Source organism: Podarcis pityusensis (genome assembly GCF_964106645.2).
Source record: "Podarcis pityusensis genome assembly, chromosome: 11".
NCBI lineage: Eukaryota > Metazoa > Chordata > Lepidosauria > Squamata > Lacertidae > Podarcis > Podarcis pityusensis.
In genome coordinates, this window is record NC_138036.1 from 83,519 (window position 1) to 221,436 (window position 137,918).

General features: G+C 54.4%; 5 protein-coding genes across 14 annotated transcripts; 2 read left to right on the forward strand and 3 right to left on the reverse strand.

Moving 5' to 3' along the window:
* Positions 1–2,415: 2,415 nt before the first annotated feature.
* Positions 2,416–26,273, reverse strand: TPM2 (tropomyosin 2). Of its 8 annotated transcripts, none has more exons than XM_080973668.1 (9): positions 26,027–26,273; positions 25,515–25,640; positions 10,024–10,157; positions 8,912–9,029; positions 8,748–8,818; positions 8,003–8,078; positions 5,822–5,884; positions 4,857–4,926; positions 2,416–2,679 (listed from the first exon to the last, which is right to left on the reverse strand). In XM_080973668.1, the coding sequence occupies exons 1-9, from the start codon at positions 26,138–26,140 to the stop codon at positions 2,597–2,599; spliced, it is 855 nt and encodes a 284-aa protein (XP_080829794.1). In that variant the 5' UTR covers positions 26,141–26,273; the 3' UTR covers positions 2,416–2,596. The 8 variants fall into 8 exon arrangements, with proteins under 8 accessions (XP_080829794.1, XP_080829792.1, XP_080829798.1 ...); XM_080973666.1 differs by lacking the exon at positions 8,003–8,078 and adding an exon at positions 6,022–6,097 and having other exon boundaries at positions 26,027–26,271; XM_080973667.1 differs by lacking the exon at positions 2,416–2,679 and adding an exon at positions 4,066–4,567 and having other exon boundaries at positions 26,027–26,272.
* On the forward strand, positions 25,038–38,010 carry LOC308457897 (uncharacterized protein; the record flags this gene model as incomplete). The annotated part of the gene is made up of 5 exons (XM_080972118.1): positions 25,038–25,245; positions 25,448–25,733; positions 27,974–28,276; positions 28,785–28,901; positions 36,494–38,010. The coding sequence occupies 5 exons, from the start codon at positions 25,038–25,040 to the stop codon at positions 36,651–36,653; spliced, it is 1,074 nt and encodes a 357-aa protein (XP_080828244.1). The 3' UTR covers positions 36,654–38,010.
* Positions 38,011–38,166: 156 nt separating this feature from the next.
* TLN1 (talin 1) lies at positions 38,167–92,526 on the reverse strand. 3 transcript variants are annotated; one of them, XM_080973364.1, is made up of 57 exons: positions 92,454–92,526; positions 72,954–73,117; positions 72,570–72,667; positions 72,272–72,401; positions 71,688–71,840; positions 71,437–71,579; positions 70,684–70,811; positions 70,323–70,383; positions 69,919–70,023; positions 69,513–69,668; positions 67,421–67,522; positions 67,101–67,177; positions 66,825–67,005; positions 65,608–65,721; positions 65,177–65,494; positions 63,928–64,026; positions 63,737–63,787; positions 62,773–62,940; positions 62,187–62,481; positions 61,869–62,035; positions 61,104–61,232; positions 60,872–60,985; positions 60,090–60,203; positions 59,824–59,958; positions 59,447–59,575; positions 59,240–59,342; positions 58,800–59,008; positions 58,595–58,714; positions 57,510–57,707; positions 56,877–57,016; positions 56,626–56,719; positions 56,403–56,492; positions 56,146–56,268; positions 55,882–56,025; positions 55,319–55,480; positions 54,296–54,436; positions 53,929–54,110; positions 53,652–53,784; positions 52,420–52,521; positions 51,346–51,516; positions 50,791–50,940; positions 47,942–48,043; positions 47,656–47,775; positions 47,210–47,356; positions 46,673–46,839; positions 46,396–46,579; positions 46,098–46,223; positions 45,674–45,790; positions 45,385–45,570; positions 43,798–43,905; positions 42,038–42,143; positions 41,741–41,865; positions 41,386–41,511; positions 40,535–40,597; positions 40,183–40,365; positions 39,396–39,524; positions 38,167–39,190 (listed from the first exon to the last, which is right to left on the reverse strand). In XM_080973364.1, the coding sequence occupies exons 2-57, from the start codon at positions 73,081–73,083 to the stop codon at positions 39,059–39,061; spliced, it is 7,680 nt and encodes a 2,559-aa protein (XP_080829490.1). In that variant the 5' UTR covers positions 73,084–73,117; positions 92,454–92,526; the 3' UTR covers positions 38,167–39,058. The 3 variants fall into 3 exon arrangements, with proteins under 3 accessions (XP_080829490.1, XP_080829489.1, XP_080829491.1); XM_080973363.1 differs by having other exon boundaries at positions 92,444–92,494; XM_080973365.1 differs by lacking the exon at positions 63,737–63,787 and having other exon boundaries at positions 92,444–92,494.
* Positions 92,527–97,126: 4,600 nt separating this feature from the next.
* CREB3 (cAMP responsive element binding protein 3) lies at positions 97,127–110,586 on the forward strand. The gene is made up of 11 exons (XM_080973555.1): positions 97,127–97,246; positions 97,735–97,871; positions 99,456–99,590; positions 99,681–99,993; positions 102,547–102,665; positions 102,815–102,907; positions 103,283–103,389; positions 104,720–104,788; positions 105,262–105,346; positions 105,711–105,798; positions 109,043–110,586. The coding sequence occupies exons 3-11, from the start codon at positions 99,456–99,458 to the stop codon at positions 109,435–109,437; spliced, it is 1,404 nt and encodes a 467-aa protein (XP_080829681.1). The 5' UTR covers positions 97,127–97,246; positions 97,735–97,871; the 3' UTR covers positions 109,438–110,586.
* A 544-nt stretch (positions 110,587–111,130) lies between these two features.
* LOC308458954 (avidin-like) lies at positions 111,131–114,542 on the reverse strand. The gene is made up of 4 exons (XM_080973838.1): positions 114,382–114,542; positions 113,279–113,510; positions 112,211–112,331; positions 111,131–111,735 (listed from the first exon to the last, which is right to left on the reverse strand). The coding sequence occupies exons 1-4, from the start codon at positions 114,511–114,513 to the stop codon at positions 111,702–111,704; spliced, it is 519 nt and encodes a 172-aa protein (XP_080829964.1). The 5' UTR covers positions 114,514–114,542; the 3' UTR covers positions 111,131–111,701.
* Positions 114,543–137,918: the final 23,376 nt, after the last annotated feature.

Sequence of the window (137,918 nt, forward strand, 5' to 3'; positions counted from 1 at the left end):
CGACCCCTCCCGCCCCTTGGCAAACTGGGGGCACCATCTAGGAACACGGGGGGGGGGAGCGGATCTTGACTTGCTGGGGGGGTGGATGGAGGGGAGCTCAAAGTCCCCCATGATATTCTTGGAAGGAAGCTGGTAAAATGTGGGTTGAAGGAGGTAACCGTTAGGTGGATTTGTAGCTGGCTGGAGCCCAAAGAGGACTCCTTAATGGATCTTCGTCATCCTGGGAAAAAGGGACAAGGGGGGTGTCACAGGGTTCTGTCCTGGGCCCGTTGTCCTTCAACATGTATAAATGACTTGGATGAAGGAATTGAGGGGGTGCTCATCCAATTTGCAGATGGCACCAAACTGGGAGGGGTGGTCAATGCCACAGAAGACAGAAGCAAGATTCAAAATGAGCACAACAGCTTGGAGAATTTGGCACAAGCTAACAAAATGAATTTCAATAGGGACAAATGTAAGGTTCTGCACTTAAGCAGGAAGAACCAGATGCACACATATAAGATGAGGAACATCTGGCTTACCAGTAGGACATGTGAAAAAGATCCAGGGGTCTTAGGACCACAAGCTTAGCATGAGTCAACAGTGTGATGCAGCAGCAGAAAAAGCAAATGCTATTCTAGGCTGCATCAACAGAAGTCTAGTGTCCAGATCAAGGGAAGTCATAGTCCCACTCTCTTCTGCCTTGGTCAGGCCACACCTGGAATAGTGTGTCCAATTCTGGTCACCACAATTTAAGGAGGATGTTGACAAGCTGGAACGTCTAGAAACCAAGCCTTATGAGGAACAGTTGAAGGAGCTGGGTATGTTTAGCTTGGAAAAGAGGAGACTGAGAGGAGATATGAGAGACATCTTCAAATTTCTAAAGGTTGTCAAAAGGAAGATGAAGCAAGCTTGTTTTCCTGCTCCGCAGGGCAGGACTCAACCGGCTATAGACTGACAGTACACCAGGAGGAACCTTCAGAGAGCAAGAGCTGTTAACACAATGAAATGGACTCTCTGATGAATTCTTTAGCTGTTTTATTCTGCATTGCAAGAGGTTGGGCTAGATGACACTTGGGGTCTCTTCCAACTCTACAATGCTGTGAAATTTAAGGTGTATTTATTTTGCAGCAGTGTGCATCACTGTACACTTATTTTCACTGAGCTGCAATTGCCCTTTTACTGCTTATTCAGCCGCCTGAGGAATCCTCACAATGCCTTTTGGGGTGACACCTCATTGGGCGTCAACATAAAACCTTTCCCCCGCTCTTCTCGCCTCCAACTTCCTGGATCCCTTTTTGATTGACAACTTTCACATCCTCAGGTTGGGAAGCTGGATGATCTCAAGCTTACATTAGTTCTCCCCTCCTATCCAAAGCACCCGGCGGGCTCAGAGCGCAACTCCCCCGGGCAGAAATGAATCCCTGCCACCCCCCCACCTGGGGCCACGAGACAGAGCATGGGGGTCAGAACGCTGCAGAAGGGCAAGGCAGCCTCATCCGGCACATGAGGAACCCCACCCCAAGGGGCGCAGGGTGGTTGCCCCAGGGTCTCCAGCACCCAGCAGGCATTGCAGCCAGACCTGGAGGCCTCCATCCTTCCTACAATTAGGGGGGCTAAGAAGTGTCTGGGTCCCCCCCACACGCTGAGGGCCAGGTCTGCATCTACCTCCTCTTCAAAACATGGAAGGTAGGTACTGGTTCCATTTCCCCCACAGTGGCCCCCCAACAGGGATCTCCTCCGGCTGGTGGCTTGCCCAGCCAGCTCCTCCTCCTCCTCCCTGCCTGGCCAGCCAGCCTGCCTCCCCTCAGGCCCCATTGCTGGGCTGCAGCTGTTTGTGGAGCACCTGGCTTGGTGTGCAGAAGAGTCCAGGGTCCATCCCACCTAGAGAGCAGCTGCCAGCCAGTGCAGACAACACTGAGCTACATGGCTACATTCTTCCAAGGACCGGCTCCTCCAAACGCCCTCTCAGACACCCCTTGCCTTCAACCACCAGGGCTGGCCCACCCATGAGGCAAGGTGAGGCAACCGCCTTGGGCAGCAGAGCCACAGGGCAGCAGATCCAAGAAAAGCATTGCCTCCCGGGGCCCCACAAATCGAAGGCGCTGCTGCTCTCCTCCCCTAGGGAGCAAATGGCAGGTGCTGCCCTCTGAGGTCTCCTGGGCGCTGCACTCACCCCTTAATCCCAGGGGGGTTGTGGTTCACCTCGGGTGTCAGCCCAGACCACCCCAAAAATAAGAGGGGCCACAGCTCTTCCCTAGCACTCCCCCACCCCTCAAGGGAGTATCCACAAGTACCTTAGCCTCCCCCCAGAGGACAACAATGAGGCCTATGTCCAGAGACCCCCACCCCCTGCAGTGGGCCAGTCACCTCCCACCCTCTGCCCCTCCCTCCCCGCTGCCCCACCCAAAAGAGACCTCGGGAGACACAGCCCTCCTCTGTTCAACTTGCTTTAATAACTGGACAGGCAGGTGAGGGGCAGTGCAGAGGCAGAGCCCCACAGGGGCCAGCACAGGCCTGGGGGGCAAGGGGGCTTCCCTTCAGCAGGAGGTGCTGGCCGGGCAAGAGTGTGGGGCGGGGGGGAGGGGGCCGCTGCTGCTGCTCCTCCAGACCCTCCTCAGAGGTTGTTCAATTCCAGCAGTGTCTGGTCCAGGACTTGGTGGATGCCGACGTTCTCCTCCTTGGCGCTGGCCAAGCTCTCTGCAAACACAAGGCAGGCAGGCACCCAGGCACACCCCACCACCACCAGAAGGAAGCCCCCCCCCCCAGCCCAGGAGAGAAAGAGGCAGGAGATAAAGAGACACACACACACACACACACACACACACAGTGAGGGCCCAGTCAGTTCAGCGGCTCCATCCAATAGCAAGATCCGCCCCCTCCGCCCCAATCCCTGGAGGGCAGCTGAGGTGGCCCCTCCGTCCTGGTTGCCCAGAGGCCTGCCCTCTTCACCACCACCTGCTCCTAAGGAGAACAGTCAGCTCCGGTCCCCAAACACCTTGGAAGAGGGTGTCGATCCGTGAAGAGGAGCAAGGCAGCAGCAGCAAGACGAGCAGCAAGAAGAGCAGTTCAGGAGAGATGGAGAAGCAGAGAGGAGAGACGCCGCTTGCCAGGATCCTGTCCCATTCACCCCACCCCTTGTCAAAAGGGGCTCCCACCCTGCCCAGCGTCTGCTGAGCTCTTCTCCAGTTCAGACTGGGAACCACGCCTCTCTTCTGGGAGGCCCATCCTCCAGGAAGGCGTGCAAGAGAGGAGACCCCCTTCCCCAATCCTCTTGCTCCACAAAAGGCTTCTCACGGGGGAGAAGGGAGGGGCAGGGGAGGGGCTGCCCCCCCATGAAGCAGGCAAGGGCGGGGGCAGCTGGGGGGCTCAGTTGTGGAGGCCGTGGAGGACCAGACGCAGCTCAGTAGCCAGGAGGCTGTTTTTCTCCTCCTCCTGCCGGGAGCGCTCTGGAGGGGAAAGATCCATGTCCAGCAGCAAGAAAGGAGAAAGAGAGACAGAATGAGAGAGAGAGAAGAGGAAGGGCAGGAGGCCCATCAGCACCAGAGGAAAAGGGAAGCCCTGGACATCAGGGCTGCTGCTCCAGGGAGGCCTCCATGCCACGTCCCCATAGCCTCTTGGAGGGAGCATCTGGTTGAGACCCCCCAAGCCAGAAACGTTTCCCTGGGACAGCTGCCAGGCAACCCAACCAAGGACACCCCAGTTATCTCCTGCCACCTGCCATCTTCCCCAATCTGGAGCCAGGGGAGGAGGCCAGCTGCAGGATGGAGGGCAGCAGACAGGCAGGGGGCAAGAGGCTCCCTTGGGGGTCCCAAGGGGTCACACCCCTCAGTGCCCCCAGAAGGCTGGCCAAGGGCAAAGAGGCAGGACCCTCCAAGCCCCCGGCCTCCATGGGGCTTTGACGCCCCCCCCTTGCAGGGGCAGCCCTTGCCCACTCAGATGCCAGGGTTCAAGGAGGGAGGGAGAGGTTGAGACAGCAGATGAACAGCAGATGAACTAACCAGGCATGTTGGGCAACAGATGAGTCCAGAGCCCCACAGAGCAGGAGACAGAAATGGAGGCGAGAGAATGAGAGAAAAAGAGGCGTTTGCTGAAACTGTTTATTGAACCCGAGACTGGAGAGGAGAACAGAGTCATGAAATGCAGCATGGAGGACAGACAGTGGGACGGACAGACAGGCAGAGCCAAGAGGGGCCCAGCAGGGCCTCAGAGGGACCTGCCAGGGGGGTGCAAGGCTGCTTTCCACAGTGGGGTCTCGCTCCCACCCACCAGATCCCCTTACCCCCCAGCCTTAGCCCAAGCTGCGTGGCTGGCAGAGCCCCCAAACGCCGCCTCCTCTGCCAGGAAAGGCACTTCTGGCGCTGGCACAGAGCTCCCCACCCCCTATCCCCACCTGAGGTAACTTGGCCTCCCCTCCTAACCCGCCCCCCAGCACACACAGGGGAGCACTTGGGGGGGTATCCTGGGCAAGCAAGGGGGAGGGCGGGAGCAGACAGAGACGGAGCTCAGAGGGAGGTGATGTCGTTCAGGGCATTGTCCAGCTCCTCACTGATGGCTTTGAACTTCATCTTCTGGGCATAGACCTCGTCTGCAGGTGTGCATGGAAGGTGGAGAAGGTGGAGGCAGTGAGGCAGAGCAGAGCAGTGCAGGGGGGTGGAAAGAAAAGAGTGAACGTGAGAGGGAGGGAAGAGAGAGGAAGAGGAAGGCGGGTGGCTGGGACAGAGACAAGGAGGTGGAGGTGGAGGAGGAAAAGAGGAGGACACCCTCACCCCCTTCACAAGGACCCAACCCTCTCAGAGCCCATCCCCTGCTCTGGGTCCCAGCCCCACCACTTCCCAGCCCAACGGAGGGGGCAGGCGGGGGGAGCACCTTCTTACCTTCCAAGTCGTCAATGGTTTTCTCCAACTTTGCAACAGACCTCTCAGCAAACTCTGCTCGGGTCTCAGCCTGGGGGGGGGGGCAGAGAGGGAGGAAAGAGATGAAGAGCCCATTGGGTGGGAGACTCAAGGGGGGGCATCCTCCCAGGTTGCTGTTGGGTCCAGAGCTGCAACCTCCACCCCCTAGAAGGCAGGAGCGGCTCCGCAGCTGCTCCCCATTCTCCAAGCCTTGCAAGACCCTCCAGTGCAGAACACAAAGGCTCCCTCTTCTGCCCCCACCCCCCACATCATGAGGAGATGGTGAGAATATTCCTCAGTCCTTCAGTTTGGGGAACATATTTTATTCTCACCCCGATCTTGTTGTCTTACATCCCCTTTACTGATGACTGATCTATTGTTCATTTATGGTCATTTTATTCTGTCTTCTTCAATTTTTTTACAGTATGTTAAGAAGCAGTTCCCTCCTTTGGGGGTTCTTTGTACAAAGCCTTGCACAAATAAAGAAACTTCATGGTCCCCTCAGTTAAGTGGCAGCTCTGGCTTCCAAAGATGTGTGCACAGAATTGTAGAGCTGCCTGGGCAGCTGGGGGGGGGGGTGCAGGAGAGATTTCTGCTCAGCCTGCTGCAGGCTGAAAGGGTTCCTCACTCCCCCTGCCCGCCGGGGGGGTCTGGCCCTGACCACCCCCGGACTCTGCGCTTGTTTTGCTTCGAAATGCCTCTCCAAACGCAGCAGAGCCTGGTCCATCTGGCTTGCATGGAGAAAGTGGAACGAGAGAAGTTTCCTCCTCTCTCTCCTAACTCAAGAGCTCATGGACATCCCATGACGCTGAACGTTGAAGATTCAGGGTTTCTGACTCAGGATCTTTTCCCCAGCCCAATCTGCTACTGGGACTGAACTTTCTGCCCCTCAGCTTCAGCTTTGGAGGGAGAGGGGAGAGGGGAGAGCCGTCCCAGGCGCTGCTCACCTCCTTGAGTTTGTCCGTCAGCAGCTTGATCTCTTCCTCGTATTTGTCCTCCTTGGTGGAATACTGGAGATGGGGAGAGCAAGTGTGAGGGAGGAGGGGGAGGGCAGCCCCTGTCCCACTCCAAGCAGGTCCCTCCCTGAAGGAAGCCCACCCACCCACATCCCACCAGGAAGCTCCATACCCCGCCCCACCCCTCCTACCTTGTCTGCCTGGGCCTCCAGGGACTTGAGGTTGTTGGTGACAATTTTCAGCTCTTCCTCAAGATCCCCACATTTACTGTGTCATGTCCAGAAAGACAGGGGCAGGCACAGGACAGGAGGAAGAAAAGGGAGAGAAGGAGAGAGGGAGAACCAGTTGAGACAGCAGAGAAGAATCTGAAGAGGAAGAAGCAGCAGCAGCAGAAGAGAGAAAGCAGCAGGAGGAGGTTCCTCTGGTGCCACAAGAGGCATCACCAAGGCCCTGAGAATCCCCCTTCTCCGTGTGGGGAGAGACACAAGCCGTGGGACTCCAGCAGCAAAGCAAGGCCCATGTGTCCGGCAGGCATCCTGAGGCCTCCATCTTGGCACAGCACACTTCCCTGGGCTGAGCTGCCTTGGGGGCAGGCGCAGGCCACAACCCGCATTGCAGCATTGACGGGTAGATGTGTGTCAGGCGAGGGCCAGCTCTGTCTCTGCATGGCCAGGAACCTCCCTCGAACCCCTTGCGACTCAGGCTCTTTGCCCTGGTTAAGACGCCCCTTTGGGGAAGGTGGCTGGGAGATCCCCGGCTCCTTCTGGGCTGCCTGCAAACCACGTCACCATTCCAGGCTGGCAGCCTTATTTCTGCCCCATCACTGCCCATTCCCCACTTGTGGGGTGCTCTCCCCAGGGAGTCTTGCCTGGTGCCATCGTTCTATCTCTTTAGATGCCGGGTGGACATTTTCCTGTATAACCAGGCCTTTGGCTTCTAACTATCTGTGTCCTTTCAGAACTTGGGGGCTTGTTTTTCTGTACAGTCATACCTCGGGTTGAATGCGCCTTGGGTTGAGCGCCTTCGAGTTGCACTCCACGGCAACCCGGAAGTAACAGAGCGCGTTACTTCCGGGTTTCGCCACTTGCGCATGCGCAGACGCTCAAAATGACGTCATGCACATGCGCAGAAGTGGCAAAAAGCAACGCGCCCGTGCGCAGACATGCCATCGCTAGTTATGTTTGCTTCTAGATGCGAACGGGGCTCCAGAACGGATCCCATTCATATCTAGAGGTACCACTGTATTTATTCCCTCCATCCTGGTTTTAATTGTTTATTGTTGTTATTTATTGAATTTATACGCCACCCTATACTCAGAGGTCTCAGGGTGGTTCACAGAAAAGATCAACATAAAAACCACAAAACAGTCATGCCTCGGGTTACAGACGCTTCAGGTTGTGTTTTTTCAGGTTACGGAGCGCCGAAACCCGGAAGTACCAAAATGGGTTACTTCCGGGTTTCAGCGGTTGTGCATGCGCAGAAGCACCAAATCGCAACCCGCGCATGTGCAGACGCACCGCTGCAGGTTGCGAACGCTGTGGGTGGCGAACGTGCATCACACACGGATCACATTCGCAACCCACAGTGTCCACTGTATATATAATCAAAATAAAAACATCAACCCAATAACACCCCCCACCCAAAAAGAGCCACATTTTAAAAGGGCATAGGATGTGTGTATGTATGTGGGGTTTTGTTTGCTTGGTTCTAAGTCACTTTAGGTTGCCTTGAGCAAGATAATCCGACAAAAAATAAATAAATAAATATAACACATATAAATGAAATCTCTTGCTTGGTGGCTTTTGCTGCACTCGAGAGGCCGTGGGCTCCAAGGCAGACCCCTTCCCCAGCGTGCCTCTGGAAGGCGCCAGCTGCCCTCCATTCCTAGCCAGACAGCTGTGCCAGCCTTGCCCAGGGTGAGCCTCTGCAAGATGGCTGGACGCAGAGTGGGGCCAAAGCCACCTCTCTGTCCAGCACGCAGCCGCTTCTCACGCCTTCCCTTGAGGGTCCTGCACGGGGGTGGCATCTGAGCACAGAGCGGAGAGACTGGATGGGAGAGGAGAGGAAGAAGTGCTCAGAAGGACAATGACCAGAGGAAGCAGGAGCAGGAAGTGCGCACAGCTCAGAGAACGAGAGAGAGAGAGACGGAGGAGGGGGTCCCCTGCTCAGTACCTCTTCCTCTGCAGCCATCAGGGATTTGAGGGCCTGATCCATGGTACGGAGCTCCTCTTCGAGCTGCCTCATGCGGCTGGGGGGGCAAGGGGGCAAGCAAGGTTTAGCAGCGGGGAGGATGCAGCCCCCAGAGAGCAGGACAGGTGCCCTGCAAGGAGGACCCCACTCAATGCAGTCAAACGTCTGTTAACCTTGGAAGGCAAAAGGGTGCTGACTCTGCCTGGGGTTCAATCCTGCCTGCACTGTTTTCCTTACGTCACCATGAGAGGCTCTTGCGGTGGGGAGGGAGTAAAAAATGATGGGAAGGAGCCAAGGGGGTCAGCTCCACAAGAAAGAGAGGGGTGGATGAAATACCCCCCCTTTACAAAGAAACACCAACCCCACACGGGGGGCTGTGCAGCATCAGCAGACCCCTCCTCACAAGAGCCAAGGGAGGGGAGGGACGGCTGCCCTTTCTAGCCCTATTTGGGCCTTGGAAGCCCCTCTGCCTCAGGTGCTCTGGCTCAAGGACGGGGGTGCAGAGGATGAAGCCCCCCCCCCACAAAGGCCAGGGACCCCCTCTCCAGCACTGGGCCTGCAAAAAAGCCAAGGTAGGTTCCCTTCCTCCCCCCATGGGGGTGGGGGGAGAGAAGGACCATGCTGGGAGCTCCAGTGCCAACGCAGCTCAGCCTCCGGCCCTGGTGCCCCCTCCCTCAAGGGAGGCCAGCGAGGGAGCCCCTCCCCCTCTGCCTGCGGCCACACTCACCTCTCGGCCACCTCGGCCCTCTCCTCTGAGCGCTCCAGGTCCCCCTCCAGGATCACCAGCTTACGGGCCACCTAGGAGCCAAGCAGAAGGACGTCAGGAGGGCAGTCCAGGGGAGGGGGCAGCTGCTTCCCTCCCCAGGCCCCCCCTCCCTGGGCCCCCCTCACCTCCTCGTATTTGCGGTCGGCATCCTCTGCAATGTGCTTGGCCTCCTTCAGCTGCATCTCCTGGAGCTCCATCTTCTCCTCGTCCTTCATGGCTCTGTTCTCAATGACCTTCATGCCTCTGGTGGGGAGAAGCCACAAGCCTTGTCAGCCACAGGTCCCAGGACTGCCCCACCCACACCAGCCCCCCTCCAGAGTCCCAGAGAGCCTGCCCTACCCAGGAGCCCCAAGGAGAAGCCCTAGAGTCGGAAGGGACCCCAAGGGTCATCTAGAGCAGCCCCAGGAAGGCCACATCCTGGCTCCTCTTGGCCCTGCTGGCTTCGCTTGCACACCCAAGGCAGAAACTACCCCAGAAGCTCATCCAAGACAGGCTCTCGCCTCCCCCTCCCTGCCCAACACCCCCCACACAGAGGTAAGCAAAGGGGCAGCCTGCATGGGAATGGTCCTCTGAGTGACCCCACTGAAGGCTCTGAGGGGGCAGCCCTCCCTGCCCAGAGCAGTGGCCAACCTCGCAGGGAGGGCCAGGCCACACAAAGGCACCTCAAGGATCTTCATCATGGCACAAGGCATCTCCCTTGGAAATGGAGCCGGGATTGGGTTTCTCTCCCAGCTGCCCTCCCTGCCTTGGAAAACCCAAAGCCAGGGCCAAGAGGCCAAAAAGACTGCAGCCCCTCAGCAGCCTGGCTCCCCTCCCCCTCTGGCCAGAGCTGACAGAACCTCTCTCCTGTGGACTCTGACACAGAGACCCCCCTGCCAATGGGGGAGGGTCTCCCAGTGGATCTCCTCCTGACTGGACTCTGGGCAGATCCAGAATGGCAGCAGGAGAGTTGAGAGGAGGAGCATGAAGCACTTGAGGCCTTCCTGCCTTTGAAACCTCTCCTCATCATATCCAGACAAGGGATGAGTCGAGAACAGCACTTCCTGCATCAGAAGGAGGTAGGTCTGGATGACCTCTGAGGTGCCTCCCGACTCGACACTTCGGCTGTTCTCTGTCTCATTTCACATTCCCATATTCAGATCTTCATCAGAGGACCTTCTTTGCCCCGGGGCCTTTCAAGCCCACCCAAAGTGGCCCCAAGGCAGCTGTGGAGAGCTCAAGCAGGCCCCTCACCCACCTCTCGCTCTCGTCAGCCATCTTCTCCGTCTCCTCCAGCTTTTGCAGGGCGGTGGCCAAGCGCTCTTGGGCTCGGTCCAACTCCTCCTCCACCAGCTGGATGCGGCGGTTGAGAGAGGCCACATCGGACTCAGCCTGGGAAGGAAGGAAGGAAGGAAAGAAGAGGGCGCAGAGGTCAAGCACAGGCACAGCCCTGCTCCACAGCCCAGCCGCCCCCCTTCCAGGCAAGCGCTGCCCTCGCCATGCCACCCAACCACAGCCCCACAGGGCTGCCCACTCCCACCTCACAGCCCTTCCCACCCCACAGATGACAAAACGCGACCCCAGGAAAGCCAAGGCCATTCCAGGCACATCAGACGCTGTGCCCACTTGGTGGATCCAGCCAGTCACTGGTGGGCAGCCATGACTCGAAGGGTGCCAGGCAGAGGTCTGTCCCTGAGGGTGACACTCTGTCCCTGAGCTCCAGCCCCCTCCCTCTCCCTGCTTGACCCCAGTCAAGGCCCAGCCAACTCAGAAGCCAAAAGGGGCCTTGAGCTGCCACCAGCCCCCCACCTGACTCCACAGATCACACACAAAGCCTTAGACCCCTTTCCCATCCCAGTCTTGGGCATGCCAGAGCCTCACCCTCTTCCCCATTGCTGGCCCTTTGGGGAGCCCCAGCATCTTTCCCCAAATCTCAGCTCCTCTGCTTCCCCCCCCCCGCCGGCTCACCAAGCCCAATGCCCCTCAACTCAGCCCCCATGACCTTGCCTCACTTCTCCTCGCCCTGCTCTTGCACATGTGTGTGTCCCCCCCCCCCCCCCGAGGCATGGGGCGCAGTTTCCCTTTTGAGACTCCCACTGGTCTCCTCTTGGCCTCACTTCCAGGAATCAGGAAACGTTTCCACTTTCTTAAACTTAGTTGATTGCAGCTTCTGGGAGCTTGCGAGCGGGGCGTTTGCAAGGATTGCAGGAGGTGGCGGAAGAGAGTGATCTTGTGTCTTTGGCATGAAGGCTGCTTGCTTGTCTGAGCTGCTTGCCGGCTTGAGGGTGCGGCAGAGTGCTCTGCTGAGCACATGATACTGAGTGGGAGGCGCTACTGCTGAGAGGAAGCCAGGCTGAAGGAGGAAGTGAGTTGGGGAGGAGATAGCAGCCAGCAGCAGTCACAGTTTCGCTGGTTGCCACTTCTGGGAGTTTGTGCACAGAGTCCCTGGCCAGGACCCTGTGTTGGGGAGGCCCCAAGTCCTGTCTCATGGTGTGCGTAGGATAAAGGGGCATGGAAGGTGAGGGAGCTGCTGCCATGACCTGCAATGCCTGCGCCATGTCAGTCTTCCTATCGGAGAACGTGCAAAAGTGCAAACTGGTTGCCTTGCTAGATGAGAAGGTCCAGCAACTTGAGGCCTGCCTAGGCACACTTCGAGTGACAGGAACACATGCAGGTTTCTCGTCAGAGCTGAGCGGATGTGATAGAACAACAAGACAGGTGGGATGCCCCTAAAGAGGAGGCAGATCGCCCATTGCAAGAGATGAACCCCTGGAGGAATGTGGTACACAGAAGTGGGACTGTCAGGAGCCGTGCTGGGTCATTGGGGTGCAAAATCGCTTCCATGTTTTCACCCCAGACACCAATTCTGGGCCAGAAGAGCTGGGACAGCAACTGCTGACCTCAGAATACACCAAGATGACTGTGAAAGGTACAGAACAAAGAATGATTCCCGCTACCCTCCAAAGGAGGAAGAGATAGGAGATGAGTTTGGAGGAAACGTTTTCCATTCTTGACCTGGGACTCAGCTAGATTGGTAAAGAAATGTGTTTTATATGTGATATAGCAATGTGACACCAGATGGCGCTGTGGAGTCAAGTCTTTCCCAACCGGATTTCCCTGGATGAGTTTACAACACATTTAACTGAAACGCTTCTTTGATGTGTCTGGATCCAGCCCTAACCCCTCCAGATCCAAGGCTGCTGATTGTGGATGAATATGCTGATAACCCACTTGCTACCTTCCAAGGAAACGATCGCAGACAAAGGGAACTGCTGTCCGGAGAAGGCAAGTTGAGAGGAAGGAGTAGGAAGTAATCAAACCATAAGGTTCCTGCCTTTGTAATCTATCCCAATAATATCCAGATAAGCTCCAATAGACAAGAGGGTGAGACTCAAGAGCAGCAGTGGGAGACCTTAGAACACTCCAAGGAGGCTTTGGAAGGCAGAGTGCATAGAACAATTGCTGCCCCTCCCAAGAAAAGAGAGAGAGATGAGTGGTGGTAATAGAGGACTCCCCACTGAGGGGGACAGAGGCAGAATTATGCAGTGGAAACAGGACGGCCCAGGAGGTGTGCTGTCTTTCAGATGAAAAGATTCATGATGTGACAGAGAAGTTGCCAAGTCTTATAAAGCCCACTGACCACTACCCCTTCCTTCTGATTCATGTGGGTACAAATAATACTGCCACACACAGCCTGCAACATATAGCAAGGGACTATGAGACTCTGGGCAGGAAGCTGAAGAACCTTGGAGCACAGGTGGTCTTTTCATCACTCCTTCCTGTTGAAGGCCACAGCTTAGGAAGAGAGGAAAATACTGGTGGTAAATCACTGGCTACACAGGTAGTGTCGTCAGGAAGGGTTTGGCTTATTGGATCATGATCGTCACTTCCTTGAGGAATGACTTCTGGCAAGAGATGGGCTGCACCTCACAGAGGTTGGCAAGAATGCCTTTGCTATGAGTCTCGTGAACCTGATCAGGAGAGCTTTAAACTAGATCTTGAGCAGGAGGGAGACAACATGACAGACAACAGAAGAACACATGGTACTGGGGATAATAGCTTCAGTGATGCACAGAAAACTGAGGTGGTACTCCAGAAACCTGCTAAAGGGCAAGAAATCACAAGAAGGAAGCAGCTGGAGGAACGACTGGTGGTTTCAGTTGTCTCTACACAAATGCACAGAGTACGGGAAACAAGCAAGACAAATTGGAGCTTTTGTACAGGACAGCCAATATGACCTGGTAGGCATTACTGAAACTGGATGGGATAAGACTCATGACTAGAATGTAGGAATTGAAGGGTATAACCTGTTCAAAAGGAATAGACTAAACAGGAAGGGAGGAGGAGGACCATTGTATGTAAAGAATGTGTACACTTCTGAAGAAAACCATGACCTGGAGCATGGAAAGCAGATTGAGAGTATATGGATAAAAATTGTAGGAGAGAAACACAACAGGGACCTTACTGTGGGGGTCTGCTATAGACCACCAAGCCAGACTGAAAACTTGGGTAATGCCTTACTAGAGCAGATTACCAAACATTCAAAAATGAAAGACATAAACATGGGGGACTTCAACTTCCCCATATCTGTTAGAACTCAGACTCTGCCAAAAATGTAAGGTCCAACAAATTCCTCCATTGCCTCAATTATAATTTCATTTCTCAGAAGGTGGAAGAAGCAAAAAGGGGATCATCTATCTTGGACCTGTTCCTCACCACTAGGGAGGAACTGATCAATGAAGTGGAAGTACTTGGAAACTTGGGAGGAAGTGATCATGTCCCCCTGGGTTTCATGATACACAGGCAAGGGAAAGCTGCCTGTTGTCAGACATACACTCTGGACTTTAAGAAGGCCAATTTCAAAAAGCTTGAAGAGCTACTGGGTGAGATCCCAAAGAGTCCAAGATGGATGGGAGTTTCTTAAAAGTGAAACACTGAAGACAAAAATGCAGACAATTCCAGCAAGAAAGAAAACTGGGAGGCATTTAAGGAAACCGGTGTGGCTGCATAAGGAGCTCACAGATGAGCTGAGATTTAAGGACATGTATAAGAAATGGAAGAAAGGGGAAATCACAAAGGAAGAGTATACATGAGTAGCCAACAGTTGAAGGGTGAAGGTCAGGCAGGCTAAAGCTCAGAATGAGCTCATGCTTACAAGAGAGGTTAAAAATAATAAAAAGATTTATTCAGCTATGTTTGAAGCAAGAGGAAGAACAAGCAAGTGGTATGTCCTCTGTGTGGAGAAGATGGAGAAACGCTATTGGGTGACAGAGAAAAGGCGGAGCTACTCAACACCTATTTTGCCCCTGTCTTCACCCAAAAAGAAACTGATGCCCAACCTAGCGGTAACAGAATAAATGATGTAAGGAGGGAGCTGCAGCCCAAGATAGGAAATGAGGTAGTAAGGGAACACCTAGCTACTTTAAATGAATTCAAATCTCCAGGGCCTGATAAGCTGAATCCAAGGGTACTAAAGGAGCTTGCGGGCGTAATCTCAGAGACTATGTCTATGATCATTGAGAATTCTTAGAGAACAGGAGAGGTCCCTGCAGACTTGATCTGGGCAAATGCTGTCCCCACCATTCAAAAATGGTGAAAGATAAGAACCAGGTAACTACTGACTGGTAAATTTGACATCAAGACCAGGAAAATTCCGAGAACAGATAATTCAACAGTCGGTCTGTGAGCACTTAGTAATTACAGCATCCTTTTCCAAGACCCAGCATGGGTTTCTCAAAAGTAAGTAATGCCTGATGAATCCCATTTCTTTTCTTTTTTTTTTTTAATGGAGTTACAAGCTTGGTGGATCAGGGGAAGGCTGTAGACTTAGTGTATCTTGATTTCAGTAAGGCTTTCAACAAAGTCCCCCATGATATTCTTGGAAGGAAGCTGGTAAAATGTGGGTTGAAGGAGGTAACTGTTAGGTGGATTTGTAGCTGGCTGGAGCCCAAAGAGGACACCTTAATGGATCTTCGTCATCCTGGGAAAAAGTGACAAGGGGGGTGTCACAGGGTTCTGTCCTGGGCCCGTTGTTGTTCAACATCTATATATGACTTAGATGAAGGGATTGAGGGGATGCTCTGCCTGCAGAAGGTCTCCTGTCACTTCCCAGGAAGGTTCCTTCCCAGCTCTGGCCTGCAGCAGCTCCCCCAGGCTCCCCGCTGCCCAGGCGCCTTCCCTTCTGCTTCCTCTCCCTAGCGCTGGCCCAACCTGTGCAACATCGCCCCCCTCCCTTCCCCAACTCCCCCCTCCTTCCATCTCCTGCACTTAAGACTGAACATCTGCAGGCCGAGACTTGTAGGCTTATAACTTCATCATGCATTAGGCACTTTGAAGCACGACTGGGGGTGGGCAGGGCGGGGGGGGGGCGCTCTCCCTCTCAGCAGCACAGAAAAGAGAAAAGAACGACCTCCTACTGCAAACTGTGGAACTCCCCACCCCAACTTGGATGGTTTGAAGAGAGAATTAGACCACTCCATGGAGGAGGAGGAAGCCGCTCTCAGTGTCTCCTAGCCAGGATGGCTCTGCTCTGCCTGGGAGAGGGCTCTTGCCCCCAAATCCTGCTGGAGAGCTTCCCATACTGGGCAGCTATTTGGCCTCTGTGAGAAGAGGGTGCTGCATGGGGCCTTGGCCTGATTCAGCGGGCTCTTCCTAGGTGACGCTCCTGAGACACACACCCCGCCCAGGTCCCCAGCCTACACAAGAGGAGTGCCAGGCCACCTGCAAGGTGATGTCACAGCCCAACTTTTGTGTGGTGAAAGCCTTTGGCCCAGGGGCTGGTGCCACCTCTGTGCAGCCCAGCACAGGGCAAAGAGCAGCACAGGCAGCTCCTGGGAAGCTGCCCCACCCAGACAGGATGGCTGTTCGGCCGCAGCTGGGGGTCCAGGGCAGGAGCAGCAGGAGCAGCATGTGGGGTGGGAAAGGGAGGCAGCCCAGCAGGGAGGGGGGAGGAGCAGGATGGGTGCTTTGCCTGCCTGCGCTGGAGTGACTAAAGCGGCAGGAATGCCTCCAGAGCAGATTCGCTCCCAAAAAGGAGATGGACGGGAGCTGCTCAGGGGGTGGGGGGTGGATTTCCTGTTTATTGCAGCTGCAAAGCATGGGGGTGGGATTCCCCCTTACTCCCCATCCATGCTCTGGCTGAAGGGAAGGGAGGAGCCAGCAGAGGCAGGGCTCCTCCCCCACCTCCCACCTCCCCCCCACTCCCTCAGCCCCTCCCTCCCCCCACATTCCAGCCAAGGGAGGTGCTTTCTGCTGCTGGTTCAGGCCCAGGGCTGTGCAGCCACGGAAGAGCGGCAGAGGGCCAGGAAGCAGCCTTCCCCCAAGACCCTTGGGGAGCTGGGCCCAGGGAAGGAAGAGGCAAAGAGGCAGCCGGCAGCAGAAGAGGCCGGAAGGGCTTTGGGGGGCACAGGACCAAGGAGGAGGGGGAAGCCCAGCTTCTGGGATGCTCACCTGGAGGAGGACTCCTGAGATCAGAAAAGGAAGTCTCCACGCCCCCCCCTCCCCATGGCAATCTAAAAATGCCTGGCTAATGCAGCTCTGCATCAGGTGGTTGGACTAGATGACCCTTGTGGTCCCTTTCAACTCTCCAGTTCTGTGATTCCATTCTTGTACTGGTAGGGCAAGGTATACTGCCTCTGGATAGGGAGGCTCTAGTCTGAGCTAGCAGGGTCAGCCATCCTGAATCTGCAATGACTGTCTTTATGGGCCAGACTAAAGGTTCCAGCAGAGACAGGCTTGCCCCTCCACCTGCCACCCAGAGTCCACAGAGCAGTGCACAGTTAGCTGCAGAACTCACTGCCACAAGACACACCAGCAGCCACAAAGGAATTAGGCAACGAATGGAGCCAGGAACGGCCAGATTGAAAGGAGCATAGGAAGCTGCCTTCTATGGCCACTGGCCCATCTGCCTCTGTATTGTCTACACTGACTGGCAGCAGCTCTCCAGGGTTTCAGGCAGGGGACATTTTTAGCCCTACCTGGAGATGCTGCTGGGAATTCAAGCCAGGACCTTCTGCACTAACCAGGACCAGCTCAAAACATTGTGGTGTAGGGAAGGAGCTGGCATGAAGATCTACATTAGAAACAAGGGGAGGGGGAGAACGATCTGCTGCCTGAGATGGTCACCTCACCTTGCCTCAAGGGAGGGCCGGCCCTGGCACTAACCACAGGGCTCTTAAGACAGGAGGCTGCACACAAGAAGCAGCAGGAGGCTTCTGAGTACCAGAACAGCCGTAAGGCAAGACCTGCACTTTCCTGAACAACTTGTTGGCTGCTTCGACCTGCAGAACTGGCCCTTTTACAGGTGCCCCATAAAGTGCCCCAGCACTCTGGAACTCCCTGCCTATTGACATCCGGCACGCACCTTCCCCGTATTATTTTTGATGCCTTCTTAAAATATTTTTGCTAGCCTAGTCCTATTCGTTCACTGCTGATTCTAACCATTTTCCAATGTTTAATTGCTGGTTTTTATTGATAGTCTTAATATGTCTTATGGTTGGACAGTGTTCTCAAAGCTACCAACATGAGTTTGACCAAACTGCAGGAGGCAGTGGAAGACAGGAGGGCCTGGCGTGCTCTGGTCTAGGGGGTCACAAAGAAGCGGACACGACAAACGACAACAATATGTCTTACAAACCAGTTAGATGTTTTGTTACAATCAAGTCGTATATAAATTTCATAAACTAAACAGAATTTAAATTAGAGCAAATTGTTTGGCTGTTGGTAGAGCTAAGGGCGCCGTCTCTGATAGCTGGCCAGGATTCCAGCCTGAAACTCTAGCCAGCTGCTGTTGCTCAGTGCAGACACCCCCAAACCAGGCGAGACAGGTGAGCTTCCTATGGGGACCCAAAGCTGTTTGTGGGGTCAAGGCTGTTGGGCCTTTGCAGCCCAACTAAGCCAGGCAGCCTTCCCACTCCACGCCTCGCCCAATGGAGACACGGGGGGGGGGGGAGCCTGGCCCTGGGGCTAAGTCCCCCACCCCAACTACCAGCCCACTTCTCTTTCCACCACACAACCAGCTTTGCCTTGGGGACAGCCCACGGGTGGGATTACTCAAGATCCTTGGGGGAGGGGTGCACAAGGAAGGCCCTCTCACCCACCCAGAGGGCCAGAAACTGGAGGGAAGGAAGCCCTCCAGAAGAACCTCTCTGGCTTGGGAGTCCCAGCCACAGGGAAGGAGGCGCCTGCTCATTCCCTGCACTGCAGAAACGCTCTCACAGCTCTGCAACAAACCAGACGGTCCCCTCCTCATATTTGTGCCCTTCCCCCAGGTGTACGGTGCAGTAGATAATCTGATTCCACCTGGGCTCAGGGAACAGCCAAGGGACTGGAGGGGGGCACCAGCTGGGGCTGGCCAGGAAGCCACCCGCAGGACTCCTGCCAGCCTCCTGTCAATTATTTACCGGGCTGCTTCAGTTCCAGGAGCCTGCAAAGAGGAGGGGTCAGGAATAGAGGGACAGACACACACCGCCTCAGTACTGCTCCCTCATTATTGTCTTCCTCTTGGAGGCAAGACCACTTTCAAGCCCCCCCTCCCCGCCAGGCCAGGCATGTCCCACACCCCAACCGTCCGGGCCCCCCACAGAATGATGTCACAGGCAGTAGCAGGCCCTGGCCAAAGGGGGGTGTCAAGCTGACCCAAATCCTGTCCCCCAACCCATCCTGGCTGCCTAGCAGCTCCCCACCCCCAGCTCTTGCACAGCCAGACCTCTCCCTGCAATGCGCAGCGCACCCTCTTCTCTCAGGTAGATCCGCACCTGGCGCAGCAGGAACCTCCTTCTCACGCACAGCTGAAATGGCACCAGGATCCCACCTTGCCCTCTTTGCACTACTAGAGAGATGCTCCTGGGAAGGGGCGCGAGTACCAGAGTGAGGATTCAGAGGCAGGAACCCCAGGAGGAGGAGGCGCTGCAAAGAGGTCCCTGGGCAGCGTGCCAGCCTCGCACCCTCCGCTCCCCCATCTGGGAAACGGGCACAAGGGCGTCCCCTGCCAGGAGTGGCTGGAAGGGGAGCGAGAAGAGCTTCGCGCGCCTCGCACATGCTGCTTCGCTAGAGAGCAGAGCCCTTGGCGGAGACCCCGTCCTCTGGGACCCCCAGCACCCTCCAGAAGGACCCCTCTCCCGAGGGTGCCCATGTGGCCCGCGGGCGACGAGGCCACGCCCCTGCCGCCTTCGGCCGGGAAAGGAGCGCGGAGGAAGCGGCGCCTCCCCGGATCCAGGTGGGCCGGGCGGCTCTGCGCTGGGCGGAGCGCGAGAGAACGAGGCAGGCAGGATGCGGGCGGATGCCTGGCGAGTCCCCCGACGGGAAGCCCCGCCTGGGTGGAACCGGCCCTCTGCACATGCTCGGGAACCCCGCCCTTCCGAGGCGCCGCTTCCTTGGGTCGCCCCGGGGAGAGCCCAGCGCCGGGTGCCCCGCCAGCCCCCCACAAGCCTTCAGAGAAAAGGTCGCCCCGGGGCTGGCGAGGCCGTCGGCGCTCCGGCCGAGCCCTTCCGGGGGGCGAAGCAGACCCTCCCGGCGCCGCCGGCGCCGCTCTCTCACCCGCTCGCGGGCCTGGCGCTCGGCGTCCACTTCCCGCTGGAGGTGCTCGGCGCGCTCCTCGGCCTCGTCGGCCACTTGCTGCAGCGTCTGGATCTTCTTCTTGACCGCCTCGATGGAGCTGCTCCCGGCCATCTTCCCGGGCGGAGGCTGGAGCCCGTCGGGGGGCTGGATCGGGGGCGCGCGGCGGGCTGGCGGGGCTCCTGGCCCGGGCTCTGGCTGGCGCTCGGTCGCTCCGTCTGCTCGCCTACCCGCCCAGCAGGAAGAAGCGCTCAGGATGCGGGGCGAGGCGGCCTTCCGCGCCCCGCCTCCTGCTGCTGCTGCTGCTGCTGCCGGCTCTGCCCATCGCGCGCCTCCTCCGACGCGCGGGCCCGGCCTCGCTCTTAAAGAGCCCGCCGCTGGCGCTGTCCGTCGGGGGTCGCGGCGCCGTCCAAAGCGAGGCAGCGCGCGCTAGGCGGGCCGGACTCCGGCGCAAAAGGCGGCCATTGCAGCCTCCTGGCAAGCGGGGGCCCCGGGCTCCCCGACGCTTCCTCCGGGGCAACGGGCCAAGTTTCGCTTCCCCGGGAAGAGCCTCGCTCGCCCGCCCGCCCGGCGGCTTCATGCGGTGGCCTCGGGGAAGACTCCGCTGCGCCCCCTTCTGGGCTCGCTTTGCCCCACAGGGCTGATCCTCTGGCTACTTGGCTGGAGGACTGAGAAGAGCACCCAGCCAAGCGGGGATCTCCCTGCTGCTGTGACCCCGCCGAAGGACAACTCGATCCACTGCCACTTGGTGACCTTCGGATAAACTGAACGGAGTCTCCTCATCAGACTTGGTCAGCTGCTGGTTGCTGCAAAGGCACAAGAACGAAGGCCACATCTGCTGCTCCAAGGCTGCTCTCCTGTAAAGCAGAGCCATCAGTAGGGATCTGTGTTAAAAGAGATTCTTGGAAGGACACTCTGCATGTGCTTTGGGGCATTTTGTCCTTGGAGCTGCAGAATATTCGGTTCTGGTCTTACTTTCTTGCAACATGGCACTCAAAGCAGCAGCAGCAGCCCCCACGTGGCTGCTCCAGGGACTCGCCAATCCAGGCGCTGGCCAGGCCTTCTTGGCTTCAGTAAGGTGGTTGCCTCCTGCGCATACCTGGCACCCTGTGTATGCTCAGAAGCCCGTGGACCAGACCTGTGAATCACAAATGGGCAGAGGGCTGATGGAAGTAGAGTGTCCCCAGTCAGGGCCACTGGGATTTCTCTGCTCCTTTTAAGCTGCCTTTATCCCATTAATCACAGAGTGTTTAGATGACAGCACTGCGCAGCAAGGGGGAATAAAATTCTGCTTAAGAACCTGAGAAGGGCCTACTGGATCAGGCCAGTGGCCTGTCTAGTCCAGCATCCTCTTCTCACAGTAGCCAACCAGATGCCCTAATGGGAAACCCAATAGCACTTTCCCCTCTTCTGGTTTCCAGCAATTCACATTCAGAAACATTGCTGCCTCGCACTGTAGAAGCAGAGCAGAGCCATCTTGGCCTGGAGCCCTTTATAGCCTTACCCTCCATGAATTCATCCAATCCCCATCTAAAGCCATCCAAGTTGGTGACCATCACTACTACTTGCAGCGGCCGACTTTGGGGTCTCAAATTTCAGCAGCATCCTGTGCAACACCAAAATTTGGTGTCCTTGCCTCTTTCCATCCCGAGGCTCCACGCCCAACTGGTTGCACTTCCCTAAATCCGCCTCTGACTTCTTGTGGGAGTGAGTTCCATAGGTTAACTGTGCACGGTGTGAAAAAGTCCTTTCTTTGATCTGTCCTGAATCTGCCAACATTAAGTATCATTGGATGTCCAGGTGGTCTAGTGTTGAGAGGAAGAAAAGTTTTTCTCTTGCCACTTTCTCCATGACTTCTATCACGTCACCTCTTCCTTGCCTTTTTTGTAAACTAAAAAGGCCCAAACGCTGCCACTTTCCTCCATCCCCACGATCATTTCAGTTGTCCTTTTCAGAACAGATCTGAAGTCCTTTGCCCAGTTCTGGGCTCCTCCGCTTTGCCATAGATAAACTGGAATGGTTTCAGAGGAAGGTGAGAAAGATGCTCAAGGAGTGTGGAAAACTAGTCCTGCGAGGCCAGGTTGGAGGAACTGAGCCTGCTTTCCCTGGAGAAGAGGAGACCTGAGAGCCTTCTTCCTCTTCCTCATTGTCTTTGCTGAAGGGCTGTCATTAGACAGAAAAAGGCAGGGAGTTCTTTTCTGCTGCTGTCCCAGGTGGCAGGATGAGATCCACCTGGCTTACATTACAGGAAGGCCTCTTTATTGATGGTAGGAGCAGTTTGAGGGTGGTGGGAGCACTTCCTGCTCGCTGGAGGGTGAGCCTCTCCGTCCCACGTAGTCGTCTTCAAGCAGGGCCCAGACATCCATCTGTTTTCTTTTTGAGGTAGGGGCTGTAGCTCTGGGTTTCCTCCACTGAGCAGGGGGCTGGACTAGATGGCCACCGAGACCCCTTCCAGCCCCTTCTTGGGTGAAACAGCTGGCCATTGTGGCTGGTAGCTAAGCACCTGCCACCTTTTGGCATGATAGGGCCCCTCCAAAGCAAGTCCCAGCGCGTGAGTGCGTGCGTGCTGGGGAGGGGGTGTCACAACACTCTATGGCAAGCTGGATGTGCTCATACATTTCCCATGTGTTTCTACTTCCTGGTCTCTTGAAATACTAGGTTGCTGCTTGCTGCACTGGAGCACAATTCCTTCTCTCTGCCTTCTGCTGAGTCAGACCACTGGGGCCATCTAGGTCAGTAGTGTCTGCACAGGCAGGCAGCGGCTGATCCAGATTTCAGAAACAGAATGTCTCCCAGCCCTGCCTGGAGTTGCTGCCATTGGAGTTGAACATGGGACCTCTGCATGCAAGGCAGGTGCTCCACCACTCAGCTGTGTCCTGTCTGTCTCTGCTTTATATCTTCAAAGCTGCTTGAATAGTGTTGGGTTTTCAGGTTTTACCTTCTTTTACTAATTCCTTGCACAGTTCCCAGAGTCTGATAGTTCTTGAATGTCTAATGTTTTAATTGAATTGAATTAATTATGTTGAGATTCCTTCATTGCAGGGCTCTAGGGTGCCAGTAGCCATCTGTGGCCACTGGCTTACTTTCTTTTCCGGAGGACCAAGGAGGCTTGCACCTGAAAGACTCCCTAGTCCAGGGCTGGTGCTTGGCAGAGTTTCAGGAGCACTTGCCCCCCCCCCCAGGCCAGCCTCTAGGGAGCCCCTCTCCTGCCTTCAGCTGTGAGGGTGCCAGAAGCAACTCCCTTCAGGCTGTGCCTGTGCTATAGCCATTGTGTGACATGGCAGCCTCCTGGTGCACAAAGGGAAACACCAGTCCCCTAAGGCAGAAATGCATGTTGGGAAGAGTCTTGGGGTCCAAGGGTGGGCTGAGCCAATCCTGCTCTCAGGAGAGCAAACCTGAAGCCCAGCCTTTGCTGACACTTAGAAACACCCTCAGGTCCACATCCTCTCCCAGGGACACCGCGTGGCTCTTCTTTGGCTAGGCACCACCACCCGCTCTGAGGCCGGAACTCAGAGGTCAGGGTTTCTTCCTGTCCCTCTAGGTCTAGGATGTCCCTCCCCACGCAACCACGCTTGCCAAGTTTCCTCCTGGGGAGGCTGTGAGGCCAAAAGTATCTGTCTCACAGGGCCAGGGAAAGATGCAACTGGCCTGTGACATTTATGATCATAGTCCCTTCTGAATGGGGCAAGTTGAGGCCCCTGGACCAGTGAATTTGGGGCCACCTCCCCTTTTGCCTCCTCTGATCACGTCTGCACTGTGCTGTCACCCTGGTACATTCTCAGGCTTCAGTTCCTCTCTTTCCATTCAGGAGGAAAGAACACCCCATGGTTTGTCCCCATTCCCATCATTTCCTACACATGCGCACCTACATGCTTCCATTCGAGGACCTCCACCTCTCAGGCACTTGCCTTGTCTCCTCCAGCCCACTCAGGCCCCTGAGCAGCCACCTGTGGTGCCCCCCCCCCGCTGCTTTCTCCTTCCCCAGGGCCTGGCCTGCCTCCCCTCTTGCTCAGCCTGGCCTCCCCCTGCATCCAGTGGCGGCTTCCCCAGCGGCTGGCCTGGGGGAGGCCAGATGACCACCTGGGCTCTGTCCCCCCCCATGACCAGCCCTTTGAAGTGGCATCAGTCAGCATGTGTGTGCTGGACTCCTGGAAATGGGGGGACCTGAAAGGCGAGGCTGAGGAATGGTGCCAGGCCAGCTAGCCTGTTTCCAAGCTAGAATTTCTGCCTTAGTCTTGGTGCCCCCAAAGGGGCCTGGAGCCATTGCAAAGCAGTCCGGTGTTCCCTTCCAAGTACAAGCGCAGGAAATGGGGGGGAGGGGGGACTTCTCAAGGCAAAGTCACCTTTACATAAGGACTCATAAGAAGCCACACACGCTTCCGGGATGGGGGGAGGCATTTATTTCCCACATAGGGTTGCGAAAAATGTCCTCCATTGGCAGAACATACGAAACATGGGGCAGCCCCGGCCTGCCTGCCAGAGCCCAACTGCACTGGGGAGAAAACCTGCACCTGCCTTGTTCTGGACGGGCCGCGAGAGGAAAAGGGGGACCTGCCTCCGAGTGGGGCAGAGCCAGCGCGGCTGCGCTCCTACATCCCGGCAGTTGCTCTGCGCCAGTCAGCCCCCCTCCCCCTGCCCTCTAGCCAGTCTCCTCCTCTGGGCTCGGGGAATGGCCAAATATGAGCAAAGGCGGCGGAGGCTGGGACGGGCGGGATGCTGAGCCAGCTGCGCAAGACCGAGCGCAGAGGCTGGGCAGCCCAGCAGCCATGAGGAATCGTAGATTCAACGGATTGAGAAGTTGGAAGGCACCCAAAGGGCCATCTAGTCCATTCCCCTGCAATGCAGGAATCACGGCCAAGGAGGATCCCTGGTGGAGGCGGAGTGCCCCTTGGAGGAGTCGCCCGCAGCCTCCCGGTCCTGCGCCCAAGGGACTGGCTTCGAGGCTCATCTGCGCCCTGTAGCAAGCTAGGAGAGCGGCCTTCGTGCCAACCTGCGGGAACTAAGGGGCATCATCCAGCCATGGGCTGTGGCCTGGGGGGGGGCGGGTAACAGGTAGACCATGTCCCCCCCCCCAAGGCCTCCCGGGGCTAAGAGTAGCAAGGCTCTGGACCAGGCTGCGTCGCCAGCCTCCCGCCTCTGGGTTAAGCCTCTGGAGGAAGGAGCAGGCGGGAGCCTATTAGCACCCCGATTAGCACCGCCTCGCCTTGCATCTGTCTGGCTCGAGCCCTCCGCGAGGAGGAGTCTGCAGACGGGCTCTGCCTGGAGGGGTCATATCTGCTGGCAGTGCCCACTGGCACTCGAGGAGCAGCCAGGGCGGCCTCTGCTCCTCGACTGGCCCGGCATGATGGGCGCAAAGACAACCGCCAGGCAGGCTGCGCGTGTGGGCACCGCTCAGTCCCGGCCAAGAAGGGGCTTTTCCGGAAACACCGGGCAGGTGCTGGCACAATGCCCGAGCTGTGCGCGGACCAAGCCGAGCAAGCAGCCAGTAGACCGCCGGGAGAAGCCCGGTCCGAGCACTAGAGACCCCGCCCCGCGCTCCCCGCTTCGCTCCAGCCGCGCAGGTTGCGCCGCCTCCTCTCCCGCTGTTGGCGGCGGGTCCGGGCTGGCGGCGCTCCAGGCGGCGGGTCCCTTTTAGGCGCTCCTTAAGACCCCCTGATCGCCTTTCACCCGGGCCTCGAGCCTGGCTCGGGCAAGGAGCATTTATTTATAGGGTGTCAAATGCCCTCGAAGGAGGCCGAGCCAGTGGCGGGTCCCCCGAGCGGGCTCCTCTTTAAAGCCCTCGCAGCTGTCGCTCCCTGGAGCTCGGCCTGGCCGGAGGAGCACGCCGTGTCACCACCTCCCGCGCCAAGAGCCCCTTCCTGGCCCCGGGGAGACCCTCAGCTAACGAGCGCCCAGGAATGCCTTGACAACTTGATGGGCGGCGCGGGTGCCAAGGCCCGCGCCCGGAGCCTCCCCTGCCCGCCCGCCCCGTCTTAATGGCCCAGTGACGGCTCAATTCATCCTCAGGGAGGGAGGGGGGAGGCCCCACTGGCGGGCAGCTGCTCGGGGCTTAACGAGCCCGGAATACCTGGAGGGGCCCAGTTCCCTATGCCCTTGCTCCTCGGCGCCACCCACCCTGGCCCGGGCAGGATTGGCCCTCCGAGGGCATGCCTGCGCCTTCCCTTGCCGCCCCTCCGCCCCGCGAGCCGGACTTACGTCGCCGGCCTTCTTCTCGGCCAGCTCCAGCTTCTCCTGGGCCTCCTTGACGGCCTCCGAGTACTTGTCCACTTCATCCTCCGTCCCCTTCAGCTTCTTCTGCAGCCCCTGCTGCTCCTCCTCCAGCTGCGGGGGGTCGGGGAGAGAGAGAGGGGAGCGTCAGCGGGAGGCCGATGCCCTGCTGCTCGCTCCTACCCGGCGGGAAAGGGGGTGCCCGGGGTAAGGAAGGAGCGGGGGGGGGCAGGAGGGCATTCCTGCACTCAGGATGATCTGGGGTGGGGAGCCTCCAGAGATGGGAGCCCGGCGGTGGGAGTTGGGAGGGCATCTGCCTGACTTAGTCCGGGCAGCTGGAAGCGGATTCACAGCTAGTGGGTGGGGGTCTTGCCTGGCAAAGTGTCCACCCAGACCAACTGTCGGGGATGGAGGGGGCTAGTGAGGTGTGGTTCCTCCTGGGGGTCTGCCCTTCTGGGGAGTGGGCGCCAAGAGGCCTGTGGGGCTGGGCGGGCGGGCACCTGTTTGCAGCGGTCCTCGGCCTGCTTCTTGTCGGCCTCCGCTTGCTCCGCTCGGTCGATGGCGTTCTCCTTGTCGAGCTTGAGCATCTGCATCTTCTTCTTGATGGCTTCCATGGCTGCGGCTGGAGAGGCGTCGGGACCCGACGGGAAGGACGGTCGGAGGCGCTCGAGCGGGCGAGAGCGAGAAGGAAAGGCGAGCGGAGCCGCGAGCGGTGGATACTGGCTGCGCGCCCCGAGCGGCTCGCACTGCCTAAAAGCCGGGGAGGGGCCGGGCCCTCCCCCACAGGCCGAGCAGCACCTTTTAGGGACAAGCTGGCAGGGACGGGACCGGCCGACGAGCCTCGACGGGCGGGAGCGGGGAGCGGAAGGCGGGGACGCGGGCAGCCGGCCAAGCAGGCAGGCAGGCAGGCGCGGAGACGGGACGCCCCCAGCCCATCGCCGCTAGCCAGCCAGCCTGACGGCACGCGCCCCGGCCCCTCTCCCCCTCCCTCGAGCAGGAGCCTCCCCGCTACCCCTTTCAGCTCGCTCCGTCCAGCTATCCATCCCTGTAGCCTTGGATATGTTGCTATAGTAACCGCCCCATCCCGGAGGCTGCCCGCCTAGCCCGCCCGCGCCCCGCCAGGGCCACTGAGGCACCGGGCAGGGCCTTCGACCCTTCTGCAGGGTCGCCCCATGGCCAGGAGGCCCCCCAGGCGAAGGCAGGCCCCGAGTGGCCCCCCTTCCGCTTGGGCAGGCGAGGCGGGGGTCGCCAGGCCAAAGACAGCTGCCGCCCGGCCAGCCGCTTCCCCCACCCCGGAGTCTCCCAGCAGGCCGCGGGACAAGGGGAGCTGGAGGACGCTCCCAATTTGGGAAGCGGCGCCACATATTTCCTCCCTTTCAGGGACTATTTTGGGCTTTCTCTCTCACAGACTTGCTCTGGGAACAGAGGGTGTTCCCTTTGCGCAGCGCTCCCCAGAGTCAGGCAGATGCTGGAGGGCTATAGGGCGGGCGAGGGCCCGAAGCTGTGGGGCTTTTGCTTGGGCTGCGCTGGAGTCCCAAGTCAGCCCCAAGCCTCCCTGTGGCCGGAGCCTTGCAGTCTCCAAGGCAGGAGGCTCCGCAAGCGCCCAGCGGGCCTGGAATGGCCGCTGCCTCTTGAAATCTCCCCATTCCTGCCCCACTCCGTGTCTTCCCTTCTGAGCAGCGGTGACCTCCAGCAGCAGACACTGGCCGGCCCCTAGCAGACAGGAGCAGGTGGGCCTCTTGGCGGGGCTTCAGCCGGGCCTTCCTGGGCTTGCGCTGTGCAGGAGTCGCGATGCAAAGGCGCTCCTCGCACCAGGTGAGGCAAGTCCTCCTGCTCCGGTTGGATCTGCAGCACACTTGCCCCAGCCCCGCCCGGACACGAAGCCTCTTGCTTTGCTCCTCATCCCCCAACTTGGTCACGAGGCACTGGGCAGGGATGTGCATCCCTCGGGATCTTTCTCTAAGCTAGAGATTTCCAGTCTGTGTCACCACCACCTCTCCAAATCATCTTGCTTCTGAGGTTCTGCTGCTCCAAATTAGCCCTCATTTTCATTAGGATGTGTGTGCATCCAAAACATCAGTGTTGCTTCCTCCCAGGTCTCCTAGTCCTATTATCTAAGGGTGAAAACATCTTCCCAAGTGCCAGGTACCGTGAGGGTTGGGAATTTGGGGGGAAAGAACCTGCTAGACCAGGTCAAAGGCCCATTCAGTCCAGCCTCCTGTTCTCACAGCGGCCAGCCAGTTGCCTGTGGGAGTCCACAAGCAGGGCCTGCGTACAAGAGTAGCCCTCTCCCCACCCTGAGTAACTGGCATTCAGAAGCATTACTGCCTCTGACCATGGTGGCAGAACATTGCCATTGTGGCTAGTAGCTCCTGCTAGCCTTCTCCTGTATTTGTGGGTTTTCTACAGATGAATCATGCTTTGCCATTACTTCTGTGTCACAACAGCACAGTCCTAGCTGAGCACCAGAAGCCACGCAATGGGACAGGACTGGCACCAAGCAGTAGAGCCAGAAGCACCATGAGGCTGGAAGGCGGCTCATCCTTAGGATCAGCAGCAATCCTGAGAGACCTCTTGCAGGTGGCCCAATGGGGTGGCCAGGACAGGAGCCGGATGATGCAAGACTGGACCCTGGAAGCAGCAGCAGCAGCAGCAGCAGCTGCCCCCTACACTCAAAACCCTGCCTGTGCCAACACATCCTGTGAGCTGCAAAGGCTGCTGGGCCTTGGTGCTCAGCTCTTCCTCGCCAGGTGCTGAGGTTGTGTGTAATGCCAGCCCCCTGCCACCCAACCCATTCCCTGTAAGAGGAGGGGAGCAAACAGGTGCCAGGACTGACAAATGCCCCACAGAAAGGGGGGGCACAGTGCTGAGGCAAGAGGAGCAGAAGGGCCAGGAAGACAGTGCACAAAGGTCTGCCTGGGCAGCTTACAGAGGGAGGCTGACAATGTGGGAGGCCAGAAAGGGGGTCTTGTCAGGGGCTGAGCCTGGCGTTATGGAAACTCTTCTAAGGGGGTATAAAGCCCAGGCACTGTGGGGTGAATTAGCTGCCAGCCCAAGAGAAAGCGGCTGTGGAGGCAGTACTGGGACCCCCCATCCCAGCAGGCAATGGGGGTTCCTTCTGTGGGAGACAAACGCATATTCTTGACAGTAAGTTGAGGGGCAAAGGATCACAGAGCCGCCTTGCGAGACAGACTCAGGCCACAGGAATGTGGTTGCTGGGGAGGGAGCTCAGTGCAATGCCATCTCCCTTGTTTGCAGCAGCGGGAAGAAACAAGAGAGCCCTTCTGCTTCCGGTCACTCTCACACTTCTCTGCTTCCCCGTGTCTTCGAGGCAGACGGATGTCTGTTGGTGTCCTCCCTGAGCACAGACTCCAGGTTTGTAATCAACAATGTATTTTGTAGCCTAGAAGTGTTTTATGTGCATAGTTTTACTGTGATCCAACGCAAGACTGTTAAGTAAGTAAGCACAATTTTTAAGCTAACTTTCTAAATTGTTGCCTGGTTCTTTGTTAGGAGGGGGAAGCCAGCTAACCTTCATTAGCTGGGATTGCTCAGAAAATATAAGGCATGGCAGCCTAGTTTCAAGCATCTATGTTTTGCTGCCATACATGGGAGACTGGAGGGATAAATTGTAATTAATATATCCCCTCCTAACCATCAATCACCCATCCCACACCTTCCACTGATGGGCCCTCAGTGTGACGGTGCTCAGCCCCAGCTCTGCTGCCTGAATGAGGCCCCGGTGGGCCCTTGGCTCTGGGCAGTGTGGCTGTGGGGCATCTTGGCTGGTGGATCACAAGAGGATCACCTCCATAGAGCAAAGACCCCTCCCCACCTGGCCTTGCTGGTTTGCTGCACAAGAGGCTTGAGGGGTACCTGGAGAAGGAACCCCGTGGGAGGGAGTCCCGATTCTTTTCTGCACCTGATTTTGTGCTGGGTGTCCTTGGCTCCACCAAGCCCTCTGCCTGAAGGGCAAGAGGCTGTGGGGTGGGGGCACAGCCAGAGACAAGGAGCCAGACACCCACTCCCAAGTGTCAAGGCATGCAGAGAGCTAGTTCCTGTACTGAGTTTGGCCTTCTGAGTAATCATCACTACCTGGATGAGACCCCATGTCAGATGGTCAGAGGACAGCTGGAGAGGAGGGGGAGGGCTGGGCTCCTGGGCCTCTGCCAGAGTGGCTGACTGCCCCCTTGGGGGCTGACCCAGCACTGTGGCCAAGGGGAGGGTGAGGGGAGATGAGGAGAGTCCTTGCTTCCCTGATGAAAGGCCCTGCCAGTCTGGCATTTGGCTTGGTGGCAGAGGGGCTGTGGGATTATCACGGCCTGGCCTGAAAGAACATCGCAACACGAACGGATCCAGCTGGATGTCTTCAGCAGCCCTTGTCTCTTGCATAGGTAGCCTAGGAGATCGGGCTGGGGAGGAGTTGGTGGCCTGCTGACACCAAAGACATGAGGTCCTGGAAGCCCAACGTAGGATGCTGAAAGCCAAGACCTCTGAAATGCTACCTGCTCCATGTGCAGGCCAGAAGGACAGGCACAGCTTGGGGGTCTCAATGCATGGATGAGATGATGGTGTCAGGAAGAGGGGTTTGGACTAGGCAGGTTGGGCCTGTACAAAAGGGTTAGGGTTGGACTGGGATGGAACCAGACTGTTGTGAAAAGCTCCAAGGGGACTTCTCCAAACCAGTGGATGCTGAGACAAAGAATCTCTGGGTTCAGTCAACCAGCTACAAATCCACAAAGGATGTAGCCCACATTTTACCAGCTTAACCACAGGAATATCATACGGGACTTTGTTGAAAGTCTTATTGAAATCAAGATAAACTTTGTCCAAAGCATTCCCCTGATCCACCAAGCCTGTAGCTATTAAAAAGAAATAAGGAGGTTGTTTTTCCTTTCTCCTATTGTTTTGGAAAGTGCAAATTTGATTGATCCTCCTTTAAATGTGAACTGAATATAATTTCTCCTCACTCCCTAGTACTGCTTTTTCCTATTTGTCCTGATTTGTCCCTTTGGCTGCCTTGCTGCAGGAGGCAGGAGACAAGTGGCCCCCAGTGCTCGCTCTCTCTCTCTCTCTCTCTCTCTCTCTCTCTCTCTCTCTCTGTGTGTGTGTGTGTGTGATGGTTTTGTGGCCTGAGGAGTTTCTCTGGTAACAGATGGAGGAGCTGCTCCCTGGCTGGCCCTCATCAGCACCATCTTCTGTAGGCAATAGCAGAGCTTTTTAGAAGCAGAGTCATGAACCAAGAAGCCAGTGAATCATCCCGTTTGACAGCCACAACCAGGCTTCTGTGGACGGGAGAAGAAGGGGCCTTATGGCTCCTTGCGGCTCATCCCAAATCCTCCTTAGCCTAGAACACACACACACACACACACACACACACTTACACTTCTTCAAGATCCTCAATCTGGACCCCTCCCACTGACGATCTACTTGTTATGACTGAAAACCCTAAAGAAAGTTTGAAAAGAATGCTGGAACTGATTAAACATTTTGGAGAAGTGGCAGGCTTTAAGCTGAATATAACAAAAACAAAATTGCTTCTTAAAAATGTAACAACAAAGGAAAAGGATGATATAGAAAAAACATCGGGCCTGAAAATTTCTCATAAAGCGAAGTATTTTTGGATCACCGCCAAAAATATAAATTTATTTCAGGATAACTACACAAAAATTTGGTTAGAGATTAGAGAAAACCTTGAAACCTGGAGTAAACTAAAGTTAACATTTCTGGGCAGGATTTCCATTATAAAGATGAACGTGCTTCCAAAATTAATCTTTTTATTTCAAATGATTCCAATACTGGGTGAAGCGGGCTGCCTCAAGATATGGCAAAAAGAGATTTCCAAATTCTTGTGGGAAGGGAAGAAACCCACATTCCATGCCGGAGTGAGAGCCAGGTATCGAGACCAACTGTGAGTGAAGGCTGTTCCGCCCCTACCCCCCCCATCCCTGGGGAGAACTTGCAAGGATAATTACCCTCAATCGTCCTTGTTTTTTCTTTGCTAACAATCTCCCGCTATTGTAGGAGCTGCCTCCATTAAGGCAGACAGGAACCAGAAGCTGAAGGATGCTGTAGTTGTGATTCCTGGATCCCAAGTGGTTGGATTAGATGACCCTCAGGTGTCCCTTCCAACTCTACACTTTTTATATGACACCAGGCAGCAAGGAAAGCAAAAGGCAGCCGATTGACACACACAGTCTGCCACCTCTGTCGAAATCTCTATGAAGCGGAACACACTGGCTCCCTTCCACAATGCATGGAGAGAGGCAGCTCTATGGCCTGCTGGGCCCCCACCCTCTCCATCTGAGCTCAGACAAGGAGGAAGGCCCAGCTGGGCCCAGGAGTGGCAGCATCTCCTTGCTAAGCATGGAAAAGCCACCCCCCCCAATACTCTGAGACATGTTCTCCCTTCACTGTCAGAGGCAGGAGCCTTCAGAGTACCAGTTGCTGGAAGCCACCAGGGGTGGGGTGGGGAGTCCAGATAGTTCTCTTGTGCTTGGGTCTTGCTTGTGGGCTTCCATAACGGGCACCTGGTTGACCCCTGTGAGGACAGGATGCTGTCCTAGGTGGGCTCCCTTTGGCCTAATCCAGCAGACCCTTCTCATGTCCTCAACAGTCCCACTGCTGGTGTGTGCCTGCTGGCAATCTGGACCCCCAGGGAACACCCTGCTGCAGCTCCTGCCCCTCCACCCCTTATGGGGCCTTCTGGCCCACAAGGGCTAAGACAAGCCCAGCCCCTTCCTACATGGTCCTGCATGCAGTGACTTTTGCTGCCTGCCAGGTGGGGCTGCGGGGCCCTTTCCTGCCCAGCTCCCTCTGCTGAGAGCTGCTTGCGAATATTTATTCTGCCCTCTATGAAACCTCCCTTTCTGTAGGCTGTGCAAACTTGTTAATTGCTCTGCCCAGGCCCAGGCCAGGCCAGGGTCAGTGCTAGACCCAGAAAGGACTCCTTCCAAACTCTACTGGAAACCCGTTTCCTACCATGGGAGCATCTCCATTTGCAGCTCCCTGTTTAAATGGCATAAACTCTGTCATCGCCTCCAAACTGTTCCATCTTCTCTGCTAATGAATGTTTAATTACAGCAGGTGCTGCATGTGTGTTCAGCGACCGAGGGCAGAGTGTGTCCCACACTGCTGGCAGCTCCAGGACGACGTGGGCAGCAAAGGTGCTCCTCTGCCTCCTGCTCTCCCTAATTCCCCTCGGAGTGATGAGCCAGGAACAGGTGTGGGGCTGAGGAAGGGGTGCCTTCCTCCTGGGGCACCCGCTTGCTTGTCTGTCCACCGGCCCACCTGTCTGTCAGATCAGCCCCAGGGGGCTATTTCTGGCTCTGGGCTCAGCGCAGGCAGCTGAGGATTAGGACCACCTCCCCATGCCAATAACGTCACCTCTGGCACAGCTCCGGCTGCCTTGGGAGCAGGGCCTGCTCTGGGGGCTTCTCCCCATCTCCTGGGGACAGCTCTCTGGGGACCTGATGGCAGGAGCAGCAAAAGCCCCCCCCCAAGAGATGGGGGTTTCAGAGGAAGGGAGAAGAACAGGGCCTGCCCAGGTGTGGGGGGAGGAGAGCTCCCTTGCGTCCTCTGCCCCAGGATGCTATTGCTGCTGGGATTACAGAGAGGACCACCCAGAAGCGGACTGGGGGGGGGCAAGGGAAACCAGTCCCTTAATGGGTACTGGTCCCATTAAGTTACAGCACTTAGCAGATATCAGCCTGTTAGCCTCGCAGGCCTTGGGGCAGGCATCACACTCAGGGTTGTCTCTGCTGCGCAGGAGCAGCTCCTCAGGCTTTAAGGCAAAGCCTGGAAATGCCGTGGGGGCTTCCTCGTGGGAAGGTGGGGCTCTGCCCCTGAGCCCCTATGGCTCTTTCCCTCCACAGTCTCTGCTGCTGTTTCTGCACACCTGTGGGGAGCTCAAAAGAAGCTGCTGGCAGCTCAGTGGCCGCCTGCAAGTGTACTGGCTGTTTCTGGGGCACAGGCAGGCTGGTCTGTGCTTGATCCTGGAGGGGGGGATTCTAGGATGTTAGGGAGGGGGCGATAGAGCAACAGCCTTGGCAGAGGAGGGAGGGAGGGTTCAACTGCCCAAGCAGCCTGAGGTTCACACCCAGGCCCAAAACCTGGGAGGGCTGGATGACAGCATCTACTGAGGTCAGAGAGAAGCGTGAGAAAGGACACCTTCTCCCTTCTTGCTTGCTCAAAGCCCATATGGCAAAGGGAGAGCCAGGCTGGGGCTCAGTCTGACGGAGACAAGGGGCTTCCTCGCAGGGAGGATTGAGTGCAGCAGCCAAGGAGACCCAGGAAGGGCTCTGCGAAAGACACAAGAACCCCTCAGCCTCAGTGGGCCTCAGGAACTGCAATGAAGACAACTTTAATTTATTTGAGATGACTCACAATATGAAAGTACTGTAAAATGTATAGTGTTATGGCTGGGAGACCAGTCTGTTAGTGAATATTAGAAAGTAATAAACAGTAGTATTTAGATAATATTTGGGATATGAAGGGAAAAGACAAGCTGCAGAACTGCACCAGAATCCATGGGTTCTTCTTGTAGAGCCACTGAGCAACAGTGGGGGACCAGCATGGAGTCATTGGGGGCCTTGGCAATGCAAAAGAACTGTGCCCCCCAGGAGTGGACAGACAGGAGAATTGGCAGGTTGCCAAGGGGATGGGGATGTGATGTCACAGGAAAATCTGTCCTTTTTGAAATCTAAAAGTGTGCTGGGAAGGAGTGGGCAGGACTCTGTGGGCTGCTGTGGTGGCGAGAAGCAGGAAGAGACACAGAGCCTGGTTGGGGGCCAAGACCCCAGGAATCTTGTGCCTGGCTCAGCAGAGGCTGGGGCGGCTTCCCTGGCCTGTAAGAAGCTGCACTTCCCAGTGGAAGAGGCATGAACTGCCATCCATGGTGATCTCTGTTACTTCTGCATCCAAAGTGGTGATGGGAGTGGGTGGCCAAGAGCCAAGAGCCCCTCAGTTTGGAAGCCTAGAAAATACCCCATGTCTTGCCTTCCTTTCAGCCTCCCAAACTAGGCAGCCCAGTCAGGTGAGAGGAGCCTTTGCCAGCTGGGGTTGGCCAGGCTGTTTCACTGCCAAGACAAGCCTGGTGGCACCCCCACAGAAGAGCCAGGACTGAGGTGCCCAACAAACAGAGGGGCTCCCCTCCCCCTCTGGGAGCAGGCCAGATTTGGCCCTGGCTGCTCCTGCTGCCTGTGTTTGCAGCGCCATGCCATACCTGGCATTCTTTCCAGGCTACAGAAGTCTGCCACTGCTAAGGAGACGCTCCCATAATAAATGCCTCAGGACTGCAGCAGATGAGGGAGAAGAGGGAGAGCCCTGCATGTGGGGCTCAGGAAGTGCAGTGGGGAGGTCTTGTCGGGCCAGAAGGCCTTCCTTGCAAGAGAGGCAGGGAGGTGCCAAGCCAGTTGGGTCACCAGCTGGGCAGGGGGCACATAAAGAACAGGGATGAAGGTGGTGTTCTGGTCTAAACCACTGAGCCTCTTGGGCTTGCCAATCAGAAGGTTGGCGGTTCGAATCCCTGCAACAGGGTGAGCTCCCATTGCTCGGTCCCAGCTCCTGCCAACCTAGCAGCTAGAAAGCATGTAGATAAATAGGTACCACTGCGGAGAGAAGGTAAACAACATTTCTGTGTGTTCTGACTTCCGTCACGGTGTTCTGCTACGCCAGAAGTGGTTTAGTCCTGCTGGCCTCACGACCTGGAAAGCTGTCTGTGGACAAACACCAGCTCCCTTGGCCTGAAAGCAAGATGAGCGCCGCAACCCCAGCTGCCTTTGACTGGACTTAACTGTCCAGGGGTCCTTTACATTAAGAACACAACAAGAGCCTGCTGGATCAGGCCAAGGGGCCTTCTAGCCCAACATCCTGCTCTCACAGCGGATAGAGAGTTTTCCCATGGGAAACCAGCAGACAGGGTGGATCTGAGCCCAAGAGGCCTCTCCTGTGGCTTCCAGCCACTGGCATTCAGAAGGCAGAGCAGAGCCATTGAGAGCCTCTCCTCCTCCATTAATTTGTCTAATCCTCTTTTAAAGCCATCCAAGTTGGTGGCCATCCCTGCCTCCTGTGGGAGGGAGTTCCAAGGGTTAACTATGCCTGGATCTTATCAGTAGCCCCAGTAAAGACTTTGGGCCATGCAAGCCCAACTTCTCATGGCCCTCCAGGGGCTCCCTCTCAGCCCGCCTTTCTTTACAGGTTTGTTGTGACAATTTGAAACGGAAAGAATTGTACTTTGCATGACGCACTGCGCTAGAAAAGATGACAACCACCACTGGCCCAGCACCCTGGACGTCTCCCCCCCCCCCCCCCCGGTGGGAGCTTTGCTGCTGGGGCTGGAGGAAGGACTGCTGGATGCCCTCCCTTGGGGCAAAGCTCCCTGGAGGCCTGGCTGTCACAGTGGCAGCCAAGGGGGCTGAACCCTCCCCTCGTCTGCAGGAAGGCACCCCCTCCACCACTTAGGTGCCCTTAGAGGCAACTCTGGGCTGTGCAAGAGAAGGGCGGCCAAGGGGCATCTCCACCCCCCCAGCCCAATTTCCCAAATGGGGACTCCCCCCCCCCCATGCCAGACCTGTGGCTGGTCCCCTAAGGTCGCTCCACACCACCTGCAGAGAGGAAGCAAAGCCACACAGACTCATGTCTTCATTCCTTCCTGCAGCAGATAGAGGCTGCGCTGCCCTGAGTCCTGGGCAGAGAGGCTCTGGGGGCGCCTTCCTCCTCTCGCTTCTGGGGAGCTTGGCTGGCCTCCCTGCGCAGCGCTTCCTCCGAGGAGGTAGGAGAGACTCCATTATTGCCAGAGGGAACCAAGGGACTCCTGCCTTCTTCTCCTCTCAGGCCTTTTAAACTGTGTGTGTTGCAATGTCTTTGCTATTATGGTATGGATGTTTGTGTTTTTATGTTGTAAACCACCCTGTGATCTTTGGATGAAGAGCAGTATAGAAATATAATAAATCCTTCTCATCCTCCAGCCGAACTCCTTGCAACACAGGAATCACAGCTAGAGAATCCCAGACAGATGTCCAGCTGACCTGTTTCAAAACCTCCAAGGAAGGAAGAGCCCAGCATATTCTGAGGGAGTCCAGTCCAATGTTGAACAGCTCTCACTATCAGAAAGTTATTCCTGTTTAATCAGAAACTCATTTATTCCCATTTGAATCCATTGGTTTGGGTCCTACACCCCAGAACAGGAAAAAACAAGCTTGTAATAGCCCTTTATGGATATCTGAAGGCGGCCGCCATATCTCCTTTCAGTCTCTCCTCTCTCTTATCCAGACTAAACATTCCTAACTCCCTCAACCGTTCCTCCCAAGGCTTGGTCTCCAGACCCGTGATCATCTCGGTCGCCTTCTCTGCACGTTCCAGCTTGTCAATATCTTTCTTAAACTGGGGTGCCCAGAACTGGACCCAGGACTCCAAGTGTGCTCTGACCAAGGCAGAAGAGGGCAGGGCTAGGACTGCCATCTGGACACAAGATTTATGTTGGTGCAGCCTAGAAGAGCATTAACATTGTTTGCTGTTGCATCTTGCTACTGACTCACGCCAAGCTTATGGCCTACTAAGACCCCCGAGTCCTCATGCACTGCTGTCAAGCCAGGTGCCCCCCCCCCCCCATATCTATGTGCAACTGGTTCTTCCTGCCCAAGTGCAAAGCCTGGCCGTCTCCTCCTTGCAGGCTGTTTAGCCATAATAAGCATTCATTCAGTCTCTTCCTCTCAGGCACAGGTCCACAACTTTCCAAGAATGATGGAGAATGGCTGCCTCACCGTTCCCTCCTAACTCTATTGTTTATGAAGTTTACAAGCACAGGTCCCAGTCCCGATCCTTGAAAGAACTATCCATTTATTCCTGCTCTCTGCTTCCTGCTACTTAACCAGTTCCTGATCCCTGAGAGAACTTCTCTTCTTATTCCTCAACTACTAAGCTTACTCAGGAGTCTTTAGCGAGGTACTTTGTCAAAAGCTTTTTGAAAGGCTCAAGCACACAATGTCAACTGGATCACCTCTCTTGACACTCTCAAGAGGTTCATGAGACAGAACTTGACTTGCAGAAGCCATGCTGGCTCTGCTTCAGCAAGGCTTGTTCTTCTATGTCCTTATTCTGTATATATTGCCTGTGATTGGTGTGGGCACACAACTTTGCCCTCAGAGAACATGAGTGTGCATATTGAGGGGGACAGTCCCCGAGATAGGGAGATCTGTAATACGAAGTAAACACACACTTACTGGGGGTTCAAGGACATGTGCCAAAGGTCAAGGGAGGACCAGTTGAGATTGCCCAGGGTGGCTGGGTGTCCAGCATTTGTGCATGTTCTGCAAAGAGAACCAGCCCCCCCCCCCGCCGTGTCTCAGCAGGCTTTTCTTCCTTTCAGAGGAGCAAATGGGAGTGACACCTCCTGGGACGGGACGGACAGGGCTGCCTGCGGGATGTGCGAGTGGGGCTGGGCGGGGTTCCCTGCTTACGGCTGCAGAGAATAAGGCAGGCACTAGACTGGCTCTGAAACTCTTTCCAATCTTCCTCAGGCTCTTCTTGCCCCACAGCTGAGCCCCATGCATCACCCTCAGGATGGTCGAGTGGGGAAGAGAGACCCAAAGGTGTGTGTGGGGGGGCGTTGCACCTGTTCCACACCACTGAGAGACAGAAATTGCAGGGAAGCCAGTTTATTCAAGGCAGGCCCTTTGCAGGCCTGGGGGGTGGGTGGGGGGGGCGTGTCTGGTTCTTTGTGTGCTGATCACACACACCCCACAATCCATAGACTCATGCAACTGTATAGAGTTGGAAGGGACCCTAAAGGTCATCTAGCTCAACCCCCTGGGACACAGGAGTCCCTCCACCCGCCTCCCTTGGATTCCCTGACATAGAAAGGACACAGGCGGCTTATGGATGTATCAAAATTACAAAAGGTGAGAAGCCTCAGCAAGTGTGTGGGGGAGGGTTTCAAAAAAGGGGGGTGCCGAGCTGCTGTAATGGGGGGGTCAGGGCAGGACCTGGAGGGGGGCAGGCAAGTGGGTGCCAGAACCGGGGGGGGGGGTTCTGGGCCCACACAGGCAGGCACTTGGGAACAAAGAGCAGCTATGACAAGAGAGAAGTGGGGTGCAGAGGCCTGGGGGGCATCAGGCAGAGAGGGGGCTGCCTCCAAGCCCCCCCTTGGCTCCCATTTAAGGCACCCAATATTTGGTTGGAGTGGAGGCTAATCCACATTGCACAGTCAGGCCACAGGCAGCGACCCCCCACCCTCCAGAGCAAGAGGCAGGCTGAGTAGCCAAGGCACAAGGAAGGAAGATTCCTGGAAGAAAAGGCGAGGGGGCTTGGGGAGCCTCCGCCCCCCCGACGCTCTTCCTGGAAGGGCAGTCCAGAGCGTGGCACGTGGTGGGGGCCGTGGGGGCAGGGCAGGCGCAGGGTGGGCAGTGGCAGGCCCCCATCTCTCCCTGCTCGGGAGGAGGCCTGGCTGGTCCTTGCTGGGGGCGGGGGTGTCGGCATTAAATAGGGGAGCGGGGGGCCGCGGCGGTGCTCAGGGGCAGAGGCGATGGCGGAGCTCAGTTTGGCCCTTCATCCCGCAGCTCCGTGGGCAGGAACTTGTACTGCTGCTGCCGGATCATGGCCAGCTTCTTGCGTGCCTCCTCCAGCTCCCGCTCCTTGCGCAGCATCTCTTCCTGGGCAGCAATGATCTGGGGGGGGGGGGAGCAGGGCAGACCGTGAGGCGGGGGGTGGGAGCAGCTGCCCCATTGCTTGACAGCAGCGCCTGCACTGGGGGGGGGGCACCTGGCACTCCCCCCTTTCTCGCTTGCAACCACTGGGGGGGCCAGAGTCCCACCTGCCTGCAAAGGCAGCCTTGGCCCCCTGTCCTCCCCCCACCCCTCCCTGGGGACTCACCTGCGCAATCCCGCCCACCATCTTCTCCTTCACCACCACTGTCTCGTTCTCCTGGTCCTGGAAGGCGGCTGCTTTCTGAGCTGCTTTCACCAGGTTGTCGGACGCCCTCTTGACGGCGTTGCCAGCGGCCTGGAGGAGGGGGGAGAAAGAGGGCTGGGACTCTCCCCCAGGATACAGGCATGGGGGGCAGGAAGGGGCCGGCCAGAGGAGGCTCACCAGCCCTGGCTGCCTGCCCCAAACCAGACGCAGGAAACTTTGGGGATTATTATTATTATTTAGGTGTTGTGGGGGGGATTAAGTCTGGAAATAAAACCTTCCTAGAAGGCAAAATAGTCTAACAGCCACATTGTGAGGCATGAACTGCAGGAGAGCAGAGCTGCCCTGGGCTGTCCATTCGCAGGACCCCTCGCCCATTCCCCCTGCCCACAGCCAACTGCCCCCCCCATTTGGCTTCTGCTGGACACAGGGTGCAGGGTGAGGGAGGGGTCGGCAGCGTGGGGGGCCAGGGGAGACATGCCCCCCCACAAGCCCTTCCTGCCCACCCTTGAAGACTTGCTGCTCCCACGATTTGGAGAGCTGGAAGGGATCCAAGGGTCATCTAGTCCAACCCCTGCAATGCAGGCCATAAAACGAGGGCCCCCCCATGGGAAAACTCAGAGCAAAGGCCGTCCTGTACCACCTCCCAGGACTGTGCTGCAAGGGCACAAGGCAGGTGGGCAGCATCAGCCACGCGGTCCCCTCCCTGCGCCCGAGGCCGCGAGCCTCCCCGGCCTCCCCGCTTGCTCACCTGCAGGCGCTTCATGGCCTCCGAGTCCTGATCCGCCTTGACCTTGCAAGCCACCAGCAGCTGGGCGGTGGAGGCGGCCACCTGCTTGGCGGAGGAGATGAGCTTCTCCTCGCTGGCGTGGCCCTGCACAGCCGCATTGGCCGCCTCACACAGGTTGTTGGTGGCAGCGGCCACCATCCGCGCCTTGGCAGGAGAGGAAGGAAAGCGAGTGAGCGGAGGGGGAAGCCGGCCGGCAGCTCACCCAGGCAGCTCCCCCAGGCCCCCTGCAAAGCGGCTGCAGGTGGGGACTGCAGCCCCCACAGGAGAAAAGCAGCCTCCTTCTCCCCCCCCCTTTGGTCCCCTTCGTACTCACCGCTGAAATGAGGCCCTGGGACCACTGCCCGTCGTCCAGGGCGTTGGCAGGGATGGCACCCACCTGGCAACAAAGAAGGCGGAGGGGGGTGAGACCAGAGGGTCCGCAAGAGGCCAGGCCTCCCCCAGATAGATAGATAGATACATTTTATTCGCATTAGCCAACGGCCATAGCAACTTAAAACAAGCAATATATACAAATAAAATATATACAGTGGTGCCCCGCAAGACGAATGCCTCGCAAGACGGAAAACCTGCTAGACGAAAGGGTTTTCCGTTTTTGAGTTGCTTCGCAGGACGAATTTCCCTATGGGCTTGCTTCGCAAGACGAAAATGTCTTGCGAGTCTCGAGATTTTTTTTTCGCTCCCCCCCCCTTTTTCTAAGCCGCTAAACCGCTAATGGCCTTTTAGCAGCTAAGCCACTAAGCCGATAAGCCTTTAATAGCCGCTAAACCGCTAATAGCGCTAATCCGCTAATCCGCTAATCGGGTTGCTTCGCAAGACGAAAAAACCGCTAGATGAAGACACTCGCGGAACGGATTAATTTCGTCTTGCGAGGCACCACTGTACAAATAAAAAAAGACAGCAATGGGTATAAAGGGCAATCAAATGACCAAGATTATCGTTCAGATAGTGGCCCTTAATCTCATTGCACCCTCGATAAACCTAGCAACCTTCGCTGTTGTCCGATCATTTTGATCCGATAAAAGAAAGAACAATGTGGCCTCAGATGGGCGGCCTGGGATGGTAAGTAAGAGTGGGGTGGTGATCTCATTCCTCAGATCTTTATAGAGGGCAGGACAGGAGAACTTGAGCCACTGGTCCCCCCCCCCCCCGGTCCACAGGACTCACCTTCCCTTGGGCCACCAGCTCTCTCTGGGCGGCTGAGGCTGCTTTCACCAAGGCACTGGTTGCGGCCGCAATGGACTTGGCAGCCTCCAGAATCTGCTCCTCAAAGTTCAGGCTCTCATCTGCCTGCTGTTGGGGGGAGAGCAGAGTCAGCGGGGAGAAAGGGGAGGGCGGGATCACCTGCCATTGTTGCAGGATTTCGAAGCACCCCCAAACCCCACATTCAGAGACCAGGCCAACAGACCCCTGGGAGGGACTAGGGTGGCCTCCAGCAGCAGCCCCTGGGCAGACGGGTGAGGGGATGAGGGTGGCATCTGGGGGGCCCAGGGGACCTCCTGGGGGCAGCCCAGCTACCCACCTTGGGTTTTGCACGCGGCTTCAGCTGCTCCAGCTTCTTGGCGGCAGCCTCAATGGCAGCAGCGGCGCCCAGCAGCTCGTTCTCGGCGATGACGGTGGGATCCTCAGGGTCCACCCATTCCGTCCCTGGTGGGAGAGGGAAGCAGGAGTCAGGAGGGCAGAGAGCCGTTCCTCCCTCCCCCAGGAGCCCCAACAAGACCCCACCCATTTTGTTCAGGTGGGCATTTCTTTCTCCTGTTTCAGAGGGGTCCTTTCCAGAGAGGGGAAGCAGGGGGCCTCGCCCGGGGGAACCACCCACCTTTCATGGCCTCCGCTGCCTGGATGAGCTCCGTCACCGAGCCGGCCACTCGCTTGGAGTACGCAGCCAGCTGCTGCTTCAGGTCATGGCTGGGTTTCTGGAGGATCTGGAGCAAGATCGGGGGGGGGGGGGAGACAAGGGGTGAGCCATGCCCAGACCTACAGGGGGAGGGCGGAAGGTGGCGCGTGTCTTGGGGAGGGGAGGGTCCCCCCTGGCAGGGGCTCGCCTGCAGCAGGGCACCCAGGGGTGGGGGCCGTGGAAGACATGGGCTGCCCATTCCCAGGCACCCTGGAAAGAACCACAGGGGAAGCCCCCCGGGGGTGTAGGGGGTGAAGAGGAAAGTCCAAAGGAAGCCTGGGGAAAGGGGCAAGGAAGGTGCAAGAGGCTGAAGGAGGGAGGGGGCAGTTTTCCAGGGAGGGGAGAAGGTGGAAAGAAGAGCAATGGAGGTTCAAGGCCACACAGACTTCCCGGCTCCATGAGCTGCCCAGCAGCAGCAGGGCGAGGGGTCAGGGAGACCCTGAAGCTGCCTCCCCTGGAGCAGCCTGGGCACCTCTTGTCAGTTTGCATTTCTTAGTGCAGAAAGTATTGATCTGATGTGCAGAGATCTTTCCTATTCTACTGAATTCAAGAGGGTTCTGGAAGCATCTCTGTGTGAAAGAAACAAGCAGAGGGTTCCTGATGTATGGGTTCTTCCTTCAGATATACTGAGTACAGTTGGCTTAAACTGGTTCTCTTATCCCTTCTGTCATGCTGACTATACTAAGAGGCCAGAAAGAGCCTGTTTTTCACTTTCTGTCTCTCTTCCTTCTGGTGTTCTGTACATAGTATGCTTAGTGTTATGCTTTAGACTTATTATAAATTAGTGTACGTTTAAGTTAAGTCTGCTGCACATGGATTTCTTATGGACAGGGCCAATCCTGAATGTATTGGATTTGTGACCATTCTGCTCATTTGCCTCCAGGAGCAGTAAAGCTCTGCTGGATGAAATATAATTGCCTATGGTCTATTTTTTGGGAATCTGCAACATGCTTGTTGCTCTGCTAACTACACATCAGAGTTCTGCTCTGGATCAATATTGAGTAGAATTTCATTGACACCTCTAAGGGAGGCTGCTTGGCCTCAGATCTCAGAATCGCAAGATTTAAAGGGACCCCAAGGGCTCATCTAGTCCAACCCTTTGCAGTGCAGAAATCCCGGCTGCCCTGACCCTGGGTGACAAGGAACCTTCCGGGCCGCACCCCTGAGAGTGGGAAGACCTTCTTTTGCCCCTCCTCCCCCCAACACAGAGAGGCAGGCAGAGCTGCCGGCTCAGGCTAGTCATGGCTGAGCCGGGATTAGAACCCAGAACACCACTGTCCAACCCTGACCCAAGTGAGATGTTAGCCACACTGCAGTCGGGACTGGCTCCTAGCGGTTATTCACCACGGCATCCCAGAATCCAACACAGCACAGCAGAACGGCAGGCACACAGCAAGGGCCCAGAGTTAAGGGGGGCAGGAGAGCCTGGCTCACCCCTTACTTCTGCCAGGAGACTCCCCCCCCATGCGCGTGAGCACACCCCCCAGGTGCCACACACTCCCATGCAGGGCACTCCATACTCACAGGCTGCCCAGAAGAGAAAGAAAGAGAGAGGAGAGAGAAGAGAAAGGGGGTGAGCAGGGAGGAGGAGGAGGAGGCTGCTGGGGGGGCAAAGGGCCCCCGCCCCGAGATCCAGCCTCCGCCACGCAGGGTACAGGGCAGAGGGAGGCACACGCACTCACCACCAGCACGTGCTCCAGCAGCTCCAGGTAACCGTTGGCACACTCCTTGCCAAAGCGCAGCGCCCGCTGCCGAACCTCCGCGTTGGCCTCTGGGTGGTAGGCAGCCTCCTGCAAAAGCCCCACAGGTGAGAAACAGCCTAATGCAGGAGCCTGGCAGGGTGGTGCCAGGGCTGGGGCACTGGGCACAGGTTTGCTGGGCACAGGAGAGAAGCATCCAGAGCCACGCTGGGTCCGGAGAGCCCCTCTGGCTTAGCAGCTCTTCCAAGATCCTGGCCGAGCCTCCTTTGAATTGTAGAATTGTGGAATTGGCAGGGTTGACACATGTCTGGTTTCTCCAGACAGGTCTTCTTTTTGGGGTGCAACATCTCAGTCTGGGCGGATTTTTTGAATTTGCCAAAATGTCTGGGTTCTTGCAAACAGAGCCAGGAAGTGTGCGTGCGAGGATCACTCTTAACCTTTTCCTATTTCTACAGTGCGCCTGCATGGTGCATTTGGGGACTGGGCTCGTCATCAAACAGCAGGTCGGTCCTAGACCTCTCTGAGCTGTTGGCCATACTGGTGCCCAGGAAGCCGCCCCTGGGCAGGCGGGAAAAACTCCCTGAAGGAGGGTCTCTGCTGGCACCTTCTTGCTCTGGCTCCCCTTCCCCACCCCAGGGCCTTGTCCATTGATTGCAATGAAGCCAACTCTATTTTGCAATATCAGAAAGATCTAAGAAAAGAAACAGAGCGCTGGCAAGTAAAGAGGACCCCCCCCCCCGCTCTCTCTGTCCTAATTAAAAGCTTTGGGGGGCATTTGGAGATGAACCAAATCACCTTGGGTACCTCTAAACACAATTCTTGAATGTAAGTTAAAATACACAGCTCTCATGGAAGACCAGGGAAAGCCCCCCTCCCCATTTTTGTGTGTGGGGTGTGTGCCCTATTTTATACATCTCAAAATCTTAGCAGACTGAAGAACCTAGAAAAGAAAGTGCTGGGGGTTGGGGGGGGGAGAGTGGAGGAAATGGCGGAAGCACTGGGCACCCCATTTCCCCCCTAAAAGTTTGCTCCTTTCCTTTGGTCACCGTTCTGCTTGGATCTTCATATTGTATTTCTTCTTGCCCTTATGTGACCCCCAAACCAAGGAGATAAGTGACTATACAACCTTTAGAAGGCATCTGAAGGCAGCCCTGTGCAGGGAAGATTATAAATGTTCCATGTTTTATTATGTTTTTGTGTATGTTGGAAGCCACCCAGAGTGGCTGGGGCAACCCAGTTGGGTGGGCGAGGTATAAATAATAAAATTATTATTATTGAAGATGATGTCCCTATTTTCAATGGAGAAATGTTTGAGGGCACAATGTGCCCAGTGTGTGCGTGCCATGGAAGGTGCGGGGGCTCCATGTCCTCTTTTTCGCTCTTTAAAATAAGGCAACCCTATTCTAGTCCAACCCTCAGAAATTCAGGATTCGCACCTGGAGCCTCGTAAATGCACTGCCCCCATCCTCCGATGACTGTCCAAGGGGGTCCTGTGAGCTTGCCCCACCTGTTTCCAAGGATGTCCCCCTTCAGCTCCCCCCACCGTGAGCATGCCCCTCCGCTTCCCACCTTGCAAGAGCGCAGCATGTCGGCAATGGCGCGGCGGCTCAGGTTGGCCGTGGCGATCACGTCCTCCTGCCGGCACGAGTTGCCAGCTGCCACAGCCTTGGCAGTCGCCATGGTGATGCCTTTGGTCATGCGGATGAAGTCCTCCGGCGTTGAGGTCTTGGCGGGCGGCACCTGGGAGCAGAAGACCTGCGGGGGACGGGAGGTGGTCAGCCTGGCCGGGAGAGGAGGTAGAGGGTGGGGCAGAGCAAGGGGGCAGCAGCCCCAGCCCCCCTCCCGCCAACGCACTCACCGCAAGCTCCTGGCGGATGTGCTCAATTGTGGCTTCCAGCGCTCGGGTCCCCTTGGTGGCTTCGTCCTCCACGGCCTTCACCGTCTTCAGCAGCGACGTGACGTTGGTGACCATCACCTGCCAAGCAGAAAAGGGTGACCTTTGGAGGGGGGGGAGGAAGAGGGCTCCCTGCTCCCTACAGCCCTAGGGGAACTTCCTCCCTTGGGTGGCCATAGAATCTAAGCATTGCAGAGGGGGAAGGGACCCCTGGGGGTCATCCAGTACAACCCCTACCATGTCACAACCAAATCATCCCTGAGAGGTGGAAGCTCTGCTTAAAAAACCCCAAGGAAGGAGAGCCCACCCCCTTCTGAGGAGCCTGCTTTCCCTACACACCCCACTCTGCCCCACACACGTGCCCATGAGCTGCTGCAGAGTCTCCCACCTTGGCTGAGTTCTTCAGCTGGTAAACGGCCGGGTCATCGCCAGACTTGCCCGCGGCAGCCTTGGTGGCGCTGATCAGGTCCCCAAGGGCCTTGGCCACGTCCTTCACGGCATTGATCAAGACCACCTGAGCGCAGAGAGGAGAGGAGGAGGACATGAGCAGAGCCTGCAGCTGGATCAGGCCCAAGGGGGTCCCCCCACGGGAAGCCAGCAAGCAGGATTCGAGAGCAAGAGCCGTCAGATGGTCAACGGAAGGACAGACCCAAGGAGAGGGGTGACCCAGCCATTGTGGCCCTTACCTGCGTCTCGGGGTCCTCCGAGCCCAGGCTGGCGGCCCCCAGCTTCACCACCTCGGAGAGGCGTGTGATGGTGGCCACAGAGGACTGGGCAGCCTGTGCCAGCTTCTCCTGGCTGGCCGTGGCGTTCTGCACCAGCACCTTGGTGTCCTCCACCAGCGCCTTGGCCGTCTTCAGGATGCCCTCCCTGCCAAAGAAATGGGGTGGGAGGGGTTAGGAGGTGGCCAGGAATTCTGGAAGGCCTGTTGGAGGCCACATGGGAACCGCTGGGGGCCACTACCTGTGGTCGGCAAAGGTCTCTGCGTTTTCGCGGTTGAGGGTCCCGGCTGTGGCAAACATGATGGTGGTGTCCAGATCCGCGATGATGCCAGAGACAGCGCTGGCCGCTGTGATGCAGGCCTGGGTTCCCCGGTTGCCTGCCTGGAGGGCGGCCAAGACGTGCGACACCTGCGGAGGGAGACAGGACAGCTGGCCTCCCATCGGCACTGGGCTGACCCCCAGCACGGTCCCAGGAGAAGATCCCAGGGGGAGGAGACAATGCAGGCGTGTGTTGGTGTGGGAAAATGTTAGGAGGGGATCTGCTGGATCCGGCCAGTGGTCCCTCTAGCCCAGCATCCTGTTCCCACAGTGGCCGACCAAAGGGAAACCAGTAAGCAGGATCTGAGCACGAGAGCCACTCGTTTCCAGCCACTGCTGCCTCCAACCTCCGAGGGGAGAGCCCAGCCAGCAGAACCAGCTCCTCTGCCCAGAGGCCACTGGGTGCTGGTGTCACTGGGCCCTGGCCTCCCTCCCCCCCCCAGCCCAGGCAGGCAGGCACCTTCTCGGAGACCCTGCGGGCGCACTCAATCAGCTCCTTCTTGGTGTAGGTGTCGCTGGGGCTGCACTGGAGGGCTCCCGCCTTCGTCACCAGCGCCGCACAGCCGTGGCCCAACTCCTGTACCCGGTTCTTTATGTGGGAGCCAATCTGGAGGGGAAAGAAGGCTGTGGGAGCCTGGCTGCGTGGCGCTCATCTTCTGCCCACACCTCCGTGTGCGGCTGCTGCTTCTCTCCACCAGCCCCACCTGACCTCCAACCACCCCTTTCCCCATTCCAGCCGCCAGAGGCAACAAGGTCCTTCTCAGCCTTCTGGGTTCAGGAAGAGCAAGAAGAACCCAACGTTTGATGCCCTGCCAGCCTGAGGCTCACAGCTCTGGGCAAATCAACCAGCTCCCCACCACATCCCTGCCCCACTGCCCAACCACCAGGGACGTCCCCCCCCCTCACCTCATCATTCTCAGCCGTGATGGCAGCCGGCTTAGCCTGGAGCGCCAGCTGTCCGTAGTCGCTGGTGAGCTGGTTGGCCAAGGTGCCCAGTTCGTCCGGGTTGGTGGTGGATTTGGTGACCTGGAAGAGGGTAGGGGCAGTTGAAGGGGGAAGAAGAGAGAGGCACCCCCAAATCCTGGCAGAAGGCAGTCTGGCCAGGAGGCGGAAGGAAGAGGGGGGGTTCTCAAAGGGGCCTGGCCCAGATCCCCCCACGGAGGCCTCCCCCACAACACCCCCAATGCCTCACCATCTCCTGGACGGTCACAGCGATGGCCTTGGCGGTCTTCACCATGGTGGTCTGGTAGTCCACAAAGGTCCCCTCTGGCTCTCCCACGGGGCCCTCATCCAGCTGGGCGGGAAGAAAGAGAAACATCTCCTTTCAGAGGACACCAAGGCTGCCTCTGACCCCCAAGCGGCTGAGCTCCGCTGCTGGCCCTGGAAGCACCCTGGCCTCTGCTGCCTCTGCAGTAGGAGGCCCACCCCTGGACCCAAGAGGCACCCAAGAAGCTCCCAACGCCTTTCTGGAGACAACCCTGTGGGGGGAGGGAACTTCCTGGGGAAGCCCGGCAGGGAGTGCCGTATAAATCCAAGGTGGTGGGTTGGAACAAAGGCACCAGGAATTTCAACGTAAAAGGGAGCAGACGTGGTCTGATTACTTGTTCCATGTCCAAAGTGGAAATGAATCCAGCAAACACAACCGACTTCTGGGGAGAGGAAAGGGCAGATTGATCTCTTTCTGATTGATCTCTGCTGACAGATCATTACGTGGTGATTGACAGCAATCAGATAGAAGGTCTGGTGATCAAATCACTCTGCGTTAAAGTCACGCAAATGCTCTGACCAAGGCTGTTTGAGCCAAGGAACTGACATCATGTTCAAACGCCACATAATAATCCTTTATGGGTATAAGATCTGCATCTTCTCTTTTTTAAACATTTATGGGACAAGATAATCTGTAACTTAAAGAGATTTCTCTGTCTACTGATGAAATTTCACAATTGGAAAGAGCTGCTTTCCGTCTTTAAGAAGAAGAGAAGGAAAACTGGTTAAGTGTCCAAGGCAGAGCAAAAAGCCTGATTTATGGTTGACAATAAAGATTAAACATATGAGGGAATTCCTCATGTGAAAAATCAATATTTGTTTTTCTTTCAAAAGAAGAAACTGGGAACTGAAAGAAAGATGGCCATTATTTCCTGTGTGGGAAAAGATTATTGTAGTGACAGTGATCTTAAGGTGGAAATCTTAGAGTCGGGAATTATGAAAAGATTGAGTTGTTAATAACATCAAAAACATCCAAAGTATCCAGTTTGGCAAATATATCTTTGGCTTCCCCAGTGACTGTTGGTATTATTCGGCAGTTGATGGCTGAACAATTAGAAATGATCAGATTGCTGAGAGCATTTGCAGATGACTTAGTATTGACGTTACAGGAGCCAGAATCTAGTACTAAAAGGGTTTTAGAATTAATTAGAATTAATTCAAGAATTTGGTCAAGTGGCAGGATTTAAATTGAACAAGCTAAAAACTAAGGTTTTAGAGAAAAATTTAACACCGATTGAAAGAGAGAGGTTTCAGAATGAGACAGGCCTGACTGTGGTTAAGAAAGTGAAATACCTGGGGATTAATATGGCAGCCAAAAATGGGAACTTATTTAAAGATAATTATGAAAAATGTTGGACGGAAGTGAAAAAAGATTTAGAAATCTGGTCAAATTTGAAGCTTTCACTGTTGGGTCGTATTGCTGTGATAAAAATGAATGTATTGCCTAGAATGTTGTTTTTGTTTCAGACATTGCAAATTGTGGACAAGATGGACTGTTTCAAGAAGTGGCAGAGAGATATTTCTAGATTTGTCTGAAAAGACTATTTACAGAAATATTGTAAAATTAATGAATGATAGAATGATGTTGGATAGTAATTAAGCGGTTTCCAGCTATAATGTTCTAAGAGAATATGAAAAAAGGGTTATAAATGGGTTAAAATCTAATGGTAAGGATTTGCTGAACCAATAAATTGAAGTGGAATACAAAAAAGGGAGGTACGAGGAGGTCCGGGAAACAAGCTAAAGGAAAATAAGTAATAGAAAATATGTGTGTTTTTAACTGTTTTTATTTTTTCTTTTTCATTTTTCTTTTTCATTTTCACTGTAATATTTCAAAAAACTTTAATAAATATCTTATAAAAAAATTTAGAAATGATCAGATTGATGTTTCATGAAAAGGGAAAAGAAAAAGAATCAGAGAGATATGAAATGAAAAATGGAACCGGAGATTAGATTTCAGACAAAATCGATGAAAAGTTGGTAAGACTGGAGAAAGCAGGTGGTGAAATGGAAATGCCTTTCATCTGGGGGCTTGGAGGAAAAGGGAAAGATAAAATAATAAATGGAAAGATAGATATGAATGAAAAAACACAGTTGACAATGACTAATAATAATAATAATTTGGAAACCCCTCTTGGATTTTCGTGGGAAAAAGAAATGAATGATTTTGAGACACGTGGACTCAGAATAAATATTACTGCACAGAAAGTGGAGAAGATGGATGTTATCATGGACAGAATGTCTTAAATAACATTTTTTATGTAACTGGTGGATGGAAAATTGGAGGTCCTTTTTATCTTTTTTAATTGTATCTTTCCGCTTTCTCTCTCTTTTCCTTTGCTTTCCTTTTTCTCTCTCTTTCCTTTCTTCCTGTTTCTTTCTTTCTTGTTCTGGTAGCTGTTTTCATTTCTGCTTTTATTTATGTTAGTTTTCTATATCTTACCATATTACGAAATCTTCAAATAAAAATCTTAATGTGAATGCAGCAAACACAATCAGGATTTGCTTTTGCTACTCTTTTAGTCTGCAAATGATACACAATTGATAACATTCCCCCTAATCTTCAACTGTAGTGTAATTAGGCAATTATGTAAAATTCCGCTACGGTGGAGTGGGACAAAGAACATTTTTGTGGGAAGCAGAAAACTGCAGCCGAAGAAACAGTCCTACGTGTGACGAGGAGGCGGGAACAGACCTCCCTGCCTTCTCCCCTCCCCTTTGGGGGGGCCCATTAAAATTCAAAGGGGGGGTTGCGCTCTGGGGAAGGAGTCGCACCTGGTTGATGGCTTGAGTGATGGAGTCCACCATGCCGCCAACCACGCCTGCTGCGCTGGCCGCCTCGTTCAGGGTGGCCGTCAGGTCCTCCACGGCCTCCTTCATCATCTGCGCAGACTCCTCGAGGGCTTCCTGCGTGTGGGCTGCTTGCTGTGGGGGGAGAAGGCGATGCATCACCTGCTTGCTCAGAAGCGCCTCGCTGCTCATCATTCCCATCTGAGCAGACACTGGTGTGGCGCCCCCCACCTGCCCGGCAGGCCCCTCTGGGAACGGCAGAGCCAGCCTCCCTCTCCCTGCCCCAGAAGAAGAAGAGGAGTTTGGATTTGATATCCCGCCTTTCACTCCCCTTCAGGAGTCTCAAAGCGGCTCACATTCTCCTTTCCCTTCCTCCCCCACAACAAACACTCTGTGAGGTGAGTGGGGCTGAGAGACTTCAGAGAAGTGTGACTGGCCCAAGGTCACCCAGCAGCTGCAGGTGGAGGAGCGGAGACGCGAACCCGGTTCCCCAGATTACGAGACTACCGCTCTGAACCACTACACCACCCTGGCTGGCACCTTGGGGTTCCCTCCGGCCTCCTTGGCCGTGTAGAGCATCTGCAGGGCCGACTCTGCCAGCGTCTTCGTCTGGTCCAGGAGGTTCATCTGCTGCTGGCTGTTGAGGGTCTTGGAGGCAGCCCCCACGGCCGCCAGAACCAGCGGCTGAAAGTACTGAGCCAGCTGAGAGACCTGGAGGGAGAGAAGGGGCAGGTGAACGGGGGGGGGGGGGGAGCAGAATCCCAGTCTCCCTGGCAGGGGGCACACAGCGCCAGGGAGGCCAGCCCTCCTGCAGCTCCTGCCTTAGGCACCCTGGGCGCAGAAGAGGGCCACGTCTGAGAGAGGACACCCCTCAACAGCTTTTGCCGTGTGATTCAGTCACAATGAGCAAAACCTCAGCAGAAGAGGAGAACCGCAAGGAGGGAGGCAGAGGAGGAGGAGGGAGAGGCAAAGGGGCTGCTCTGGCACTTCCCTTCAGCAGCCTGAAGAGTCTGCCAGGAGAACCCCTGGAATGCCACTCTATGCCACAGGAGGGCAGGAGATCTCCCCAGTGAGCGCCAGGGGACAAGCACCCCTTCTGGACTGAGTTTGCTGCTTTGCTCATCAGCCTGGTTGCCATGGCATTGAAGGCAAAGCCTCAGGTACGCCAGAGACCCTGGAGAAGAGATCTCTGGCCACACCTAAGGCCTCGCCCTCAATGCCAGGGCAGCTGGACTGCCCTTCGCTCTCCCGCCCGCAGCTCCTTCCAGAATCCCAGGCCCACAGAAGTCCCCTCTCTGGCACCAGAGGTCCAAAGCCTCCCCTTTGCTTGCTGGTATTCTTCCTCACTCCAAATATGCCATCATCCCTCACAGGAAGAGCCCAAGCCAGGCCACTGCCCCCCCTGGCACAGGGCTTCCTGCACAGGCTGGCAGCAGTGGCTCTGCAGGGATTCAGGCAGGTGGGCTGCCAGTGGGGATGGAAGCAGGAACCTTCTGCCTGCCCAGCAGCTGCTCTGGCCCTTCCCCACCAGCAACTCTCGTTAGGCAGCCCTTGGCTCTGCCTTCTTCCAGCACCCCCCCATCCCTGCCCCCCACCAGCCCCCCATCTTCTTACCTTGTGCCCCAGCTGGGAGGCCTCGGCTCGCGCTGCCCCAGCCACCGGCTCAATGAGGTTGTTGATCTCCTGGACGGCCGTGAGCATCTGGTTGTGCAAGGCCTGCGAGGGAGGGAGGGAGAGTTCCTGGCAGGCCCATTTGGGGAAGGGGGCACGAAGCCCACCCGCCTGATGCCATGAGTGGGGAAGACCCAGCTGTTCAGAGTCAGAGCCCCACAGGTTCCCCCCTCCCCACAAACACTAGAGCCCAGCAATCCCCCTGGCCCACAGGGGCAGCTCCTGACTGGGAAGGTGTTGCAGGCACAGCAAAGGGACTGGGCAGGATTTGTCCCATGTGGGCTGTGGGCCTGTTTTTCACCAGTGAAAGGATGTTTCCTATTCCAATGACTGGTCTCCTGCCCACCGCTGGCATCCTGGATGGCGGCTAATAGATTGAGGTTGAATCCTGACAAGACAGAAGTACTGTTTTTGGGTGACAGGAGGCAGGCAGATGTGGGGGACTCCCTGGTCCTGAATGGGGCAACTGTGCACCTGAAGGACCAGGTGCGCCACCTGAGAGTTATTTTGGACTCACAGCTGTCCATGGAGGTCAATTCTGTGTCCTGGGCAGCTACCAGCTCCATGGTAGCTGGTACGCAGGCTGAGACCCCACGTGCCCGCAGTCTGCCCAGAGTGGTGCATGCTCTGGTTATCTCCTGCTTGGACTACTGCAATGCGACCTACGTGGGGCTACCTTTGAACGTGACCCGGAAACTGCAGTTAATCCAGAATGCGGCAGCTAGACTGGTGACTGGGAGCAGCCACCGGGACCACATAACATCGGCCTTGAAAGACCTACATTGGCTCCCAGTACGTTTCTGAGCACAATTCAAAGTGTTGGTGCTGAACTTTAAAGCCCTAAACGACCTCAGCCCAGTATACCTGAAGGAGCGTCTCCACCCCCATCGTTCTGCCTGGACACTGAGGTCCAGCTCCGAGGGCCTTCTGGTGGTTCTCTCCTTGCGAGAAGCGAGATTACAGGGAACCAGGCAGAGGGCCTTCTTGGTAATGAAACCCGCCCTGTGGAATGCCCTCCCATCAGATGACATCTGATGTCAGCCCTGTTTAGGAAAGTTTTTAATGACTGATGTTTTAATGTATTTTTAATATTTTGTTGGAAGCTGCCCAGAGTGGGGAAACGCGGCCAGATGGGTGGGGTATCAATAATAAATTATTATTACTCGCTCACTCACCTCCTGAGAAATGCCCTCGCGAGGTGCCAACTGCTGGCTGATGGCGGCCAAGGACGCCTGGTCCACGTCCCGAATGCACTTGGTCAGCAGCTCAATGGCCTCGTCGCATTCCCGCTGGCCAGGAGCCTTGTCTCTGCCAGGAGGAGGGCAGACCATCAGCGTGGCTGAACCCACCAAACACCCAGAGCGGCCAACACCCTCCCCCTGGCACAGCCCTGGCAGCGCGGGAAGGCATGGCGGGCACCCGGCACCCCCACCCGGCAGCTGTGGGTCTCACCTCATGTTGGTGATGAGCTTCTTGATGGAATCGGAGACGGTCCGCGAGTGTCCGGCCAGCACTGACCACTTGGGTGGGTCCTTTGGGTTGACGGCCAGAGAGCGAGCTGTCTGGATGAGGCCGGCGGAGCTCTCCAGCATGGTCTTGGCAGAGGAGATGATGGGCTCCATGGCTCTGCGCCCCTGCAGGGGTGGGGGGAGCGCCAGGTGGTCAAGGGGAAGCTGGTGAGCAAGTGGGGGCACAGCTGGGGCTCTGAGAAGCCCCCCACCAAGTCTAACTCCCTGCTCCCCCGAAAAGGATGCTGCCCTTGGCAGCAGAGGAAATTACCCCCCACCAGGCCCTGACTGGGTCCTGCCCCCCGACTTACCTCTGGGCTGATCTGAGCAGGAACGGTGGCAAACTCTGGGTTGGAGGCAAAGGCGGTCAGGTTGTCCACGGCCTCAATGAGGGGGGAAGTGGCCTCGCGGCAGCGCTCCCGGTTCTCTGGGGTGAAAGCGCCGTCCAGAGCCTGCAGGGAAGGACAGAGGGACGGGCAGCACTGGCCTTTGGGCTTCCTCCCCACAGATTAAGCCCACGGCCCAAGAGGACGTGGGGCTGCCAGGGTGGACTCCCCACTCCAGCAGCTCCTCCAGGGACAGGATCCCCTGAGCTCCCCATGAGAAGGACCAGGCCCTTTGGGTCGAATCCTTCAGCTCCAGCCAGCGCCGCCCCTCCCCTGAATCTGCTTTTTGTCAGACGCCAAATACTTCTGGGATTGCTCAGCCAGCAGCTCCGTTCCTGGCAGGCAAATCTACTGGCGCAGCGACAGAAATGAGCCTCCTTTGACGTCCAGCGGCTGCACCAGCAAATTGTCCAGCCTGGCTCTGAGGCTTTTCTCCTTCATTTTTGTGTTCATGAAGGTAATGATCTAATCTCTAATCACTAGTCCTCGTGTGAAGGACGAAGGACCACTTTCCACTCTGTATCACAGCCCCTAAGCCCGCTTTCAGAGCTCCGGCTCCTGGCTCAAGACCGGCTCCCCACGCCGCTTCACGGGCTGAACCCCAGAGACTGGAGCAGGGAGCCCTTGCTCTGCGTGGGGAAACAGGGGGAGCTTTCCCTTGGGAGCTGGTGGTGGCAGAGCAAGGCCAGGGAGGGGCTGCCTCACCAATGCTTGCCCTTGACCAGAGAAAAAAGGGGGGGGGGAGAGAGCTTGAGAAAGAGAAAGAGATGGGGTGGGGTGGGGGAGAGAAAACACAAAAGAAAGAGGGAAAGAAAGAGAGGGAGAAAAGAGAAAAAGATTTAAAGGGGAATAGAGAAAGAGAGAGAGAAAGAAAGGAGGGCTTCCCCCTTCCCAGGCTCATCACAGTGTCATCCCACCCACGTGACCCGACACCTGTCAATCAAGTACCTTGATGGTCTTGACCAGGTTGGCGGTGCTGTTGGCCACCTCCTTGGCAGACTGGACAAACTGGCGCTTGGCCACTGGGTTGGCGGTGCGAGATGAGGCCAGCCGGCAGGTGTTGCAGAGGGCAGAGGTGTGCTTGGCCACGATGGTGGCGGCTGAGAGGACCTGCGGGAGGCAGCGGAGGGTCCTCCACGTTAGGCCACGGCAGGCGGACGGCAGCCAGGGAGGTGGGGGGCCTGCAAGTCCTCCTGCCTGGCCCCTGGAGATGGGCATGTGGAGACGCGTGGCACAGGGCACAGGAAAACCCTTCCTTCCTTCCCCACTTTTGGACCCCGGCTGGAGCCTCGCCATCACAGCAGGTCTCCAACCTCCCAGTCCGAGGTACCTCCTTGCTCACGGCACCGTCAACATATGCAGCTGGCTTCCATCCTGGCCCCTTGCGGGACTTGACAAAGGACTAAACCAGCAACACACACACACGCCTCACAAGGGGCTCTGGCTGTGCTCCCCCCCCCACCCCACGGCTCCCTTGCACAGCTTGGGCGATGCGCCACCCAAGGGCTCACCTGGGACTGGGTGCAAGCCGGGTCAATCAGGTTCTGGCAGGCCATCTGGATGGCTTGGTTGGCTCTTGCAAACTGGGTGGGGTCCACCAAGCCTTGCTGTCCTGCCTGGCTATTGGGGTCCGAGACGCCAACCAGGTAGGCAGCCTGGGAGCAGAAGGAAGAGACGTAAGAGGTGGGGGCTGGGTGAGCAACGGAGCAGCCAGACGCTCTCCCTGCACCCCAAAAGGAGAGCCCCCACCCCCTCATTTCCCGCGGCCTCCCTACCTGGGCAGCCGCTTCCGTGAAGCCGCAGAGGGCCTTGGAGGCGGTGCTGATGGAGTCGCCAAACTCGGGCAGCTTGCTGTTCTTGGCATTCTGGGAGATGCCGGCCATGGCTTCCCCCAGGACCTGCAAAAATAAGGAGGGAGAGGGTGGGTGCCAGGCCTGGGAGGGGAAGCAGAGCCCCAGAGGAGCCTCCCAGGGCTGGGGTCACAGAAAGCAGCCACCGCCCACCCCCCAAAAGAGAGAGCCCCCCCACTCACCTTGGAGTTCTCCATGACACTGTCCAGACAGTTGAAGTACGACATGTCGTTGACGGCCTGCGTGGGATTCTCCAGCAGCTCTCGCACCGTCTGGGGAGGGGGAAAGGCAGCTCAGGGCTCCCCAACCACCACTGCAGGCCCCTCCTAGAGACTCCCCTCCCGCCTGGCAGGCTGTGGTCCCCCGACAGCAGCCCCCACCCCCCTTCGCTGCACAGAAGGCTACCTCCAGCTCCCGCAGGGCGTTGTCGCATTCCTTCTGGCCGGGCGCTTGCTGGGTGCACATGGTGATCAGCTGGTTGATGCTGTCCGTCACGGCCCTGCAAGGACAGAGGCAGCCCATGAGCCCCCCCTGTGCCCCCCCAGCCATGGCCAGCCAGCCACTCCGGGAAGGAGCTTCCACAGCCAAGAGACAACACAAAGCAGTCTTCCCTACTCTCATCCCCTCCCTCGCCCCCTCCAGGAGGGAGCCCCTACCTGGCAGCGGCTGCCAGCTGGTTCTTGAGGTTGGGGGCCGCAGGGTCAGCGGAGAGGGCCTTGGCGGCCAGGAGGAGCTTGCTGGACGACATGGAGATGCTCTTCAGGTTGGAGACCACCTGGGCCTGGGCTTCCCTGGACTGTGGGGAGAAAGGGAGGGAGGGAGGCAGAAGGAGGGGTCACTCGGCCATCCGCCCCAGGCCAGGGGGCCTTGCATTCACCCAACAGCCCCACTGCCAGCCAACCAGCTTGGCATCAACTCGTTCCTTGGGACGAGGGGCACTCCAGTCAGCACCTGCACCTGCTTTCTTTACTACGGTTGAAAAGCCACATAAAGCCAATCTGCTGTTTTACTAGGGAGCTGTCAGGGCTCCCAGGCCCAATCCAGCCAGGTGCTGAGCCTGAATGGAGGAGCAGAGTGAGACTCCCCGCCTTGCCCTCCAGGCAAATGGACATTTTGGCAGAGCCCTGACTGAGCAGCCTGCCCTTCTTCCAGAGCCCGTCCCTCCGGGGAAGATGGTCCCCTGGCACTGCCCACCCGAGTCCCTCTCTAACCCCACTGCGTGCGCGCACACACACAGGTTCAATTTGCCCCCCTGCGTACAGCCCTCCCTCCACAAGGGGGTCTCTTACCGGCGACTGGCCGGCCATCTCCACACCGGCCTGCAGGAACTCGTTGAAGTCTTGGCCGAACTTGCCGGAGGCCTTGGCCAGGTCCTGGGGGGTCCCGCGAGACGCCTGCACCAGCTCCGTGGCCGACTGGTTGAGGCCAGCAGCCGCCTGGTTCAGGTGACTCTGGGCCTCCTGGAAGTTTTTGCCACTGGGGGGGAACTGAAGGGAGGGAGGGAACGAGAGTCAGCTTCAGGCACGGGACTCACAACAGGGCTACCCCCCCCCCCCGCTCCCTTGACATGCAAAGAGACACTGCCTATTGGCCAGAATAAATTACAGCAGCACCTCTTCCGTCTTCAGATACAAGCCCTGGGCTTCACTTGGACCAGGGATAAAAGCAAGAGTCAGGTCCACCTGCCCAGGTATTACTTGGCTGGGATGGATCTGCTGCTCTCTGTGCTGATATTTGTACCGCTCCTTTCATGGACGTGAATTAATGTTTTCTTGTATCCATGGGACAGCAGGACGGACGACTGGGAAGAAGGGGCCAGATTCTCCCTCGTTGGAGGTTTTAAAGCAGAAATCCCATGGTCGCCTGTCGGGGATTCTCTAGCTGTAATTCCTGCACTGCAGGAGGTTGGACTAGATGAGCCCTGGGTGACCCTTCTGACTCTACAATTTGTATCCTGCCTCAGAATGGCTTTGACAACAAGGAGCAGGACAGAAAGGCTTTAAGTAACTGATGGGGTTTTGCTCTGCAGGATCACTAATGCTGGGGAAACCCAGCCAGATGGGCAGGGTATAAATAATAAATTATTATTATAACGCAGAGGCAGTCAATGGGGCAGCCCTAGAGCCGAGAGCGAGACGGGGGGCGACTGTCGGGGTGTGTTGTGCCGGGGCCATTTTCAAAGGGGAGGGATAACTGCAGCCCAGAGGAGGGGGGGCAGACACGCCGCCCTGCGTTGTACAAGGGCCCCTCAGTTTGCTAAACTGGTCCCAGAGGTGAGGGGCCAGGAGACAGGCCTCCTCGAGGGCCCAGACCCCCCAGAGGGGATGCCCTCCCCGCCTCCCGCCAAGCCAGAGAGAGAAGGGAAGGGGCTCACCGAGTCAGCCAGGAGCCTCTTGCTGGCCTCGCCCACTGTGCGAATGGCGGCGTCCACATCCCGTTGGCCAGGAAGGCAGTTGACGCAGCGGTTGAGAGCCTGAGAGACGGCCTTGGCCACCTGCCAGGAGAGGGCAGAGAGGCTCAGTGGGGAGGGCCACAACCCCCCACCCCACCCACGGCCCCCACGCCAGGCCGAGGCTCACCTGCGCCAGGCGCTGCTGGCTCTCGGGGTCTCCTGGCTTGGCCACGGCCTTGCGGGCCTCCTCTATCAGGTTGCCAGCCTTGTCCATGACGTCACCTGCGCACTCCAGCATGGCGGCCTGGACCTGCGGCTCCTCCGAGTTGGCAGCCACCCCGCGGGCAGCTTGGCTCAGGGAGCGCAGCGCATGGGCCACATCGCGGGCAGCAATCCCTGGGGGAGGGAGGGAGGGGGAGAGGGCAGCGTCAGCCCCCCAGGCAAGGACCCTCCCTCCCCAAGAGGGGGCGAGGAGGAAGAGGAGGAGGATGGGTCCAATCCAGACCCAGGAGGAACAGAGGGATGTCTCCTGAACTAGGCATAGCAAGGGGGGAGCCTGCCACAGCTGGGGGGAGGAGCAAGGGAGGCTGCTGGTGGGGAGGGGGTTTGGGGGGCACGGAGGAGTACCTGTGTAGTTTTCGTTGCCCTGGGCAACCTCTCCCAGCAGCTGGGCAATGGCGGAGCTGACGGCCTTGGTGCTGTTCCCCAGGTCCTGGGCGCTCTTCTCCATCTGCAGGACACACAGAGTCAACAGGCCCCCGTGCCCCCACCTGCCCCTTGTGCCTGCTGTGCCCACCCCACGCCTTCTGACCCCCCACGCCCTCCTCTGCTCACCGTCTCTCCCGGAAGAGGTTTCAGCTTGCCCTCTCTGGCCGCCGTCTTGGCTTCCTGCAAGTCCCTCTCCAGGCTCTGCACCAAGCTGAGGGCCGAGTCGATCTCCAGGGGGCCGCAGGCCTCTTGTGCCTGCCGTGGAACAGGAGGGTGTCATCCCCAGGGGGCGCTACATGTCATCCCCAGCCCCTGCCACCATCCCACACTGAGGGCCTCAGCATGGCTTCCTCCACAGAAGACCGGCAGAAGACTCCGTGGGGAGGGAGGTCCCCTTCACCCCCCAGAGAACCAATGGCCACAAGACACAAGAGGAAGAAGCAGCAGCAGCAGCCGCCACGGCTGTGCAGAGGGCGGGGGGCTTGACGGCTGCTCCTCCTTACCTTCTGCGCTGCTGTGCGAAGTTCAGCCAAGGCGGCTGCCAGGTTCTTGGCGCACTGGCTGAGCTGCATGGCGGAGGCCTGGTCCGAGATGGTGGGCACTGTGGCCTTGGCTGCGGCCACCATCTTCCCGCCGGGCTGCAGCGGGGGGAGGGAAAGGAGAGTGGTGACCATGAGGAGCCCCCAATCCTGAGGAGCCCCCCACCCTGGGGTGCCCACGCAACCTGCCCCCTTGCCCTGTGGGCGCCCTCTGCTGCCCATCCCCTCACCTGCAGGAAGTTCTGGCTGGCAGCAATGAGAGCCAGCTGGGCGCTGGGGCTGTCGGGCTGTGACTGGCTCCCCCGGACGCCCTGGACCAGCATGGGGATCTGGTCCGCCACCACCTGGAGGAGGGCGGGAGAAAGAGACAGTTGGGGGGCCTCCATCAGAAACCCATCTTGGTCCTTCTTGCCCCAGAGGGGCCAGGAGAGTCTCGGGCTCAGGGGGTGAGCCCACCAACACCCAAAGGAAGCAAGAGGCGCCCACAGTAGGAAGTACTTGTGGCCGGTGTTTCTGATCAATGTCATAGCAGCCATTCATTAACAACAACAACAACAACAACAAATTATTTATACCCCACTCATCTGGCTGGGTTTCCCCAACCACTCTGGGCGGCTCCCAACAGAATATTAACAACAACAACAGCAAATCAATAAAACATCAGACACTAAAAACTTCCCTAAACGTGGCTGCCTTTATTTATTTACTTGGCAGCAGCCTCCCCTGTCAAATGAATGAATGTATGTTATGGTTAGTTATATCGCTATCAGTATTGCTATTAAAATTATTGTGTTACGCATTGTGTGTTTTTGTGCCGTAACCTGACCTGTGATCTTTGGATGAAGAGTGGTATAGAAATTTAATTAATAGCAATGGCCGCAACAGCAACAATAAGGAGAGGTTGGGATGGCCTCTCACCGCCCCCCCCCCCAGCCAGACACCCACACTGAGGCCAGGGGGCGGGGAGGGCAAGCTCAGCACTCTCTTCCCTCCCTCCCTCCCTCCCTCTCACCTTGCAGCTCTGCACCAGCTGCTGGTGGGCAGCCGGGTTCTTGTTGGTGGTGGCTGCATGCTGGGCGGCTGCGATGGTTTGGGTGGCGGCGGCGGCTGCTTGCTTGGCTGCATGCTGGGGAGAGAGAAAGTGGGGGACGGGGTGAGGCCAGGAAGGCCCCTTGCTCTGCCCAGCCGGCCAGGCTGTGGCAAGCGACTGGCATGGGCACACACACGCCACTTGCAGCACTCACCTCCAGCCGGTGCACCAGCTTCTTCTTGATGGCGTTCTGGGCGGCTGCGTTGGTGGCCATGCGCAGGCCCTCAGCCGCCTCCCGCAGGCGCTGCTGCTGCTCCTCACTGTCTGGGTGGGCTGCAGCCCCCTGGTGGGCAGGGAGCAGGAGGGGGAGACTGGTCAGAATGGCCCCGCCAGGCCACCCACCACCACCTCACAGGGACCAGGAGCAGGGAGTCTGAGCGGGCGGTGCCAGTGAGGCTCCCACCAGGAGCCCGGGGGGCACTGGCAAGGGGAATGTATGTGGCTGGCACCAGAGGGCATGAGGACAGGTTGAGAGGGCATCACCCGGGGGAAGTGGACAACCCCCTCCCTGAAATGGGATGTGGCGAGGAGGGCATCATTGTGGGCACAAACGTGGCACTCAGTTGTTGCTTCCCAAGGAAGGGGAACCAATCCAGGGTTGGGGAGGCTCTCCCTGGCCACAGCGCCAGCACCCTCCTTCCACTGCCAGAAGCAGGACATGAAGTCGTGGTTCCTGAGTTGCCAGAGGGTGGTCTACAATTCTTTGACCCTGTTGCTGGGAACTCCAGGCGGGGAGCGTCACTGCTGCCGCCCTCAGGCCCTGCTGCTGGCTGGCCCCTGGGAAGAGGAGGCAGGGCTGGAGGGGCCTTATCCGGCTGCCAAGGCACAAGGGCAGAGGTCCAACAGGTAGGCCTGCGCCTGACCCCTCCACCTCGCTCCCCTGCCAGGCATCTGCCCAGCCCCTCCACTGACGCCACACCTTGGCTGCCTCCACCATCTTGGCCGTGGCGTCGGCCAGGATCTTGGCCGCACTCAGCAGTTTGCGCGAGTTCTCCAGGTCCGTCTCCCCTTCGGCATCGGCCTTGATGGCGTTCACCAGGTCGGAGGTGGCTTGAGCCAGGATGCGGGCCTGACGCACCATTTCCCCTGGGGAGGAGAAGGAGGAGGAAAGAGGTGAGGGCCAGCCCCACAGACGGACCCCGAGACGCCCTCAGCCATCCCTCCCGCCCACGTGGCCAGCCCCCCCCAGCCTCCGTGGCTGGGCCCCAAGGGGTCCCTCCCCCCAAGGCCCGCTCACCCGCATCCCCCATGGAGCTGAAGATGTTCTCCGTGACGTTGAGGATGGTGTCGGTGGCCTGGTCGTAGCGGCCGATGGGCTGCCCGCCCGTGGCATGCTGCTTGATGTGCTCCAGCAGGTCGTTGAGGGCTTGTGTCACGGCCGTGGCTGCCACCCCCACCTGCTTCAGCAGCTGCTCGTCGCCCGTGGCCGCCTGCGACGCGTCCACACAGCTCTCCACCGACTTGGCCACCAGCTTGCCAGCTTCCACCAGCTGCTCCTGGCAGACGGGCGAGCTGATGGTGGGCGCCACCACCTGCCAAGGAGGAGGACGAATGGACAAGGCACAGGGCGGTCAGAGCAGTGGCCCAGCCTGCCCCAGCCCCACCAGCCCCACTTCCCACAGGGCTGAGAAAGCACCCTTTGGGGAGATGGCAGGGGCTGGCTTACGCTCCTCAAATGAGGGCCTTCTCCAAACGGAAGCCCAAACAGTGCCCTCCACCGAGGCAGGTGTTTTCTGGAAGAGGAACAACCAAGGCCAGCTGCTGCCCCAGACCCTGAGCAGGGCCAGGGTGCCAGGGGTGGGTGCTCAGGGCCTGCCACTCACCTTGGTGCAAGCCACCAGCTGGGAGGTGGAGAGGGCGCACTGCGTGGCGGCAGCAATGACCTGTGTCTGCAGCACCGAGTCCTCCGTCTTCTGGGCCACGTTCTTGGCTTTCAGTACCAAGGCGGCAGCGGCACTGGCCACGGCCTTCGCCAGCTGCATCAGCATGTCCTGTCGGGGGGGGGAGGAGGAAGAGGTGGCATCGGCTGGTTGCGCTCATGAAACATTCAGCAGGGAAACCCGAGCTGGGCAAGGAGGGCCCTTCCAGGCTCTCCTGGCGCAGGTGAGATCATCCTTCTTCCGCCTCTGCCAGCACAAACCTCACCCCTCCGTGCTCCTGCGGCACTCAGCCCCCCCCCCCAGACACCCCCCCCAACCACACCCTCTCTGGCCTCAATCACAGGCGCAGAGAGCACCGCGCACCAAACCCGTCACCAAGAGGAAGCGCCCACAGCCCCCCACCGCAAGGACCGGGAGGGGGGAGAGAAGATGCTCGGATTCCCCTGCTGCCAAAGCAGCCAAGACCCCACATGGGGCGCTGGGGGCAGAAGGAGCCTCCAGGCCGCCTGCCCTGATGCAGGCCCAGCGCCGAGAGGCTGGCAGGGTTCCCTGGCATCTGTGCAGGGAACAGGCAGCGCCAGCTGCTCTTCCAACAGAGGTCCCTGCTGACTTTGCTACCATGCCATGTGGCGGAGAGTCCCACAGGCAGCCTCCTGGGGGTCCTGCCAAATCTTGGCCTACGCGGACCCTCTGGCCGGTGATCTTGGGGGCTTCCTGGCTTGTGGGTCAGAGCCATCCCACCAACTGGAGGGGCCGAGGCTCCTGCAACAGGGGGAGCCGAGCATGAGCCAGCGAGAGCAAGAGCTTGCCCCAAGCCCCTTGGCCAGCGAGCCCCACTGATTGGCAGCAGCGCAGAGGAGGGCTCTGCCCCAGAGAGCACAGCCCCTGCTGGGCTCAGGCCCTTTACCGTCTTGGGGTCAGGGGCGGACAGGGTCCGAGGGCGCCGGCTCTCCACCATCTGCACACGAATCCACAAGACAAGAGAGGTTACTGGGCCCAAGCGCCACCCCCCTGCCCATCCTGTGCCAGAGGGCAGGTGGCCTGCGCCAGGCTGTCCCCCGCCAGGTGTGCCCCAGAGGACTCCCGCTTGCCACTCACCTGGAAATGGGGGTCGGCGTCGCTCTCCCCGATCTGCTGCAGCAGTTCCCCACTCGTCTGCCCCACGGCGCCTGCAGCTTGCAAAAGGTTCTGCCGCGGCTGGAGGAGGAAAGGGCTGGAGGTTAGGGGCGGCCCCTGAAGGCAACCCACAAGACCTAAACCCGAACAGGCAGACCCTCGTGGTAAAGTCCCCTTTGTCCAGCTGGGAATGGCTGTCACAGAAAGTGGGCAGAGTTGGGTGCCTGTCGCATCTCTAGAGGAACGCTGTCCCTCAGAATAGGGGCAGCCACACGGAAGGCTCCGCTCAGAGTTAATGTGGAGGTTTCTGGGGTCCATGGAGGCTCGATGGAGAATCACAGCATCATAGAGTTGGAAGGGACCCCAGGGTCATCTAGTCCAACCCCCTGCAGAGGGCAGGGCTCTCCTGGGTGTAGGAGGGTCAAGGCGGCCTCTCAACACATTAACCATGACATGTTGGCTGAGAACCTTTCGGCGCTGCCAGGCTTCTGAAGACATTTGCAAAAAATGTTTTCTGTAGAAGTTAACTGAGCTGTGGTTTTAGATGTTGCTGTGATTTTAATGTGCATATATGGAGTCACAAAGAGTCGGACACGACTAAACAACTAAACAACTAAACAACAACAAACCGTATTTTTTCGTGTATAACACGCCTCCGTGCATAAGACGCCCCCTCTTTTTTGGGACTCCAAATTGAGAAAATGGGGGGAGATTGCCCAGACTTGATGACCTTTTTTAGGGGGGGGGGGATTTGCTGAAAATTGCTCACCTGCAGGACTGCCACTGCCAATTGCACACATATCAATGAAGCCATCAATCGTATGCATGCTTGCCGAAAGCAAGTGCCAATCGCCCGCACACTTGCCCCAGCAGCCAATAGCCAGCGGACCTTGCTGCAACCACCTACCCCCCGCAAAAACGCCGCTGACAATCTACTGCTCATGGCAGCCACCAATTGCCCGTCCCACCTCTCCACTCTCTGTGTATAAGACGACCCTAAATTTTAAGCATAATTTTAAAATAAAATAACCTCATCTTATACACGGAAAAATACGTTATGTTTTGAAACCACTTTGATCTTTTTTTAAAAAAACGAGATTGCGTGATTCAAGTATAAAATCACAGGCCTGCAGAGTGGGAGGGGACCCAAAGGGTTGCCTAATGCAAGCCCTGCAAGGCAGGAATTGCACGGAAGAGGAGCTTTTCCTTGGACCCAAGCGGCCAGGCTCACCTCTGCGCTGGAGGGCTGCGCGGTCTTCAGCAGCTCTGAGACGGCCCCTGCCAGGTTCTTGGCCGCCTGCAGGAGCTGCCTGCCGTTGCCCCCCTCGTCCTCCATGAGGGCGGCCAGCAGCTTGACCCCCTTGGACATCTCTGTCAGGTTGGAGGAGATGGTGGTGACGGCGCAGCCCACGGCCGTGTAGTCCGTCTCGGCCGGGTCGCCCGCCGTCAGGTTAACCACGGAAGCCGTGCCGGCCGTGATGGCATCCACCTGGGAGTGGATCTCGTGCTTCGACTCATCCATCTTGTTCTTGCGCCAGGCTTTGGAGGCCTGGGGGGGGGAAGAAAAGGGGGCCGTTATTCCAGGACTCCACAGGGGAGGCTCCCCCCTGGAGGGTGCCCAGTCGCCCCCAAGGGCCCCTTCCCTTGGCCGGCCCCACTCACCGCGTCCTGCCCCATGGGGGGCAGCGTGTCAAAGTCCTCCAGGTTGGACTGGGCAGCATGGACCGCCTGCATGCTGGAGAGGATGGTGCCTGTCAAGGCCTGCTGGGCCGAGGTCTGCAAGGAGGAGAAGGAGAAGAAGAAGAAGGGGGCACAGCCTGGCCCTCTCCTGGAGCCCAAGGGCCCCTGAAAGGAGGGGGGCAAGCAGAGAGGCCTGGGTGGGGAGGGGCACCCGTGGGCTGCCATGTGGGTGGGGCTACATAAGCACCACTCCCAGGGCCCTCAGCTCCTGAAGGTAACAGGCCCCTTTCTATGTCCAGCTGTCCTTTGTCAACAACAAATTGTTGCTGTTTTTTGTGTTGAATATATGCTATATGGTCATTTATGGACCTAATAGGTATCTCAAGCCATTTGCACATAACAATATATGTGTTTTATCCAAGTAATTGTTGAACCGAAGTACAATTAAAAGATGTACATTAATTGCGAAATAGAATTAAAAAGAAGTATATTAATAGTGAAATAGTTATTAAGCTCTAACTTAAAATGATTTTTTAATCATAACAAACTTAATAATGCAAACACATTGGCATTTGGCAATAACAAAAGGTCCTTTAGAAACACAATTTACAAAGACTCATAATCTAGTCTCTAGGAACTTGCTATAATATGAAAAAATAATAGGTGTAAATATATGATGCAAACTACGAATAATTATAAATATCAGAATGTAGGCCTACTATATATAGAAAGGAGCAAAGCAGGGATATTTGAGGGAGCAGGCTAGCAGGTGGGGCCCATGATTTACATCATAGGAGCCTACACAACACAAAACCTGGTATGTAGGTTTTATTTCATTTGTTTTTTATCTTATATTTTGGAAATGGACATCCAGGTTTTTTTCTTTAATTTTTGGGGGGGCCCCAAGAGAGTGGGGCGCTAAGCTATAGCTTGTTTAGCTTATATGTAAATCCAGCCCTGACCACTCCCCAGCAGCAGCCACGGGTGCAAACAGGCCCAAAGGGAAGAGGACTCTGTGAATCATTGATGTGTAGAGGTAGACAGGACCCCTTGCGGTCATCTAGCCCAACCCCCTGCAAGGCAGGAATTAAAGCATCCCAGAGGGACGGCCACTCAATGCTCTTTGTGCTTCTTCTCCCTCCCACCCCAACCATGGATGATGTGCATGGGAGCGGAGGGGAGAGCGAAGGGCTCCTTACCAGGGGGGGCATGTGCCCACGGTGCATCTGCCCGCTGGTGATCTGCTGCTGGGCCTGGGGCATGGTGCCCATCTTGAAGTTCTCTGGCCCGCCGGCGCCCAGGCGGATGATGCCCGGCAGGGCCAGGGAGCCCGTCTCAGCCTTGTTGACCTGGTTGAACTGCTGCTGGAGGACAGTGGACCTGCGAGGCAAGCGGAGGGAGGGAGGAGAGAAGAAGCACCCCCACTCCGGGCAGCGGCAGCCCCCCCCCCCGTCCCCCTCTCCCTCCAGACTTACTTTTTGGGGGAGACGGACTCCTCCAGCATGGTCGATTCCTCGTCCCCCTCCAAGCCAAAGTGGTCTTTGCTCTTTTTCTGTAGGGCAGAGAAGGGAGCAGGCAATGACTCCGCCATCCACAGATCAAGGCGGCCATGGGGCACAGGGCGCAGAAGAGCCTCCCAGCACCGCCAGGGCAAGGCAGCCCATCCTCCTGGTGGGGGACATCCTTCCCCTCGGCCGGCACCCTGCAATGCCAGCGTGGCCTTGCCCTCCCGCCCGCCCAGGCAGACGCCATGCCTGAGGTGGGCGCCCCTCTCCCTGCCTCCCCACAGCCTCACCTTCTTCAGGATGATGTCAATGTAGCCGGCAATGAGCTGGGCAATCTGCTCCCCCTCCGTCGTCTGGACAGAGTAGTAGCCGTCCTGGTAATCCCCAAAGTCCTGCAAGAGGAAAGGAAAAAGATATCTCTCTCTCTCTCCCCACTCCCCCCGGCCACTGTAGGGCAGCCACAAGGTGGGGAAAACTGTGAAGCCAGATGATGATGATGATGATGATGATACCCCACTCGTCTGACTAGGTTTCCCCAGCCACTCTGGGTAGCTTACAGAATATCTAAAAACAGAGTGTGAGCTGCTGGGAGCCCTGCTCTTCTCCCCCTGGCTGGGGACGGGGCCTGGCTGGCTCCATAAAGGACTGCTGCTGCCACGGCTGCTGGGCAGAGAGGCCTCCATTTTTGTTTTTGTTTTCTTTTTAAATTGCTTTTATTTTTTCCCCATGTCATTTTAAATTGTGATTGATATTGTTGCAGAAATTACGGGGGTGGGGGCACATCTTTAAAGTTAAATGTTCCAAATATTATGCCTGAATGTATCCTTTCAACTTGACAGCTCAGGGAAGTTACCTAGCTTTAACAAGCATATAAAATCAGGTCCTTTGCCAGTTTCCTCCATTCCAAAGCTATTTTCCCCTTGAAAAAGGACTCCAGGAAGTTCCCAGAGGTGACAATTGCTGAGCTGATTGTTGGCCAAGGAAAGCCTAATCCCATCACCAAACTTGCCAAGGGGCCAGACATGCAAGGGAAGTTCTATTGTACTTTGGGTGGTGGGACTTCAGAAGTGTTTGTCTATGCTAATCTTGCCCTGCCATGTCTGCTTATGCTAATCTTGTACCAAGGACTTGTCTGGACATGTTTGCCAAGATTAACCCCTCCCCTTTTGTGACATGTCAATGATGTAGCAATGATGCTGTACGAACTGTATTCTGGGATATGGTGGGAAAGTTTTAAAAATCCTTGTCACCCCATTCTTGGGGTTCAAAATTCCTCTTTGAACCTGATGCGCAATAAACTACAGCTTTCTGCTCCGGTTGGTGGCTGGACTCCTTCCTTTATTCCGCAGGGACCCGCGGGCTCTGCCCGACCAGCTGGGGGACTGAGCAGCCTCACACCTAGATTTTCCCCGTAACAATTTATGCGGAAATTGTTTTTCCATTTGGTTGTGTACTTTTTGATGTGTTTTATTTATTGTTTATGTTGGGTGTAGTGAAGGGTTAACCTTCTATGTCTCGTGCTTGAGGGGACGGGCTTACAAGGGAAGTAAGCCAGGACTGAGGAAAACAGCTTGGTATGCTGTGAACTGAGTGGAAATCGAAAGCATGCAGTTCAGCCGCTGCAAGGGGAGAGAGAGGAGGCAGAGAAAATGCAGCTTAACACGGATGGCTGTTGTGGATTGTAAATACGCTATTTTGTTTCCAATAAAGAGATACTAGGATAGAAGAAACGTCTGGACTTATTTACCGCCCTTTCGACACACAGACGCTGTGTAATTCTGCTAATTGCTTTACGACCGCTCCAAAGCCACCCTGCGTAAACAGAAGCTGCAGAGGCTCGCAGGGGAAGCGTGGCTGGGCACCAAACAATAAAGCAATAAATCTATCCAAGAGTTTATGACTTTGGTTATGTTGATAATTACGTAAATCTTGTCATGTTGTAAGCCGCCTTGAGCATTGTTTTAACTATGGAAAGGTAGCAAACAAAACGATGATGATGATGAAACGTAATAAAAACATCAAGCATTAAAAGCCTCCCGATACAGGGCTGCCTTCAGATGTCTTCTAAAAGTTGCGCAATTCTTTATCTCCTTGACATCCGAAGGGAGGGTGTCCCACAGGGAGGGCGCCACCACCGAGAAGGCCCTGCACAGCTCCATCCTCATTCCAGACATTGTCTAGTGCGATGTTCAGCTGGTGATGCAGCACGATGTTGAAAACCGGCTGTTGCTCAGCCCTCCTGCCTGCCTGCCCTCTGCTTGCAGGATGCGGCCCCAGGCAGCCCAATTCTGCCGCTGCGCTTCTTCCAAAGGACACCCGGGGAGGGGGCAAAGAGAGTTGGAGATGGCGGGGGGAGGAAGAGGAAGGAGGAGGAAGGCCTACCAGCGTGAAGCTCTTGGGGGAGGCGGCCCAGCGCTTGATGTTGGTGAGGTTCCACTCCTGGATGACCTCCTTGGTCTTCTCATCCACCCGCATGACACATTCCTTGGTGATGCCCAGCAGGCGGGGGACCAGCTTGTTCTTGCCCTTCATCTTCTCCTGCAGGGGGGACACGTGGGTCAGGCCCAAGGGGAGCCCTCAGCTCCCCCTGCACCAAGGGGGCACCAGCCACCCCAGAGCCGCCATGCCCACCTCAAAGGGCAAACCTGCAGGAGATGCCCCCACAGCCCCCCCTGCAAGGCACAGAAGAGCCAAGGGTGCAACAGCCCCACCTCAGCTGGAGGCAGGGGGCTTCCCGAGCATCCTGCTCCCCTGAAAGGGCAGAGAGATGGGGCAGGGCCCCCCTCACCTTGACCAGGAAGAAGGAGACCCCGTAGGTCTTGAGGGATCGGGCCAGCTTCACGTAGCGGACCTTCGCCTCAATCTCGCTCATGTTGCCGCAGTTCTTGTGGGCCTGAGGGCAGAACAAAGGGGGGTCATCCTTCTGCTCCTCCCACCCCCAGGGAAGGGGCCCCCCTCTCCCGCCAGAGCCGCCCCAAACAGCAGGGGTGTCCCAGTCCCCACAGGGGGTCCTCCGGGAAATGGGCAGTAGATCCTGTCAAAAGCAGATATTTTGCCAGCCACAAGGTGTGCCCCACCCCCAAGCCCACTCATCGGTGGAGAGGGAGGAGTGCCCCCCGTGAGCCCCCTTCCCCTGGAGGTCCAAGGGGTCCCTGGTTGCAGCCAGCCCCCCCCCCCCCCGCTTCCACTCACCATGAAAATCTTGCGCTCGCCTTTCTGCTTGATGTACTCCTTGGGCAGAAAGTCCTTGAGGCTGGAAAAGGGAGAGGAGAGGAGAAGGCATGAGGGGAGGGAGAGCAAGGAAGAACCCCAAACCTTTGCTGCCCAACCCAAACTCATCCCTTGGGGGGGGGCAGTCCTGCCCAGCGCAAGGAGGCCCTGCCCAAATGAAGGGAAGTGCAATGAAGAAGCCCTGGCGGACGGCTGTCCAACCTCGACTTGAAAAGGAAGGGGAGGCCACTCGCTTCTGCGCGGCACCCTGTGACTCGGTTTCCCCTGGCGCTCCGCTGCGAGGCCCACACCAAGCGGGCAGAGACCGGCAGGGGGCACTTACTCCAAGAATCCCGGCTTGTGCTTCTGCTCATTGTGGGGGCCAAACTGGATCTGGCACTGGAATCCCGCAAATTCGCAGGCCTTGTCGAAGGAGACGGGGTGGGAGCCGTTCAGGATGTCGTCACGGGCCTGGAGAAGGGGGCGGGGGCACAGGGAAGTCATTCTCCTGAATTAATTCACAGTTCATTCATAGCTCCTTAATGGGCCCTTCCCTCACACCCTCTCCCCAAGGATTTTGGGCTGGGGGGGAGGAGAGACCTGCTGCCCACTCCACCAACCCAACCTTCATGGCACCTGCCAGGTGTACCTTGGGGGTTATTTATTTTATTTCACAAAATTTATACAATGCTTGATTGTAAAAAAACACACCCAACAACCTCAAAGCAGTTAATAAAAAGATAAAACATTAAAACTGAGTTCAAAGCGTACAGAAAGTAAAAATACTACAACAGGTTGGAACTCACTTCTACTTTCTAAGCATTCGGGGGGTGGGTCTACACAAGAATGTTTTTAGCAAGCACCAAAACGTGCAAAGCAAAGGCACCTGCTTGATATCAAGAGGCAGGGAGTTCCAGAGGGCAGGTGCTGCCACACTAAACGATCGAATGCTTACAAACGCAGAAAGTGGGGCTTATGTGGCATCTATGGCAGGGCCCGTCCCCCGAGCGGCCGCATGTGGGGTGAGGGGTTTCATAGGTAAACTGGGGTTAGGATAAAGCCTGAGACTTGCAGGGTTGTGTGAAGGGAACAGTACCTGCACATAGAGCAGGTTGAGTTGCACAGGATCCCGCGAGTCCACGTTTTGGTCCGAGTAAAAGAACTTCCGTCGCAGGAGGAGGGTCTCGCTGTCATCGATGCCCTGCTCTCGGAGGGTGCGCCCGTGGTCCAGCCAGTTCACTGTTGGGGCACAGAGAACATTGGGAGGGGAAGCAGGGGGAAGGAGAGAGACCCCCCACTCTTTGCTCCTGGGTCCTTGTGGGTCGTACCCCCACCCCACCGACTTACACTCATCGTCCGTGTGGAGTTTCTGCTTGAGCTTCTCCATCTTCTTCTCATCCCGCAGGAGCGTCTTGTCCTTCTTGAGGGTCCCCGTCTGCTCCTCCTTCTTCTCCTCCACAATTTCGCGCACCAGGGAGTACTCGTCGTAGTTCGTGATGCCTGCCGGGCGAGGAGACCCCCCCATGTCAAGAAGGTGGGTGGGGAGAGAGAGGTCAGCCCTGCCAGACTGGGAGACATCCCCAGTGAAGGGCCTCCCTCTTGCCTTCTGCAGAGCAAGACAACGTCTCCACCCCCATCGTTCTGCCCAGATGCTAAGGCCCAGCTCCGAGGGCCTTCTGGCAGTTCCCTCCCTGCAAGAAGTGAAGCTACAGGGAACCAGGCAGAGGGCCTTCTCGGTGGTGGCACCTGCCCTGTGGAATGCCCTCCCACCAGATGTCAAAGAGAACAACAACTACCAGACTTTTAGACTACCAGATGGGCATGGTATAAATAAATAAATAAATAAATCATCATCATCATCATCATCTCTGTGTCAGGGGGAGCTAGAGACCTCTCTCCCTCCCTAGATCAAGACCCCCCCCCCCACTCACCGATTCTGGCGCAAATGGTCATGAGTATGTCTGTGACCGTCTTGGAGTCGTCCACCATGACCGTCTTGACCGTCCCGTCCAGCATCCGGATCTTCAGGGGCCTCTGCTTCTTCTTGTACTCCAAGGTGTCCTGGAATGTTGTAGGGGGGCATCAGAGAGGGCCGGAGGAGAGCAGTTGGGGGGGCACCGAGTGGGGGGGAGGGGAGGGGAAAGAGGGGGCCATGCAAAGGAGGAGATGCCCGCCTGGCAAGCGAGGGGGCGGCCAGGGGACAACCCTGGCAGGGAAGGGGGGACGCACCCCATTGCGGAGCATGTAGTAGTCCAGGGCCTTCCCAGCTTCCAGCCAGATGCCTTTCTTGGGATCTTCGTCCGACAGGAAGAGGCCAAAGTCGGTGGCTGGAAAAGAGCAGGAAAGACTCTCCCAGGACAGGCCAAAGGGCAGGCCCAGAGGCTGCAGACGGAGGTCTAGGCAGGGCTTTGGGGAGGCCCAGCCCCCCCAGCCCCCCTGTGCTTGGGCCTGAGGACCTGCCTCTGCAGATGTCCCCCACTCCCCGCCTTTCTTCATCAGAAGGGCAGGCCCCCCTCTCTTGCCTGATGTGAAGAGATGCAGCTGAGAAGACATTCAATGCCCCCCCAATAATCAGCTGCTCCAGCCTACCCAACCCCCCTGCCCCCGACTTACGCTGGCCCATCTGCGCCTCCGGAACTCGCTCCCGGATCATGCGGCAGGCGTCGTACACCATGGTGGACGGCTCAAACTGCATCGTCTTCACCACGTTGCCAATGCTGATCTTGAGGGATAAGGCAACCATGGTGGCGGCTGGGGGGTCCCCTCTCCTGCTTCACCTGCGGGGCAAAGAGGGGCCATAGCCGCTGGTGAGCAAGACCCCCGGAGAGGCTACAAGTCCCTTCAGCCAGGAAGCGCTCAAGGAGGTGCTGAAGCAAAGGTTGGTCAACTGACAGGGGTCCTTTCCAGCTCAACCATTCAATGGTTCCAAGGCTCCAAGCCCACTTGGGTGGGGAGCCACTCTTCCCCCCACAAGGGCCAGGCTGGGACATCGGAGGGGGGGCACAAGGCAGAATCCCACTTGTCTTTTCACAGCTGAGCCTGAGGTTCAGTGAAGCCTCCGGCAGCGGCGTAGGAAGCCTCTTGGGCACCTGCGGTGGCATGCCCAGGGGCAGGGCGAACCACCCATAGGGATGGAACAGGGCGCTCGGCATTCCGTGCCGTCCCTATGGGCGCTGCACGCCCTGTGCCGTGTCGTCCCGTGCCGCCCCTATGCCACCGGGGGTATTTGCGTGATCGGTGGTCAGATTTTCACAATCGGCGAGTGGCGCTGGCACCCCCGGCTGCTCGGCGGGCAGTGCTTGCACCCCCGGCTGCCGCAGCTGGGAATGAAAGCACTGCCCACCGGGGGTGCCAGGCAGCGCCGCCCGCTGATCATGGAAATCCGATTCCCAATCGCATAAAACCCGCTGGGGATGCGAGCGCTGCCTGCTGGGGGTGCCAGGCTGATCAGCAGGCGTATTTGCGCGATCAGCGGGCATATTTTCATGACAACGACCGCACCAATCACAAAAATCTGCCCACTGGGGGTGCGAGCGCCACCATGCAGGTCCACTGGGGGGGCTGTGTCCCCCCCAGGCATAACACCCGGGGCGGACCTCATCCCCTTGCAAAGCCCCTGGCTGCAGTTTGGGGGATGGGAGGGGGGAGAAGGTGGCAGAAAATCAGCGCATCCCCCCCCCCCACTTCCAATGAATCTCCCTCTATTTTTGTTTGCAGGTTGCTGAGCAATGCTGGGTTTCCCTTGATTATAAAGGCGGTTTGGCAAAAGTGCAAGACGGAGCTGGACCCAAGACAAGCTACCCGGGTCCCCAACACAAGTCACCCTGAATGGAAGGAAGGGTAGCAGTTCCAGGAAACAGGGCAGTTCTAGCTCCAGCCAAGACCCTCCTCAGTTTTGTGCAGTGTTAGAAACTCAAGATATATAAACTAGGCGCCAAATGGCTCCTTAAACCAGGGTTACAGTAGCCAAAATGGAAGGTCTAGTTGCCATTTTTGTGCCAGATGGCTCAAAAGTCGACTTTTTGGTTCCTGAAATTCATTCTGGTTGTGCAGATAAAACACAATGGATAGAATTCTACGGGATATGCAGAGCCAGGATAGCTCAGCTGGTTACAGCGTGGTCCTGATAACACCAAAGTTGCAGGTTTGATTGCTGCATGGGGCAGCTGCAAACTCCTGCATTGCGGGGGTTGAGCTGGATGATACTCGGGGTCCCTTTTTTGCAACTGGATGGCTGATTCAGGGGGTCTGCAGGGGAACATGGGAATAAAAGAACGTCTTTGTTTTTTGCTGCTGCTGTTGCGCAGCCGGGCGAATCAGCTGCTATCCTGCAGACTCCCTGATTCACCCAGCAGAAAGAAAAAAACAAAGAATAAATAAATAAATGTTGCATCTGTCTTTAAATATATAAATGGCTAAACATTCTGTTTTGGTACCTGCAATCCAAATCCCAGGAGCCATTTGGCTCCTAGCCTGTGTATCCCAGTTTCTAACACTGCTATGAGGATGTGTTGTTTGTGTATGAAATAATCCAGACCCGAGGATCCCCAGGCAGGCACCTCCAGATGGTGGGGATGTCAGGCGCCATCCTGGCACCCGGGCATCTTCCTTTGGTCGCAAGCGGCTGATAGCCAGGTGCAAAAGGCGCCTGGTGGATTTTGATCGTTGGCCAGTGCCCACCTATTCCAGGACCCCGAGGTCCTGCTCCTGGTTCGCCCCTCCAGTTCAGACCCCTTAAAGGGTATATGCTGCAACAATATGCATTTTTACAAACTACCAATTCATTTTTAAAAAGGACAATGCACAATCAAGTCATTAAAACACCATATAATTATAAAATAATAAAATGGAGAACAAATGACCAACCCCAAATCAAACTGATTCTGCAGAAAAAGCTTGGTGAGAAAGAAATGTTGTCATCTGGGGGCAAACTGCCCAACTGCAGGTGCCTGGCTGGCTGCAGGAGGAGTGACGATCCAGAGGGCAGGTGCAAAGCCCCCCATGTTGGCTGTGGGGGAGCTGGGGGGCCTCTGCAGGCGAGGGAGCAAGTGGCCCCTGCGGCTGGGAGGCAGCAGCCCCAGGACTGAGCAGGAAGGAACAGCGAGTCGCTCTGGAGTGACAGCCCTGCTGTCCAAGAGGAAGGGGGCCTGCCAGGAGCCCCGGCTGATAAGACCCTGCGGCAAAAAGGAGCCAGAAAAGTGGCTGGCGAGGATGACGGAGAAACCGCAGGAGGGAAGCGTGTGGCTCCAGGCTTCACTGGAAGAAGAGCCTGCAAGATCGGGCCAAAGGGGGCACTGAGTCCAGCTCCTGTTCTCATGGCCGCCAGCCAGGTCCCTTTGGGGGGAACCTGCAAGCAGGACTCGGGCACCAGAGCCCTCTCCCTGCCGCCTTCTGGCAGTCAGAAGCATTGGTGCCTCCGCCACGGAGGCTGAGAGGAGCCAATGGGGCAAGGAGCCCAGGGAATGGAGGAGGCAGCCAGCCAACACGGATCCTGGCAAACTCCCCCCGACACTTCTTCCAGGGACCCCCGAGGCTGGGTCCCCTCTTTTCAAGGGCTCATCTGAACAGGAGGTCCTCTTCCACCCGAGGGGCAGGGACCAGGGACCCTCCTTGCTGGCTGCCTTCCAGGGCCCTCAAGGGCACCAAATCTTGGCTCCGTAAGCCAAGGGGCACCTGGAGGCACGGTGAGAAACGCAAAGATAGAAGCTCAAACGATGCCTTCATCCTCAGTTACGGTCACCACAGCTGTCTAGCTGCCTTTTCCCCCAGAGAGATTTATTATTATAGGTTTACAACACATTAAAACATCAAATAAAAGGATCCAGAATTAAAAAGGTGCCCAGGCATCTCCATGCCAGTCAGATGGTGGAGACGGCAGTTGCCCAACCTGGTGGCAGAACACCTTCGCTTGGTCGCAGCTGGACCCACACCGGACGAAAGACGTGCCTGGCGCCCAGGAGATTTCAAACACTGCCTGAACTGCCTGCTGCACCTTAGACCAGGGGTCACCCACATGGCAACTGAGTGGATGCTGGTGCCCACTTTCCCTGGTGACTACAATGTGCTCCCCTTTGCAGAAATTAAGCAGGAAAGAAACACGCTGTACAGTGGTACCTCTGGTTAGGAACTTAATTCATTCCAGAGGTCCGTTCTTAAGCTGAAACCATTCTTATCCTGAGGCGTGCTTTCGCTAATGGGGCCTCCCGCTGCGCAATTTTCGTTTACATCCCGGGGCAAAGTTCGCAATCAGGAGACCTACTTCCGGGTTACCAGAGTTCGTAACCCAAAGCGTTTGTAACCCAAAGCACTCGTAACCAGAGGTACCACTCTATTCCTAGCCAACAGAACAGGGTGTGGTGTGCCTTCTGTTGTGGTGTTTGTGTGTGTGGTGCCCACCTGTGGCTTGCAGGTGGGGGACAGGAAGGTGGGCGAGCCTTGCCTTAGACTCAGCTGTCTAGACAAAGGTCTCCTGGTCAGGAATCCACCCCAGCTCCCTCCTGGGCTGGGTTAAACCAACCCTTCTGCCCACCTGATCTCCACCAGCCCAGCTGAGCACCTGAATAACCGCAGGATGTGGGCAGCTGCAGCCTGGCAAGGGAAGCCAACTGTCTGGGGGGTTGGCTGGCTCCTACCAGGACAGGGACCCTCTGGGTTTGGGGAAGGGGCTGCTGACACCACCACCTGGGCAATAAAGGAACAGAGAAAGAGGTCTCCCAGCCAGTGTGGTGTAGTGTTTAAGAGCGGTAGTCTCCTAATCTGGGGAACCGGGTTCGCGTCTCCGCTCCTCCACCTGCAGCTGCTGGGTGACCTTGGGCCAGTCACACTTCTCTGAAGTCTCTCAGCCCCACTCACTTCACAGAGTGTTTGTTGTGGGGGAGGAAGGGAAAGGAGAATGTTAGCCGCTTTGAGACTCCTGAAGGGGAGTGAAAGGCGGGATATCAAATCCAAACTCTTCTTCTTCTTCTTCTTCCTTGTAGCTCCAAGGGACCAGATCCCCCCAGCCTGCCCAGCTCACCTCCTCTGTGGTGTCCCAGTGCCTAGACCCAGGGAGCTTTATTCTGCCCTCTCCTAGGAAGCTGCTCCAAGCACCAGAGGGGCCCCTGCCAGGCCAGGAGGGAGGGAGGCACTCTCTCCCTCATGCACTGGTCTCCCGCCCTGGCCAAAGTGGTCTCCCAGCTCCCAGAGGCCTTTGGGGGCCTGCTTTGGGTTCACCCACTTGCCCCCTGGCACCATGCCTCACTGGGCTGTGAACCGGCTCGTGAGCACCCAATTCTGAGCAGCACAAGCCCCCCCCCCAGCCAGGCCCAAAGTGTCTCACTTGGCTGCGCAGGTCTTGGCCAGCTGTGCTCCACCACTGGAAAGAAGCAGCTTCCGAGCCAAACGGGCCTCCCAGGGCCCTCAAGCACTGGCCCTCCTGCTGCCCCCGGGCTCCGCTCTGAGCAGTCTCTGCAGCCAGGATTCTGCCTGCCTCTGCCTGCCTGGGCACACAGCTCCTGCTGCTGCTTTGGGCTCCTCACCCCCTCCGCCTCCTTCCTCCTATCTCCTCCAGCCCATTTCCTGACCCGAGACCAGCGACCAGCCTGGCTCTCCCCTGGCCTGAGCCTCTTCCGCCCCCTTATGGCTCTCATCCTCTGCCAGGAACTGAGCTCAGGGGCAGGAAAAGGTCCTGCCAGTGACCCCGGAGGCCCAGAGTCCGGCCTGCCGTGGCCCTGGGACAAGGCCAGGAGCACAGAGGGAGTCCCCAGGAAGGGAAGGATCCTTCAGAATTGGGTGCCATGCTTGTCCCATGTGGTTGGGCCATACGTGGTTGGGAGACTGTGGGAGCACACACAGAGGGTGTCCAGGCAGGGGGTGCAAGCCCCCAAGGCGGCTCAAGCTCCCCACACATGCCAGCTACGGGCCAAAGAAAATGCAGGGCTCCTCTTCTTCGTTCTCATCAAGGAAACGGACTCAGAAAGAGTTTGCCAGACGCTCCTTTTGCGGCTTCCGCTTTCCGTCTGCTGCTGCGCTGACTGTGGGGTTTGAGGACCTAGAACTTGCTAGCCATTCTGGGAGGCCGGTTGCCCCCTGAAGGCAGCGGATGGGAGTCAGCAGGCAGGCTCCAGCCTCACCCTCAGCGTTGCAGGCACAGGGAGTGGGCGGTGGGTGGGATTTTGCAAGAAGGGAGAGCAAAGGGAAACGATTCTGAAGCGGCAGAGGAAGCACGAGAAAGGCAGCAGGAGTGTTGCAGGGCCCCCAGCCAGGCAGGGGCTGCTCCTGGGGGCCAGCGCCCGCTCTGCCCTGGCCCCAGGGTGAAGGGGAGGCGCCAGCAGCAGCAGAAGCTGTACGTGGCCCTGGAGGCGGAGGCGGAGGCGGATGAGGAGCCCTCCCCTCCCCTCCACAGAAACATTCCAGGCCTGCATTCTTGAGCAACTCAGCAGTCCAGCGCCTGCAGAGGCCCAGGCTCCCCATTGGCTGACAGAGCCCATCAGGCAAGGGGAGGGTGCCCCCCCGCAGGCCAAGGAATGTCGGAAGCACCCTGGCAGAGGGCGGCACGTGTGGCACAAAGGCACCAACCCCCCACCCATGCGTGCCACCAACCCCCCTTCCACCAAGGAAACAGGGAGAAGCAGACCATTCCAGGCACAAAGCAACGCTTGCGCCCCTCTGCACAGACCTCCTGCCACCCCCTGACTTTCTCCCCACGCTCGCCCTGGCTCTGTGGCCAATGGGGAGTCTGGGCTGGCAACCGGATCAGCCGCTGCCCTTTTGCCCAGGAAGTCTGCCAGCCGGGCTGCCCAAGCCCAGAGAGAGGCAGTGTGTGTATCCGCAGCCAGCGCAGGATGCCTCTTCCAACCGCCTCCAATTAGGGGCATTACTCAGCACATGCCGCCTCCGGAGGGATGGGATCCATGTCAAGAGCCAGCAGGAAAACCAGCCTTTCACAAGAGGAAGGAGGTCACATGTGGGCAGCATCACGGAGCTGAAAGGGGCCTGGGAGGCCACCCCACCCCGCCCAATTTGGTAAATCCAGAGCCAGGGTCCCCCGCTGCATGAAGACCCTCTGGCCAGTCAGGGCTTGTACCTTCAAGGGTCTTTGCCCTCTCCCCGATGAGGACAATGGCAAGAGCCCCTGGGATCTCTCTCCAGAAGAACAGCCAGGCGCCCCCTTCTCCCAGGGGGGCCTCGCCAAAGCCCCTTCGCCCTCTCCTGGCAGATGTTTGGGTCAGCCAGACTGTGTGGAAAAGAAGGCCCATCCAGGCCAGCCCTGCCCGGCTTCCCACAGCAGCCTCTCCTGGGGAGCTCAGGATCCAACCCTGGCTATTTGGCTGCCAACACCTGCTCATGGCAGGTAGAGTGTCTCCCCCCCCCCCGGTGGTCACAGAGGCTCTGTTTGCAACTAGCACTTCCAACTGGCATTAGTTTAAGCTGTGCATCTGCCCAACGGTTCTCCCAGGCTCCTTCTACTAATCCCCGCCTGGCGCCTGGTCTCTTGCCGAAGCTCTTCCTTCGCGGCCACCAGAGCTTCTTGCATCTACAAGATAAGTCGTCTTCTGACACACACAAGGCAGAGAGGAGAGGCCTGGGGCTGCCGTGTCAAAGGTCGTGCAGATCCCGGGAGGCAGAGGGGAGTTGGTGCCTCCCCAGTCATGCCCACGGGTGTCAGTGCCCATGCTCAGACAACCCAGAATCTCAAGACAGGAAGGTCCAGCGAGAGGCAGCAGCTAAACGTGGGGGAGGGGGCAGCCCCAGGCAGATGCTCTCCCAACTGCCCCCCTCAGCTGTGAGCTACCAGAGGCCCCTTGACAAGAGGCCCCAGAGGGAACGCTGTGAGGGGCTGGGCTCCTCAAAAGACCAGCCTACCAGCCTGCTCCATGCTAGGATTGCTGCTCTGAGTCCCAAGGCACCAGGGACAGCCCTCCTGCTCTCAGGGCCCCAGCAGAGATGGAAGATGCGCAGGGAGAAATACCAGGCACCCTCCCCCCCCCCCATGCCTTGAAGCTTCGCCTGCAGATGCTGCAAGGTGAAGCAGAGAGGATCTTGTGAGAGACAGCGGGGGGGGGGGGCTGGCGGCCAGGCAAGTCCCCCAAACAGGAAAAAACACGTCCTTGCTGACAGGCAGCTGCAGAGGGGAGCCAGCTCCACGCTGTCTAAGGTGTCACCCAAGAATGCAGGCCTGAGTCAAGGCCTTGGCTTCTCGGGCGGATCCAGGGCCAGGAAAGGACTCCTCAGGAGGAAAAGTCAGCCAGCAAAGCAGAGCTCTGGAGCCCATGCCAGGAGAGGCGTCCAGAATCTGCGACCAGAAGGTGCAAGTGGGGATGAGGCAAAGGCACAGAGGGGGAAAGGGCTCCCCACGGCTGCTGGTCCTGGTGGGGCGATTCCTGCCACCTCCAACAACCCAGCAACAAAGGTCTGACCCCCAGGAGCCAGAGCAGGATTGGGCCTTTGGGCTTTGCTTGTGGGCTTCCTCCTCAAGAGGCTCCTGGCAGGTCAGGGTGGGCAGGTGGGTGCTGGCCAGAGGTCCAATTCTGCTGCAGGGCTCTTCCTCATACGGAGGGGCCAACAGAGAGCAGGATGGGAGCAGGGGGCCCCTGAGCAGGTCCGAGGAGCCACAAGGGGGGGGGCGGATGAGAATGGGAGCCTCCACAGGCTCCACACCAGATGGTGAACCCCTGAAAGAAGATCAGGAGTGGGGGGGGAGACTCTGTACACTGAAAGAGAAGGAGCAGTTCCCAGAGAAAGAAACCCCATTGCTCTAGGGGGAGCCACAGAGAAGCAGCGCCGGATTGCAGGGGGCTGGACTAGATGCCCCGCCAGATCCCTCCTGACTCTACAATGCTATCATTCTGCGAGGGAGTCCCTGAGGGGACAGGGCTGTGCAGCCAAGGTCCCGCACCTCTGTAGCACCCCAAGTTCAAGTGGGTTGGCCCCTTCGCAAGCTGGCCTCCATGTGCCCCACGGTACCCCAGCCACTCCTCCTCCCAGGCCTCCGGGGGAAGGCTTGACCCCAGGGCAGAAGACAAGCCCCCCCCCATCCTTCTCAACCAGCCCCCATCCTTTTGCCAGAGTTGGGAAGTCCCCCTCACCCCCATCCTCTCCCAAGCTCTCCAGGACTCAGGATCGCTGAGAAAGCCAAGCGTTCGCGGGTTCTGCTTGAGAGCAGGGCTCAAAATTAGCAGGGAGCCAGGTGCATTTTGCGCCTAAAGATGCTCCATTTGCGAGCATCTCAAAAGGTCTGGGTGCCATTTTTTGTGCCAGGCTGACACTCAAGGATTACTGAAGTGTACATGATTTGAAGCCTCAATGGATATTTTAAGGACAGACAATATGTTAAGAGTAAGTGTTTTGAAAACTGAAGTACGGTACCAATATTTCTGTGGTAAACACCAAATTAAACATGTATTAACAATTTATACTATAAATGTAATATTAACAATGTCTTACTTATGTGAATTGTGTATTAATTCATGCTATATTGAAAGTATTATACGTGTTGGTAATGTGTATCAGTTTTTTGTTGACTGTTTTCTTTTCTTTTTGGAATTAATAAAGCATATTATATACATTCATGCTTATTCAAATAATAAAAAGTGTTGCCGCCCCGCCCCATGACGACTAGACATTGCGTTTTGGCATCCACAATCCAGGTCCCAGAAGCCATTTGGCTCCTAGCTTTTCTATCCCAGTTTCTAACGCTGCTTGGGAGGGCCCCCCCCCCGGAGGAGTGGGAGGGTCTTCTCTGCCCCACATCCAAGTCTCAGCGTCAGTGTTAGAAACTGAGATATAACATCCAGGAGCCAGGTGGCACCTTCAGTCTAGATTATAGTTTCCAGGACGATGGGTCTAGGCAGATTTTGCATAGCAAATGGTTTGTGTGCCTTGAGTTTTTGGTGCTGCGATGCACTGAAGATCAGCTGACTGGTGGGGCGTTGCAGCCGTGCCAGCCAGCCAGCCAGATGGAGATGTCAGGTGCCAAACCTGGAGACCAGACATTGCCACTTTCTCGCAAAAGGTCGGTTGTCTGTCGTGAAACGCGCCTGGTGCCCAGCTAATTTCAAAGGCTGCTCAGAGCCTCCCCTCCCGATAGCAAGGGGGCTGACAGCACACTTGCCAATTGCCAGGAGGGGAACTTGATGCTCTATCAATCTCATTACCTTCTGCGCTCCGGCCTTTTCATCTTAAACTGTTTCTGGGACGTCATAATTGTTTTCAGCATCCTCTGTAAACTGCCCCAATAAGTGTTTTGTTTTGTTTTTTAATAGAAGGGCAGGTTATAAATACATTTAACAAGCAATCGGGATTGAAAGTAGCCACCAGCTTGGCTAGCCTTGAAAAGGGATCAGACACATGCATGGAGCAGAGTGTGACCCACAGCTAGGGACCACAAGAGCTCTGTTGTGCCTCCAGATGCTGGGATTGCAGGTTCCCCACTGGGGCATCTGGGCAGCCGGTGAGAACAGGATGGTGGGCTAGCTGAGCCTTGGCCTGATCCAGCGCGGGGGGGGGGTGAGAAAGGGAGGTGCCTTTGGCTCATGGGGGGAGGCGGGGGGGCTGCTGCCCTCTCATGTCTCTTCCAATGGCTTTCCAATGGGGGGCTGGTTTGGGTTGCTGTTTCCTCCCTGGTGTCAATTCCCTGGTGGGGCAAACCATCCCTTTGAAGCTGTTTTCCAAGAGGGTCAAGCACAAGCTTTGTAAGGGAAAATGATGCGAAGGGAAAGAGCAGCCCCCTCCCCAGGGCGGGAGTCCTGATTCAATCTGCCCCCCCAAAAAAAACAACAACACACACACGTTTGCAGCTACTTCTAAAAAGAGTTTAGAGGCCCCTGCTCTCCAGGGACTTTTCAGTTTGGTTCTCACCCTGCAAGGTCAGTGTCTGGAGTGGGGGAACCATCCGAGACCCCAAGTGAGCTCCCCACAGCTGGCAGGGGGGCAGTGAAGGTCCACAGCAGAGGCAAGCCTGGACTGAAGACCACCTTCTTCCCGTCCCCCTCTTAATGCGCCCAGTTTGTGCCAAGAGCGCTCTGGGCCCGGCTGGGTGCATTGGGAGAGTTTGCCCTGAGCTGCCAGGCCTGCAGAGGAAGAGGAGGAGGGAGGGGCTTGCAAGCCTCCCCCTCACAGCTGCGGGGGGGGGGACCTCTGCAAGGCCTGCTGTCTCTGCACAGGAAGTTGTGCAAAGCAGCGTGGTTAGCGCTCAGCTCAGCAAGCGGCTCTGCAGGCCTCTGGGGAGGTGGGGAGGCAGCCGCACAACCATCCCCTGCTTTGGCCAATGTATTGATGGGCCTTGTGCAATCTCTCGGCCTCACCAGCTCACCAGCAGGGGCCAAGTTCCTGCCAGAACTGCATGCACACACATTCACAATCTCTCACATGCACACGCTGGGATTTCTCGTGCAAAACACTCAGCACTCAGGCCTGACGGGAGCCTTTGGGAACCAGCAATTCTGTACACAGCCCAGGGAGGGCGCAGGGCAAGGCGGCTCAGCCGGCATCCTCCCCAGCCCCAGCCCAGCCCCCCTTGAGGTCCCTGTTTCCGCTCCCCACCCCCACTTGGGCCAGAAAGAGCAGGAAGAGGAACTTCAGGCTGGGAGGGAACAGCTCAGCCCCCCCCCACTTCCAAGTCACAGGCTTCTCCACTGAAGAGACCCCAAAATACTTTTCAAAACCCCTAGTCATCTTTGCTCCAGCTCTAGTCAAGCTGCAGTCCCAGAAGGAAAACTCAGTGGAAAAAGAGTCGACAAACTTACTGTACTGGGAGGTGGAAATCAGTGGCAGAAGCTCAGGTATATAATCTCATTGCCAAATGGCAGCTTAAACCTAGGCTGCTGTCGGTACAATGGAATGTATAGGTTCTGTTCCCCCCCCCCATGGGATGTTGTTGTTGTTGTTGTTTAGCCGTTTAGTCGTGTCCGACTCTTCGTGACCCCATGGACTGGAGCTATTATTATTATTATTATTATTACTACTACTACTAGTACCATTTCTATACCACTTTATATTTTAAAGAACAAATCTCAAAGCCATTTACAGCACATTAAAACATCAGATAAAACAATCCAGAATAAAACTAATTCAAGCTTCAAGGAAAAAATATTTCAGATCCTTCTCTAAGGAACGTTTTATTTTCCTTACTCACCAGCCTGGCATCCAGAGATCTCCATGCAGTCACAATGGGACCCACGCCAGACAAAAAATGCACCTGGCGCCTGGCTAATTTTGAACGCTGGTGGAAATAGCTGGTGAAAGCCTTCCCTACTTGGGTGCCCAGCAAAATGTCAACCCCATGGCCCTTCTCCACCTTCGTCACATCACTCAGCACATGATCACACAAGGGACTGCGCCCAACCCATCAGGCACAAGGAAATGCTGGACGCCTCCCAGGCCTGACTCAAGACTTCTCAAGAAGCAGAATGCAACCCAGAGAACCTACAAGGCCACTGGGCCTCAGCGGAAGAGGCATCTGCACCCCAAGATCCACACGCTGCACCAATGAGGCACCTCTCAAACAGGGGTGCCAACTTGAATAGAATATTGGGGGGCCCAGGTAAGCCCCACCCCACATAATTGCATGCACGCACACCGTTTGAATGATGCAAGACCAGAGGGACCAATGGCCTGGTCCAAGAGCCTGGGAGTGACAGATTTGCAGGCGGAGGTTCAACCGGGCCCCACTCCTGCCCTCTTAGGAGCAAGTTGCTCCCTGGGAGCTCTCCTTGGTGCTGCAGCAGCCAACCTGCCTTGCTCCACCGGCTCCTCCTTGGGACCCGAGCAGCACACCGCCATGCTCTTGCAACTCACACATGAACTGGAGGGTTGGAAGGACTCCTGAGGGCCATCTAGTCCAACCCCCGGCAACACAGGAACCACATTGAATGCCTATCAATGAAAGACCACAACTGAGTTGAGAAGGCAAGCAGGAGCACAGAGAGAGCCAAGATCCATCATTCTGGGCTTGGACAAGCCATGCACTGACACAGGGCGACTCAAGGGAACTCAAACATGCATGAATGGGCACCCCAGGCAGCCACCGCCTTCTCTTCCACCCCCATCGCTGCCATCAGTGGATCCTGAGTAGCCCAGCAACCAATCAGAACAAAGCACCAGCCGCCTGGAAGTCCCAGTATCGTCTTGAGCCCATGTCAGAGAATCTTCCATGGCAACGAAGGCAGCAGAGAAATCCCCGTCTCCATTTACCTGAGAGCAGGGCTGGCCAGGGGGGCCTTTCTGCATGGGCAGGTGGTATCACCCCCCCTCCGGCCCTTGCTTGCCATGCTGGCTGGGGCTGATGGAAGGGAGAGGGCGGTGAGCAGCACTTGCAGGGAATAACTCTCGCCAAACACCCACCCACACCAGGGAGGAATTTATTGGTTCTGAGAGCCAGGATCTCCAGGGGGCTCCTGCGGCCAGTTTGCATCATGCTCTGCTGGCAAAGTAGCTTGAATTTAAGCCCCAGATTCAGAGGAATGGGATCAGCAGTGATCCTCTTTAGAGGAAGAGATTTCAGCTCATGCAGCCTGCGGGTGTCGGTCAGTTGCTCCGAGGTTTCAGACCAGCCTTGAGTTCTGTCTGACCTGGTTGGTGAAAACCACAAGGCCGATCAGCCTGGGGCGGCAGAAGCTGCCAGGACCTATTTAAAAATTAAATGGTACCATTTCTTGCAAAGGAAGCAGGCATGAGACGTCCGCCCAAGCGATCCTGACTGGACTTGCTGCCCTCCTGGATAATTATTAGCCGGTCTTGGTCTTCAGCACTGCCATTTCCTAGCAAATTATCTGAGCAGGTTGTGGCAACTCAACTCTCGGCTTTCTAAAGGATTTGGGATCCAACTTATCCAAAGTCAGACCTGGCTTTGGAAAGGAGTTTTGGATGCTTTTGCTCAGAACTGGGCGGTTGGTTCTTCTGGATCTCTCCGTGGCCTTTGACGCCACTGACTCTAGACTGCTCAGGATGGGGACGGGAGGCAGAGCCTTGCGGAGGGTGCCAGCCTTCCTGATGGATGCTTGACCTCTGTCCGCTGCCCTAAAGGACTCCTCCGGGCTCCAATCCATCCTTTCTCCTCTCTGTAGAACACCAGGGAGACATTCTCCAGGGATGCCAGTCAGGGTTCAAAATTAGCCAGGTGCCTTTTGCGACTGGGGACTGTCAGAATGCGAGCACTTCGAGAAGTCTTGGGACTGGGACTCAAGAATAAAATTGCTGCAGCAGCTGCTGAGAGCATGGGAGGAGAAAGGCTCCCCCCCCCCCACTCCAGAGCAGGGTGGATTGATTTAAATCAAATTGGTTTAAATCACGATTTAAATCACTAGTCAGTAAGACTTGATTTAAATCATTTTTTTACAGAAAAACTCATTCTTGCTGGTATAATCTTAATATTTACAACCAGATGAAGGTTTCATTTTTGGAATAATAACATTTCAGAGTAGTTTGTACAGTTATATAAAAAATTGCTGATTTGGTTATACTATTAGAAACACAAAGACAGGTGATTATGAAATTTTTGCTTATATTTGGGCAATTTTTCTGCTGTACTTTATTGGAAGGAGAAAAATAATCATTTCCTTAATAACAATTTAAACAATTTATTTAACTAAAACAATAACATTATAGCATATGTATCCATGTTTGTTAACTGATGTGGTTAAACAATAAAAAAAAACTTTAGAGTGAGTTTTAGCACACATGAAAGACTTAAAACAAATCCTTATTTCCCGATGAATAGCCTTTTGACTATAATGTAACTTAAATGGAAAATTATCTTTAGAAAGATTTTTCCTCCAAAAGCATTTTATTTTAAAAATCTGATTTAAATTTTAAAAATCCAATTCAAATTTTTTTTAAAAAAATATTTATTTATTTATTGGGAAAAATCATTGGTTTTTATCCACCCTGCTCCCGAGTAGGGAGGGTCACTGCTGCATGTGCAGGGAAGTGCTGCTTGCCAGCCGCCGTGCGAGTCACCAGGCTGGAGCTGAGGGTGCAGCAGGAGAAAGGCCTCCCCACCCAACTCCAGAGGAGGATCCCTACTGTACAGCCAAGCGCCGCTTCCCCCACCAAAGAGCGAGTCACCCTTGCAAAAAGAACAACATGGTGACTCGCTTTCTGCTTCTGCGCCCATAACCTGGGTTCCAGGAGCCATTTGGCCATCAGCTTTTCTACCCCAGTTTCTAACACTGATGTCACCAGTACGCAAAGGACTCTCACGCCTCTCCTTCCTCCTTTTCCTTGGATGCCAAGGAAGCAGAAAGAGCTTTCCAAGGGGTCAGTTCTGTCTGGATGGGGCGGCCCTCTCCTTCAAGGCTCCCACAACGGCTTGGCCTGGGGGGAGGCTGCTTCCCCTGTCCCTGTGCCAAGGGATTCCAACAATCAAACAGGCCCCTGAACGCTGATTACTATGATGACATTTTGTATAAAATACCTGTAGACTGGCAGTTCTCAAAGCAGTGTTTGAAATTAGCCAGGCGCCAGGCACATTTTGCACCTGGTTTTTGACTTCTTGCCACCAAGTGAAGATGCCCGGTGCCAGGATGGCGCCTGATGTCTCCACCACCTGGAGGTGTATGCCTGGGGATCCTTGGGTCGCGACTGTTTTCACACACTAACACCCCATCCAGTAGAATGCCATCAGTTATATTTTATCTGCACAACTGGAACGGGAATTGTAGCTCTATATGGGAATTAGGGGTTTACTAACGACTCTCAGCACCCTTACAGATAATAATGTTCCAAAAGAGTTGGTTAACTTATTTATGTATACAGCGACAACCACGCAATCTGGCCGAAGGTGGAAAGGAGGAGAGGTGCCAAGAAAGGAAGGTTGGCTTTTGGAAATGATGCAGTATGCAGAACTGGCCAGATTAACAGCAAAGATCAGAGACCAAAATGATGAAAAAAATCCTGAGGACTGGAAACTTTTCACTGAGTATTTAAAGAACTGCTGTAGCGAAATGAAAAAGCGAGCAGGACTTGAAATATGAGCAACAGCATGAATTATTAAGACAAATAGGTTAAATTGGGTGTATTAAATAAGGGAAATGTGCAGCATTCAATGGTAAATAAGGAAACCATGGAAGAGGAGGACAGGAAGTCAATAGATAAAGTAACTTACGGCTTATGTTAAAATGTGTAAAGTTTTCTTTTCTTTTTATTAAGAAAAATTAATAAATAAGATTTAAAAAATACTAGAGTTCCCGGGTTCCATTGTGGACAGGACTGTTTAATGTGGTATAATACAGCTTTAGACAGAGCCTCAGAGCAGACCTACCAAAATGAAGAGTTTCTTCATTTCAGTGGGTCTACTCTGAATACAGTCCGTGGTTTTTAATTTAAAACCACTGGCGGAGATAATGCAGGGGCCTGTCCTGTTGAACCACAGGCCCTCTTCACTAAACAGGGCTGTGGGGGCTTCAAGGAGCTGCCCACCTAACTTCCCAAAGAGGGAGAGAAGGAAAGACAGAGGCATGGGGGGCGGGGAGGGATGGGGGGATACAGCTTGGCATCTGCTGGAAGAAGCCACTGGATCTGCCCCCCAACACCTCATCCGCCCGCCTGGCAGGCACGGGGAGAGGAGGCTCAGTCTGAAGAAGCCGGAAAAGATTGCTGGGAGGTTCCTGACTCTCAGAAACAGGATCTCCAAAACTGTTTCCCTTGAAGACTCACTTCTGCCTGCTTGTCTGCTCAGACAGTCCATTTCTGCAAAAGGCATCCGAGGGAACTTCTGCAGCCCTTTAAGTCAGGGCAAAGAGCAAAGGGGGAAGAGGCTGTGCAAATGCTCAGAAAGACCAGGGCTGCCTAAACACGGTCACTGCACTTGGGAGCAAACTCCCCTGAATTCAGTGGGCACTACAACTAAACTGCACAATGCTCGCAGCTGGGGCAGACTCTCTCCAAGTCTACACAAGCGCCACAACCTGAAGATGAACCGTGAAAAACGTGTGCCAAATCTTTTCAAAGGGAAAGAAGTGAAGCCAAGCCGGGAAGCCTCTTCTGCAGTGTCCCAAGACTCACTGTAATAAAACGTCATCTCACAAGTATTTTTTTCATTTCTTAAAGTAATCATAGTCTGCCGTTTCTGAGCGTGGGAAAAGGGAACAAGGGGAGCAGGGAGTCAGAGGAGGGGGTTCCCAGAGGGCAAGCAGCCAAGCAACAGCCCCCCCACCCACCCACCACAAAGCCCACCTGCTTCTGACTTTGGCAGGAGCACAGGAAGGGGGCAGAGTGGGCAGGAAAAAGTGTCACACACTTGGGAAATCTCTTGGCAAACTGCTGATCTCTCCCCCCCCCCTTTAAAAAACCCTGTAGCAGGTTCCATGGATGGAGACCTGCAGCCGGTCTCGTTCTTGTCCAGCCTCATCGCAGCCCTTCAAGGCAAAGAGCAGATTCCAGCAGGGAGAGGGAAGCTCTGCTGCCTGAAAACATTCACCCTCCTCACCCCCCCCCCTTGCAATCCGAGGCGTAAACAATGACTGCTACCAAATATGGAATTTGTAGCCGGCCAGCCACAGAGGCAGGAGCCCCACAGGCTTCCAGCCTCCTCCAGGCAGCCGATGCAGAGGACCACGGAAAGAGGGCCCCCCATGCCAGTGACTCAGTGCAAAACCTGCCCTGAAGAGGTGGCACGTGGTGCAAAAGCAGGACCCCAAGCGGGAGAGAGCCCCATTCTCAAGGGGGCTTCATAGGCACAAATCGATTTTCTATGGCAGACATTGCACCAATATTGGCATTTCCACACACAACACCCTCAGGCAAATCAAAGAACCAGGCCCAGGCACTTCTGCTCCCTGCCAGGCCCACAACCATCTCTGCTCTCTGAAGGTCGCCCCCCCAGGCCACAGGTCTCTCCCCCTGCCCCAGAAACACAAAACGTCCTGGGTCCTCATCCTTCACAGGCTGGGTGCATTCCTGGGCTTGTGAGGGGCGCAGCCCAGGGGCCATGATTCTGCCCTACACACCGGCCACCGTGGGTCCCTTTCCAGCTGCCCCTTTAGACCTCGCCATCAGCTGCCACCCACGGTCTCCTGCCACTGAAAGCGCAGGTGGTGCCAGGCCAGCCTGCTCTGAAACAGAAGCCCAGAAGGTCCTCACCACACGAGGGCCGAGCCCAGCCAAGGAGCAAGGACCCCAGGGCTCAGGGGACCCCTCTGTGCCCACCCAGCCCCAACCTGCCTCAGGGTCTCCATGGGGAAAGCTCAGGGGCGAGAGAGACAGAGAGCCCTATTCTCTGCAGCCAGGCTGGCCTTTAAGTGGAGCAGGGAAGGGGGGCGGCGTCTGCCAGCATCTTACACCCCACGGGGCCTCCGCCTCTGGGTACAATCGCCACCTTGTTCTGGGATCAGGGCACCAGCCAGCCTGCGCAGGACACATGTCACAAACAGCTTAGGGGATCAGCAGGCTCCGCTCTGGAGGGAGCAAGGAGGGCACAGAGCCCAGGTGGGGAGGGGGACAACTGGAAGCCAGGCTGCGGAGTGGATCAGGTGGGCAGCTGTGAGGGTCCCCGCAAAGGGAGGCCGCTGCAGCTTCTGAGCTCCCCAAAGACAAAAACGGAGACAAAAACCGCACTACAAATGAGGAAATGATTAATTTAGCAACTAGCATCAGGCAGAGAGCAGGCCGGAAAAACAGAGGGGCTTCAACACAGAGCAAGGAACAAACAGCTAAAACTTTACTCCAGTAAGAAAGGAGCAAACGGGAGCCAACTTTTAATCTGTTTCCCTGCGCTAAAGGAAGATGGCAAACTGCTGGTGGCTGTTCTTCCGTTGGGAGGGAGCTTTTTGGGGCTGGGGGAGCTCTGATTTCCCCTGCAAATTTCCCCTGCCCGGGTACTTTTTAGCTCGTCGTGGCTCAGAGCGAGGGGCTACTAAGAGTGAGTGGAAACGGCTCCAGCAGCTGAGTGCGGATCTCTGAACGCGCAGGGAACAAATAGGGGCAGAAAGTTCGGCCTGCAGGCTAGAGAAACAGAAGGACTTCCACGTCTGTCCGGAATGCCAGGAAGGCGCCCCACCCCCGGGAAAAGGAGGGCAGCTCTGCCCTGGAAGCGCCAAAGTGGGACCCGCGCCGTCCAGGGCCTGGCGCGCAGCCCCGCGAGTCGGGGGCGACTAAGCCTAAGGGGAGAGCCTTGCAGAAGTGGCTGCAAATCGTCAGGGAAGCAGCGCCGTCGGAGGAAAGGCGGGAGCAGGACTGGCCGCGGCACTTCGCCAAGCCACGCGCTCCGCCTCCGCGCTCCCGTTTCGCGCGCAGCCCGCCGAAGGCAAAAGCCCGACAGGCAGCGGGGCCTCGACGGCGGCGTGGCGAGCGAGGGGCCGGCAGATCGGGAAGCGGCGTCCGCCGGAGACTCTGCAGGGCAGCAGCCTGCCGCTCGCCGGGGCGGAACCCGGCCGGGCCTGATCCACTTCCTGCCCAAGGGGCGCCCTCCAGGGCCGCGCCCAAGCCCAGGCGCCCCGCGGCAGCAAGCGGCGCCCGTCCGCTTCCCGAGCTAGGGAGCCCCGACGAGGTGGTCGTCGCCGCCGCCGCGGGGATGGGAGGTTTGCGCACATCTGGCAGTCACGTGCAAGCAGCCGGGACCGGCCCGAGCAGGAGGAAGCCGAGACCCTCCTGGAGGCGGTCTTCGCCCGCCCCGTCCCGCTCGGAGCCTCGCCCCGCGCCCCCCCTCGCGGCGGGGCCGGGGCCGGGGCCCTCCGCCAGGAAACGGCCCGTGCCCCGCGGGGCAGAGACCCTTCCTCCCCGCCGGAGAGCTCTTCCCGAGGGCGGCGGAGCCCGCCTGGGCCCGGCCCCGAGGCTACGGGAAAGCCGTCGGGGCAGGAAGCCAGGAGGGTGGGACCTGCCCTGCCCCAGCCGCGCTGCGCCCAGAGGCGGCCGGGGTGCGCCTGGCACGCGAGCGGGAGGCGGCCGCCGGGGAGGCACTGGGGCACCCGCGGGCCGAGGGAGGAGTCGCGCGGAGCGGGAAGGGACCCGCCGGCGGAGCCAGACCCGACGGAGCCCGGACGCGGACGCCGCCCCGTCGCCGCCGCCGCTCGACTTCTTCTTTTTCCCTCCCTCCCTCCCCGCCCGCCGGGGGGGCGCCTGCTCCTCCTCGACCCCCAACTCCTGTCCGGATCAAGGGAAAGAGAGTGAGGCGGGGGGCGCCTTCCTACCTGGGGGGACGCGGCGGCGGCGGCGGCGGCGGCGGCGGCTCCTGCGGGGCGCGACTGGCTTCTGGGGGGAGGAGCGCCGAGGGGCGGGAGCGCGCCCTCCCCTCCTCCTCCGGGTCCCCCAGACCCGCCCCCCGGCCGAGGGACAAGCGCCGCCCGCCCCGTCTGCCCGCGGCGCAGGCGCAGAGCCGAGAGGAAGCCGCCGCGGCCATGTTGGGTGCGGGCGCCGGGCTCTTTCCCCGGCGGCGCTGGGCGGCGGCGCCCTCGGCCAATCAGCTGGCGCGACGAAGCCTGGCGGGGCCGCCCCGCCGCAGTGCGCTGAGCAGAGGCTGAGCAGGCTCTCGCCGGAACAGAAGCCGACTCCGAGGGTCTGGCTTCGTCTTTGGGAGCCCAGAGTAGGGACGGAAAGGCACCGGCGCCGGAGGCGGGGGGAAAGCCCCTCTCAGCTGAGGACAGGGCGAAATTCAGCAAACAAACGCCATGGCATGTCCCTCTGGACAGAGGTGCTTACAAGCCGAATGTCAGTGTACAGGGAAAAGCAAGAATCACCAGTATCGAAGCAATTGTTCTTCGGCATCAACTTCGTTGGACTGGTCATGTTGTGCGGATGCCTGATTCTCGTCTTCCAAAGCAACTACAGTTCTACCTCTGGATGCGAACGGCATCCGTTCCGGAGCCCCATTCACATCCTAAAGCGAATGCAACCTGCGTCTTCAGGGGTCGTGATTTGCTGCTTCCACGCATGCGTGTGACGTCATTTTGAGCGTCTGCGCATGCGTGAGCGGTGAAACCCGGACGGAACGCGCTCCATTACTTCCGGGTCGCCGCGGAGCGCAACCCGAAAATGCTCAACCCGAGGTATGACTGTACTCTAATCCCAACTCAAGAATGGAAAGCGAAATACTGGTGGGAAACAAAAGGTTTAAAGATGCTCTCAAGGCAAATCTTTAAACATGTAGTATAAACACTGACAGTTGGGAAACACTGGCCTATGAGCGCACCAATTGAGGTGTCATGGACTTTGAAGATGCTCGAACTCAGGACGCAAGGGAGAAACGTGCTGAGAGAAAGGCACGCTTGGCAAACCCTCACCGTGATCAACTCTTACCTGGAAACCTATGTCCCCACTGTGGAAGGATGCATGGATCCAGAATTGGCCTCCACAGTCACTTATGGACTCACAGCTAAGACCGTGTTCATGGAAGACAATCCTACTCGGCTAGGAGGAATCACCAAAGAAAGGAAGAAGCAGCTTACAAGCCTCAAGACCTGAAGGGCCACCTCTCCCCCTAGGAAGGGACCCAGGCTCTGCCATCCTCCTCCTTCTTCGAGAGGATCAGAGAAGGCAACACCAGAGCAGGCCTTTTCTGCAGTGGCTCTCCGTTTGGGGGAATGCTCTCCCTAAGGAGGTTCAGCTGGTGCCTTCATGATCCATATTTAGGAGCCAGGCCTTTGAGTGATTAACATTAAATGGGCACTGTGGGTCAAACCACAGAGCCTAGGACTTGCCGATCAGAAGGTCGGTGGTTCAAATCCCCGCTACGGGGTGAGCTCCCGTTGCTCAGTCCCTGCTCCTGCCCACCTAGCAGTTCGAAAGCACATCCAAGTGCAAGTAGATAAATAGGTACCGCTCCGGCGGGAAGGTAAACGGGGTTTCTGTGTGCTGCTCTGGTTCGCCAGAAGCGGCTTAGTCATGCTGGCCACATGACCCGGAAGCTGTACGCCGGCTCCCTTGGCCAGTAAAGCGAGATGAGCGCCGCAACCCCAGAGTTGGCCACGACTGGACCTAACAGTCAGGGGTCTCTTTACCTTTACCCCTGTCGAGAAGGCCTTCTGTCTGGTCAACGACCCAGTTAAAAAGCTGCACTGTTCTTTTCTTCCTGCAACTTACCAATTTCTGATCCCCAAGAGAATTTCTCTTCCTATTCCTTGGCTGCTAAATTTACCCAGGAGTCTTTGGTGAGGGATTTTGTCAAAAGCTTTTTGAAAGTCCAAGGACCCAATGTCAACTGGATCACCTCTACATGGATGCTTGTTAAAGAACTTCTTCTTGTTGGTCTTGATGCTTTTAGCAACATTCTCCTCAAAATATTTTCCTTAAAGCACCCTTTACTGTCCGCTTGCCCTTTTTTGGCCAGAGTTTTGTGTTCTTTTTCTGCTCTATTCATTTGAACAACAGTTCCAATTTTTTAAGGGAAGCTTTCTTGCCTCTCATAGTTTCTTTGACTGGTCTTTGTGGTTTGTTCCCTGATCGGTGGTACACACTCCTCTTGAGTTTCTAATCCTGTGTTTAAAAAAAACAACACTCCCAGGCATTTTGGAGTGATTTGACCCTCTTGACTTCACCTTTCAGCTTCCTTTTTACCAGCTTCCTCATTCTGGGGAATTTTCCTTTTTGAAATCAAATGTGACTGCGTTGGAGTTTCTTGGCAATTGACCATTTACATGTAGATTTAATTTAACAGTGGTATGATCACTTCTTCAACAGCAAATATTCCCACTTCTGCAAACATTTCTGGCACCTGTATTGGCTGGTTTCAGAGGCAATGGAATAGGCTGATATTCCTTACCCTAATGCAACACAATTAGACTTGTTCACACTGGAACAAAAGGCATCTCTCTATTTTTGTAACATCTTTTGGAGACAGGCCAGATCTGCATACCAGACACTGCTATTACCCACTCCCTATCTTGCAACAAGATGCTCATGTCTCCTTATACAAATAAAACATTAAATTGACCTGAGTTAACCAATCCACCTTTGTAGATTAGTTATATATTTAAAGCATATACTATGTTTAACATTGAAACTTTTAGTATGCTCAGATGTGAGCCACACACTTCCTTATGTCATTTTTGATAATATGTCTAAAAGGTAAAGGTACCCCTGACCATTAGGTCCAGTCATGGACGACTCCGGGGTTGCAGCACTCATCTCAAGCCGGCGTTTGTCCACAGACAGCTTCTGGGTCATGTGGCCAGCATGACTAAGCCACTTCTGGTGAACCAGAGCAGCGCATGGAAATGCCGTTTACCTTCCTGCCAGAGCAGTACCTATTTATCTACTTACACTTGACATGCTTTCAAACTGCTAGGTTGGCAGGAGCAGGGACTGAACAATTGGAGCTCACCCCATCGTGGGGATTCAAACCGCCAACCTTCTGATCGGTAAGCCCAAGGCTCAGTGGTTTAGATCACTGTGCCACCCGTGTCTGCATAACATCTATCCAGATGTTGGCATCTGTCCGTCTCAGGAGACAATGGAGGAGAAAGGCGCCTTTGGGGATGAAGTCAAACTGGGTGAAGGTTACAGCTCCTGCTGTGGTTGTAGACACCCATGTGGGAGAGACATGTTTTCATGTAGCTGGGGCAGAGGAAGGCGTCTGGTTGTGCTAATGCAGATGCACCGCTGCATTTATTATTATAGGAGTGCAGAGAGAAGAATTCATTATTTATATTCTTCCCATCTGACTGGCTAACTCCCCTCCAATGTAAAGGCCACTAGGCAGTAGAGATCTTGCCCCCCCCCCAATTATATTCTACTACGTAATTTCCTTTCAAGATCAAATCAGTATTATTTTGATCTGTGGTTGTGGGGCCCCTACTTCAGGCTTCTTCAACCTTGGCCCTCCAGATGTTTTTGGCCTACAACTCCCATGATCCCTAGCTAGCAGAGGTCAAGGATGGTGGGAATTGTAGTCTCAAAACATCTGGAGGGCCGAGATTGAGGAAGCCTGGCCTACTTAGTAATCTGGCTCTGCTCCCACAGCTGTCACAGAGGAAACTCGGGTGAAAAACTGAACTGTCAGGCTCCGTTTCTGCTGCATAGAAATCAGGCTTAAATTCGTCCCCCCAAGCAAAACAAAGTGTCACACTCCTGATTGGCTCAGCATCAACCCATCTCACACCTAGTCCCGGGGGCCACGCAATGTGAAGTCCAGTGTGGCCCCCTTTCTGCCCTGTTCTAGGGCCCAGTCCTTTCGGGGATTCACTTTGCGCCCGTGGGCATCGGGACAAGCGGGGCTGCCAAGGCCCAGGCGGCGGTGCAGACACAGCTCTCGGTTCCGTTTGCTGCGGGGATTTCTGGATCAAGCTGCTGAGCCCCTTCCCTGGCAGAATGCCTCTCCCAGAGCCGTCCAGGAAACACCGCTTTCAGGTGCAGACACCTCGAAATCCCTGCGCCACACGAGAAGCTGCCGGCGTCAAGCCTCGCGGGTCCATCTCGCTCTGCCGTGTCCCCCACACGGGCCGGCAGCAGCTCTCTGTCCTTTCTGGCTGGGGACCTGGCCAGCCCGCCTTCCGTCTGCTGAGCAGAGCCTCTGCCTCGGAGCAGCGACCCTTATTTTATTTTATTTTTTCTATACCGCTTTATATTTTTCAGAAAAATCTCAAAGCAGTTTACAGCATATTACATCAATAAAACATCAATAAAAGAAAGTCAAATATAGAGTATACAGTCAAAGCAACATAACAGAAAACTCAACTATTATCGTACAGCTTTTCAAGTCAAACATTACAAAGGTCAGCTCCAGAATACCTCTTCCTTCCCCGGGCGGAGCTGGAGCGAGGGAAGTCCCTCTGACGACAGATCCAAGCCCCGCCCCCCAGGCCCGGCCGGCCGAAGGGGGTTTCCCGGCCGCGAGCGACACTCGCCTCGGCCAATGCGGCCCCGGCCTCTCCGCCGCTTCGCCAATCAGTGCGCGGGGAGGGCGGGCCTCGGCCAGTTCCGGCCCTCGAGTGACGTCGCTTTTGCTGCGTTGGAAGGAGAGCGGAGGAGACGGAGCGGAGGCGCCGCGGGCCGCGCAGGTGGGTGGGGTCCCGTCGGGGTCCCGTCGGGGTCCCGGGGCTTCCCTTCGCCCCCTCCCCAGCAGATCTGCCCCGGGACCCCTCCCGCCCGGCCCTTTCTCTCCGGGGACCCAGGAGTCCGGCGCCGCCCCGCCCCTCTCTCTGGGGCCCCGACGGGGCGGCGGCTGCCTCCGCCTCCTCCGGGCTGGCCGCCCCCACTGCCCGGCCAAGGCGCGGATCGGGTGGCGGGGCCTCCTGTTCCCGAGGGGGAGGGCAGCCTCGGCTCGAAACCCCACGTCCCGGGGCAGCCAAGCCCGGAGGGGTGACCTGCCGGAGCCCACCCCCGTTGGGCAACCTGGTGGTCCTGGGAAGGGAGCGAGCGCCCGGCTGGTCCCTTCGGCCTTTGCGGAATCCTAGACGGATAGAAGTGGGCAGTTGGGAGGGACCCCCGAGGGGCATCTAGTCCACCCCCTGCAATGCAGGGGTTACAGCTAAAGCATCCCTGACAGGTGTCTACGCGACCTCGGATTCAAAGCCTCCAGCCGAAGTGAAGGACGACCCTTTTTGTGGCCCACCCCACCTGCCCAGCTGGGGCTCGGCAGCGAAGCTCCTTCCTTTAGTTCTGGGAGCATCTTCTTGAGGACAGGTAAGCAAAATGGGGACTGACAAAGGTGAAACTCGGCTGCCCTATTGCTCTCTGTACTATTCCACCTGAGGTGTTACTGGTAAAAGTGATATTTCAAGTGATATTCCAAGTGATATTCCAAGCCCCCCCCCCCCAAGCTCCTGCTTCTCACCATTGCTCCTCTGCACAGCTGTCTCTGTGGTGGCAGGACGGGGGGGGGGGGTGAGAGAGGGAGAGCTCACCCTCCAGATCTCTTGGGCACAACCTCAGGGGCCCAAGCTGCCTGCATTTGACAATGTTATGGAAATTAATGATGTGCCGTTATAAACATACAGGGATGAGTGCATTTGCAAATACACGTCTCCAGGTGTGCCAACTGGATTTTTTTGGGGGGGGGACACACCCAGGTAAGCCCCGTCCCACAGAATCGATCACATGACGCAGTGCACGTACACCATATGAATGGCAATGCCCATTAACTTTGGGGGTGCCTGGCCTCCTAAAAAAAATTATTGGGAGGGGCTGAAGGGACCTCGGCCCCCAGGCGTCACTACTCTGCCCTTGTAGACAAAACACCACGGCCTCTGCCTGCAACTCCAGCTAATGCAATAGGAGCTGTTGTGGAAATGGACTTTGCAACATAACTTGGTGAAATATCACTTTTACCGGTAACACCTCAGGTGGAATAGTACAGAGAGCAATACGGCAGCCGAGTTTCACCTTTGTCAGTCCCAAAGCAGGAAATGGTTCCTGAGCCTCCTCTCTCTGTAAAACTGGTTTTAGAGGTATTGATAACTCTGCATGATGTGTGAAAACAGGTTCTGGAGTCAAGGTATTTCAAAAGAATGGCTTAGGCTGGCCAGCAAACGGGAATCAGTAAATGTTTCCAGGTATGTTGACAGACAGGAGACAAGCTACACTCAAATTTCTCTTTCTGTGATGCTTGTATGATTCTTTTAGTGGGTTTTGGTTAAGGGGTTGAGGAAAGCTCTTAAAAGCTGTTATTCACCTTTGTTCTGGGTCATCCTCACCTCCTTGTAAAGTGGGGGGGGGGGCTCTGTTGCAATAGAAAAATAAAAATCTGCCTGCTTAGACTGGGTCCTGCCTCCAGCCCTCCTTCTCTGACCATTCATGGACATTGGGGACTCTCTTAATGGGCAGCTGGACTGCGAAAGCTAACCTCAATTTTTCATGTAACAATGGCCGTTGCCCATTGGTGGAATTGGGCCATTTCTGCTTTCCTCAGCACTCAATCATTTAGTGTGGCAGCATCTACACCCTGGAACTCCCTGCCTATTGATATCCGGCAGGTGCCTTGTAGTCTTTTTGGAGCCTGCTAAAAACATTCTTCTTTTGACAAGCCTACCCTGAAAATGCTTAGAAAGTTGATGTGAATTTTAATCAGTTTTAATATTTTAACTTTCTGTATTTTTAAAGTGCTCTTGTAATTTTTTCTTGATTTTCTTGTTTTATCTTTTTGTAAAGCTGAGGGTGAGTTTTTTTGAACAAGTGGAGTACATGCTCAAATAAATAGTCCGTTTTCCTTGGGGGCTCCTGGCCCTGCTGCCTGACCCTGACACCCTCCGTCTCCCTCCCTCCCTCCAGATGTTGTGCCCAGAGGAAATGGCTTCTCTGGCAGATGAGGACCTCCTTGACTTCCTCCTCCAGGATGGAGGTCCCTCAGCTGATCTGGGCAAGGGAGGCTTCCTGCCAGAAGACTGGGACTTTCCAGGGCCCGAGGTGAGTGCCAGCTGCCTTGGGCAAGCCAGGGGTGGGGTTGCTGCTGCTCCAGCTCCCCCCCCCTTGCCTCACGACCTCCTTTCCCTCCAGGCCTTGGGCGAGGAGGAGGTGGACGACTTTCTGAGGTGCCTCCTGAGCCCTTTTGCAGAAGAGTCCAGCGGCTCGCCGGACCCCTCCCCTCCTCACAGCAGCAGCAGCAGCCTTGCCGAAGAGCAGAACTTCTCCTGCAGCCCTGCAAGCTGGGAGGGGTCCCCCACTGGCAGCCCCGCCGGCTCCGAAAGTGTCCAGTCCGACCACAACTACTCCCTGCACCCGACGCTGCCTGGGCCCCCCAAAGGTCCTGCGCTGGAGAACGTCAGCTCCTCCTCGGATGTGGGCGACGGGGATGTCGCCATTGACCTGGGTGAGTGCCCAGGGCATCTGGGGTGGGGGGTCCATGCAATGTCCCTTGGGGCAGGCGCTGAGCTGGGCCAGAGCAGGCAGGCGCTGAGCTTTCCCCTGTGCTTGCTGACGTGGTGCTGCAGAACCTCTCTCTCTCCTTCCCTCCCTCCATCTCTCTCTCTCTCTCTCTCTCTCTCTCTCTCTCTCTCTCTGCATCTGCTGAGTAGCTTCTTTAGGACCAGGAAGGAGAGAGTAGGAAGAAATGGACAGTTCCCCCAGCAGAGGGAATCAAGGGGTATCTGGACTGGGACCAGTGCATAAATAATAATAGTGGTAATAGTAATAGTAGTAGTAGTAGTAATTATAATAATAATAATAAATCTATTTATTTATTTATACCTTGCCCATCTGTCTGGGTTTCCCCAGCCACTTGGATCAGCTTCCAAAAAAAAGATTAAAAATACATTAAAACATCAGTCATTAAAAACTTCCCTAAGCAGGGCTGCCTTCAGATGTCTTCTAAAAGTCTGGTAGTTGTTTATTTGCTTCCTGGTGGGAGGGCATTCCACAAGGCGGGCGCCACTACCGAGAAGGCCCTCTGCCTGGTTCCCTGTAACCTCACTTCTCACAGGGAGGGAAGCACCAGAAGGCCCTCGGGAGATGGACCCCGGTGTCCGGGGTGGAGACGCTCCTTCCGGTCTACTGGGTCGAAGCCTCCAGAGCAGGAGAAAACAAGCTGGCTCCATCTTTGATTTGTCACTCCTGCTTGGGAGCTTCCCTGGGGCAGGAGGAGGATGCTGGACAAGGGGGCCCACTGCCCTGGTCTGACTCGCGGCTGGTCACTCTCTCTGCCCCCCCATCTCTCAACCCCCCCCTCCGCCCGGGAGCTGCCATCGCCCTGAGCAGGGTCTGATGGGCTGGAGAGCTGTTCCCTTTGGGATGCCTTGGAAGGCGAGAGGCAGCGGTTGGGCTTGTTGTTTGCACACACCTTTTCCAGCGGCCAATTAGCCCCACTTCCTCACATGCGCCGAGCGCCCTCCTCAGTGGGCAGGTGAACAGTAATGGACGCACAGAGAATGCAAGCGGTGAGGGAATGAAATGCAAAAAGCAAGAGATTTTTTTTTTTTAATGATATTTATTAAAGTTTCACATAGAAAAAGACACATCAATAAGAAAAGAATTTAAAAATAAAATGAAGAATACACAATACAAAATACAAAAAGAAAAAAAAGAGTTAAAAAACAGTTAAAAACAATTCCATCTTTTCATCACTACTTTTAAATTTACTTATTTTCTGGACCTCCTCATACCTCCCTCTTTTGTATTCCAATTCGTTTGTTTGTCCAGCAATTCCTTTCCCTCCTTTTTGATCCCAGTCCTTAATCTTAATATAATGTAACATTAAATTTTTACCTATTAATAGCCAATTTTCCATTCTTTTTACCTTTTTAATCCTAATCATTAATATTAATCTGTATATAACTTTAAAGCCTGTACAGCTAGAAACCGCTTAATTTCAATCCATCATCACTCTAACATTCTTTAATTTTGCAGTATTTCTGTAGGTAATCTTTAAATTTCTTCCAATCTTCTTCCACCAACTCTTCTCCCTGGTCACGGATTCTGCCAGTCATTTCCGCCAATTCCATATAGTCCATCAATTTCATCTGCCATTCCTCCAGTGTGGGTAGCTCTTGTGTCTTCCAATACTTTGCGATAAGTATTCTTGCTGCTGTTGTTGCATACATAAAGAAAGTTCTATCCTTTTTTAACACCGATTGGCCGACTATGCCCAGGAGAAAGGCTTCTGGTTTCTTCAAGAAGGTATATTTAAATACCTTTTTTAATTCATTATATATCATTTCCCAGAAAGCCTTAATCTTTGAGCACGTCCACCAAAGGTGAAAAAATGTACCTTCAATTTCCTTACATTTCCAACATTTATTATCAGGCAAATGGTAAATTTTTGCAAGCTTGACTGGGGTTATGTACCACCTGTATATCATTTTCATAATATTTTCTCTTAAGGCATTACATGCCGTAAATTTCATACCTGTGGTCCATAACTGTTCCCAGTCAGCGAACATAATGTTGTGTCCAACGTCTTGTGCCCATTTAATCATAGCAGATTTCACCGTTTCATCCTGAGTGTTCCATTTCAGCAGCAAGTTATACATTCTTGACAAATTCTTAGTTTTGGGTTCTAACAGTTCAGTTTCTAATTTTGATTTTTCCACCTGGAAGCCAATTTTCTTGTCCAAATTGAATGCCCCAAAAGCAAGAGATTGCCCCACGGTGAAACTGTTTCTGTGACCTCATTCACAAAGGAGCGTTGGCAGTGCTGATTTTGGGCCCGATCCGTTTGGGGCCAGGAGCAGCCTCTTTCTTGGCTGGCGCGTGGGATTGGGGTGGAGCCACGAGCGCTGCCATGTTCTCATGACATCCTTGCACCGCCCGGGGCAAAGTGTGCCAAGGAAGGAGAGCAGAGGGGTGTGTCCCCCCCCCGGCAAGCCTGGGCCCTCTGGCCTCGTGGCCCCTTCCACCCCTGACTGTGCGGCCCCCTTTCCTCTTCCAGAGATGTGGGAGATCATGGAGACTTCGTCAGAGTCCTGCTTCAGCGATCGGGACAGTGCTCTTCCAGTCACAGTTTCCATTGAGGAACCGACACCCCAGCCAAGTGGGGGGGACCTGCAGGTACAAGACAGCCGTGTGCCCCCCTCTGCCCCCAATATGCCTGGCTCTCGGGGGAGGCTCCCACAGGGGCTTCCCTTCTCCTGCCTCTTGGGGGGTGCAGCCTGGCAGACGCCCACCCAGCCCTACCTCTGAATGTGGTGCTTTTTCAGTTTGACTTCCCTCAGCTGATTCTGACGGATGAGGAGAAGAAGCTTCTGGAGAAAGAGGGCGTCTCGATCCCTTCCAACCTGCCGCTGACCAAGGTGGGTGCCACAAACTCTGCACGTGTGCGTGCGCACCCTTGCCCTGAGGTGCGCTTCTGGGCACGGTGGGCAGAGGCAAGTGGGAAATGGGGGTGTAATTCCTGGCTGCAATTCCTGCTTCTCCCGGGGGGGGGGGGCTTTCTGGATGGGCTCTCTGTTTTTCTCTGGTGAGGTCCAGGTGCTTGATTCCAGAGTAAAGGAGGGCCCTTCCTACCAGGGGGTGGTGCTTTTATAGCCAGCCTCCTGTACTTCCCGGGGTGAATGCCCCTTGGGGGTTTTTGGGGGGCACGTCCTCTTTGCTCCTGGGTGAACTGGAGGAGGGTTGCTGGCTGCCAGCCTGGCCCTGGCTGACCCTCAGAGCCCTGTGCCCTGCAGGCCGAGGAGCGGGTTCTGAAGAGAGTTCGCCGGAAGATCCGGAACAAGCAGTCAGCCCAGGACAGCCGCCGGCGGAAGAAGGTCTACATGGACAGCCTGGAGAGCAGGTGAGGAATCAGAATGGGGGAGTTGGAAGGGACCCCAGGGGGTCTGTGGCGGGCATGGCGGCGCTTTTCCTCTCACGCCGTTAAGCCCGCTGTCATCTAGATAAATTGCCCCCACCTCACTGAACAACCCTTTACCCGAAAGTTTCTTTTCCTTTCTGCTTAAAAATTCTAGCCCAGAGTATCCTGCGGGGGACCTTTGTGAGGGGATAACTAGAAAGTTGGAGTCTCAGACAGGTTTTCTTTAAATAAACAATAAAGCTTTATTTAAGGCAAGATAGTATATAGCACATATGGATTAAACTTAGGTTACTTCCAGAATACAGTGCGATTTCACTTTATTTCGTCCTCAGTTGTTTTTGCATTATAGGTTTGGTTCTTTCTTTCAGTTCTCCACCCCCTTTAACACTCCTGAGGCACTTTAAGAAATAGACCCAAGGGCTCTCCACCCCCCTCCCTTCACTGGGCTTGGGAGTTGCTTCTTCTCCTTAGAAGAATCTCCCCCCCCCCCCCCGGACTAGATTGGAGTCCCAAGGAGGCTGTTCCTTTCCAGCTCCTTCTTCTCCTTGCTCAACATCGGCCTCCCTGTAAAATTCCGGTCTACTCCTCCCCCAGGAGTCCACACTCTGTCCTTCCCAATACGCTCAGAGCGGAAGTTGTTTTTTCCCAGAACCAGCTCTTTCTCCCTTTCGCTCTTTCTCCCTCAACCTGCCTCCCTACCTGTCTCCCAGCCTCTCCAACCTCTTTCCAACCAACTCCCAACTAACTGTCCTCAAATCCTTTCCTTTTAAACTCTCCCTCCTGGAACCTCAGCCAACCAGAGGCAGCCTTAACTATTTGCTTCCTTAACCATTTGCTGGTAGGGAAAGAAAGAAAGAAGGGGGGGGGGCAGAGAGAAACACTTGTTGATTCAACCTGTCCAGCAAAACCAACTTTTTTGTCACAGGGTCATGTAGCCCAGCCCTCTGCCATGCCAAAATCGCAGTGCCAGAGTCCCTGATAGGTGGCCATCTGACTGACTTGTGCTTCTAAACCTTCACTGAAGGAGCATCCACCACCTCCCAAGGGAGTCCAGGGGGGAAGTGGGGGGGGCAGAGGCCTCTTGGGCATGGGGGGAGGGAGGGAGAGAGGATGGACACCCCGGGGAGGCAGGCAGAGCAGAGGGGAGGGTTTCCTCAGCACTGAGAGGGGGCTTTGCAGATCCAGGTGTGCTTCCCTGCCTTCCTGCCTTGGGGCTCCTCTGCCCCCCTGCTCCTGCAGCTCCATGGCCCCATCTGAGACCCGGGCTGCCAGGCCCCTCCTGACCCTCTTCTTCTCCTGTCCCTCCCTGCAGGGTCGTCGTCTGTACAGCGCAGAACAACGAACTTCAGAAGAAAGTCCAGCTGCTGCAGAAGCAGAACATGTGAGCGCCTCCTTTGCCTGGCGGGTCCCTGGGAAGGAGGGTGGGCTCCCCTGGGACCTCACCACCACCTCCTCCCAAGGGGGGCCCTGGGGAGAACGGAGGTGGGGGGTCTTCCAGCCCAAGGCGGAGAGCAAGGGGGCAGCCCCAGTGGCGGTTCCTCCTTCGCTGACCTCCTGCCGCTGACACCCTGCTTTGGGTTTTGTCATCTTGCTGTGCTGTGCCCACTGTGACAGCCCTGTGGAGGGAGGTGGGCCACTCCTGCTCCCATTTCATGGGCGGGGGCGTTGAGGCCGAGAGGATGGCTGTCCCCAGGCTCCATAGGGCAGGGCAGAAACCCGCCCCTCCAGACCCCGCATCCTCAGTCAGGTCCCCTGGTCATGTTGGGCCCTTTCTGGGAGGTGCGTCTGGCTGCAGAGGAGAGCGGGGGCTCGGGGGCAGCGGGAGGCTGACCAGCTGCTCTGCCTCTCCTGCAGGTCCTTGCTGGAGCAACTGCGGAAGCTGCAAGCCCTGATCCAGCACTCGACCACCAAGACCACCACGGCCAGCACCTGTGTCCTGGTGAGTTGCAGGACCCCTGCAGCCCCTTGGCTCAGCAATCCACCCCAGCCTGCTGGCCCCCCTTCTTGGCCAGAGGGGCTCTGCCTTGTTCCTGGGGGGAGAGGCATCTTCTGTCTGTCACTGGTGCCTCTGACTTCCAGCATTGAGGACTCCTGACTTCTGTGAGGTCCTGGTCCTCCTCCTCCTCGCACCCCTTCCAGCCCCCCCAGGTGCTCTGCTCTCCTGAGCTGCCCCCAGGCTGCCCGCTGCCTGCCTTTGCAGCCCTTGCTGAGGGATCCCTGCCCTGGGCTCCCTCTCCTGGGGGGTTGGACTAGAAGACCCTTTGGGGCCCCTCCAATGCCACAATTCTCTGTTTCCGCGATAGGTCCTGGTCTTCTCCTTCTGCCTGATCCTCTGGCCCAGCTACTACCCCTTTGGAGGAAGCCAGCAGAAGCAGCTGGAGCTCCAGGGAGGTGAGTGTCCTCAAAGGGTGCCAAGGCGGCTCTTGCAAAAGCCACACGCTGCTGGGGAGGGGGTCGGGTGCAAGTTGGAAGGACATGGGGGCCCCCTTGCCTGGAAATGGACAGGCTGGCTCAACAGCCCCTGAACCCCACCTTCTTAATCCGGACAGAAAGCATCTTGGGCAAAGTTTTTCCTGGGATCTCCCCCCCCCCGCCCCCCCAGCTGAACAGAGCAGCTCCCAGGGCACAGTGGCTTGTTGTCCTGAGACCCTCCGTTTGGCCTTTCCCTGAGGCATCACGCAGGGTCCGGCCCTTGCAGGAGGCAGCCCAGAAGTCCTTGCCATGCATTTCACAGGTCTAGTGCCTTCAGAAAATGAGGATTCTGTGGGGAAGAGGAAGAACCTTGATTCTGGAGTGAGCAGAGGGGTGGCGGGGAGGGGGGACTCTGTGGCAGCAGATAATGCAGTCAAGATCAGCCAGATCTCAGCTTGTTTTCTCTGACTGATAGTGGGCCTTGAATGGGAGCTGGGATGTAAAAGCTTTGTGTGTGTGTGTGTGTGTGTGTCTGTGTGTGTGTGTGTCTGTGTGTGTGTGTGTGTGAGAGAGAGAGAGAGAGAGAGAGAAAGGGAGAGAGAGGGGGGGGGGGAGAGAGAGCGAAGTTCTGGGTTCTGCAGCTCAGGAGTAGCCACACTGACACTCAACATCTTCTTGAGTGGGAAAGAAGAAGGTCCAGCCTTGTTGCATTTAATTTCGGAAGAGAGAACTCCTCCAAGGAAGATGACCTGGAAGGGAGGGCCAGGAAAAGCCCTGCAGCTGGATCAGGCCCACAGCATGCCTTGCTCTCTTGGGAGCCAGCCATGTCCCCAGGGGACACCCCCAAGCTGAATGCCAGCTTAGGAGGTTTAGCGGTTAGCATAACAGAGGCTTGGTTGAGTCGTATGCTAGAGAGAGTGAGGGGATGCCAGCAGGACTGAACCGCAGAGTCAAGGCCAGACGGGGGCTCCTCACCCCCCGCTTATATTTTTTTTAAAAAAATAATATTTATTACTTTTAAACCTTACAAAAAGGAGAAAAGAAAAGAAGAAAGGAAAGGAAAGGAAAAGCAAAAAAAACACAAAACAAAACAATACAGTACAATATATAATCAATACACAACACAACATTAACATTAACACATTAAACAAAACAAGAGCAAAAACAATTCAAAAACACACATCATACCATCTCAATATCCTCTCTTTCATTCCCTTGTTTCATCGACCTCCTTTCACCTCACTTTTTGTATTTCATTTCTATTAATTATTTCAGCAAATCCTTTCCATCTTTCTCTATTTTCTGTCATGTGATTATCTTAACATATTTTAACCTTATTTTCCATTAATACTATAATACTTATTTATGCTTAATTCCTTAAAACATTTCTACTAAAGCCATATAATTCCCTCCCAACATTTTTCTAACACTCATTAATTTTACATTATTTCCATATATAGATTTTAAACTTTTTCCAATATTCTTCCACCGTCTCTTCTCCCTGGTCTCGGATTCTGCCAGTCATTTCCATCAATTCCATATAGTCCATCAACTTGGTGATCTTCTGTCCGAGGCTCTTAACTCTTTTCCAAGTCCCTTCTGCAAGTCTTCTTCATATTTATACATGCACTTTACTTTGTCTTCTCCTGATCTTGTTCTTCTTTTCCTTCCTTTGATGCTGAAAAGTGGATCTCGGGGAAATTCCCATCTAGCAATGTTTTTATTCCTTCTCGACAAGTCAGCCAAATCTCCATAGTTAAAACTGAAATTCAAAAGATATTTCCAGTCGTATTTCAAAGTTCCTCCAAGTCTGGCGGTCCCCACAACTCCAGTCTCCTCCTGACCCAAGTCCAGGTCCCAAAGGTCAATAAATCCCTGCATGAAGGGATCTATCCAACTTTCCTTCTTCAGTCCAAGCGGGGCTCCAATCCTCAAAGTCTGACTTTCTCTAAATTCAGTCTTAAAAGGCATCAACTTATAATCATCAAATTGCATCTGTAAGGCTGGGGCTCTCTCCCTCTCCACTTGTGCAGCTTTAGGTTCCACAACAACCACTTTCTCCCCCGCCTTCTCCTCAATTTGCCATGTCAAAATAGATCCCTGTATCGATTCCTGAGTAATTTCTGTATTAATATTCACTTTTTGTCCCAAATTAGTCACTTTTTGTTCCAAGTTATCAATTTGTATAGTCCTCGCATCCATCTTCTTATGGAGCTGTTCCAGTGAATCATTAATCTTACATAATGCAACCACTAAGGCTTCTCCTGTCAACATTCTTAACGGTCCAAGGTCAGTCCCAGATTCTCACAGTTTTATCTTGCAGGTGGAAATTTCCCCAGCTCAGCTCATGTAACAATTTCAGAAGCTTCCTCTAGGGGAAAACAATTTCTATTTGTATCAATCCTTTTAAGCACAGTTCAAACAATAAAGTTAGTTTCAATTTTCAATTACTTTTACTCCTTTTTAAACGCAGAAGGAGACAATGGAAACAATGTATTTCTCTTCTTTAACTTACTGTCAACAAACGATCTATTCACAGTCAATGAGCATATCCAAAACTTCAGTCTTTTTGGCAGCCCGTTTCCAGGTTCAGAGCGGTGGTAATTTAACTTTCTTCACTCTCTCCTGCAGGCTTACGCGATCTAAAATTTCCCCCCTCTTCTCCTGCTTCCAAGGGGTGTTTGATGATTTAGCCGCTGGAAGTTTAATCCTTTATGAAGGGCTTTCCAAGACTTTAGCTTGCAGCCTCTTTGCTTCAGTCTATATACAAAAGGGGAAGGCGGACTTCCTGTTTGAAACCTCCCCGTTTCGGTGCCAAATTAAGACGTTTAAAAATCCAATTTTCCGTTCTACTCACGGGTAGTTGTTTTAAGATCAAATTGTCCACAGGAAAAAGTCAGCGCTCTCCGGCAACAGCAATGCGGCTTCACTCCATGAAAGAAGCAATCAATTCAAAGCACCGCACCACTCACCCCACGTTGCTCCGGATCCCCGAAACTGGGTTTCCCCGTGTGTAGGGGAGGCGCAAAAGGTGCCAGCCGAATCCCACGTTCACAGGCTTCTCCCGCCTGTGATTTTTGGTGGGTCCCCGCCTTCGCCGTGGCGGCCAGACCCTAATTTCCACGAAGCAAATTCCTCCCGATCAGAGGAGTTCAGCCATTACCGGAGGCGCTAACCCGGAAGTCCCTCACCCCCCGCTTATACGCTCCCTTTGCCCTTGCAGTGCTGTCCCGGAGGCTGCGGGAGTACCAGAGCAGCGTTGCCCAGTTCCAGCCAGTGGAAGCAGCCCCTGGCCTTGCCCCACCCTCCGCACTGAAGGCAGAGCCCACGGCCGCCCTGAAGGACGCAGCAGCGGGGAGCCTCAACCGGTCCCTGGAGGGCCACCGCAGCCCCCCCGCCGAGGCCCAGCCGCCCTCCAGCAGCAGCAGCAGCAGCAGCAACTCCTCTTCCGACCCCTCGGCTTCTCCGCAGGCAGAGGGGCTTCCTTTGCCCCCCGAGCACCAGCCTCTGGGGAAGGAGAGGGCCCTCCCGCCGGCCTCTGCCCACCCCCGGGAGCGGGGCTGGGTCGATCGCACCACCAGCGTGGTCATCCAGCCACGCCACTCGGATGAGATGTGAGGGCTTGGCCAGCAGCCCGTGAATGGCGGGACAGGCTGGCAGACGCCGCCATGGAAAGACGGGGGGGCTCCCGGCCTGCCACTTTTTTGCAGGGGGGAGAAGAGAAACTGTGCCTGGTGGAGAGACAGAAGCATTTATTTAGCATCCCGGACCCCGGCACCTGGGGGGGGGGGAGGCATCCTGCAGCTCATTGGGCGAGGGGGGGGGGCTCCAAGAAACGGCTCCACTCCAGAGTCCGACACTGGTCTTGAGGGGCCCAGAACTGAGCCATGGAGGCCTGGACTGTGGCTCTTGTGACCCCCCCCCCACGTACCGCTTGTGTGTCACCTGTAGTGGAAGCCTCCTGAGAAGCAGCCTCTTCCTCCCCCTGCCTTTGCTTGTATCTCTTAGGGTGCCTCCACCCCCAGATTAGCAGTGGAGGGGGGCCCTTTGTGCAGGGGAACGAGCCAAAAGTGGGAGGGGTGCTATTTGCAGGTAGGGAGGCAGGCTGCTCCAGATGCATTGCCTTGGCATGCGTGGCCCCCACCCACAGAGCAGACCCCCCCTGTTCAATCCAGGCACCTGGAAGAGCAACTCCAGCATCTGCCCAAAGGATGCGCTTTCATTGCTGAGACCCCCAGAAGCTGCCACCCTGGATCCCTGAATGCTCTTGCTGTGGCTCTTGCTCTGTGGCTCTTGCTCTGCCACCTCCAGGCCCAGTCCTGACCTCTGAGGGGGTGGCGCTGTCTTGGTCCAGGGAAGAAGCCCTGCCCCCTGCCTGCTGAGATGCCCTGAAGGAGTCCCTGCCCCCCGTCAGGCTCGGAGGAGCTTCCTGGACAAAGGGCCCTGGCGACCCCCCTCCCTTCGCTCAAGGGGGCCCAGCAGGGCCATTGGTCAGGGCTGGAAACAGGAGCTGGAATCGAGCAGCCGCAGCCGTGGGTGTGCAGAGCAGCCCCTTACCCATCGGGGGGGGGGGGAGATAGGCCTGGGGAGTAACCTGGAGCCCTTCTCCTTCCTTTTCACTCTTGAAATGGACTCCTCTTCCGTTTGTTTCATTGTTCTTGCTTTTATCGATTTTACCATTGAAAGAAGCTGGGTGGGGTGGGGAGGATAATAGTTTAGCCCAGAATCTGGATGTAAATGTAAATAATAAATGACTACAAAATGGTTCTCCTGCCTTGTTTTGTGAGTAAAGTGGAGGAGTGGGGGGAAGCAGAAAATACTTCAGGATCCTTCCTAAAAACCAAGGGGGGGGGTCCCAATAAGTGACTTCTGCTCCAAGGGGGGGGGGTGGAAAAGCAGGTGGGGGAAGAAGGCAACCTGGCCCCAGATTTGTGTCGGGTTCACTCCTGAAGCCTTTCTCGTGAATGAGTCGAGCTGCCAGGCAGGAGAGGTCTGGGACCGAGAGCACGCCAGCTCAGGAGGCCAACGCTCCCGATGTGTTGGTTGGGTACCACCTCCTGCGTCTGTAACAGACGAAAGGCTGGATAGAAGTGTCAGGAAATAATAAATGAAAAGGAAAAAAGGAATGAGGGCCAGGACTTATGTGCAGACCTAGAAAAGACTGGGCCAGAACACAAGCAGGCCTGTCCCATTGCTGGTACTTTATTGGAGAATCATCTAGTCCAACCCCCCCCCCCCAAATATCAACCTCTGCTTAAAAACCTCCAAAGGAGAGTCCACCACCTCTCGACAGTGTCTGTTCCACTGTCTCTTGCTGTCAAAGAATTCTTCCTGATGTTTATTTTTTGTTTTAAAGCTTTATTAATTTTGCAAATAAAAAAGACAATCGGCAACAACAGTCCAAAATCTAAATCAAAATGCAGACTAAAATATGCATAGCGATTAAAAGAAAAACAAAAAAGAAGAAAAGAAAGAAAAATAAAAAACTGTTCAATACAATCATTTAAGGAGTACAAACCACAATTTAAATATTCTATACATACAGTTTCTAGAAAGACATTACCTTCATATTTGTACTTTTCATTTCTATTTAATCTGATTCTCTAAACTGGTTTTGATGTGTTTTTTTGACTTCCCTCTAACCGATGTTTAGTTGGAATCTCCTTCCTTGTCACTTGAGTTCGTCCGTTCAGGTCAGAGCCTCCAGAGCTTGCTCTTCCCTTGCTGGGGAGGGAGGGCGGGGGCCTGTCGCAGCCATGGTGTCTTTTTGTAGAAGAAATAATCTCTATAAATGTTTAATCAAGAAGGGAAAGGGAAGCCCTCTTCCTGCAGGTGGTAGATGGGAGAGCAGCGGCAGCAGCAAGCGAGTCTCTCGGATCCCGTTATGCTGCTCGTGTGAAGACGTTCCTGCCAACCCTGCAAGGAGACAGAGGAGGGTGAGGCTGCTCCTTGCGCTTGCCCGGCTCTGAGTGGGGCTGATGTCGTGCATGGCCACCATGAACCCCCCTTGGTCCTTGTGGCTGTCACCTGCCCCAGGAGCATTTTCCAAAGTCCTCCCATGGCGGCCGGGTGGGGGCTTCCCTGGCTGCCCCCAGACATAAGATGATGTCCCCCAAGGGAGCAGTGTGGCAGCATCACCCTCCTGCAAGCACCACAGAGCCTCCAAGCAGAGGTTTTGCACCTACGCTGGTTCTTACTGTCCTTGCTTGGCAAGAGGGAAATTGTATCCCCTGGAGGGGGGGGGGGAGAAGAGTGGGTCAGGTGCAGCTCCAGCTGAGTGTGTTGTGGAAATGCACCTGAAAGCAGCACCAGGCGTATGATGGCGCGGGCTGGGGGCAGGTGGGAGAACCCCAGAGAAGGCCCCCGTCGAGAGCTGCTCCTTTCCGCTTACCGAGTGGCCTCCCAGTCATCGCCATGGGATTCCACCTTCTGCCGCAGAAGCCAAGTTGTCTCCAGGGTCTCCTTCCCTTCGGCATCCACAAAGCGCTGCCCCGCAAATGCAGCGATGGAGTCTGGGGAGGACAGAGGGGGGTGGGAGTGGAGTTATGGCCAGGGAACAGGGAGGCCAGGCAGAATTGCCTTGGGGAGGTCAAGCTCCCCCCCCCCCCCGGCCCCTTGGGGCTCCCTGCCTGGCTGCAGCGAAGGTTGGCAACTCCAAGTCCTACAAGAATCCCATCCAACAGAGGTGAGCTCAGCAGCTCCTCTGGAACAATCAGACCCAAACATTGACCTATCAATTAACAAGTTTGAGCCTTTAAAAAATATGTTAGCTTAAATTGTTGTGAGCCACCGTGGGATCTTAAGGGAGAAGGGCAGGTAATAAATCAGAACAACAAGGACAAAAGTGCCAAAGCGAAAGTCCTCACACTGTTGCCCTCTGGATTTGCAGTCCACCTTTCCCCCAACAATGGACTGTGGCTCAGGAGAGGCCACCTGCTTGGCATGTAGACTCAACCCCCAGCGGCATCTCCAGGGAGGGATGGGGCAGACTCTAGAACCCTGGAGAGGCGTTGCTGCCAGTCAGTGTGGACAATACTGAGCTAGATGGACCAGCGCTCTGACTCCAGTTCTACTTCTCAAACCTTTATTGGCGTATAAGCAGGATTTCAGTGGCTTCAGCACAATAAAGTCAGCTTCCTCTGTCCCAGAAATCATTATTGTTGTAATCATTTATTCAATTTATACACAGCCCTTTATCCAAAGATCTCTTGGCCAAGTACAACATTGAGGACTTTTATGCAGTGTAATAATTTATGCAGTGTAATAATTTATGCAGTGTAATAATTAAAACATAACAAGATGCCTGAGTGATGCAGACATGGGCAGGATCTAAATTATCAGCCTGTGAAATAAAGGAAACCCCCTGATCCGCCATGGGGATGCTGAAGCTGCCCCCCACCCCACCAGTCCTACCTTCAGGGGCCCCAGCCCACCCTGGAAAGCGGGGAGGGGTCCTTACCTGAAAACGACCAGTTGACCAGGAAGCCAAAGGTATACTCCTCCTCGGCCCCCTTCGGGTCGTGCTGGGCGCCCACGAGCGGAGACACCCGAATGGGCTTCTGGGCTGCGGAGACGGCCGTCAGGTAGGAGCCTGTGAACTGGCCGGAGTCGTCGGGAGGGTTGAGGACCATCTTGGAGCCCAGCTCGTTGACCCACGTGCCGGCCAGGGAGCTCTGGGCTGGCGAGGAGGGCTAAGGAGGGAAAGAGGAGGGTCAGCAGGGCGGGGGGAGACTTCCCGGAACCCCCCAGACCTTGCTCCCGGGGTGGTGGACTAGACGGCCACGTGCAGTCAGGGGCCCTGGCCCAAGAAATGAAGCGGCCCGAGGCTGGTTTGCGGGGCTCAGCCCTCAGGCCCCGATTCCTCACTTCTGCCCCCGACGGGGCGGGTGAGGGCTCCGCGTCTGAAACTGCTCCTAGCGCTAAATCCCAAGCGGGATGGGTGGAAACTTTCGTGGCTGCGGCCTGAAGGCGAAGTGGGCGCGCCTCGCCGCCTAGGACCCCTCTCCGTCTCTCTCTCTGTCCCAGAAGGGGCAGCCCCGGGCGGGCGCGCACGGAGGGGGCATCCGGGCGCTGCTGGCTCAGCCTTCGGGGTCGCAGAACCCGCCCTGCCCGGCGGCGTCGAGGCAGCGCCCCACCCCGGCCCGCCCCCTTCCTCCCCAAAAGGGCGGCGGCAGGGCTGCCCCTGCCTCTGGGCGCCCCTCCCGGACCGACGCCTGCCCGGTGCTTGGAGGGGGCTCCCGCCGCGACGTCCTGCGGCCTCCCTGCCAAAGGACCCGTCCGGAGCCCCCGAGAGGCAGCGGGTGGCCAGTCCCCCCCCCCCAGCAGGAGGAGACCAGTGGGCCCCCAGCCCAGGGTCTCCTTTCTCCCGCAAGGACACCCGAGCAGAGCAACCGCCCCTCTCCCCGCTCCTGCGCTTCCCCAGTAACGGGAACTGACTCTTTTGCGGGGGGGAGGAAGGTCGGAGGTGGCGCAGAAGCGCCTTATCCGCCTCCCCGTCCACGTCTCTCCCCTCCCCGGGAGTCTGCCTTGCGGCGGTAGACGCTCCGCCCCGCCCGGCCTCACCTTCAGCCGCTTCTCCGCCGCCTCGACGACGGGCAGGACCGGCGGGTCCGAGCGGGAATAGGTGAATCCGGCCGTCGCGCCGGCGGCCAAGAGCAGCGCCACGGCGGGCGCGCGGGCCACTTTGCTCCACATCTTGCTGCCGAAGAGCTCCGAGCCCGGCGAGCCCCGGCCGCCCTCATATAGCCTCCGGCCGCGTCCCCCCCCCCCCCTTCCCGGTGCTTTCTGAGAAACCAGCTGATTTTCCTTTCCCCCGCAAAACCGAAAGTTCGCGAGTTGTTGACGCAGGGTTTTCCTTTCACTTCTCCAAAAATACCGGCATCTTTCCTTCCCGCCAAGGCCTGAAGCGTATGCAACCTGAAGTGTCTGTAACCCGAGGTACCACTGTAGCCCAGAGCCATGAGAACAGAAGGGCCCGACCGGAAGGGATGCTGGACATCATTGCAGAACCTCTGCCCACTCGCTGCGCCCCACCTTGGAAGTCCAGTGGTACCTCGGGTTAAGAACTTAATTCGTTCTGGAGCTCCGTTCTTAACCTGAAACTGTTCTTAACCTGAAGCACCACTTTAGCTAATGGGGCCTCCCACTGCCGCCGTGCAATATCTGTTCTCATCCTGAAGCAAAGTTCTTAACTCGAGGTACTATTTCTGGGTTAGCGGAGTCTGTAACCTGAAGCGTATGTAACCTGAAGCGTATGCAACCTGAAGTGTCTGTAACCCGAGGTACCACTGTAGCCCAGAGCCATGAGAACAGAAGGGCCTGACCGGAAGGGATGCTGGACATCATTGCAGAACCTCTGCCCACTTGCTGCGCCCCTCCTTGGAAGGAGCCCAGAGCCATGAGAACAGAAGGAGATCCTGCCTGGGGATGAGGCCAAAGAGGACCTTCAGGTTCAGCCTCTGTCTCAAGGTGGCCCATCTGGGCACCTGAGCCCTCTGCCTTCCTGCCAGTTCCAGCAACTGAGATTCAGAAGCATCGCTGCCTCAAGCTTCCTTCTCCTCCCGCTCCTCCCCCCACACCGTTCACCCTTCTCCCCCTGCCAGTCCTGGTCCCAGCTCTGAGCCTCTACAAGGTCCAGCGGAGTGGGGAAGTGGTCCATCATCAGTCCAGTGAGGAAGACAGAGGCGGGGCTGGGCTGAGCAGGAGGAAGAAGGAACGTCAAGCAAGACCCCAGGACCTTTGATACCCTCCGGTTGACCTGTGGTTCCCATCTGGAGGGGTCATGCTCACTCAAGGGGTTCTTGAGTTGTTTGTCGCAAAGTTGTGACACAGATCACTCCCTCGTGGTGAGCCAGATCCATCTCCAGCCAGAGGACCCATAGCACAAAGCAGAAAGCACAACCTCCCATAAACACTGCCAGAACAGCCATATGTACTTTGTGAACTCTGATTCCATTGAACAAGCTCTACTGAACTGCCCTAGAGACAGCATCGAAGCAAGGGGGAACCCCATCAAAGAGACAACCTCCTTTGGCAAAAGAGAGAAGCAGATTTCTGACTGCTTTGAGGCCGGCATAACAGACAGGGAGCTTGTTATGGCTGCAAAGCATGAGACTCTCCTGAACTCCAAGCCTGCACCCTGAAAGAAGACGCTTGCTACACTGAGAAAGGCAATAATAAATAAATAATAATAATAATAATAATAATTTTCCTCCGCACCTGGTGGACTGGTTCCCCGACACCCCTCTATTCGGAAAATCTCTTTAAAAAATTGTTTTTGTTTTTTGTTTTGTTTCCTGGTGAAACTGAAAGTAAAGCAGTGATCATTAGCCACGAGAAAGCATTTGTTTTGAGATAACAATTTTGCAGCTGTGGTTCAAAGGGGAAAACATTAAGATGGATTGACTGGCTAATAACATCCTGAACTTTAGAATAATAGAATTGTAGAGTTGGAAGGAACGGGGGTGGGGGGGTCTCCTAGTCTAACCCCTGCTTTGCAGGAATCTCAACTAGGTCTTGTGTGACATGTCCATCCAACTTCTGCTTAAAAACTCGAAGGAGAGTCCACCACCTTCTGAAGGAGTTTGTGCCACTGTCAAACAGTTTTTACTGTCAGAAAGTTCTTCCTAATGTTTAGTCAGAATCTCCTGTCTTGTAACTTGATTACAAGACATTGTTTTGAGTCCTGCCCTCCAGAACAGGAACTGGACATAACTGGACACAGTATTCCAAGGCAGAATAGAACATTGCACAAACCAGAAGCCACCACAGAAAAGGCCCATTCTCATGTGGCCACCCTGTGGACCTCTCATGGAGGAGGCGCAGGAAGAAGGGCCTCAGGTGGTGGTCGCAGGGTCCAGAAACTCTTCCACATCCTTGACCTCAGAGATCCTTTAACTGGTCTACTGCTCCACCTCTGGGCCACTGACAAGGAGGCTCCTTGTACAGAAATATCCTTGGAGGTGTAGCAGGAACCCCCCCCCCCAATCATTCAGTTTGTACAAACTTCACACACTCACACTCACACACTACATATGCCACACTTCTGTTATAAATTCATAGAAAAATCAACCATACATTGGATTTGCACTGTTCCATTTTTATTTTACTCCATATGACAAGGACTATCAAAGGGGGGTGGCTTGGTTCTGGTCAGCCATAATCCCTTCACCATCCCAGCACATCCACAGGAGCCCGGCCCAGTTGCTATGCCAACCCTGATGGTCCTAGACAGAAGACCATCAAGATCACAAAGAACTTGCATATGGGAGTGGATTAAGCATGGACTGAAACAAAGGACAATGATCAGATCTTCCCTCTGGGGGCAGGAAACTGCCAACTCCCCTTTGTCTCCTGGAAGTGACTCATGGGCCGGGGGGGGAAAGGAGGAACCAGCCAGGTGACAGGACACTCAGGTTACCACCACAACTCCTCCCTCAACCCCTCCTTTCTGTAATGTATGTGTCAGGGGTTCAGGAGCAGAGGCAAGGGCAAGGGAGGAAACAGAGAGCGAGGGAGAGGAGGCAGAAGAAAAGATGAGTGATGACGACGACCCGAGATCTCCGAGTCTTTCCAGTGAATCAGAAGATTCACAGAAAGGAGCACCAGTGGCCAGGGCAAGGGGGGAGCCTAGGGGGACACCCCAGGAAGATAGAGCCAGAGGGGACTCAGAGGGGAGCAGTTGGAAATCAGGACCAGCGTCACCGCCAGAGAGCAGGGAAGAGGAAGGGCGCCAGGGATCAAGCGCTGGCAGCTCACAACAGGGGGGAGGGCACGAGTCAGGAGTGGCCACACCTCCATCGGGGAGCGAAGAAACGGTCAGACGGAAGGTGGAAGGTTGGGCGCGCGTGCCAAGTTCAAATGCACAGGAAGGTGGCGCAGTAGGCAGCCCGGAAAGGGAGCCAGGTCCTAAAGCCCGCCGAAAGGAGGGAGAAGAGTCAGGGGGGTCAGCGTCAGCGTCAGAGGAATCCCGGAAGGAAGAGACCCCGGGGGGCAGAGGGACCCAGAGAAGAACAGTCAGGCGGAAAAGGTGGAGCAAGGCTAGGATATTAAGTTGGTGTACAAGGGGCGGAGACTCAGATGGAGCTTCGCCGATCTAACCATGAGACGTAGAGTTGCACGCAGCAGCTTGAGAATGGAAACTGTAACTCAATAAAGACTTTTATTTAATGATCGCTGGCTAGCGTGATCCTCTGTGAGCTAGGATCTGGAAGCAGCTCTGACAGTAAGCTCCATCCCTTGATTGTGGGCATCTACGTCCTCGCGGAGAGGAGAGAAAGCGGGTGCCTACTAGCGAGCTCACGAACGGCAGACAACATGACGGCCGAACAGCAGATAGTGGAACTCAGAGAAGCAGTGACACGACTGAATGCCGAGGCTCTTGCATCCAGGAAGAGAGAGGAGGACGCAGCTGCCGCCTACAGGGATCTCCAGGTCAGGTTGGAAGTGCTTACGAAGCAAGGGCAACTGACACCCAAACCGGAGGGGATTGGGTTGGGGAGACGAACAGGCGGTCTGGTCTCTCACTTCGATGGGAATTTGCAACAGTACCCCAACTTTAGAGCAGATGTAATGTGTGCACTGCAACTGCTGAACAAAGACTTTAGAGATGAGCAAGAGAAGGTGGGATTCATCATGTCCCATTTGCATGGAGATGCTAAAGCATGGCTGCGCAATTTGTGGAGAGATAATGATCCGGCGCTCCAAAATGCGGATGCCTTTATTAAAGCGATGGATGGGTGCTTTTTATCAAGCATTGACGTGGATCTTGCTCGGCAGGAGATACATGGACTGAAGCAAGGGAGGGCCAGCGTAAGGCAGTACCATGCCCGCTTTTTCGCTTTGGTCAGTGCCCTGGAATGGGACAGAGATTCGGCTCCTGTAAGAGACCTGTTTTGGGAGGGATTGCACGGCTCGGTTAAAGATGAAATTGCGAGGGGGGAGAGACCCCGGACCACGCAGGAGATCGTTCAGAGGGCGCTGGCGGTGGGGGTGCGGCTGGAAGGACGTCCGTGGAGCAGGGACGAAGGGCGTGGAGGGCGCGAACCAGCCAGGGGCTCCTCCTTCCTTCCCAGAGAAGCAGCGCGTGCGCAATCCACGCCTCCGCCAGGAGGAGGAGCGGAACCTATGGAGGTTGGAGGTGCAAGGGCTCAGTCAGCAGCCAGAGCCCTAGCACCGGCAGCAGTGAAAGCGAAGCCTCCTAGAGGGAACAGGAAGTGTTACATCTGCGATGATCCACAGCATATGGCGAAAGAGTGTCCCCAGAGGCTCCACAAGCACACTGCAGCCTCAGCAATGGTAACTGCAGCAACGCAGCAAGGACAACCACAGCAGGGAAACGAAGGAGTCTGGTTGGAGGAAGAGGCACTGGGGCCCAACCAGACGTGTCAGTGAAGCAGTCCCCAGAGATTTTACAGCCCATGGACCCCCTCCCGCCCAAACCGGTAGTGAAGCTCACCGCGTCGCTCCAGCTGCCCAATGGAATCACCATGGACGTGCCAATCACCATTGACTCCGGAAGCAATGCGGACTTTATAGGGCAGGACTTTGTCGACCGGCACGCTATACAGTTGCTGCCTGCCACGCTGCCCCTGCAGGTTGTCACGGTGGATGGCAGGGAGCTGCTAGGGGGGCAAGTGGTGAAGCAGACGCCACCAATGGTGATGCGACTTGGGAATCACAGGGAAATCATCAGCTTCAATGTCACTCAACTATCGGACACGCCCATTGTATTGGGCATGAGTTGGCTGGACAAGCACAGCCCGACGCTGGCTTGGTACCAGAGGCAGCTGACCTTCGGCTCTTCCTTTTGCGCTGAACACTGCATCGTGCCCAGGCAGGAAGGAGGGGAAGAGGAGTCACAGCTGCAGCTAGGCACGCTGCAAGCGGTTCCCCACAAGTACGCAGAATTTTTGGAGGTTTTCTGCGAGAAGGAGGCAGACAGGCTACCCCCCCACAGACCATATGACTGCAAAATTGACCTGCTGCCGGGGGCGGCGCTGCCCAAAGGGAAGCTGTATTCCATGTCTGAGGACGAACTGCAGGAACTCAAAGAGTTCATAGATCATAATTTGGAGCGCGGTTTCATCCGAGAGTCCAAGGCAGCGGGGGGCAGTCCGGTATTCTTTGTTAAGAAGCGGGACACGCCCCAAAAAAGACTTGTAGTGGACTTTCGCATCTTGAACAGTGTGACCAAGCCATCGGACTTCCCCATGCCCCGAATCGACGACCTCCTCGCAAAGGTACGGAAGGGCAGAGTGTTCACCAAGTTGGACCTGCGAGGGGCATACAACCTCATTCGCATGCGGGAGGGAGATGAGTGGAAGACAGCCATGTTCACGCCCCTGGGCACCTACGAATATAGAGTTATGCCTTTTGGATTGCAAAATGGCTCCCACGTTTTTCAAGCTTTCATGCATCACGTGTTGGCGGGGCTCCTCTACAAGACGTGCGTCTGTTTCTTGGATGACATCCTGATCTTTTCGGAATCGCAGCAGGAGCATGACAGACACGTCAAGGAAGTGCTGAGCAGGCTACAGCAACATAGGCTTTACGCCAAGCTGGAGAAGTGCCAATTCGACGTGACCGAGGTGGATTTCCTGGGCTACAAGTTGTCTGATAAAGGGCTCGCCATGGACAGCGCCAAGGTCCGAGCAGTGTTGGATTGGAAAAGCCCACGCAACCGGAAGGAGGTCCAACGGTTTGTCGGCTTCGCGAACTTCTATCGCAAGTTTATCAAAGGCTTTGCGATGCAGACAGCGGCCATCACGGACACGCTCAGCTCCAAGAAAAAGAAGTTCATCTGGACAGAGCAGGCGGAGCAGTCCTTTCAGGCACTCAAGCGTCTCTTCGCGTCGGAAGAGCAGCTGCTTCATGTCAACCCCAGCAGGCCGATGAGGGTGGAGACAGACGCTTCGGACAGAGCCGTGGGAGCAGTCCTGCTGCAGAAAGACCCGCAGGGGGTTTGGAGGCCGGGAGCGTTTTACTCAAGGAAGCTCAGCAAGTCCGAACAGAACTACACCATCTGGGACAGGGAGTTGCTGGCCATTCATGCAGCGTTCAAAGCGTGGAGGCACTTCCTGATCGGCGCCAAGCACACGGTGCAGGTCTGCACGGACCACAAGAATCTAGAGCACTGGCGCACGGCACAGTTCCTGAACCAGAGGCAGATACGTTGGGCTGAGTTCTTTGCGAATTTCGACTTCCGAATAGAGTATGTCCCGGGGGACACCAACATCATGGCGGATGCTCTCTCCCGTAAGCCACAGTATCTGGAGGAGGCAACGCCAGCGGCCGCCATGCACATCTTCGCACCGACAGTGTGGGCGTGCGCGGCGGCAACAGTTGACCTGGATGCGGTGCGACGAGCGTTGCAGGATGACTCCTTCGCGCAAGCAAAGATGGCAGAGGTGCACAGGGGCACGGCAGCGACCGACGAGTTCCAGCTGCGAGATGGTTTGCTCATCCGTAAAGGGGCCATCTACGTGCCGGGAGACGAACTTCGCGCCAAGGTACTGCAGCAGCTGCACGACGCGCCCACTGCCGGGCACTTTGGCAAGGAGAAGACGGTGGAATTAGTAGCCAGAGACTTCTGGTGGCCCGGAATGAGAGGGGAAGTCGCGGACTACGTGGCGAGGTGTGACACCTGCCAGAGGTCCAAACCAGTGCACAGACCGCCGGCCGGACTGCTGGAACCGCTGCAAACTCCGTTCGAGCCATGGGAGAGAGTGGCCCTGGACTTTGTCACGGATCTGCCCAGCTCGAGGGGCAAGACGGCTGTGCTGGTGGTGGTGGATTTGTTCTCCAAGATGGCACATTTCATTCCGTGTGCGAAGGTGGCCACGGCGGAACAAACCGCCAAACTGTTCATAGACCACGTGTTCAAGGTTCACGGTCTGCCGCGGTCTATTCTGTCCGACCGAGGGCGACAGTTCATCTCAAACTTCTGGCAGAGGCTGATGGGCTTCCTGAACGTCAAGATCAACCTGGCGTCGGCTAGACACCCGCAGACCAACGGGCAAGCGGAGCGGGTCAATGCCATCATGCAGCAGTACCTGAGATGTTATGCGAATCAACAGCCTGCGACGTGGGTGGATTACCTGCCTCTCGCCGAGTTCGCCTACAACAACACGAAGCACGTGTCCACGGGGGTCACGCCGTTCTTCGCCAACAACGGGAGGCACCCTAGAACCTTCCCGGGACTGGAAAGAATGGGGGAGGGGGAGCCGCAGACAGCAGATGCGTTTGCGTCGGAGTTGCAGGAGGTCCACGATCAGCTGCGGCGGCACCTGGAGCTGGCTAAACACGCATACAAGGTACAAGCGGACAAACACAGAAGGGTTGGCGAAGAGATCCATGTGGGAGACTGGGTCTGGTTAGCAGCCCACGCAGTGCCGGCCAGGTCGTTGGCGAAGAAGAAACTAGGGCATAAACAACTGGGGCCCTACCAAGTCGACGAACAGGTCAACCCGGTGGCTTTCAGGCTGGCTCTTCCGGAGGGTTCCAGAATGCATCCGGTGTTCCACAGATCGGTGCTCACTCCCTACAAGGCACCTCACAGGTTTCAGGAACCAGGAACGGCACCGGGTCCGCTCCGAGAGAGAACCGGGCAAGGGGGAGTGGCACAGGAGGAGATTCACAGAAAGGAGCACCAGTGGCCAGGGCAAGGGGGGAGCCTAGGGGGACACCCCAGGAAGATAGAGCCAGAGGGGACTCAGAGGGGAGCAGTTGGAAATCAGGACCAGCGTCACCGCCAGAGAGCAGGGAAGAGGAAGGGCGCCAGGGATCAAGCGCTGGCAGCTCACAACAGGGGGGAGGGCACGAGTCAGGAGTGGCCACACCTCCATCGGGGAGCGAAGAAACGGTCAGACGGAAGGTGGAAGGTTGGGCGCGCGTGCCAAGTTCAAATGCACAGGAAGGTGGCGCAGTAGGCAGCCCGGAAAGGGAGCCAGGTCCTAAAGCCCGCCGAAAGGAGGGAGAAGAGTCAGGGGGGTCAGCGTCAGCGTCAGAGGAATCCCGGAAGGAAGAGACCCCGGGGGGCAGAGGGACCCAGAGAAGAACAGTCAGGCGGAAAAGGTGGAGCAAGGCTAGGATATTAAGTTGGTGTACAAGGGGCGGAGACTCAGATGGAGCTTCGCCGATCTAACCATGAGACGTAGAGTTGCACGCAGCAGCTTGAGAATGGAAACTGTAACTCAATAAAGACTTTTATTTAATGATCGCTGGCTAGCGTGATCCTCTGTGAGCTAGGATCTGGAAGCAGCTCTGACAGTATGCATGATGTTTCTGGGGGTGGGCTTGACCTAGAGGATGGGAATTTCAAAAGTTTTTATAAGGTCTTGCACACCATCTTTCTGGGTCTTTCCTCTCTCCTGCAAGTGAGGGGAACACCCTGTTGCAACAGTCTTTTCTTCAATAAAGACCAAGCCTACTGGCTGCTGATTTGCTTCCAATTGCTCTGGTTGGTGTCTTTGTTTTTGTCCAAGGGAGCCCTCAGATTTTCTGTTAACAGTTTGGCGACCACGAAGGGACACTTGGTTCTCCTGCGAAGGTGAGGAGGGAGATAGAGGGGATCAGGCGCCACTGGGCAACCTTAGCCCGGGAATCCTTCTTTCTCTCCCTGCCTCCTCTTTGCGGGCGGTAATCAATCGTCACCAAAAGCTCAACCAGGGGAAGCAAAGGCAAGGTCAAGCCGGCTAAGGGGAAAGGATCCCGGGATCCACGAGGGACATCTACGAACGTGAGTATGGTTTGAAGAAAATACATTGGGAGGGGGGTGGAAAGCAACGTCCCCACGACAGCTGGACCTTTTCTTCCTTCTATCTCTGGCGTTACCTCTCGGAGTCGTCCAGGAACGTCCTAAACTTTCTCTTTCTCTCCCCCTATTTCCCTTTCGGAGCTGGGCCGGGGAAATTGTGGAACCTTTGTTGTTTTCCGACGTTACCTCTCGGAGTCGTCCAGGAACGTCCTAAACTTTCTCTTTCTCTCCCCCATTTCCCTTTCGGAGCTGGGCCGGGGAAATTGTGGAACCTTTGCTGCTTTCCGACGTTACCTCTCGGAGTCGTCCAGGAACGTCCTAAAACCTCTCCTTTTCTCCCCCGTTTTCCCTTTCGGAGCTGGGCCAAGGAAAATGCGGTACTTTGCTATTTCTCTGACGCCCTCCCTCAGAGTCGCCCGGAGGCGTCCATCCAAAACCTCCCTCTCTCCTTTTCTCCCCGTTTTTCCCTTTCGGAGTGTGGCCAGGGAAAAGCGTGGTACTTTGCCATTTCTCTGACGTCCTCCCTCGGAGTCGTCCGGAGGCGTCCATCCAAATCTCTCCTGCTCTCTCTCTCTCTCTCTCCCCTGCTTACGCAAATGAAGCCCCCCCCCCCCTGCTCGGCGACCCTTGTTGGGGATGACCCGGGTACGTGAGAACGCAAGGTCATTTGCTTCCTTTCTAAACTTTGTTTTCTCGGACCTCAATCTGGCACTGCATTGCGCAGGCGTCCAGTAGGGAGCCCGAATTTAGTCTAAAGGCTAGGCAGGAGGCTGTCGTGGAGAGCAGAGTGGGAGGGTCACAAATTGGGGCCCCACACTAGGGTTAGTCTTGTAAACAGCGCTGAGGCAAAGGAATTCCGGATCCGTGGTTTGAGTTTCGGGCGAGGAGACCCGTGGTTTGAGTTTCGGGCAGGGAGACCCGTGGTTTGAGTTTCGGGCGAGGAGACCCGTGGTTTGAGTTTCGGGCGAGGAGACCCGTGGTTTTTGTTTTAGGTTCATGTCTGAGATTTTCCTGAAAGTAATTTGTGACTTACAGATAGGTAGAAATTGGGTTAGTCAAGGATACTTCGAGTACTGAAAGGATATTTCCCCCCCCTTTTTTTCCCTGCCCCTCTTTTCCTTTTCCATTGCCCCTTCTTCGCTTGTGTGTGTGTGTCCACTTTTCTGTCTTTAGCGTACTGCAAAAGAATGGGGGCCCATGCTTCCAAGCATTCAGGCTGGACTCCTCCAGGCGATAAGGCTTCCGCGGAGCCTTTCCGCCCAAGGGAGGACTCTGATACCCCTCTTCAATTTGTTCTCTTAAACTGGAAAGAGTTGAGAGGGAGGAAGGGACTCTCAAAGTCCAAACTGAGGGACCTTTGCAACATCTCGTGGGTCGCTTTTACCCACCACCTAGAGCCGGCCTCGCAATGGCCACCTCACGGTTCCTTTAATCTCGTGAAGATGCAAGCACTTAGGTCTTACCTGGCAGATGAGAAGCCCCGACAACTGTACTAATCTACTGAGCAACCCCCCCCCTTAAAGGGAAATGGGAGCTCACTAAACACCCTAGCTGGACTCCTCCTGGCAACAAAGCTTCCATGAAGCCTTTTTGCCCCAGAGAGGATTCTGATACGCCCCTCCAGCTTGTCATCTCCAATTGGGAAAAAATAAAAATAAAATAAAGGGGCAAAATGGTCTTTCCAAGTACAAAGTACGAGACCGTTGTAACTTTTAGTGGGTGGCTTAGGCCCACCACCTGGAACCCAGGGCACAGCGGCCACCTCAGGGATCCTTCAACAAAATCAGCGTGTGAACCCTTAGGGAGAGCCGAACACATCAAATTTGTGTTGTTAAACTATAACCTAAAGCTAGAACATGAAACCGTAAACTTAATGGTGCTCAGAAGGTAGTAGATATAATAACAGCCCAGCCTGAGAGCCCACGCATTGGAGATCTTAGTTTCTCTAAATAAAAAAAAAATTAAAAAAAATAAAATAAAAAAATGAATAAGAGATGTATTCAAAGATTTAGAAATATTTCAAGGGTTTGTATTTACATTGGCCTCGACATCCACAGACTGTTCTTAAATGCACATAGTTTTAAAATTGCAAGCTTGCTTCAAAAATTTTAAATTTAAGAAAGCCATGTTGGGCCTTATCAATCTTAAACAGGACAAAAAAAAAAAAAAAAAAAAGAAAGAAAGAAAGAAGAAAAAAAGGAAGGAGAATGAAGTGTGCAAATGTTTGTTATTTGAGAGAGGCTCCAAAGAGTCTTCCTCCGAGTAGCTTAAGTGAGGAGTATGATTTTAAGTTGATGGTAGATGATGTTTTGCTGCAACTTTTGAGTTTGTGAGTTCCAGTCTTTTTGTTCCAGTATTTTGAAATGTGCTGTGAAGAAACTAATGTTTCTGCTGCAAAAGCCTAGTTGAGCCAACTGCTCTCTCAAGCTAAAATGCAGTGTATGTATTTCATTAAGCCTATGCCTATGAAAGTATGGTGTTCTTTCTGAGAAAAAATTGTTATTAAATGTAGAGGTTTCCATGGCCAGCAAAAATTGTCTATCTGAGTCCAGTCCTGATATCAGTCTCTATAAGACTTCCTGGCCTCTTTTCTTAGAAAATGCCCCCCCTTGTTTCATTCTGTATCTTTCAGGTTTTTCCCCTTCTTACTTCTGTGCCAGGTAAATTTACTCCCGAGTAAGCTTCCTTTAAAGGAAACTGCAAAGAGGGGGGAGCAATCTTTCCTAAGGTACCCTGCATCTCACTTTCCTATGTGTAGTTATTAAAAAAAAAATAATAATAATCTAGTTACAGATAGGTAGCCGTGTTGGTCTGCCATAGTCAAAATAAAAAAAAATCCTTCCAGTAGCACCTTTAAGACCAACTTAAAGGTGCTACTGGAAGGATTTTTTTTTATTTTGAATAATAATCTAAATCAGGCTTAATATTCCTCTACAAGTTCAGGAAAAAAATTGTTCACTTTTGTATTCCCTTTAAATCAAATCTATGGCTGTTTTAACTATGCTTAATAAAGATCCTCTCCCTATCTTAGAAACAAAAAACAAAAAACTGTTCACTTCAATCTTCCTTTAAATATCATTTCTATAGGAACTTGCATTCTTTAGTCTAAGGAAACAAACTCACTCAAACTATCTCAAGATCTGCTAAAAGGGTTCTGTGTGAAGTTGGGTACTTTTATTTTCCTCTTCCTTAGTACATGATAGGAGCATAGATGTTTCCTTTCCCAGTTGTAAATCTGTACTTAAATGTGTATGTCTCTTTGGTAGTACAAATCTTGCTGTGAAAACTTGCTATGAACCCTATATTTTGGAGGGTTGGACTAGATGACCCCAGGGTCCCTTTTCAACTCTCCCAATTTCTGGCTGTGTGGAAGGACATGTGTCTGCAAGCATTGGAGGGTAATTCTTAAATTCTGGTGTGGTGATGGAGTTGAAATTCAGCCTAGCTTTGCTCTTTAGTTTTAAAAGGTGTGAGGTGAAGCCGTGATGTTTTTGAAGCACAACTGGTAATATCAAAATAAAAAAAATCCTTCCAGTAGCACCTTTAAGACCAACTAAGTTAGTTCTTGGTATGAGCTTTCGTGTGCAAGCACACTTCTTCAGATACACTGAGTGTGCTTACTGGAAGGATTTTTTTTATTTTTTTTATTTTATTTTTTATTTTTTTTATTTTGACTATGGCAGACCAACACGGCTACCTATCTGTAACTGGAACCATGGAAGGCACCACATTGAGACGCATGAAATGGAAGTCCATCAACCTCACCAAGAAACTTGCACAGGTACAGACTGATATCTTCTTTCTTACTAAATGCAAGAACCTGGACATTATACCCAAGGGTCTTAGAATTAAGAACCCTTTACAATCCACGTATCCCACTGAATATGCAAGAAAACTATGCAACACTTTCTCTGTGTATCTGAAGAAGTGTGCTTGCACACGAAAGCTCATACCAAGAACTAACTTAGTTGGTCTTAAAGGTGCTACTGGAAGGATTTTTTTTATTTTGACTATGGCAGACCAACACGGCTACCTATCTGTAACTGGTAATATCAAGCATTTGAGTGATTACAGTGTTTATCATTTTGTCTACTATTAAAAAATCAGACTTCAAAGTTTCAGCACATACAAATACATATGCGCCTTGACCAATCCTGTAAATAAAGGGCGGGGGGGGGGGAAGAAAAAAAAATTGTCTGCAAATGGTAAGGCTGAAATGACTGAGAATGTTAAAAAAAATCCTATGAATTCTGACTCTCTGGCCATTTTTTCCCATATATAAGGGCGTGGCATTGTTCCGCGAATGGCCAGAGGGATATTAGCCCTTTCCTGTACATAAAGGAAGCAGTCCCTTTGCTTGGGCTGCAATTGCTAGCTTTGGTGAATACTTGAATTGCTGAGTTTCTCTTTTTTGTTTTAAAATCTAACCCTATTTTTAAAATCTACTCCTTACCCTTCCCTTCCCTTATTCAAATGGTAATTTAGCCCAAAGATTCAACATTTTCAATAGTATAAAAGGTTTGCTGAGACATGAACTCTGCACATGCACAGAGGCTAGATCAGCTAAAAAAAAAGGGGGGAGGAAAGAGAGAGAGAGAGAGAGAGAGAGGGAGGAAGGGGGGAACTGTAAGGGGGGAGAGGAGGTTTCGAGAGCTTGGGCTGCAGGGAGAAACTTATCCAAATTTCCTTATGTAAAACTTGGAACCATTGAGGGAAATCACCCTTAATGTGTCCTTTGCTCCAGGGGCTACGTAAGACAAAAGGATCAAGTACTAGCCCATCAAAAGTCAAGAGGTTTCCAGGTTTCAAATCTTAACATGCCAAATTCTTTTCACAGGTAAATATCAAAGCGCTCCCACTGTGAGTTCCACTCTTGACTAGTTCTCCCACCCCCAATGGGATTTAACTTTTATAACAGGCTTTGTGTGCATTATAGGAACAGCATTCCTGACAGAGATTTTCAAAGGAAATAAAAAATTTCCCTTTAAAACAGGATACGTGAACTCGGACCCACATAAGCAAAATGTTTAATAACTTGCCAATTGTGTTCAAATTAACAAAGGTTTTGTCCCTCCGTTTCTTCCACAGCCAAACTAAGTGAAGGAAAGCAAACAAACTTGGCAGATAATAACAGTAATTATATGGAAATGTGATAATAATATTGGAATGAATGAAATGCTTAATCCGCTAAGATTTTTATTATTTGCAGCTTTCAACGGAAACTGAAGGACATCCTTTTTGCCTTTTGCCCCTTCCCTTTTCTAACTCTGTCTTTTAAGTCCTCAAAACCCTGCCCCTTACAGGATATCACTTCTACAAATGTGTTACTACAGATCCAATGAAAAGCTTCGCCACCACAAGACCTGCAACAACAACAGACACCAAAGTTTCAAAGTGCCCACAGCTATCTCTTTCAAAGGATATAGACTGCCGGGGGAGTAGGCCTGACAAAGGGGGGTGGAGTTGAATTGCAAGGACATCTTCTCACTTTTGAACCTCAAGACTGTGCTCCAGGATTCAAAAGATACATACATAAAATATCCCAATTGTCTCGAGATATGCAACTGATATTTAATTAGTTTGTTTTGTATTATGTGTTATTACGTAGGAATGTTGAAATGTGTCTGACAGTGTGTTATTTCCACAAATCGGGGGCTATTTTGTGTGTAATTGTTTTTATGTTTAATGTCTTATTCCTTACACCCCAGTGGAGAATTCTCATACATTTTATGCGTTCTAATAGGTCAGGCTATTGTGTAGTCAAATGTTTAGAATTAGATAAATTTATAACCACATTTCGTTGTTTCACCTGGCACTCTGCCAACTTCCCTACCCATTTAAAATGTGCTAAAACTCGCTTTACCAAGGAGAAGCTTCAGGAAGGTGTATATGCTTTGGTTTAGCAGGAATAATCCCTTATAGAGTTAAATTGACTTATTTGGATGGTTCTGTTTTAACAGAAAAGTTGAGAACCATGGGGCAAGAAAAATTCAAATTGGACTCAGTTTGAATTGGGCAAGTGTATCCAGGCTGCAATTAGCTTTTTGGTCCTTAAAGTGCAAGTGAGCAACTTCCCATGACTGCAAGACCAGAGCCTATAATAATAAAATCCCATAGAATGGCCAAGGCAAAGACATTTCTCTCATGACGTGTCCTAAACCTGTGCCAGCTGTGGTGAGTGCCAGGCAACATGGTTAATGTGAAAGCCCTAAGTGGATTCACCAGGGATTGCCACTGCTGTGACACCATGCCGATGTGAGACCACAGAAGAGCTACCTTGACACCTGAGAACACAAAAATGGCGGGGGACAAAGCAAACTGCATTTTTCAGTCATTGGTGGACCTTCCCGCTAAATGTAAAGCATAGACCACTATTGAGAAAATATTTCTTCCAAGGTGCTAGAATACCACAAGTAACTGAGCAACAAAATATTAATTTTACGTGATAGCCTATGTCTAACTATGTGCACTGTTACACTGTTATATTTCTATGCAAATATCCTTAAGAAGCGTGACATCCAAGTCCCTTTCAGGTTCACATGGACACATGCATCTGGGACGGAGAATAGCAGGTTAATATTTACCACCTTAAATTGTGCGGAGAAAAGGATTGCAAAGTAGCCACCTTTGCAATCTTATCTCCGAAGGGGGAAACTGTAGCAGGAACCCCACCCCCCACCCCAATCATTCAGTTTGTACAAACTTCACACACTCACACTCACACACTACATATGCCACACTTCTGTTATAAATTCATAGAAAAATCAACCATACATTGGATTTGCACTGTTCCATTTTTATTTTACTCCATATGACAAGGACTATCAAAGGGGGGTGGCTTGGTTCTGGTCAGCCATAATCCCTTCACCATCCCAGCACATCCACAGGAGCCCGGCCCAGTTGCTATGCCAACCCTGATGGTCCTAGACAGAAGACCATCAAGATCACAAAGAACTTGCATATGGGAGTGGATTCAGCATGGACTGAAACAAAGGACAATGATCAGATCTTCCCTCTGGGGGCAGGAAACTGCCAACTCCCCTTTGTCTCCTGGAAGTGACTCATGGGCCGGGGGGAAAGGAGGAACCAGCCAGGTGACAGGACACTCAGGTTACCACCACAACTCCTCCCTCAACCCCTCCTTTCTGTAATGTATGCATGATGTTTCTGGGGGTGGGCTTGACCTAGAGGATGGGAATTTCAAAAGTTTTTATAAGGTCTTGCACACCATCTTTCTGGGTCTTTCCTCTCTCCTGCAAGTGAGGGGAACACCCTGTTGCAACAGTCTTTTCTTCAATAAAGACCAAGCCTACTGGCTGCTGATTTGCTTCCAATTGCTCTGGTTGGTGTCTTTGTTTTTGTCCAAGGGAGCCCTCAGATTTTCCGTTAACAGAGGTAAGCATGGACCAATGGTACCAAATAGTATGGGAAACAGCCCTACTAGAAAAATTAACTAATAAACTGAAACTGACATGGGGACAAACAGAAGAAGACGCCTTCACCCTGGTATGGCTCCCCTTTATCAAATACACAGCCCAACAGGACAATGACAATAATCCACCAAAGCATACAAATCAATATGGCTAACCTGATCCAAAACACCCACCCACCTCACTCACACACGAAAACAAAGATCACCACAGCCAATCACAAGCAAACAATCACACCCTAGGCCAACCCCAACCTCTCTCACCACCAAAGGAACACAAGTGAACAACACAAGCAACGCTGACACCAAACTCTACATACATTAAACATAATAGAAACACCGCCACCCGACCCCACCCCCATCCATCTTCCCTCTCTCCAGCCCCCTTTCTTTTTTCCTTTTTTTCTTCTCCCCCTAATGCCTCAACAAATGAAACGGATTTGTAAAAATGTTACATGAAAAAAAAAAATACGAGACACTACACTTCTGTAAAACAAGAAAATCCTTAATAAAATATATTGAAGAGGTAAAAAAAGAAGAAGAAAAGACATATCCTTGGAGACGCAGCTCAGCCTCCACTTGACTGGGATCATTCTCAAGACTCAGCTTCTCTTCCTCGTCAGAAAAGCATGAACAAAACTAATACCTTCGCTGAGTGTTTTGGATTATGGCCAAGTATGGCACACCTTCCTGTCCAATATATCCTAAGGAAGGCTTCTTTTAGAGAAGAGAAGCAGGCATGCCTGGAGATTTTAATAGAAATAGTTTTTAATACTGATTAATCTTTAACCCAGATAGCGGTTTAGTTACATCAACAGGAGAGCCAGGGAAAAGCATAATCAGTAGTTTGTGTTCTGGTCGTTAGGACAGACAGATCTGAGAACAAGGGCAATTGTTTAAGTCACTTTTTCTTCTATTCTTTCAGAGTCCCCTGACCTCATGAATCCGACGCACACAAATTACACTCTGGCCTGCTAAGAAGCTTTAACAATTGCGTCTGCTGCTTGCCAGCTTCATCCCATTCAGGGAAATGGTTAAAGCTGCTCTAGCAGAAAAGATGAAAAAATTATTTACTAATAATTCAGGTGAGATATTCTAGCCAGTCGTTTAGTCTCGACACCAAACCAGTGGCCAACCCACCATCCTCCCCAAGCTGGAACACATGGCAATTATTTTCACCCAGAGCAATTGATATTCACACAAAGTTCAAGTTAATGAATTGACAATTGCTTCAAAACCTGATAAAAATAATTGATGTGCATCACTGCCCAGAAATGATTGACCTATCTGCAATCGTCATAACTGAGCACAATTAGAAATACAATTTGGACAAGTCATCAAAATAGAGGAACAAAAATAAATAATTTCCCCATTTGAATCATATTCCTTTTCCAAAGGGACTGGGCTTTTACTTTAGGCTAGTTTTTCACCGATTTCTTTAATGCACTCATTCTTTATCAGCAAACTGATTACAAAGGAGTCTCAGAGTTAAGCCATACATGCTGAAACACAGCTCTCTTTCTGAAATACGAATGTTCTCAACATCAGTTGCCGGCAAGTAAAATTTGGCATTCCAGCTGAAGCCAACTGTAGCCCGGGAATGCTTGTAGAGTCCTGTGGAAAACAAGATAAATGAGGCAAAAGTTGCTTGGACCTTCACATTGATGCCCCACCTTGGCCCTTCTTAACCATTAACAGCATGGCTTGGTAGAGCTTATGATCAAAGCCATTCAACACCATCCACTGGCATCCTGAATCCTATCTTAACACTGTATAATTTCCCACAAAAGACAACCTGTTGAGGTCAAAACGTGTCAGGATGATAGATACCTTTCCTTATATTGTTATATTACCAGACTTATCAATGCTATTTTTTTGTATACAGTACAATTGCATCTTGTGCGCAATTAACTTTCATGATCTCAAGTATCCAGGATGACAAATGTACTTTTGGATCAACCAGTCTCAGTTGGTTAAGCAGTTGATGGCTGAACAACTGAAAGTGGTCAGATCAATGCTTGATCAAGATGAAGAAAATGAGCCGGAGAAGTAGGAGGTAGAAGCTGGGAATGGGGAAGACTCAGAGGCAGAAATGACCTCCATACAAGGATTTGGAGGAGAAGAAGATAAAACTACAAATGGTGATTTGCAGAACTATCTGGATATGGCATTGGTGGTTGAGAGGGAAAGAAGCTTTAGGACTTGAGTCCTGGCCTTTCTTTAGTTCTAGCAGAGAGAAAGCACTGGAGTGAAGTCAGAGAATGGTGCTATTAAAGTTATGGTACTGTCTCTGGAAAATATTGGAAAAAAGAAAGTGGAAGGTCCTAGAAGTGGAGATTAGGATACCACTGTAAACATTGCAGGAAATGGAATAAAGGCGATACTCATTTTGCCTGGGAGTTGCATTCCAGACCCCTGCATGAGTTGGTGGACATAATCCCACTCTGCCTTCATCACTCTCCTCCAATTCAGGCATGTCGCCATCAGTCCCTCATCATCTCTGGTGGTGCTCCTGCTTTGAGTCTGGTCCTCCGCATCTTCTTCCTGCTCATCACTTGCAGAGGGTGCTATGACGGTGGAATGCATATCTGGGCTGTTACATGTTAGTTGTGGGAAGTACATGAGGTCTTGTGTTTCTTCCTCTGTTTGCTCAGAAAGATCTTTTGACAGCTTTGTTGTTTTTTTTTTAAAGTAATGTTTATTAAGAGTTTAAAAGTTACAAGAAGAAAGAAAAAAGAAAAAAGAAAAAAAGAGTTAAACAAAGCAAAACAGTACAATACAATACATAAAAAACAAAAAACACTGCTTATCTTAACAAAACAAAAACAAAAACAAAAACAGAATCAATTAAAAACACATCCAATATTTCCATATCTTGTCTTTCATTTACTTGTTTCTTTTTTTTTTATACATTTTTATTAATTTTCATTGATTATACATATATACAGTCTAGATTACATAAGTTGCATATAACATAGCTGTTACAAAAATCATATATATAGTACACAATTATTTATAGGCTCCGCCGAGCCTCGGACTTCCCTTCACTTTATTGATAAGTATCAGATAATTTCTAAAGTTACATGTTTTATCTCCTTTACATATTTGCCAAACACTGTTAGAGTTATTCTAACCCTGCCAGAGTCCTCAAAGTTCTATACTTATCTCTTATATACGTCAGATATTTATTCCAATTTTCATGAAACTTCTGGTCATCCTGGTCTCTTAGTCTTCCTGTTATTCTAGCTAGTTCAACATAATTTATCATCTTGTTCTGCCAGTCGTCTATAGTAGGTATTAATTCTGTTTTCCAGCTTTGGGCCAACATATTTCTAGCGGCCGTTGTGGCATATAGAAACAGATTTTTATCCTCTTTTTTAATTTCCTTGCCAACTATTCCTAGCAGGAAAGCTTCAGGCTTTTTGGGAAAAGTATATTTAATATTTAATATTATTATATTTAAGTATATAATAATATTTAATATTAAATATGTCTTTCATTTACTTGTTTCGACGACCTCCTCACACCTCCCTTTTTTGTATTCTAGTTCAGTTAGCTATTTCAGCAAATCCTTTCCATCTTTCTCAGTTTTTGTCCTATAATTTATCTTAACACAATCTAACCTTGTTTTTTTCCCCTTTAGCCCATTAACAGTCTATTTTTACTTAATTCTTTATAACATTTCTGCTAAAGCCATATAACTTCATTCCAGCATCCTTCTAACATTCATTAATTTTACAGTGTTTCTGTAAATAGTCTTTAATTTTTTTCCAATCTTCTTCCACCGACTCTTCTCCCTGGTCTCGGATTCTGCCAGTCATTTCCGCCAGTTCCATATAGTCCATCAGCTTCATCTGCCATTCTTCCCGGGTGGGTAAATCTTGTGTCTTCCAATACTTTGCGATGAGTATTCTTGCTGCTGTTGTAGCATACATAAAGAAAGTTCTATCCTTCTTTGGCACCAATTGGCCGACAATGCCCAGGAGAAAGGCCTCTGGTTTCTTCAGGAAGGTATATTTAAATACCTTTTTCATTTCATTATAGATCATCTCCCAGAATGTCTTAATCCTTGGGCACGTCCACCAGAGGTGAAAAAATGTACCTTCAGTTTCTTTACATTTCCAACATTTATTATCGGGCAAGTGATAGATTTTTGCAAGCTTGACTGGGGTTATGTACCACCTGTATATCATTTTCATAATATTCTCTCTTAGGGCATTGCATGCCGTAAATTTCATACCTGTGGTCCATAACTGTTCCCAATCAGCCATCATGATGTTGTGTCCAACATCTTGTGCCCATTTAATCATAGCTGATTTCACCGTTTCATCCTGAGTGTTCCATTTCAACAGCAAGTTATACATTCTTGATAAATTCTTAATTTTGGGGTCTAACAATTCTGTTTCCAATTTTGATTTTTCCACCTGGAAGCCAAGTTTTTTATCCAAATTATATGCCTCCATTATTTGATAATAATGGAGCCAATCTCGCACTTTGTTTTTTAATTTTTCAAAGCTCTGCAGTTTTATTCTGTCTCCCTCTTGTTCCAAAATTTCCCAATATTTCCGCCATTTGGCCTCCATATTGAGTTTTTTCTGAGCCTTCGCTTCCATTGGTGACAACCATCTTGGGGTTTTATTTTCTAACAAGTCCTTATATCTTGTCCAGACATTAAACAATGCTTTTCTAACAATATGGTTTTTAAACGCTTTATGTGCTTTAACCTTGTCATACCACAAATATGCATGCCAACCAAATACATTGTTAAAACCTTCTAAGTCCAGCACATCAGTGTTTTCAAGAAGCAGCCACTCTCTCAGCCAGCAAAAAGCGGCTGATTCATAATAAAGTTTAAGGTCTGGCAGGGCAAATCCACCTCTTTCTTTAGCATCAGTTAATATCTTAAATTTTATTCGAGGCTTCTTGCCCTGCCAGACGAATCTGGAGATATCTCTCTACCACTTCTTGAAACAGTCCATTTTGTCCAAGATTTGCAATGTTTGGAACAAAAACAGCATCCTTGGCAATACGTTCATTTTTATCACAGCAATTCGGCCTAACAGTGATAACTTCAAATTTGACCATATTTCTAAATCCTTTTTCACTTCAATCCAACATTTTTCATAATTATGCTTAAATAAATTCACGTTCTTAGCAGTCATGTTAACCCCTAAATATTTCACTTTCTTAACCAATGTTAATCCTGTCTCCCTCTGAAACTTATCTCTCTCTATCCCAGTTAGGTTTTTCTCTAAAACCTTAGTTTTTATCTTGTTCAACTTAAAGCCTGCTACCTGACCAAATTCTTGAATCAGTTCCAGTACTCTTTTAGTACTAGATTCTGGCTCCTGTAAAGTCAATACCAAATCATCAGCAAATGCTTTCAGTTTGTACTGTTTAGTTCCCACTTGTATACCTTTAACCAATTGGTCCCTTCTAATCATATTTAGCAGAACCTCCAGGACCGATATAAAAAGCAATGGAGAGATTGGGCAACCTTGTCATGTTCCTTTCTCAATCTTAAATTCTTCTGTCACTACATTATTCACAATTAATTTAGCCTTTTGTTCTAAATAAATTGCACCTATACCATTTCCAAAACCTTGACCTACCCCCATCCCCTGTAGATTCTTCTTCATAAAACTCCAAAAGATATTGTCAAAGGCCTTCTCCGCGTCCACAAATATCAGAACTGCTTTAGTATTAATGTTCACTTGTAGTTTTTCTAAGATATTAATTATGTTCCTCGTATTATCAGACAAATGTCTGCCCGGGAGAAAGCCCGCTTGGTCTTTATGGATTTATTCTACTAACACCTTTTTTAATCTTTTAGCCAAAATATCTGCAAAAATTTTATAATCCACATTAAGCAACGATATGGGGCGGTAGTTCTTAAGCTGTGTCTTTTCGGTCTCTGTTTTTGGTATAAGTGTAATATAAGCTTCCTTCCACGACTCTGGTGCCTTTTTCCCTTCCAATATTTCATTACAGACTTCCTTCAATGGTTGTATTAGCCATTCTTTCAAAGATCTGTAATATCTTGAAGTCAAACCATCTGGTCCTGGAGATTTACCTAATTGCATGTTCTGAATGGCCCCTTCCACCTCCTGATCCGTTATTTTGTAATTCAACATTAGCTGTTTTTCCTGAGAGATTTTGTGTAGTCCATTTATTTTCAAAAATCGATCAATGTCCAATTCTTTCTGCTTCTCCTGTGTATAAAGTTGTTTAAAATACCTCTGAAAACACTTCCTGATCTCCACTGGGTTCTGTATAGTCTTTCCTTCCACTTCCAAATTCGTAATGGTATTAAGTTTTTGTCTTTTTTTCATTTGCCAAGCCAGCAGTTTCCCGCACTTATTTGCTGATTCAAATGTCTTTTGTCTCATCTGTTTGATCTTCCATTCTATTTCCTGGTTCATCATCATTTTCATATATTGTACTTGATATAACTTTATCTCTTTCAACTGCGACTTTGGTTTCGCTCTCAATTTCTTCTCTCCTTCCTTTATTTTCTCCAGGATTTTATCTTTTTTTTCATTTTGAGTTCTCTTCTTGATTGCATTCTGTTGTATCAGAAATCCTCTCATAACCGCTTTACTTGCATCCCAGATTACTCTTTTTTCCACAGTGGTGTTCATATTTATCTCCAAATAGTCTCTCAAAGTTTTTTGGGCCTTCTTAGTCACTTCTTCGTTCCTAAACAAAGTGTCATTCATCCTCCATCTAAAGGAACCAATTGGGGTCAATTTCATTTCCATCTTCACAGCATTGTGGTCACAACAAGTTTGAGGACAAATTTCCACTTTACTGGTCTTCGGAGCCAGTCCTCTAGTTACCCAAATTTGGTCAATTCTTGTCCATGTCATTTTGGCCTCAGAAAAGAAGGTTCCCTCTCTGCCCAGAGGGTTCTTC

Bases quoted from the DNA above. Each gene is read 5' to 3' on its own strand.
- TPM2 (XM_080973668.1), bottom strand. From the start codon at position 26,140: ATGGAAGCCATCAAGAAGAAGATGCAGATGCTCAAGCTCGACAAGGAG. The intron at 8,819-8,911 runs GTGAGGGGGGCC...CTTGGCTCCTAG, and splicing joins CCGACCGCAAATACGAGGAG to GTGGCCCGTAAGCTGGTGAT. The intron at 2,680-4,856 runs GTAAGAAGGTGC...TTGTGTTTGCAG, and splicing joins AACCATTGACGACTTGGAAG to AGAGCTTGGCCAGCGCCAAG.
- TLN1 (XM_080973364.1), bottom strand. From the start codon at position 73,083: ATGGTTGCCTTATCCCTCAAGATCAGCATTGGCAACGTGGTGAAGACG. The intron at 65,495-65,607 runs GTGAGTGGGGCC...TCCCCCCCCCAG, and splicing joins CCCCCATGGGGCAGGACGCG to GCCTCCAAAGCCTGGCGCAA. The intron at 51,517-52,419 runs GTAAGAAGATGG...CTCTCCCTCCAG, and splicing joins CCTCCCAGCTGGGGCACAAG to GTCTCTCAGCTGGCTCAGTA.
- CREB3 (XM_080973555.1), top strand. From the start codon at position 99,456: ATGTTGTGCCCAGAGGAAATGGCTTCTCTGGCAGATGAGGACCTCCTT. The intron at 99,994-102,546 runs GTGAGTGCCCAG...TTCCTCTTCCAG, and splicing joins GGATGTCGCCATTGACCTGG to AGATGTGGGAGATCATGGAG. The intron at 103,390-104,719 runs GTGAGGAATCAG...CCCTCCCTGCAG, and splicing joins ATGGACAGCCTGGAGAGCAG to GGTCGTCGTCTGTACAGCGC.
- LOC308458954 (XM_080973838.1), bottom strand. From the start codon at position 114,513: ATGTGGAGCAAAGTGGCCCGCGCGCCCGCCGTGGCGCTGCTCTTGGCC. The intron at 113,511-114,381 runs GTGAGGCCGGGC...TTCCCTCCTTAG, and splicing joins CGGCGGAGAAGCGGCTGAAG to CCCTCCTCGCCAGCCCAGAG. The intron at 111,736-112,210 runs GTAAGCGGAAAG...GTCTCCTTGCAG, and splicing joins GATGACTGGGAGGCCACTCG to GGTTGGCAGGAACGTCTTCA.